The sequence below is a fragment of the Tinamus guttatus genome, unplaced genomic scaffold (genome assembly GCF_059628265.1).
Source record: "Tinamus guttatus ecotype Peru unplaced genomic scaffold, ASM5962826v1 Tinamus_guttatus_pri_ptg000549l, whole genome shotgun sequence".
NCBI classification, from domain to species: Eukaryota; Metazoa; Chordata; class Aves; order Tinamiformes; family Tinamidae; genus Tinamus; species Tinamus guttatus.
This window is the reverse complement of record NW_028289083.1, coordinates 452616-583603: the sequence shown is the minus strand read 5'-3', so window position 1 is coordinate 583603 and position 130988 is coordinate 452616. Positions and strand designations below refer to the sequence as shown.

The 130988-nt window shown below is 40.0% G+C and overlaps 1 protein-coding gene across 1 annotated transcript; it reads right to left on the bottom strand.

Moving 5' to 3' along the window:
- Window positions 1–12846: 12846 nt before the first annotated feature.
- On the bottom strand, window positions 12847–88110 carry EGFLAM (EGF like, fibronectin type III and laminin G domains). The gene is made up of 23 exons (XM_088534388.1): window positions 88017–88110; window positions 68094–68203; window positions 66077–66160; window positions 64359–64385; window positions 59941–60058; window positions 59342–59477; window positions 52845–53011; window positions 44117–44232; window positions 43536–43878; window positions 41147–41247; window positions 40126–40226; window positions 38896–39040; window positions 36357–36546; window positions 33197–33322; window positions 31759–32002; window positions 26935–27046; window positions 25207–25323; window positions 22501–22681; window positions 18371–18449; window positions 17372–17515; window positions 14865–14948; window positions 13641–13744; window positions 12847–13233 (listed from the first exon to the last, which is right to left on the bottom strand). Exons 1-23 carry the CDS (start codon window positions 88102–88104, stop codon window positions 13079–13081), a joined length of 3072 nt encoding a protein of 1023 aa, XP_088390514.1. The 5' UTR covers window positions 88105–88110; the 3' UTR covers window positions 12847–13078.
- Window positions 88111–130988: the final 42878 nt, after the last annotated feature.

Here is a 130988-nt window from a genome sequence, read left to right as displayed (position 1 = left end):
CTAGTCGGAAATTAAGAACATTTAAAGAGCTATTTTTTTCTCTCATGTGGATGAGTGTTGTCACTGTTTAGCACTTCTTAAGCAATGGCCATTCATCTCTATTGCTTTTTAACTAGACACTATTTTCTGTACCTACTGTACAATGTTTATTCAATGTTTGACTCAGGGGTGCAAACTTGGAGGAAAAAAAGAAGTGTAACACTGATTTAAACCTCAATGAGATCTACATCAAGTTGACAACTTTTTTTTTTTAATTGTTAGAATGCTCTATATTTTTTTCTATCATTTGATTAAGGAGTAAATATTTCCTAATGTATTGCACTAATGCATTTTGTATTTTTATAGCTTCAACTCCAGATCTCTTGTCTCCAAGTGGTACAATATTCCTTTTCCCAGTGTTCATCAGACTTTGGTTATACTATACACCAGTGGAAGCCATGCAGGAAACTATATCTACTAACATCAGCTGACCAAGCCGTTTGGCACTCAAAATTAGAGACAGTAATTTTAGCTCTTTTAGAACAAATTGCTCCTTGGATTAGCTTCACTGTATTAGCTTTACCACCTGCTGCCTGGCTCTCCCTGACAGTATCTACACAACAAATCCTACCTAGGAGTACTAGATGGGATTTTTCTGCTGACAGGAAGAAACCCAAGGAGGTTTTGGTGCCACTAATGCTACCTCCCCTTTACCAGACATGTGATGCAAAGATAGCTTAGATGGTGTAAATTTGTGTGTTTAAAGAAATGTTCAGAACAATCGTCTTTGAAAACTTCTGTTTTCACATGCACATCTTCAGGCAGCTCTGATTGTAACATTTCACTGTGCAAACTTCAGCTCTGGCACGCACATAGCTTACATAAGAAAGTGTTTTTTAATTTACCTTTTCTTTAGTGTCAAACAAAATCGCAAGAGGTTGTATGTTAAAGGACCTGATCAGAGAGATTCTCCATAATGTCCTACCTGAATTTTTGGTTTGGTTTTAGATTTTGATTTCCGAAACTAGTTTGTGGCTTTTTAAATTAATAAGTTGAAGGATGGATTTCTAAACAAAAGAGAAGCTGAATTTGCAAAGCTGCAAGATCTGAAGGAGTGTGAAGGACCAGGAAGATGGCTAGCTTGGTAGACATGTGGTCCACAAAACCAAATGATCTGGCTGTGAAAATAAATCCAAGCATTGTGTTTGTACCATCTCCATAGAATGAAAGAATAGGAAGATTTCAAAACTCACAAAAAGTAAAAAAAAGTAAATAGTATCGAAATCCTCATCAGTCCTAATTGCCTGTGTGCAGCTTCTGGAAGAGTGAAAACAGTAAAAATAGATCTGTTTGAAGACCTGAGAAAATACAAGGTCTGTCTAAAAGAAGAGAATGAGATTCATTCTTATTCGAGGATGAATTTTGGAACAGAGAGAGATGCAAGTGAAAAGACAGGCGGACACTGAGAATAGCTGGAATCCATCCATTATCAGACATGACTGCAAGGAAAGGTTTCATGCCTAATTATTACTTCCTGTTATTCAGAACACTAAATTAATACATAAAAGTAGGTAGTTCTGCTCCTTTATGCTTGATGTCTGGGAGGTGGCTAAATCCAAGGAGGAAAGCCCTGTTCCTTCCATGCCAAAGCTCCTAATGCCTCTCAGATAGCAGATTTCTTTTCACTGTTGCAGAACTGCTTTAATGTATTTAGCACCCGCCGTGAATTTTAGGTTGTGCTGCCATATGTTTTTATTGGAAGCAGATGACGTCAGAGACACAATGCCTGGGTAGTGTGTGTGATGGGGGTGTTGTTTATGTGTTCAGTTTTCCTAGCTTATGGAGCAGTTTTTCAGTACAGAAAAGCAATCACTTAGTGTATGCTGATCCAAATGAAGGAAAAAAAAAATGCGTTGGAAAAGCTAATTTTGAGGAATAACTGTGCTTTCTTACACCTCTGTTGCATGAAGCAAAATCAAAATCATACTGAATTTTGAGCTTCCTGGCAGTTTTTAATTCAGCAGGCAACTGTAGAGCAAGCAAAGAGTAGACTCACACCCTCAGCAATGCTTCTGCAGAGGATCACTTAGATACAAGCACTGTGTGCTGGGGATTTCCTCTGTGCTGCCTTTCCTTTTTAGCAAGGACAACACTACTTTTAATTGGTTGATTTCTAGTGAAAAGTTCCCCAAATATAGGGTCTGTCAAGAACATTATCAGCGCACTCTCATCTAATTATCTCTCACCTCTTTTACCTTTGATTGCCTATTTTAATTGACTCACTTCAAGGCTGTAAAATGGAAGAATCCCTTCAGTAGTAATGGCTTACCAAACCCCAAATATTTTATGGATAACAGTTTTCATTGGAGGAACTGAAAACTCAGATGGGGACTCGTTCAAATGCCTATCTTAAGTCTTTGGCAGCGAGTCCAAAAATGAGCAGGGTGGTGGGACTATACAGAGCATATGCTTTAAATTAGTGCCCATGCAGAGACACTCCTCAGTGCCTGGAGATCAAGAATTGGGCGATGGGGATTTTCAGGGGACAGCCTTGCGTTTTGAGCCAAATGATTTGTTAAAACATTGGCGAAGCATCTGAACGAATGGGTAGATTGAGAAGCAGCTTACCTTCCACACCAAATTTGCTTTCAAAGAATGGTGCTGTCTAACTTCCAAATGTATTGATGATCAACTGGGCTTCAAAGGGGATCAGACTCCCTGAACTGGTGGTGCCTTCAGAGTTCCCGGTGACCCTCTTGCATCAAATTAGATATAGGCAGAACTCCTTCCCGCATTTGTGGAAAAAAAACCTTAATAACTGAAAGTGCTACATTTCCTAACCGTCACTCTTTTGAAAGATCTTAGTTCTGTATTAAATATTTTTTGTTGTTTTAGTTCTTTTGTGGGTTTTTTTTTTTAAGTATTGGAAGTTCTGGTTTAAAAAGAAACAACTTCTAGAAGGGATGCAAACAAAAGGGATTGTGTCCAAAACTACCCTTTCTCTTAACTCAGTGTTTGATCAGTGTTCGGACACAAAGGGTGTTACTGTCAAGCAATGACTTTCTGAAGCAAATCTTCAGGGCTGCTGCTTTTTATTTTTGAGCCATGCCTGTCATATGTGACAGGTTTTTTTTTTTTTTTTTTAATGGGTTCTTACACTGCTCACTTCATGCATGGAGCATCAGTCACATTGGATGTAACAGCGTGCGCTCTCCTGTTCACTGTGTTCTTGTTTTACCCGACTGACAGATGATGGGTTCTGGGGTCTTGGGTTGTGTGTTGAGTACTGAGTTGTGGATACGAATGCGATATACCTCACAACTACTAGCTAATATATCATCACAAGGAGTAAGCTAATGTTCCAGGCAGGCAGTGAATTATTGCCCCTGCTATGTGATGGCTGCATGTGCAAACTTAGGACCTAGTGACTGCCATTTCCTGCCATAGCTGCCTTTATTATTCGTAGTTGCTACTTTCATGGATGAACCATGTCCAAAGGGAGCCAGGAGCTGTGTTTTCCCCGTCAAGGCACAGTGGCAAATGTAGCGTGTTTCTTCATCTTTGCTTTATGTGGGGGACCAGAGCTTTCCTCTGCTGGGAACATGAAAGCAGGGAATTCCTGCTGAACCAGAGCTTCAGGCTGCTCTGAAGAGGCAACTTCAAGCCTTTTTTATTTTGTGTGTGTGTGTTTAAATTCAAATGGATGAAATTGGAGCTTAGGGCTGTGGGGTTCCCTATGATGTTGTCCTTGCATGTGACACTCAGTTGAATGTGAAAATTGCTTGTCCAGGATAATGGCAGAAATGTGAGCAACTGGATACATTGGAGGTATAAGTTGTTTGGAAATCACTATTAAAAAGAAATGAGAAATAGTGTGCTCTATTTTTAGAGTTTATTTCATTGTAAATAAAATATTTGCACCTGTAAGTAGATGGAAATATAGTAAAAGAATTTGAAATACTTACAAAAATGTGAGTAATATTTGATGAACCAGTTACTAACAAGGCTCTGTGTACCATAAATTTATTAGAAGTTTCCCATGTAAATAGCATCCTCTGTGCCACCACGGACTTTGATGAAGTCTTCAAATGGCACTGATATTTTTAACACTACAAAAGGTCATAGCCCCTTATGTGAATATGTGCTTACATCCATATGTGCCTAGGTGGGTTTTGCAGAAGAAGTTGGCTTGCAGCTCTCAGACCAATTTTTCAGATCCCTGTACTTGAGTGTACTTGTGGAGTCTCCTTCTCTGGAGATCTTCCAAACCTGCTTGGATGCAGTCCTGTGCCACGTGCTCTAGGTGACCCTGCGTGTGCGGGGGGGTTGGACTAGATGATCTCTAGAGGTCCCTTCCAACCTTCAGCATTCTATGATTCTCTGATTCTATGATACTTTAACCTACTGAGGCAACAAGGAAAAAGCTGTCATCCACACTCCTTTCAACAGGCTCCACTGAGGCTTGTGCTGTTATGCATTAACCAGTGACTTGTGTGATTAATGTTTAGAGATACTGTTGGCGCTTTTGGGGCCTTGCTGTTGGCTTTCTCTTTGACTTCTGCAGAGCAAACATGGAAACACAATCCCAGACCTCAGAATGCCAAACACAGGTTCAGAAATGTTGGAGCGTTTAAAGGATGCATATCCTCATTCTTAGGCCAGTCGTAAGTTTTTAGCTCTCTTCCTAAAAGCTGGAAAACAGTTTCTTCAATAACAAGTTGATTTCCCTCTGCCCCCCTTATATAACTCTGGATTTCCCCCAGTGTTTCTAAGATAGCCAGTGTTTGTTTCCTTTTTGCGTGTTACACAAACAAATCTCAGATGATATTGGCAGGCTTTTCTGTAACTTTGCAAGTTGTCCCAGGGTGCATAACAATACTTTTCCCCCACAAGAATGTCTATTAATTTCTTTCACTTTTGCACCAAAAAAAAGCCTGTGGAGAGGTCTTTCATTTTGCAGAAGAGCAGCTCTGCTTCCCAGGGATGGAGAGCTGGAGTGACGGCCAGGTGCCTGGGAGCCAGCTCCGATGGAAACACAGGCAGGACTTGCAGCAATGCACCAACTGTCACGAGTTTCAGTGCCTGTGCAATGGAGCTAGTGCAAAATGTGGTACCCAGAGAGTAAAACTTATCCAGACAGTAAATGGAATGGAAATATTCTTTCTTTGGCTATTCAGGCTGATGAAAAACTGGAAAAATAAATAGCTTAAATGGGCAAAATAAATAGAAATTGGTGAGAGCTCTCACTTTTAAGTACTAACACAATAAAAAAATAAAAATTTTAGAACTTTGCCTTGACAGATTGTCCGTAGTGTGATTTGAGTGACTTAAGTTGAACAGCATTTTATGCTTCATAGTGTGTTGGAAAAGCTTGTAAAGGAGGGAATAGTAAAAATAAGATAGCTGACCCTCATCTGAAATCCCACTCAAAGATCAGAGTAATTTAATCTTTGATCCTGTTGTGATGCACAAAGCAGTGAAGTTGGTGGAGTCATACAGGTCACCTGGAAAAAATTGCGTTGTACTGAAATGCTGTAACTTGTAAAATATATACTGTGAACAGGTTCCATTTTTTTTAGCTCTCACTTTTTATACCATATTTTTTACGGTGTAAAATGATTTGTTTAGAGGTGTTTTATGTTCTGTTTTTACAAAAAAATTAATGGACTTTTGTTCAATACTGGTGGAAGTATTGTTTGCCCGTTTGCAATGGTTGTTATACAGATTAGTTCTGAGAATAAACAGTAAATCAAACTGACAAAATAGTCATCCTAACACACTAAATCTAATCAGCCATTTCTCATACTTCTGTTGCTGAACAATATGAAGCGGTCCAGTTTCCAAATCCGTTATTGGAAAAGACATTTCTTTTGTAAGTTAAGCAAAATGATCACAAGGCACTTTAATGAAGTTGTAGCATACCAACTAAAATACTGATTCAACAAAATGTATCAGCAAGCAAATTTATTAGCTAAACAATTAGTCAAATGCATGCTTGAAAAAGGAAGTGTTATGTTGGAGAAATAATATTCCAATATGGCAAGTGATATGTAAAACTAAGTTAACACTAAGACACCAACTTTTCATACTTCTAAAACTTAGTTTGCTTGGCTGTTGTAACTCCTGATGTGTTGCTTATATGTGTCTAAAAATACGCATGTATTTAACAATTTTGCCATAGTATTGCTATGGAATTTAATAAATATATTTTCTTACACTGTTATATGTTTGGATATTCCTTGCTTGCATGTTTGGTTTTTAAAGAAGAGTTAAATTCTGCTCCTGCTCCAGTCTAAACTGAGTTATTTTAACTTAGTGCCAGAGTAAATAACCACAAAATCTGGCATGCATGGCCTTGGCTTCTTGATCTGCAGAACTGGTAGTAACTTGAATAATCTCTGAACAGCTGTTCCTTTGCGTATCATTTCATAGCAGATACATGATTTACTGGATCCCATCTGGTTGAAGAGGTCTAGTTGTGCTTGGCTCCTGTTGAGCGGGTGCCGTAGTTTTGTAATGCTGCTTCCTTGCAGGCTTGGGCTGACGCCTTCTGAAATGAGCTGGGGGACTCACCGTGGGGCACTGCTCTCTCTTGTTACAGGGTGATGTATGTAGCAGCAAGAAGCAGCAGGGCCAAGCTGCACGCAACAAGGTCGGTTTGGGTGATGCAGGACACATCCTCAACGAGTTCTGGCAGAAACAAGAGGATCAGCTTTCTATGCTCGCTAAAACACCCTACTGTTGAGACAATTTATGCCACAATGCTTGCTATAGCCAGGAGTTTTGTGGCTCATTTAACCTTGCTCTCCACTTCCTTGGTGGCAGTCTGGAAAGGAGGATAACTGAATCCTTGTTCTGCAATAGCAGATGATCACTCAGCCCCGCTAGCTGTTAATGTATCAATAAACTGTGACCTCTGTGACCTTCACTCAATGCAGGGCAGGTGAGGCATCGAGGCGGCAAAGTCCCTTAGGCAGTCCCAGAAACGTCTTAGAATACAAAGACAGCAACAGCAGGAGCTGGGAGAATGAGGAAAGACTGCCGCTGTTCCCAAGTGAAATCCCAAAGCTGCTGTCTCACAGTTCGGCACTGCTTTGGCAGAGCTCGCACCATTGGTGGGACATATGACCTAAGAATTCAAAACAAGTAGAATCTCCTGAAGAAGATTTCGACAGTTGTACAGCTATAGCTGACCTTGAAAAAAATAGGGAAATGCCATTGGATTGAGTATTCGACACACCTCCTGGCTAACTGGACATTGCTTCCCAGTGATAACGATGTAGTTGTGCAACTGCAGCGTTAGAGGAACATACACATGGTCTTATTTGCAGGACCACAGCTGAGCCAGGTATATGAGGGAGGATGGCTGGTTAGGCTTGATTGATTGAGCTCTACCGTTATGTAGTTAATTTTCAACAGTAACTGATAGCTCTGCCACCAAAAGCACGAGGAGGGTGTCTCACCGCGCTACTGACAAGCACCATCCCTTGCTCTCTAGCAGGAAGCTCAGGTGTGACAAATAGCCCAACTGCTTTTTCTTATCAGCTATTTGGTATACTTGCTGATTACATAACATTTATCCTCACTTCTGTGATGATGTACCCTAAGGCTACCTATTTTTTTTTTTTCCTAAGTCAATGCAAAACCTGGTCACTGCTAATATCCCATGCTCTTCGTTTCCAAAATATAACTGCTATAGATGAAGTACCTTAAGAAGTCAGTTGCAAACTGGAATCTTTAATTTTGAACATGTTTCATAATCTGGCCTCATTTTATGAATTACCTGGGAACTATCAATGCAGATGGTTTTACAAAGTAATTGAAGAATCACAGAGCTGAGAGGAGTCTGGGACTCGTATAGTGATATATCTTTTCAAAAAAATAAATTGTGCTATAAAAATATTCTGTTTTTGAAGACAGGATAGTGAAAGATCATTCAGAGCTACCCAGTTTTTCATGATAAGGATGAGGGTAGCAAGTGGGAGTTAGCCAGTATGATTGTTAACCTTAATATTCTGCTTCCCTGTAATTCCCCTGCGTTATCAATGCGATCTCCTCCTAGCATGTCACTGGCTGTAGCATTAGGATCTAGCACTAATTGTTGCAAAGAGTTATTTTTAACACATAAATAAAGCATAGAGAATCCCTCTGTATGAAACATTAGTGCTTAAAAACCTCACTTTTAGTCAAAAAAAAAGTTGGTTCAAGTGAAAACAACCTAAATGTTGATGATTTCAGTTTTGAATTCTGCTTTGTTGACATCGTGATTCAAAGCCACAGTGTGGAAAAATGGAAGAAAAAGTAGAAGAAAAGGCACTTTGCGCAAATGCGCACTGTGCCTCTGGTGTCTCCCTAAGAAAATCCATGAAAGTTCTGAGGCACCCTCAGAAAAAATGACCACATAGCCACCATGATAGCCCCTGCAAAATTTGTAAGAAAGTTGGAAAGCTGTTGATTTGTGAATGGCCTGACAGCATCAGGTGTATGTGATCCATGGTCCCATTTGTCCTGCCTTTTTCCTTATGTCAGGTTTTGTGGCCTTCTACCCTATATGGGGTATATTGGGCCCATATACCTATTGGGCAGCTCTTTTCCACACTTCTGATGATTCAGCTCTAGCACACAGGGCTGGAAAACCTCACCTGCAAGGAAGGCCTTGAAAAAATTGAAAAAACTGGTGTTGCTTTTTCTTAGAAAGTCAGGCTGAGAAAAGCTTGAAAAAAAAATAAAAGGAGGAACAGAGACAAAGTATTCTTTCTCCTGTACACAGTAAGGAATAATGATTCTACAGTAAAAAAAAGACAAATCAAGAGACATAGGGACAATTAGGCTAAGGGAGGCTGTGCTGCTCACTGGTCTCTGCAGGCCTGGGGCTCTGTAAAACCCTCCTGTCATATGGACATGATTGGTGATGTTCTCATGGAGCCGACGTGCAGAGGTGCCACCATCGCAATGCTACCTGCTTGCTGCCAGCTGCTCCTCTGTGCCAGGTTGGATCTGCCATTCCCAGTGATTTCTCCTGCCTGGAGGGGCTAAAAGCTACTCTTTCCTGTTCTGCCCAGACCTGGATATCCTTGGTCAACAGAATTGAAGGCTAAAGTCCATGGTGGTGATTTGAGATAGGAGATGCAGGTGAGCACCTTGTCCAAAGCCTACTGTTTTTCCTGGGATTCAGATCACAGGGCAGTGCCTGCCTTGAGGCTCGGGAAGCACCTGCTGGGGTTGGAACTACCGCCTGTTGAGCCAGGTTCACACGATGTCCCAGTTCCTAGGAGCTATTTTATTGTCTCACCCACCACCCCACCTCATCCCCTTCCCATATCCCCACTACTGCCTCCGATAAAATAGTAATAATGAAAATACTAATAGAAAAAATGGAGATGACCTCTATTTCCTTTTTTCATGCAAGTCTATGTGAAGCTGCTGCGCTGACCTAGGGCTGCTTGTTCGCCCTGCAGGACATCCCTATGCCAGGGGCTTGCCAGAATGTTTGAGATGATTGAGCAATGCAATGACTCAAACTACAGGACAAACAGTGCAGCAGTAAGTGCCCTGACTCAGGGCAAGATTTCACTTTAGAAGGGGGAAAAAAAGGCTTTGTGGCTCCCTGTGCTAACTGGCACTCGTGGGTTCTTTGCTCTCCCTCCAGGCCAAAACCATGCGGGTGAAGCTGCTCCACTGCACTGCTGCCTCCTGTGTGCTGGAGCTAGGGGAAGAGCTGCAACCTCAGAAGTTCTTTTAGGGCAAAGGCAGAAAAACTGGCAACGACACCCGGGATTTGTTTTGGACAGAGAGGTTGGAAGTCTTAGGAATTCCGGGATCATTTTCAAGGCCATTTTCTAATACTTCTAGTTTTTCTCACTGCCTGCTATCTTCCTACCTGCTCAGAAACACACTGACCTCAGCTCTGCGCCTTTAGCAGCCGCAGTAGGAAAGGGGTAATACTGCTAGGGAACAAGTATTTGCAGCTTTTCTGCTGCTGCCTTTCTTGCCCCACTACCCTGAGCACTGTCTGGTGCAAGAAGCCAAATGTCCAGCAGCCCTTTGCTGACCTCCTTGCCATCACTGCCTTGGAAAGGAACCTGAATGCAGCTTTCCAGACTGCCAATGCCAGTTGCTTTTCTCCTTCTTCTCTTCCCACCCTATCAGCTCATGAGGGACTATAGTAGGGTGTCCAGACTAAACAGAGCGCCAGGGTTGTGTCCAGCAGCAGATGCACCTGGCCACTCAACGCTGTGACTGATAAACAGACACGAAAGCATCAGCATGATCCCAAGAAAGTTCTTGTGAAAATGAGCCATGGCTTTGTCAGCAGCCATCCCCCTTCCCGCTCCCCTCTCTGACTCATATTGACAGGGTGAATGGCCTCCAGATAGAGTCAAGTGTTTCTGCGTTTCTGGCACCTATTTCCTACTAATGAGACTATTTGAGACTTTGCAGCCCAGCAGGGACCCACTGCTGGGAGTCATGGTCCCGCCTGGCACATGTGGCCGCCACATGCGTTGGAAATGTCAGCAGCAGGACACTGCCTGTGGGACAGCAGGGACAGCGGCTTTGGCTCTTCCACTCTGCTCGCTGGAAGTGCTTGAGACTGTCTCTAAAAGGCTCCAGAAAGGATTTTTCTTTGTTTAAGGAACCCAAACCCACAGCACCGTCGCAACCCTCGCTCCCCACAGCGCCCGCCGTCCAGCTGCCGCTGCTGGGGCTCGATGTGGGAAGATGCAGGCTCAATGAGGCCTGCCCAGAATTCCCTTGCGGTGATACATACTTTTGGAAACAGGCATTTTTGGAGCCGCAGTTTGTTTCTTTTCCTTTTCCACATAACAACAGAGGTATTTCCTACCCGAGCTCCCCCCACATGCACATTTCCAAGAGCAGTTCTTGTCTGAAGAACTAACACCCTGTACCAAAGAGCCTGTTGTTCCGCAGTAAATACTCTTAAAATAGAGACCTGTCCTTCCAGATGTTTGCCTTGGAACTGATCTCCAAACACTGTGACAGAAATGAAAGGGTACTTTAAAGAACCAGATGGAAAAAGTAAAAGCATGTGTGACAAAGCAGTGAATTATGCTGTTTCTGGAATAACTCTGTCCCTTCTCATGGGTAGCGTGGCAGGTCTGAAGGACCAGGGTTGCACTAGGCTAGCAGGTATTGCCACGCTATGTCAGATCCACAGTAGCTTTCTAAGCTACTGCTTAGAAAGAGTCCCAGCACATACGTAAGGTGACTCTTTCCTTTCTAAGAGCCAACAGCTCAAGAGACAACTTGTGCTGAGGCTGTTTCTCCATGGGTCCTGGCATAGCTGCTGCAGCTTCAGCTTCAGCCTCCACAAAGCTGAGTCCCAGCCCCTCATTTGCACTTTTTCCCTTTGCATCCCGGAGCAACAAACCCCATTTATCTTCTTCTTTTCTGAGGTGCTGCCAGAGCACCCACTTTGCTTACACTTAGTTCAGGCACTCTATCTCTTTCCCTGCAAAGCAGGGGGTCCCCATGGGTCTTTTTTTTTTTTTTTTCTTTTTCCTAGTCCTCTAGTTTAAAGTCCCAGTAGCTATTTTTGGCCTCTGCTTATGTGGCTACAATGAGCCTGAGATCTTTCACCTGACTGATTACCATTTATCTTTCAACACACACAAGAAGGGCTGGGTTCTTCCTGAGAATTATTTTGCATGTGCAGAGATCAGGCAGCCGCATCCATGATTCTTTTCCCGTGATCCTGCAGCTGTTTGCAGTCTGCTTTGGACAGGACCAGCCTCAGCTGTGTGTTTTGATTCCAAGGCAACAGGGTGCATCATGGGCACGATGTCGACGCAGCCGCAATCTCTACATGTGCGCAGCTTTTGCCACACTGGCTTGTCTTAGCTCGTGAGACTTTAGATAGAGCCTGTCTGACATCGACTGGTAGCAACATCACAGTCAGGGCTGCCAGGAGGTCTTCTCAGCTAACGAGTTCATAAAGAGAAAATGTCCACTTGCTGAAACTCTGGCTCATTTCCTACCTATCTCACCAGCACTCTGTTTGACTGCTTAAATTACAGTTTGGCAACCAAAATTGCATAAGTGTTGATTGGATGCCTAGAACATATTTTGTTTTAGGAGGATCGTGACCTACAGAGGTATCCAGCACATCCCTTTTCTGATTTTTGATCATAAAAAAAAGATTTAAAATATCACAAGTAGCAAGGATTTGCTCTTTTTTTTCCCCCCTAAGTTTTAATCTTTTTAAGCCAGGAAAGCTTCATAATTTACAATTTTAAATTGTCAAAATTTACAAAACAAAAAGAGTCAAATTTAAAACTGGTTATGATTCACAAATATCACCACCAAAACGGTATAATACAGACATGAGCCTCCCATATAACAAATTTAAACCATGGTTTGCTTTGCTATTTTTAGAAAAGTGTGCAAAGAGCTAATTGTATAGTACACCTACATGTTGAAAGTTATACTGTGCAAGCAGGTCTGCTGCTGCTATAAAAAATATACAAGTATAAAATTACTTCTACAAAATTGGTTCATTGATCTTGTTGCTTGTAATAAAAAAGTAGACTTTAAGAACTTTCCTCCTCAACAAACAACAATATTTGAAACTACTCACTGCGAGTATTATTTACACAAGATGAAACATAATTTAGCTAATTGAGCGAGTGCTAAGAAGAACTGCTCATTCTGTACTTGAATGCATAGATACAGTGTCTGATAATATGTGTGCTGAACAATGCAATCCTTGTATCATTCTAGGCTGGAATGAATGCAGGCAAAACTTCTCTCTTTGATAGTAAAAGAAATAACCTACGGACCACAACACAGTCATTAAACTACTCATTACATCACAGAGTTCTTTGCCATTTGCACTGGCGCACAATCATCTTTAGCATTCACTAAACATTTAATGCGTAAAAGGGACGGTTCCTACACAAAACACTCAGTTCTGTTTGCTTTGGTCAGCAGAGGAAAGGAGAGGGAAAATGTCCTTCCTTAGGGCTTCCCTTCGGCTCCAATGGCAAACACAGCCTGGCCATAGAGGACTGTGGTGGCCGGCGCGGTTTCAGTCACACACACAAGTGCACGACGGGCTCTCCGCGCCACGGTTCCTCTCTTGTCACTTGGTCCCACACATGTTGATGTTCTTCCCATCAGCTGCATCCTCCACGAGTGAGATGTGATAATCCGTGGAGAGCGTGAGGTGGGAGATGCATCCCACAAGGCCTCGCAGGTACTGCCTGTTGGTGTGCAGTGCGATCTCCTTCATCCCACCTGGGAGGTATACGGCCATGAACAATTTATCACCAAAAGCCGTGGTTATTCCTACCTTGCAGACTGCACACATAACAACAGCGTTCTCTTTTCTAGCTCCTCCCAGACAGTAAATTCAATTTACAGGTTTCTCTGTGCTTTTAAATGCAGTTTTTAGACAGTCTAAAGCATAGATGGTGAGGAGAAGAGCCTCTTTACTGCATAGTTTGTCCCATCCATGAGAGCTTAGCAAGCTTGCAGCTCAGGTCTCACAGAGATACTAAGGTTTGCAATGGTATCAATGGTGTCTGCATTCCCCTGACAGTGGGGCAACAGTGCACATTGGGTCTGGCCCTCCTCAGGCAGACTGAGCCTGGGTTCGACAACACCGCAGCTCCCTCCAGCCACCCTGTGCAGCAAATACTCACCTATATAGAGAACCCCGTTGATGTTCAACTGCCTCATCTTCCCAGGCGATTTGCCAGTCCTGGCACCATAATCATCCACTGTTACTTTGCCAGACTGGCCATCTCTGAAACAACAAAGAAACCACTTTCACGCATCCAGTTGACTTTTGAAAGGGAGGAGCAGCAGTGACAGCATTTCCCTGTGCCAGGAGACCCAGGTGATGCCCCATTCAGCATAAAGACCTGGGGCTGATGCTGGGGAGAGCCACTGACGGTGACGTGATGTGGCAGTCCTGATGCATCAGGGTGCCTTTTTCAGGGAGGACAGTGTCAAAGAGGCTGCAAAGAGGGGTTATACTTCCAGAGAAGGAAGAAACTGGAAAAGATATATCAAAGGATTCATAATAAACAAGATCAGAATGAATACCTAGGGGTAAGGAGAAGATTGGCAGATCCTAATATCCTTTTAAGAGTCAAAAGTAAAACAAAAAGTAAATAGCAGAAGCTTAAATAAGAAGGGCTGGGGAAACAAGCTAATACTAACGCAAGCTATAAAACTTATAAAAAGCTCATAAAGCCCTTTTCTTGCTAGGGTCTTTTGGCCACTTCCATTTCACAAAGTCAGTAGATGCACTGACAGAAGAGCCAGATCATAGGTTCCTATTCTCACTGAATTGTGTCACAAGTTGTTGTAATGTCAGCCTGTGATTTCCAGGAACCCAACATCTCACAAAGAGCATGCTTTCCCTGCTGGGCTCACTTGCCTCCTATGAGGCAATGAGTTATAAATACAAGTTATATATACACTGAAAGATGTCTGCACCTCCTCCAAATAGTTTAGAAAATGTAGACATACATGGTCAGTGCTCCAGTGCTTGTGCCAGCCCACAAGATGCTCACTGGGGAATTTCAAAGTGCAGACATTGGAGAAAAATTCTCCTAACCCAAATGGTATGGGTTTAAGGAATGTCTGTCACAGCCTCCAAATAGCTCTGCATGACTCTGGCAGCCTGCCTTGAGCTGTACTGGGTTGCAAAGTTGGCATTGTCACCTCTAATACAATGGTCCTTGTGTACATCATATTGAAACAGCCAAGTTGCCTAGAGTTCAGCTCCTATGTGATGTGAGAACATGGAGATGCAATGATTCATGACCAACCACCACCTAGCCCAACAGTACCTTTATGGCAGGGCATCACCAAAATGCCTCTGAGATAAAGTGTCACCACTCAGAGAGAAGACTTACCGAACAGCCTTTACTCTGTGCCACCGGCCATCGCTGAAAGAGCCATTCACCGTTATGGATGCAATTCCACTGCCCAAATTATAGCTAAAAATTAAACTAGAAAATGTTATCACTTTCCTTGCAAAGACCAGTTCTGTACAAATTTGTCCAATCATTCTCACTCTGTACCCCAAGTTGCACCTCACACCTAGGATTTTGAAGGGACAGGTAGGATCCTTTGGAAGTCCATCTGCAACCTGTTTTGCAAAGACAAGCTTCCAGAGGAACATGCAAGACTTTGTCCTGAAGAGGAGCTTTTCTAGTCTGTTCTTCCCAAAACCAGGAGGACAAATGTCAGTGACCTACAAATCTTTTGTACTAATGGGAGAGAGCAGTGGGTGTTTGCAAGTGCATTTAATAAAGCATGCAACCTGAAACAGATCTACAGATCATCTGAATTACAAGGTAAATAAGAAGGAGTGAAGTCTAGTGATATAAATTCAAAGATATTCATGAACTTCTCTGCTTCAGTTGCAGCTCTGATTATTTCTTTGTCCTTGCCGCTACCAAAATTACTCAACAGACATAATGTTCCCATCATGTTTATGCTTCAGGTGCCTGGACTTATCTTTATGGTAGACGCTACAGTGCAGTGAGCTATGGGGTATTCAGCTGCTTAAATAAACCAGATGAATTATCCTGAGCTGCCACTGCTAGCCTTCTGCGCACACCTAGCTATAGAATATAAAGATAATGTCACTATCCCTTCACAAAAGACTGAAATTGCAGTTAAGTTCATGGATAGAGTAAGGGACCTGAGAATTGTTGAGGATGTTCAGTTTTGTGCTACGCAGAGCAAAAAATATGCTTTAAATTTGATCCCCTTAGAAACTTAAGTGACTCTCAAAGGAGCATCTCCTTTTACTCTGGAGGCAGATATTGGTCTAGGCTGAAAATTACAGAGGAATCTGGGTATTATGAAGCTAAGGATTGTATCTAACTGTTAGACCTTTGGCTATAAAAAAGAGATTCATATCTCTGCTGAATGCAGATTCCTTAAAATAAGGATATAGCTGTGCATAGTTGCTTAAAAGAGCAACCTTTACACTTAGCAGTGAACCTACACTCTGTTGGACAAGGGGGAATGGAAAATAAAAGGTATGTTTTGAATTCCACAAACATACCTGGCACACAGGTATCTGAATTTTGGGCTGCAGGAAAATATCTCTGATGAATCAGACTCACGGCCCTGATTATTCTCTTGACCCCATATGTCAAAGTCATTTCAAGGGCAGCAGGAAGATCGTTCTTTGTGAGAGGACATGACACATTTATTCTGCATTTACCCTTTTGTGATCTTCCTCAGTGCTCCCTTTAAGTATGTAGTGACTGTTTATATGAACTGTAATTTAGGATCTTAATTTTACGCTTTCCTAACCGTGAGCAGAAGATACAGCTATAGCACTAAAATTCAGCTGCTTCGATCTCAAACCTGTGCGCATCTTTCTCTTGCTCTAAAACAAGTGTGCTGTGCCTAGACAAATGACAGAATAGACAAACCATTTACTAACCAGCATCATGGAAACACACATTTTCCTAAAGGCATTCACAAAATGCACCACTTCTGCAGATTCAGCTCCTAGTTTGTAGTACAAATAGAAAGCTAAGAGTTTTTGCAAAGGAGATTAATTTAAATAGCAAAATGCAATGTGGTCTACGCCTCTATGGCTGCAAACCACAACCAGATTAAGTAAAATAAGTTCAAAATTTACCTAAATTAGTAAAAAAATACTTTGTCTATTAAACAACACTCTTTCACAACAATTCATAATAATAAAAAAGACATTTTTACTTTTCTATTTCAATATTGCACAAGCTAAAATGAGAGATGATTAGGAAAAATATGCCTTTCAAAAGGCAGGAATGCCAAAAAGCACCATGCCAAGAACTGCATGGAGGCTTTGTCTAAGTGCCTATAAGGGAGAAAGCAATTCTGGAACAGAGCACATGAGGTCTGTTTCCCAAAACGCCCCAATTTCAGTTTGTTGATATTATTTATTTCTTAAATAAGTTGCTCTGTGGATGGTGCAAATAAAAACCACCTGGCACCAGCTGGTTTTGTGTCACAGGGCTGGTGTTGGAAGACCTGTTCCCACATGCATTTCTGGTGTCTGATACAGAGTGAGTCTACAGTGAGCACTGGTGTTACTGCACTTTCCTTCCTTGACCCATTTTTTTTGCAATCCCCGCACCTACTCTATGCAACTAAGATGGCAAGTGTTTCAAAAGGCATTGAGAGAAATTATTGACAGCACTCACCCTCATTTGATAACTTTCAGAAAATCTGGCTAAAAATTTGATGTTGCTAAACTCCCAGCCTCTCCCAGACAAATTGGACCTATCAATCAACCTTGAAGTTATAATTGCCCTGCAATATACTGAAGGACAAAAGCGTTAGATGTGTTACTGAGATTTGCTTGAGCTTTAAGTGTATTGTGTGCAATAAAAATAAAGAAATTACACCTTACCTGAATATTAATGCTCCTTCTTGAAGGCCTAGAGAAATGAAATCACTATTAGGTCTCATGGGACTGTCTCCCCTCCACATCAAAAGACCTTCCTTCATTGTGGTTTTAAACCTCATAAACACATTTGTTCTTGATCCTGATACCCTGTTTAATGTAAAGAAGGCAAAACATAATAAAACATTGAACTAGGATAGTCCTTTTTAAAGCAAAACTAGAAGGTGATGGAAATATTTCTTCTTCGTGATTTTGCAAGTTGTGGTCCAATAAGTTGCCTATTCGTTGCTTATGGGCAACTCTGGTTTACATCCCTATTTCCAGCATTTCAGAGTGAGGAAATTGCACTTGGACCTCAGAATACCAGATGTAATTGTTGCTAAGTTGCTCAATACAAGTATGAGAATTTTTTTTTTCTGTCTAAGCCTAGCATGAAATCCACTCACTAATAAGCGAATTTTGAGAAGGCCTAGTAGGCTTGGTCCCAAAAAGGCTAACCAGAGTCCTGGTGTGGGTGAGAAGTGTTGAGCAGCAGGTCAGCTTGGCAAGGACATTTGGGAAGCTCTTACAGCCAGAGACTCTAATATAGGCAGATAGGGATTTTTTGGAACAACCTTGAATTTAATGGAGTTTGGATAACTGTTAGAGTAGAGAGTAGCCATCAGAAGTTTGAAGACTTGTATTTTAGGCTCAGGAGGCTAAAGCAGGAGTTAAAATCCTTAGCGCCTCTATGGATATAGACTCTATATATCTTCTGTTCTTTGCTCTCAGGAACAGAATAGAGTCCATCTCTGTGCTGGAACTAAGCGGTGAACACCATTTCTTCAAAGGTTGCAAGATGCTCAGATATTACCATAAATTAAGCCATCAGGATATGCCTAGAAAATGTGCTTTCACCTGAAATTTAGAAACATGGAAAACACAGCTTAATTTTACTATGTCTTAAATACATCCTGCCACTTCGAAGGACATAATGGTAAACAAACAGGACAACCTGTTAATTACCTTTTCAAGATATCTGGATTATCATATGTGAGGTAACTGCGACCAATAAACTGTGGGATTTCAATTGCTTCTGTAATGCCTAAAAAGTAATAAATAAATAAATAAAAATAAAAAGGCATGTCAGTTGGCTGACGGGCAAACACAAGAAAAAAAAATACTTACACTGATTTATTCCTCCACATTTATTTATACCCACAGATACCTGCCAGTGGCACAAAATAAAGCTAAATTTACTCATACTGGTTTGTAAAATGGCAATCAGTTCATACCTAAATGTAGAAATAGCAGATGAGAGAGTTTAAACCATACCTTCTCCCAACAGGCTCCCTGCTTATAGCCAACATATCATGGGCCTAATATGAATGTTAAAGCAGAAAAGTACAAAATATGGGCTACATATTGCAAATTCTATTTGTACCCTGCATCTCCATGTGGTTCCCAGTGATCTCACAGAGTCCAGTCGTACTTCTGCCTAAGTCTGTGCCTTAACCACCCACTGTTCTTTTAGTCTACAAGATGCCTCTCATGCCCCTCGTGCAGCGCCCTGCATAGGTCACATCCTGGGATTTTACATGCTGGGATCTCTCATACTCCAAAAAACGATGTGTTGAGAGGCAGCATGGGCAAATTTTGAGCTCCCCATCTTCTCCTTCCAGTTGCTTCCTGCAAGGCCTGACCTTCTCCCCCTGTCCATCTAGAACTTTGCACAGGAGGCCACCAGGAAAGGTGCTGGTGGCACCTACAGGCAACAGAGCATCAGCAGGCAGACAGCTCCAGGAGGCACATCCCCCACCACCCTTAATCAGTTTAGGACTACTGAGAGCAACTGAGGATACATCCCACACTGACATTAAGGGCTTAGACCATAAAGGCTATATTAGAGGAGCTGCGGGCACAAAGCTCTCGGAGCACATGCCCAAAACTTAGGGCAGTGCTGGCCAGGAGGACGAGCACAGTTGGTTCCAACCACACTGGTGTTCCAGGCTCATCCTCACCCACTTTTTCAGGGGAGAGCCCCCTCGCAGAACTGCAGTGTGTGGTCCCACCATGAGGACAGCACACTGGCACCTGGCCAGTCAGACCTGGAGCCAGAGCACTGCTTCACCCAGGGCAAACATTAGCAAAATAACTCAGATCTGCATATAAATCACTGAACATCCCTGATGTAGTTCCTTGGTAAGGCAGGATTGCTGACCTGAGCAGATTTGCTTCCAAGTGAATCCTCTATAGTTTGCTGATGATCTCTCATAGCTGACTACTACAATAATATAAAGCAGTTTTATAAGTTCCCCAAAATAGTTCACTTCATCCTATTTTCTTCCTGAGAAGTAATCCCTTCAACCCACTGCTAATCTCATCTAGATAAACTTTAAGCTTTTCAGGGCATGGATGCTTGCTTTCTTTGTGTGTTACAAAAGCTGGCTGGTTGTTAAGGGCTCCCTGCAATAGTGACATGCAGCAACTTGTGTAGTCTGGGAGCCAAGAGCAGAACTATGAAATAAAGGTGTAAGTGCCAAGACAGAGAATTTCAGATGGTGACAAATGGCTGTTTTCATCCATAATGAAATCAGGAAAACTGCCTAATGTGTCTAAGGAAAACACCATACGCTGTCCACAGCCTGCAGTCTGTCAGCATTATTAGAAGATTTCAAAAGATGCCTTTCATCAGTCAGTGGGGCTGACACTTTGTGGATCTGTCTGTCTCCGACTGTGGTGGATGGAGGCAGAGAGAGAAAGGACCCGTTCTGCACTGACACCAGCATCCTGCTGTTCTTTCCTTAAGGTGGGTAACCCCCTAAAATGTTCATCCACAGGAACCTGCCAGGTTTCATGCAAATGCAACACGCAGCTTGACAGAGTAGACACAAACGCACAATGACAGAGCAGTTTTCACATCATTTACAGTACTTACTGTTTAGGCAGTAATTTCCACACTCTGCAGGGAGTCAGCAGAAGACAAAACAAGAACATTCCGGTTTTATTCTTCTATGCTATGAAAGTATCCTCTCCAAGAACTGTCTAGTCTTCTCCCCACCCTTTGTAAATGAGTGATCCCCACTTCTCTTTTGCACCTCAGCAGACAACTGTAAGCAGCTACAAAGGCATTCTTTTAGCACTATCTTATACAGCTGTTTATTTTGTCCACTCAAAATGCACCAAGCCTTCAGCCATGTAGTACCAGCTCCTCTGTTAGCCCAGGCTCTCACGATAGTTCCTATGGAGATGGATGCTAAGCAGAGGAGAAGAAATGTTAGCTGTTCTGTGCTGTCTACAGTTAAATACAAATGCTTCTAACACTCACTACATATTGAATAAAAGACACAAAACACAGCAATGCCAGCAGAAATTCCTCTGCATCTTCAGCCAAGGATCCATTATGGTATCAATGAATATTTCATATGTCTTATTTTAGTATCATTTGGGTTTTCATAAGTGGTAATTTAGGAGAATGAGGCCCAGGCCCTCATAAGTACTTTGGTTTTACAGTGTCTTGGGTTAGAGCAGCCCAACAGCAAGCTGGACAGATATCATTTCCAGCCTGACTCTGGCCAAAACACTGCTCTGAAGTTGGAGATTACATACAGACAGATTCTCCTTCATCCATGTGTCCACTGTACCAAAGAAGTGTGTATATATATATATATATATCTGTATGTATTTTTAGAAATCTACTCTCAGTTCACCAAGGCTGTCCCAAGCTGAGCCTCAGGAGGACTGACCTCTGTACTCTGTGTAAATTAGAATCTTGGTCTGTGGTAGAAATCAAAGCTTGGTGGATGCAGAGGGTGACGAAGGCACCTGAAGAGCACCAGCAGCCATCAGGAACTGAAAGGATTGCTCACACCTTCTGATGTCCTTAAAAATGAACTAAGGCTGGACCGACGAAAAACGTTAAAAGAAAAAAACGCTTTATATGGAGGTGTGCAGGGGTGGCCCAGGGCACAACTCAGCACTTTGCATCCAGCACTTAGCTCAGGTTAGAAGGAGAGGAGCAGTGGGGAACTGCGGCTTCTGTAATGCACCATCACTCACTAAACTGACATCTGGTCACATGTTGACACTTCAGAGCGTTCGCTTGCCTTGTCTGGTACCAGACCCTGGTGCTGCTGCAGGGACTATCCCCAGGTTAAGAGTTTGGCAGCCAAAATCACAAGTTTCCTGCTTCCTTGCAAGGAAGACAAGATAAATAACATAGTTCCAGCTTTTAGTTAGGCCAAATAACATAAGCAAAAGGGCTTCCTGCATTTTCTGTTTTTAATAAAAAGTTTTTGTTCAGAGACATTTTGTCTTTTTTGGAAGAAAAGGCCAATCCATTCATCATGATTTTAAAAAAACACTGTTTTTTTGCTTTGGAGTTTGTGCTTGTGAGAACTGAAAGAGTGGGTGAAGAGTATAATGTCAATCAACTCTTTTAATTTAGTTCGCTATCATGGTACCAATTTTTTCTTTAGAAATGTTTCAAATTCAGTCTTGACAGAAGAGAAACAGCTCCATCTAGTGAAATCCTCTAAAACACACTGCCTTTAACACATGCAATCTGAGCCACTTCTTGAAGCTAAGGCTGGAAATATTGTTAAGTGTCTCTAAGAACAGTAACGTGTATCTGGGCAGCTTTACTTCCTTGGTGGTCCGCACTATTGTGCTGAGATATGATTTGTGCATATGGTGAAATTACAGAGTAGTCAGAACCTAAAAAAAGGATTGGACCTTTCTATGCACAAGAACAGAGTCTGTTGTTAACAGTAGGTAGGATAAAATGACAAGGGTTATCAGTCTTCATGCTTCAGGATGTAAAATAATCACTGGCTGCAGGAGGCTGTCAGGAATTCGCCCTTCATTCAGTGCTGTGTGATTAGGGAGCTGCATGCAGCCTGCTGTGTTGGCTACCGTTAGCAACCAGATACCTGGCTACTATCTATTGCTGAGTGCTCTGTGCTGGGATAACAATTACCATGTTCCTAAAAAACAAAACGAATGATCCCTGGATATGTAGCATGTGCACGAATGCAAAGAGCTCTGGTATCCAGGATTTCTATTTCAAGGGATGGGCACAAGAGCAGTTGTAGGTGCTAAACCTCTCTTATTTTTGTGGACAGCTCTGGATCTGTGGGACACACAGCCCGCATTACCTTTTTGGCAGTGCTGCCCATCAAAGCCTAGAGGGCAATCACATTCGTAGGTGTCCTTTTTGGGAATGCAGCTGCCTCCGTTTGCACACGGCGAGCTCAGGCAGGGATGGGCAGCATTTTCTAAGTTGATTCCAAAAGTGAAATCCTGTTTCATGTCTATTGCCCGGTCATTCAAGATAATCTATGTATGTAAAACAAACAACAACAACATAAAGGAAAAAAAAGAAGGGGGATAAAAATAGGTTAAAAACTTCCAAGATTGTAAGAACGCCATTTGGTGTTTTAGTCCTACTCAGAAGACTTCTCTAAATGACTTTCAAGAAAGGTATCCTGGAAACTTAGCCTACAGTCTGTTTCTTATCAGGGTGTTTTCTAGGCACTGAGCTCCAGCATGTTCTGTTGCTCACTCTGATGAGGTGGTGATTAATTTCTTTTGTCTTTTGAGACAGAGATCTAGGCAACCCACATATGGACAGAAGCTGTGTGGAATTTACCGGTCTTGTGTTTGAACACTAGTGCACTGCTTTGTAGTTGAGCTGTGAGCTCGTACTGTAAAAATTAGATGAGCTCTGCTGAGGAAAGTGTTTCTGATATCAGGAAACCCCAAGGATGTTAGTGTTGACAACAGAAATATTAGAATTTTCACATTTCTACTGCCTTCACGTATCTCCTCTTGCCTGAAACAAGATAGTGTTATGAATTAGAGAAAAACGTAATTAGCTACGTTTCACACAACTATTTGTACATAAACAGAAGAGAATTGTTAAATGCAGGGCTTGTTCCAATGTTTCAGCAGCACATGTTCTCCAAGAAAAACAACGCTTGTAGAATCTCAGCTGATAACTCAGCAGTGAGATTATGTCGACAGGCATAGCTTCTTAGCTACATCGAAATAACAAGTACATTTTCACAAACAAATACATCTTAAGGCTACAGAAATGTGTTATTATAAACCAGATAATGAAATTGTGGATTCTGAGGGGAAATGGTTGTATAAAGCCGAGGAATGATTCTTGAAATCACATTAAACAGCATCAAACACACACTTTTGTCTTAAAGCTGAACCAACAAAGAATCCTTTTAGCTTGTAGCTTCTTCCCAACTTCCAGGGAAGTTGTTCCAGTGGCTAACTATGTCCACTGTGTCTCTTATTTCTGGACTGAATTTATCTTCAGCTTCCAGCCATTGCTTCTCATCATTACTTTTTCTGCTTCATTGAAGAATATCTGTTCTAGGAAATGTCATTCTCATGGACAAATTAGCAGACCAACATCAGGGCACTTCTTAACCTCATCTGAATAAACTAAATAGATTAAGATCTTAGGTCTTTCTGTAAAACGCATGCTCTTCAATACTTAGTGACTTTGGTGGCTTTATTTCTATACAGTCTTCCAAAATTCTGCTCCTCCTTGATAGCCCACTCAGGCCTCTAGGGTAGCAAGCCCACCTTAACTATGTCAAAGAAGTAAGAAAGAGCTCACTGTCAGCATTTTGAAATCCTTCCAAGTGCCACTGTATTTTAGGGGACAGCCCCTAACCTTGTAAGCATGACCTACAATCTTTGCTCCTGTCTAAAGATTGCTTTCTATATCTTGCTTTCTATTAAAATTACATGTTCGTTCAAGCACACCAGAGATGAGTTTGTGAAATGACTTGTTCTGTTTCACTGTTTCATACTCCACCAGCTTTCTTTACTTCATATTTTCTGCTGGAAAGCTGATAAAGATATGGGAAAAAGGTGGACAAAGCAATAAAACTATTTACACAGAAATACAATTATATTTCTGCCCCTGGCCAGTTAATACGGGCTGCAGTGCTATCTGTTGTTTTTTGTTTTCTTTTATTTGTTCTTGTTTTTTTTTTTTTCCTTTTTGCTAATTAAATTTGATCCAATAATTTTCTTATTTTAAACTAAAGAGCCAGGCTTTGAGTTTTATCTAAACTACTTTAAGTGTGATTAAAGAGACCAAATGCTAGTTCAAATAAAAATGTCTTTTGAGTACTTATTAGGAATATTTTATGAATTCAGGTGTCTCCAGGTTCCTTTTCCAGAATAAAATTGGAAAAGCAAACCAGACCACCATCTTTAATGTCTGCCAGCAATGAAAGAGCTTCTCTGTTCAAATATGCCCCATACAAAACCGTAACCGGGGAAGGTAGCAAGGAGTGCAGTGGTAGTTGGATATGATACATTAGCTAGCCTGGGATCCAAACTAATTTGCACCTTTTTTGGGGGGGCGGGGGGGAACTGTTTGTGCTCATGCTGGGTCCACCTAAATGTGCATCATGCGTTTGAATGCCTTGGTCTGCCTACCTTGTAGTATCTGAGCATCAGTTCTCAAAATTCACCCTGAAAACTCTCCCTCTCTAAAAGTGAACAAGAGCCCTACTGGGACAAGGTCAGAATGATGCATAAAGTAAATTCAACAATTGGTGCCTCAAAATACTCTTTAAAACCATATTAAACTGGAGTTTTCAGGCAGAAAGGCAGTAACAACACTTATTGGCTATTAAATCTGGAGGGCTCTTCCCTGGGAGATATTGCTTAAGCACTTTGTGGTGGGCTACTGGAGTGCAGAAGTGAAATCCAAGATTATCCTGAATACTGCCAGTGCAGTAAGATTTCCACCTTAAGAGCCCACTGCAAAGGATATATGATATGATGGAAAAAAAAAATGCTTTCAGGATATTACTGTGCTCACTCACCTTCTGGATGCTCCCACTGAAAGGCCTCAGGATTCCCGAGTTCTTCTTCACAGTATCGTAATTAGGGACTCCACCAATAAATATATCAGAGCTGCATTTAATCTGTGTGAAAGCCCCCTGCAATAAACATATGAATAATGTTTGACTACAGCAGCCAGAACCCTGCTTGTATCTTCACATCAGTTTACACTAGATGCTATACCTTATTTTAGTGCCTTGCTTTGACTGCTAAATACACAGCCCAGTCTCACTGCTTTGTTCAGTTCTCTCACAAAAGACACTGTAGGACTCTGTATTGGCAGTTTGCGCTTTATTTCAATTAAATTTAACTGAAAACTGCCAAAACTCAAACTGGGAGAAACGAAAGAAGAGAAAAAGGAGAGATCTTAAAACAATACCAAACCCGCCTGGATGCCACCCTGTGCCATGTGCTCTGGGTGTCCCTGCTGGAGCAGGAGGCTTGGACTAGATGATCTCTAGAGGTCCCTTCCAACCTTAACCACTCTGTGATTCTGTGAATACAAAGTTTCTTTCCTCCTTATTTACCAGTCAATTGTTACTCTGATTTTCCATCCAAACTGATAGGAAGCAACTCTATTTGCAATGACGTGAATGTACATTGGTATGAAGCTAATACTAATGGGACTAGAATGACATCTGTGAAGTTCAAATCAGAGCAAGTCCCATGAAATAGAGACTTGTCCAATGTTTTCAACATATGAAAAGCAAGATACAAGGGTAAAAGATACATTGGATTTGTGTTGGTTACTAGTAGCAATCAGTTGGGATACCTGACAAATCTAGTCAGCTTCCTGCTGAGAACTGGAAGGCTTTAAACAGTGAAAGACAGCATAACTATGTAATTCCAGTAGTTTCTTTGTTGGCAGCTCCAAGCAAATTGCATTGCACCCCCTTTCTGCATTGCAGCACTTAGAGAAAAAAACTCTTGAGTATGGTCGTCTTGAACAATATATCTAAAGATGATATATATATATATATCGTTATATATATTAAGAAAATGTTTGGTTTGAACTTTCCTTATTGAACCCATTGAAAGGGTAAATATTTCCACTAGGAAGAATAAAAGATATTTTTAAGCAATTCTAATATCATGTTCTTGGGATAAAAAAAATCCCAAAACATATGTACCCGCTTAGAGTAAAATAACCTTGCTTAGATTCCTGGAAGCAAAAATTAACCTTATTTAAAACTTTATTCACTATGACCTCTCCGTGAGGGAAAAATAAAATGCAAGGAATTGACTGCCTGAGTATTCCAGTGCTTATGTTGTCCTGAAAATTAATCTCAAAAGCAGAAGGAATTTTATTTGGGTCCATCCCCAGAGAGCTAGAGACAGGACTGTGTGCACGTAGTTTTCTACTTCTTTTCCACCAGATGTCTTGTTTCATGGTGTGCATGCTGTGCAACAGTCTCAACTACAACCAATGAACAGCCAGAAAAGAATCTCAAGAAAACATGTAACCTCCCCAAAGGAGGTCCAGCCACACAGGACGATCAAGGATGGTCGCAAGGCCAGGCGCTGTTAGAGCTTTACTGTCTTCCAGAGTTTCTGCTGCCTTCACATTCAAATTTCCAGAAAAGCATGCCCTGATGTGTACAATTTTTGGAGCTCTTAAGAATTTTGAGAGTAGCCCACATGGTTTATGGTGCGGTCATTTTATAAACTAATAACCACACTCAGGAACATCTGCATCATACATTTCTCACCTCTGCCATCCCTTCCACTGGCTTTTGTTTATCCACCTGTAGGATACCATTCTTCGCTGTGCGAGACACTCGTATCTCGTGCCATTGACCCAAACTGACAGGTTCTTCACTCCTGTTTGAAGGAGAAGAAAACTCCTAAGTATTTTATACTGACATCTTTCTGCTAATTTCAAATATCATTGTCAAGGGGAAGAGTCAAGCACTCTGGGGATGACTAAAAATAATAAAAATCAGTGAGTTTCTTTCCTTAGAGGGAAGTAACATAACTTCTGACTACCAGCAGAAAGGAACCTAAAACCACACTCCTACAGCAAATGACAAGTCCTATGCTTTTATTTAGAAAAAATGAAATCAATAATCAATGCATTTCATTTACCTTAGCGTTATTTTTTATACTAAGCCATGTATAATGTACAACGACAAACTATAATCTCAGCTATACATCCTCTTTTCATGTAAGTTTGGAGATTAAGCTTCCCACTAAACAGCCAGTTTAGACCCACATTCTTTGTCTTCTTTTAAAAAAGAGATGCTTTGTGTGGGTTTAGCAAGGCTAATTGTGTAGACTGATAAGTGGGATCTTCAGACACACACACATACACACATTGAGGGGGAATAACTAAAATATGATCCTAATGATGTGATCCTGACTAGGAACAATAATCCCCAGTTACTGTGTAAAACATTCACCAGTCTCAAAAGAACCATTTAAAAATTGCTCTAACAATCTTTATTAGTTCAGTATTAATATGAATGGCACCCTGTATAATGGGTAAAAATACATCTCTCATCAGTGAAGCTCTATAGAATGTTGTATTTTATTTTAATCAATGCAATAGAACGACATTTGAAAACACTTCATGTCCAAATATTAACTTGTAACTTTTTCTCCAAAATTCACTGCTCAAACAGGAAAAATAAATCAGAAGCAACATTTAGAACACCTTAAGACTTTCTAGTTTTGTGTTTTCAGACTGTTTACATTTAAAGCTGAACAAAGATACATTTCAAAATTGAATATTTATTTGAAAAAATGTGATTTGAAATAGAGATTCAGTAGCAATTGAAATGCTGATTTTAAAAATCCTTTAATTTTGAAAATGTGAAAATTACTTTTTTTCCCCTGAACAATCAACATAAATTCAAACCTATTTTGTTCCTCCAAATTTCTCTGAAGTCCATTTTCATCTATTCAGAAAACAATGGCAATACTTTTACTGTCAATTACTTTTTACTATGACTGACTTTTTTTTTTTCAAGAAAACCTCCATAAAAAGATATCACCAAGCAATGTCATTCGCTTGATATCCTTTTTCTTGTTAAGTAGCATTTAGGGTTTAACTACTTTGGGTAAGTCAATATGTAACGCAATTTAATCATCTTGCATAAGTAAATATTTATAATCAAACCATACAGGTTTGGCTGCCTGGTAAGTGGCAATACATTTTTATCTCCTCTGCTGATTAGGTCATCATCATGTTAACCCTCCTGCTCTGCTAGATTTAATTACAATTAGGGTTGAGTAAACTTTGCAGAGCTATCACTTAAGATCTGCGAGCTATTTCTTGGATTCACAGCCCTTTTTAAATGAACATGAGTTGTTTTAATGTTTTTTGCAGGCATTTGAACACTTCTGGTTCTTTGCTGGCTGTTGGACTTGAGAATTACTTTTTTCCAAGATAAATCAAACTTTAAGAAATCATGAAATTCTTGATCCTGCAAACATCCGGCATATGAATTCTCAGGGGACAGGAAATTTTCCTCTAAGACATCTTGGTAAATAGCTTAGCTCTGTATCCAGAATGGTGCTTCTCCACTTCATCCCAGACTCACAGTGTCTGGGGTGGCTTTGGCAGAAGCCTGTGGAGACCATCTGCTCCAATCCCCTCCTCAAGAAGGGCCAGTTCAAGACTGAAGCAAAATGCAAGTGTCACAAAGTTCAGCTTTTCTTCTCCTATTGCTGACATACTAAAATGAGCTTGCTTCTTCCCTATTTCTAAAGATATTCTAATCATACTCTAATTACATTCTAATATTTAAGAGCCTGCTTTCTCAGCCTGGCCATATTAACAGAGGCAGTCAGGACTGTGTTGCACACATTATGTAGAAAAAGGACCACAAATGGGCATATGGCTAAATATTCACACTAAGTGGTGGTGGTGGATGACCACTGTGGCCCATGAGGTAGTGACTGGGGACAGCATCTGTGCATGGCACAATTTCACTAGGACATCTACAGTTTTGATGTAACTCAGCCATGGGAAGGATTTTGCAGGCTGAGGAAAGTTCAACACGTCAAAGTTATGTGGTTAATGCATGAGTTTTTAGTATGTAATCATACTGTCTGAAGCTTGAATGTGTGCAAATGCATGGACAGAATCAGACAAATAAGGCAGTACAAAAGGGTGGTACTAGATGGTAACCAGGTGGAAAAAGAGTGACACAGTATAACACTTCTAAACAATTGGTAATAAGGGGAAGAGGCATTCATTCATTTTGGATTAGATTTACGGGATCAAAAGGATTTCAGTGTGCACCACATTATGCCTCCCACAGTATTGCTAGAAAATCCTGAATCAATGAAACCATGGTAAAAACTCATGTTGAGCAGGCAATCAAAATTTTGGCATTTCTTCATCATGTACCCAACCTGATGAACTATGTATTCTATATAATATTAAGTGAACACAAATAGCTGTAATGTATTATTTAATAATATCTCCGTGTTTTGGAAAATTCTTATGACTTTTAACTAAGCGTGTCAGCTTTAGGACTTTATTAACTATCATAACCAAACTCTATTTGCCTTAATATACATGATGCAAAAGTTAGCTGCTTCTGCTTCTCTCCTTTACTCTTAAAAAAAAAGGGTTATTTTCCACTCTCAGGCATATACTTATAGGTCATGCCACATTTTACAAGCAAATATGTCTTGGTTAAACTTTCATACCTGGTGTTTTGCAGCACTACAGTATTTTGGGGAAAAAAAAATGATTGTCTAACATCTTGCGCTTGCCTATAATAAGAATTAGATAGCTCTAACTAGAAAGAGGTTGAAAGCTGTTGGGTCATTTGGGTTGGAGCAAAGGTCTCTGACATCAGCTATTTCTGCCATGTTGGGCAAGAGAAAAGAACAGGGCAAGTATGGGTACTTCTTTTGATATATCCTCCCAGTTTCTGGCAACTTGTCATTTGGCAATTTCCTGAATACGAAGCTGCATCCGTACTATTGTGTTTGATCTCCCTCAATGGATCTTTCTTCAAATTTGCCCTATGTTTTTATGAACTTATTTATAGTTTTGGCACATGATGTGACAGTTTCCACAACTACTTTGTGTGCTGCCTGAAAAAAAAGCTTGTTTTTCTTTGTTTTATACTACTTATTCACTTCTTCTGTGGTTTCACTGGAATCTTATTCTTTGATAATGAAAAAATATATAATAATCATTTCTTATTTATTTCAATGTCACTGTTCAAAAATCTTTGTCATACTTCCACCAAGCTGTCTCTTCTCCAGTCTGATGAGTCCTGCTGTATTTGTGGAAGCTGTTTCTTTCCCTGCCCTAGACATCACCATTGCTCTTCCCCAGACTTTTACTGATTTCTTTTGAAGGGGAGTGATCAGAATTTCAGGAAATTTTCAAAACTGCAGGGTGTATGTATCAAGAATTTTTACAGAGGCCTTGTTCTTTATTCTCTTCCAAGTAATTCTCTGTATTGTACTTGCCTCCTTCTATTTGTTTCTGTTGCTTTCGCAGAAGGCCTGATGACTCCTGGATTTCTGACTGGCAGCAATTACTGTCTTGCCACAATCATGCGCTGATAAAATCATGCATCATTTTTCATTTGCTCTCTTGAAATTTCATTTCTCACTTTCCAATATGCTTAGAATTTGCTTGGTTCCTCATTCAGGGAAAAATCAGTATATTCCTCTTAATCGCAGCACAATCCAAATTCTCAGTGTTCACAGGAAACATATGGTATGCAAAAAGTTGCAGGCCATGTACATATTTTGAGTAAACTTTGCATAGATTATTTCTGTATATTAGGTCAGCCTGGTAAAAGTGGCAGCCTCTTGGACCAGATCCAAGGTACTGAATGCTTCTATTTGGCCCTTTGCTTTTTCCTCAGAGCACAAGGAACAGCTGCCCAGGGACTGTGCACTCACTTTATGCAGGCAGATAAACCCTTGCTGAGGCAACTCCTCATTTCCATCCTAGAAACCTATTCTAGGATGGGATGAATCGTTCTCAAAAGGCTGGTCTTTATCTGGAAGGCAGACATCTAAATTTTAGGCTCATGAAATTAGATAAATTGAATCCCACTCTTAGATCCCCAAAATCCCAGCACTGTGAGACAGAAAGAGGGAAGCTAGAGGTATATGTTCATCCAGGAATGCCTCTAGCTCAGTACTTACTATAAAAATGTCAGACCAGGGGAAAATGCCAATATTTTAGCACCCTGTGAGTGAAAAATATGAATATATGTATCAAATATTTAGGGATGCTTCTTTACTAACTCATAATTTGCCATGACATAGTATCTTGGTGACAATGAGGGAATTTCTGCAATATCATATAGAAACAAAGGCAACATGCAGTAAGATGGTGGCATAAAACTATAACACTCATAACAATACTTTGAGATGGAATTTAGTGTAGGAAGAGGAGGAGAAAGTCTTATACACTTAAATATGTGTTTCCTTAGAAATAGTAGCCACTAGAGGGTGATGAACTCAGATACTGCACTATAGGCTATTATTCTTTCTAGCCCACTTGGCTCTGCACTGTGGCACTGGAAAGAAGCAGAAGAAACGCAGTTTACCTGATGACAGCCGTTCCTGAGCCGCAGTCGAACCTGAACTCCACATAACCAGCCACCATGTTAATGGAGAGGAAGTCCTTGCTGCGTGAGTCGTAGCTATACAAAAGGACACCGCTCTCTACATCTGGACGAAATGTCACCTCAAACTCCATGAAGGAAAGGTAGTTCTGGGGTTCCAAGGGCCAGGGTGTGCTAGCAAATGACATCAGGGATTCGTTGAACTGAGGTATAGCCAAGGTGATTGCTGGAAATCCGGAATACACAGATAGGTCACTTGAGGTCCAAAGAAAAGGAACTGACTAATCCACTAACCAGTGCCAGTTTTCTTGTTATGCATTTAATCATAGAATCATAGAATGCTTAAGGTTGGAAGGGACCTCTAGAGGTCATCCAGTCCAACCCCGCTGCACATGCAGGGACACCTAGAGCACGTGGCACAGGACTGCGTCCAAGCAAGTTTGGAAGATCTCCAGACAAGGAGACTCCACAACCTCTCTGGGCAGCCTGTGCCAGTGCTCCATCACCCTCATTGTTAAGAATATTTAACTTAAATTTCTGTGGAACTTTCGATGCTTCAGTTTCTGGCCATTTCCTCTATTTCTGTCGGTGGCCACCAGTAAAAAGAGACCAGCACCATCCTCCCCGCTGCCTCCCTTGAGGTACTTATAGACACTGATCAGGTCCCCTCTCAGCCTTCTCTTCTCCAGGCTGAACAGGCCCAGCTTCCTCAGCCTCTCCTCATGAGGCAGAAGTTCCAGGCCCCTGATCATCCTTGTAGTCCTTGATCATCCTTGTAGCCCTAAAGCTAATTTAAAGCTAATATCAAGAAACAAAACAAAACAAAGCAAAACAACAACAACAAAAAAACTAGAAGCTTTATCCACGTTAGAAGTATTTTTATCCTAAGCAACAACATTACTTCCCTTCTTAATCCTATCTTTCTTCAAAGATACATGTGTATAATAAAATGCTTTGCTTCTTTTCTGTATTATAGCCATGGCCAAAGTAGGAGGCATGCACACAGTGGTTGGTTTCATGAAAATCTACGTTCTGCAGCAAAGAAAATAATGTTATACCTATTTTGCCATTTGTTTCAACAGAAAAATGATATTTGGTGTTTTGCATTTTAGAATATACAACCAACGTTGGTTTTAGGAGAAGTGCATTTGTGTTTTTTAGAGTTAATGTATAGCTGTGGAGTGGTATATTATTTTACCTTCTGAAAGGGAAGTTTCAGAAACCGATTACCTAGGAGCTGAATAGAACTCCAGAGCAACTCATGGGAGCATTTTATTTTATGGTACTAAATAGGAGAAATAGCAAGGACTGTCTTCTGTCAGTGTAATATTGTAAGGCAGTCTTGGATATGAATATGAAGAAAATGCACTGAACACGAGAACACACAGAAAGAAATAGAAGCTACCTAGCATCCTCTCACCTTCTTCACAGTGATGGCCTTTAAATCCAAGAGGGCAAAGGCAAATATAGGAATCAGCTTTGCTTGCAGTACAGGTACCACTGTTGATACAGGAAGCTTCATCACAAATTCCACTGCTACATTCACCTAAACACAGGGCCAGAACATATCAAAGATGTCAAAGATTATGCATTTGGCTCTTAATCATTACTAGTGACAAATACAATTTGCTCTCCTATCTAGACTGCGTTCCCGTTTGTCAAAGTGTACCTTTGTGGCAATGGAGCTTCATTGTCAGGACTGGCTTTAAATCAGACTAGAAAGAGACTTTAAAAATAGCAGAAATTATCACTAACCAACACACCATGACAGTCAAATATTTCACTCATTCCCAGATTTTCTGTCCTTGATCTCACCTTTATTTTCTTGTGTTCAGACTCTCCAAAAGCCACTGGCTGCTTACAAGCATTGTGATTTGTTTAATTTCAATTACCTTAAGTCTTCCTTCTTCATGGTAAATTTGTGCAATGGTAATCTGGAAAGGTGTTAATCAGCAGCAGCTGATCTTATTAACTAAAATGAGGTTAACTCTTCCGTCTGCATTAAAAGGGATCCATATTACCAGGATACGGGCTTTCTAAACTATAAAATTAGAGTATTTCATGGTGAAAAGGTGTTTTTTTATAAAGTATTGCTTAATTTTATTTTTTTTTATTTTAAATAGTTTCTGATTCCCCTTTATTCACAGTACTAAACTGAAAGTATTCATTAAAAAGCTCAAATAAGACGTCTGTGGTATATGAGCATAAATGTATCATTTGGAAGGGAAAAGTTTCTGACAAACTAAGAATCACATTCATTTGGGGATATTCTGAAGGGCATCTCTGAGATGAGACAGGTGCACTGAGGCAATTCTGATTCTCCAGTGGAATATTATCAAAAATAAACAGTTGTTATCAGGGTGACCAAGGAGAGCTTGACAAATCTATTGCAAGAGGATATGTTATGTCTTTTTGTTTTCCTGTGGTTAAATACAACTTTCTGACATGACCGCTCTGACTATAAAGACAGCATCCAGAGCAGGACTCTACAAAACTTCAGTGAGGTCTTGGCATTAGTACAGTATCAGCTTTATAGTTTGGTTTCCCATCATATATTCAGAAAGAAAAGTGCAGTGAAACTTCTCTTGTATAATTGGTTGATGTGCTGCTTCACTCTGTTACAAAAATGAGAAGATCATTCAGTCACTGAGGCCAGAAAATAGCATTTGCTTACTGAGTCTCAGAAGACAGACGTGGTAATAACTCTTAGGTCATCTGGGATAGTTCCCTATCAGAACAGACTTGTCTCAGATCATACATTTACAGATGTCCTGTCAGACCCATTTTTTTTATTGTGAGATGCATGGCATAAGTATCCTGCTCATAACAGCAGACTCTGAGGCTAACTCACAGATCATAAGCAAAATGTGAGGTCTCTGCAACAGAGCAAATGCTCCTTTTAGATGGAAGGAAACATTTAACCCTTTCAAAAGGCTACTGCGTGCCCAGCAGTGGGAGCTCCTGTACTCACAACATTAATTTAGGCATCTATTCTGAGCTAGTGGCCATGGTAAAAAAAAACAGGGCAGTACTGGTGTTTTGATCCAGTGTTTTCCATGTGACCGTACCCCATTTCAGTAGAGCTATAAGTAGAGATTCAGCGGGATGCCTCACTTCCCACCCTCAGTTCTACAGTCCATGTACCTCACTACCACTGATTAGTATCAACAGGAACAAAAGAAAAGGATGGCTAGCAAAAGTGATTCCTAACTTCTATAAAGCTCACTTTGCTTATTTTAGGCTTAAATTATATTCCATACTATTTGCACATCCCTCATGATACAGTTTCATACAGATGTGTGCAGCCACATAAGGACAGTAGGGCTCTATCATTCAGCTTTGAGTCACACATGGCGAAACCCAGCATTTACTTTCATCAATGTTGGCTGTTAATGCAGTAGTACTTGGAGCATTCATGGATGGCAAAGAAGCTAGCGCAAGCCAACAGGTAAGAGATTAGGACTCACAGAACTTTAGCAAGGCTTTCATCTCCCTATATAAATTCCATAGATTCTCACTGTGTCGTGAAATTACCCTGTTTCCAAAGTCTTATTCTTTCTGGCATGTGCTTCTTGGGCCACTTTGTTCCCTTCTCATACTGCACAGAAAGTTGGTCACTTTATCTAGAGAATACAGAGCATTGTTAGAAGGTTTCTTATTAATCACTTCATGCATGGCACTGAGAGTTGGAAGATATGGAATCTTTTTCCTGCCTTTACCTCTTGTTTTCTGACTTGTGGTTTAGTTTTTGTCTTAACTTGCTTAGACTGGGGGGTCATTAAAGCAAGGATTTGGTTTCTTTATTTTTTTTCAAGCGCCCATAACACGGATGAAACAGAGATGAATAAATATTTATAGATGACAAGACTAACTCATTAACTTCCCTGCTTCTCCATCTTTTCGTCTGTGAAGGGGAGATAATGTTATAATACCACTTCATAAAGCTGTTGAGAGAATATATTCCAGGACACTTCTTAAACATACTGTGATCCTGGAAATGAAAGCAATGGCTGGTCAACAGGAAAGCCTATTTGCCTCAATGCTAATGGGGTTTCATGGGAAAGAGCCCTTTGCAAGGACAAAAGTGCTGCTGGGAGGCTAAAAGATCCCCACAGGCTTCACACAAATGTCTTTAGGCAAAACGCATTTTGTTGTGTCCACAGCACTTTAAATACAAACATAGTGTGCATATCATTGATTTCTGATGACATGAGCGTGTCATATAGGACATAAAGAGCCACCCTGAGGGATGCTGGCAGAAATACTGGTACAAGCATGATTATATCAGTACCACTCAGTTTCTCTTTTTTTAAAAAAAGAAATTTTTTTTAGATAGTTTTACTACTATGTTGAATAGCTATGTCCACAAGGAATGTTTTTTGGTACATCGCATTGATCCTTGCACAGTGTGATCAAGTCCCTCTATCGCAGTCAACTAAAGCAATGCACAAAGGTGCAGGGAAACACCATGCAAACACCAGAGAGCACAGCCTTCTCTCTCAAACCTGGACAACTGCCCTGTTTCTTCAACGGGCCTTAATGTTGCCTTAGCACTAAGTACTCCGTATCATCACACTCACCTACATCAGCTCCACTTAGTGCTCTCCCCAGTGGCCAGGGTCTCATATCAACGACCTTCCCATTGACACTGAGGCTCTGAACGCAGCCCTGGAAGCCACGGTTGGTGCCAGCTGCTCTGACCAGCCAATACACGCTGGGGGCACCACCAACGTAGAACGGAGTCCGGAATGTAATTTTACTATATTGGCCCTAGAGAGGAAACAGAGCATGACATGACATGGAACAGACATAACACACGATAACTAATTAAGCCATACTGCACATAATCAATTATTTTCTCCCTGAAGAACTGTCTCGGGGAGATATAGGCTGCTCATTAGTAATTCCTTTCCATTAGGCATTCCCTCTCTTGGTGTCATTTTAAATGTTACTTTTTGCATCCACAGACATTACAACAGGTTGGACTATTTACTGCAAAATAAAAAGCTTAAAAGTCACTATATTCTGAGAAAGGATTGAGGATATCTGTCTTTTCCTGCCTTTCTTCCTCTACTTTCACCAAAATTGTTTTTCTTCTAAATTCTAAGCCCTGAGGGACACATACCAATGTGATACTGCCTTTTGGGCAGAACCCAGGAAACACTTACTATAGAATAATAATAAAATGATGAAAAATAATGTTAAAAACAAATCTAAGACATTAACTGATACAAGTTCAACCTCACTGGGTTTCTGCTCACTTTGCTACCGCTAAATTTACTCCCACTTGTTTTTTTGGCCTTTGTCTGATTATGGAAACTGACAAAAATTGCAAAGTGTACTAGCACTACTAGAGCACATAGTAAGGAACAAAAAAAGCCTTTCCCAGCTGCTTGCCACCACCCCTCGCCTTTGATGCTCCTACCACCCAGGGCTGTGAAGTTCCACTACTCTAACCTACTCAAGCCAAAATGAACCCAGTGAAAGAAGACTACTGTTTTACTGACACTAATGAATCTTATCTGGACTAGAGTGGGTTGAGGAAGAATCATAGGAACAGCTATACTAAGGGAGCAGAAGCTCTGGCAGGGAGAAACACATGGAGCAGTAATATCCTCTGGTTCAGTTTCACCTAGAAAAATGTATGTGTCCACTGCCAAATTCTTCTTGCAATGATCACTGCAAACCATAACCTCTCCAGTGGCTCTTCTGTGTGCTTTCTCTTGTTCGACTTGGTCTATCTTGGATATAGGTGTTCACAGCTGTACGTAGCCAAATACAGTCCCACCAAAGTTTTCTACTGTGGCATTAGACTCTGCTGAAAATATCTGTCCAGATTCACCCTAAAATCACATCTGCCCTCTGCATGGGCTCATTGCATTAGTAACACACAGAAGCATCTGTCAGATGCTAAATTCCTTCTCCTCTGTCATTGCCAGTTGATGAGTTCTCCATGTGCAGCAGAAGTTAGACACCAGGCTTCATCCCATTCCTATTACTCAAGTCCTTGAGATTTTTTTTTCTTTTCAGAGCATGCACATAAAAGTGTAAAGTGATAAGATGTCTGAAGCCACCCTTTTCAGGGCTAGGGCGTGCTAATAGTGCTTATCAACAAGACGAGAGAAGACATCTGAACCAAATTGCAAATGTTTCCTCTTTTCCTTCCTTTTCTTTTCTTTTCTTTTCTTTTCTTTTCTTTTCTTTTCTTTTCTTTTCTTTTCTTTTCTTTTCTTTTCTTTTCTTTTCTTTTCTTTTCTTTTCTTTTCTTTTCTTTTCTTTTCTTTTCTTTTCTTTTCTTTTCTTTTTCTTTTTTTTTTTTTTTTTTAAATTTCACTTCTCTTTTCTGGCCTGGTAACAGAAAAGCAAGTCAAGACGCCTTCCTCTATTATGGCAACAATTATGGAAATTGTTGGTGTTAATATAATCCAGGGCATGCAGAATCTGGCCCTCTAACCGCATTCCAGCCTTTATAATCTAACTTTAATTTTGTTTTCTTTTAGTTGTTTTGCTTTGCCATTTGTTCCTCAGCAAGGATGCTTCTGCCATACATTTGTGTTCTTGAATTTTCCAATCAGTTTGAATTTCCTTTTAATATCTCTCATTAAAATATTGCTATACTTAAATCTATGTCCATTTTATACAAAAGATTACACTTATGTATAGATACCTAATGTCCAGCTATACATATATATAAATATATTATATACATATATAGATACACACACATGCTTTCAATTTTTTTCTGGGTAGGGAAGCAGAAAAGAGCAAGATTATATTCTCCGAGGCTTGAAAAAGAATGAAATTAGCGACAGCAGCTGTAAACCCTGGCAAGCTTCTAACATCAGCCTGTATCTGAGATTGGGGAAATATAGCAGAAGGGTGGCTGAGAAAGTAAAAAGGGCACTAGGAGACTGTGATGGCATTCACTGCTAGGATATTTATCTATGTGTATATTTCTAGACTACATATCTGAAAAAGTAGTCTTGGTTCACTAAGTTCCTCAACACTAATGAATAAAAATGTACTTTTTAAAAAACTGATCAGACTTCTGGCAAGAATAAATGTCATTATAACCTTGAGAGAGGCCAAAGTAGAGCTCCAGGGTGCAGGGTTACTCACCTGAGATTTGCCTGTGACTGGAGCATCATTGTCCATCTTGAGCCAGCCGTTCACCCCATCTCTGAACACCGTGACACTATGCCAGTTTCCCAGTTTGATTTTGTTTTCACTTGTTATGGTTGCAACTCCAGTGCCACAGTTGAACCTGGAAGCATGAGACAGAGAGTTCAGAGTGACAGTCTTTCATTAAGTTAAATAACCAACAGTCAGTTTTAGGCTTTGAATGCTCCCTTCTCTTCTGAGAACCTCTCTTGTTTCACATTCCATATTAAAATGACACAGGAAAATTAGACAGCAGGTCTAAATCCAATCTTCCTGTAAAACTGATCTTCATTTTAAACTTTCTTTAATATGCTTCTTTCATGGAAAAGATTTTTGCATCCTTTGGCACTACCAAGTGCATGCAAAGCTTGCCAGCAGCAGAAACTGTTTCAAGATGAGGGTATTACAATCTGAATTCCTGCTAACACAATAATTTCTCTTGGGTATTTTTCTAGGCCCCTCGTGAAAGGCAGTGCTAAATTAATAACTCTGGGATTCTCTATGAAACTCTATGGAGCTGAACGTGCACAAAACACACCATTTTCTCTGATTGCCCCTCAGTACAGGAGGTACATAGAAACACGCCTAAGAGACACCTTGGTCTTTCTCTACTTGCAGAGGAACCACCTTCCCAAATAAGGAGACCTCTGAGATATTCTCTCATATACTAAGGCACCGCAAGAAACTTTCTCCATCTAAATCTAAAAAACCTGCCCCTCCTATCTAAATGACGGGTATGAGATGAAGTCCAAAGCCCCTTTGTCACACTAAATCTCTTTATTTTACTGCATTCTCTTCAGGTCCTTTTGCTGGGAAGCAAATAAACTCTACAGAGCAAATGGGTGAGCAAGGGCAACAGTCACTTACATTTCTGATAACACAGCAATGAGCTCCATAATAATGCTCTTAAGAAAACTCATTTTGCTTAAGAAAAACTCATTTTGCTTTTGCAGAGAAGTCTGCATAAAGCGGAGTCAACAAGGCACACGTCTATGCACTACACAAGGATAAGAGAACAAAATATTGAAGAACTGCCTGGTGAAGTCGTACTATCCATTTTGTGCACTGCCTTGGGTAGAAGTCAAAGATACAACAGACATTCCACACGTAAAGGAGTCTCTGGAAGCAGCAGTGAACCTTTACTTTGCATGAAGGTGGAAGTAAGCCTAGTAGAAATCAATGCTTTACCTGAACTGGAGGTTGCGTCGGATAATTGCTAATGACATAAAATCGCCACGACCATGTTCATTTTCTCCACAGTACAGCAGCAAACCATCTTCTGATTCTGCCTAAAATCACCATGAATCAACATGAAATATCAAAATATAAGGCTCAAAGTTACAGACAAATGTGAGCAGGGAAGAGGTACTTTTCTTCAGAAAATATTTATCAGATGGAGTCTTTAATTTGCAAAACCAAAAATATGTTGGTATAGTTCAAATTCTACACTCGAAGAACCTTAAAAAACACATGGGCTTAATACTTAGATGGCTTAGGACCATCTCTCCTACGACGGATCACCAGGGGAGGCAGCAGGTTACTCCTGGACCAGTGATAGCTTCAAAGCTGGAGTGTGAGACTGGCGACTCTGCGGTATGTGGGAGCAGAGGACGCCAGGACTGCACCTGTGACACATGCATGGCCACCTTCCCATCAGGAGACACTGCCAGCTCTCTCCATAATACACAGACAGCATTAATACAAGACAATGTGATTTACTACATCAGGCCTGCAATTTGTCTAGTTCAGTATCTTGCAATTACTAGGGGCCGGTGACCTATATTTCACAGGGGAAAATAGGTACTCCAGCAGTCTTTTATGCAGGTGAACAAGATAACCATTTCTCACATGTAAACACAATGTGTGACACTTCCAAATTACAAATTTTAATGCCAAAAATACAGGTATATATCAGTCTGTAGTTCATTCAGATGACTACAGTCCTGCCAAGGCACATTGCTGCTAGTCCGCCATGCCCAGTATTGCTAATGCCAAGGATTCACTCACGTACTACCAATAATAAATATTTTAGCTCAGATTGCCACATTCATTGGATGTGAAGCCAGATCTGTAGAGATGAAGGTTGTGTATATGCCTACCACAATTACACTAGCAGCCATAATGAAGCTAATTTATTGTTCCTGTGTCCATAGCATCAGAATAAGCAATGAATTTGTAAAGCTTCTATGTGAACTCAGGATAAACTTACCCTAAATTCAAAGGTAATTTGAAATGTCTGATAGGAGTTTTTCAGTGGTTCAAAGGTGATATATGAGTAGCCAGAGAACTGAGGATACTGGATAATAATATCTGAAAAGAAGAGACAGAAGCATGCTGTTTAGAAGTTTTCTCCCATATAAAAATCGATACACACATTTAGCACTAGATAACATCAAGTGAAAATGCAAGGCAGAGTTTCTCCAGAGACTACTATTAGTCAGCAGCAGTCAGCAATCAGTTAACCTATTGCTTTGTCCTCCCACCACCTTCCACAACTAATTCCTTTATTCCCAAGTTTCTGGGGAACTTGGAAAGAAAAGGGATACTGAGGGCCAAACACTCTTCAACAGTTTAGTTGCTGGCTTCAGTGCAACTTACCCTAGATTCTTGTCTCTGCTACAGAAGACAATATTTGGCTATTTTTTTATTTATCTTCTTCTAGGCACTCGTTTAGCAGAGAGATACCAGAGTAACTCTCTGTTTTGGCGGATTATAAAAACATACGTCGGAAAAGCACTCTGGGCTGGATTCCACACCACGTTAATCACTGCTGCTCTGTAGCTGCTGCATACAGCATCCCAAGCATTCCAAGCTGGCTCTGGATAGCCCACCAGCCCCTAATCCTTCCCCAGTAACCTCAAGGTATAAGGTACAGCGGGTGATGGGAGGGTGGGTGTCCCTGAAGGCACCTCTGCATCCTGGGACGCTTTGGCTGCAGCAATGATCGTTTGTATTGCTGTTGTTAACTGCCCTCACAATCATCACCCTTCAATGTTGTACATCACAGCATCATCTCCAACACCGGGAAAAGCAAAAAGATACTTTACTGCTGCCTTTGCAGCTGCTTTCCTAAGAAGGAGAGAGGAAAGAGCCAGTTTCAGCCCAGAATTCTTATTTTGTCAATGAGTAAAAGCACAATGAGAGCATCTAAACATAATGAGAAAGAAAGGATGAGGTGTCCTCTCTGCTAGTTGAGTTTTGACTGGATTTTACTTGCATTTGGATCTAGATGCAGTTATCATCTCAGCTTTTTTGTTTTTGTTTTTGTTAGTAAGCAAAAAAATGAAATGCATTTTTGACTGGGGAGAAGAGAACTGGTGATATAAACCTGAATGCAGCTACAGCAAAAGCAAACTAATTCAGGTACCATTCACAAACAGAGCTGTCTGGACCACAGTGCTACACAGTTATTGATTATAAAGAAAAGTCAATTTTCAGTCAGATTAATGAACTATTTAGCCATATTGGCTGCTGTGGAGAAGTTCAGTACAAGGAAATATAGGTACACGATGTTTGGCTTACCAATGAATAGAACACTTGTGAAAAATATGGACTCACATTAACAAAAATTCAGACTCCCATTAAGGAAACTGGTTCTGCAAGCTGTATATCGTTAAAATAAATCCTTGACTTTTCGTACTTGATAAGGCCAAAAATCACATCTACAGCTGTTCCATGTGCTGAATCACAACAGATTATTTTCAGAATGAATTCTCTTTACTCCAGCATCAAAAATAAAGATCGAATATTCCTAGTGTCTATAGCTCTGATGCATAATCCTGTGCATCAAGAATTTCTGAAATGAGATTGCATAAGAAACAGACAGGGTCCAGGGCAGAAGGGCCCAGACCTGTGTGAAGAGACAGCAATTAGCTTTTTTCTTAACTGCATTACAAGGAAGAGGACAGATCCTTATCACTGCTTGCATTCACCACTGAGGATAGTCTGGGGACTCCTAAGTCACACCACTGTCCTGATAGGGTCTTATTTGTAAGTCATTTTCTTCATTTATTCCTTCGCTTGTGATCATCATTTTAATTGCAACAGCATTTGTTGTGGCTTTAAGCAAATGTTATCACTAGTCTGACACTGAATGGGGAAGGGATGCCTAGGAAATTGTGGCAGAGGAGAAAACACTGCTTCTTTGAGAGCTACTGATCAACTCAACCATTTTGTGTAGTTACTCCCTTTCAAACTGAACAGATCTAGCTATCATAACCGCTTACAGAGGCAGGTAGGTGCCACATTCTTCCAGGTTGAAGAAAGGAAAGAGAAACAAAAGTGTCTTATGTCTGAATCAGGAAATACAAGCTGCTGTTATCCTTAGGGATCCAGTAAGCCCAAACTGCTATTTAAAATATGCATTTTTGTTGGTTTACCATGAAGCTGTTTCTTGCAGAAACAGCAGAACAGAAATCCACCTCCAACCAGTCTGCAGCATCTTAGAGCAGCTGTCAGACACTCAAGATGATGTGGTCACTGCACGAAAACCACAGATGTTCAAGGTGCTTACTTTTGGAGGGACCCTTCCTCTAGAAGCCAGAGAAGAAAAAAACCCAGAGACTTGTGGAAAACGGGCCTAGCATCCAGTAACCTACCTTCTGTGCAAGCATCTCCTCCTTTTCCCAAGTTACAGTGACAACGTGAGCCACCTCGGTCATAGTCATTGACACAGAAGCTGTCTGTAGAACAGATGGTCTCATCACAGGACAGATCAAAGAAGCGTGCTACCGAAGACACACTGTTCCTCCTCAATGTCCTAGTTGTAGTAGTCCTCAGCGTGGTAGAAGGGACAGGTCGTGTGGTTGTAGGAGTGGATGTCGTGGGTTCTGAGGTGGTTGTAAGGAGCCTCGAAAGGAGCCTTGAACTGGACCCTGGAGTAACCTTGGTTTCAACGAGAAATTTTCTGTTGCCTCCTTTAATAGCAGGGAGTGGTCTGAACTAGTGTGAAATAAACAAACATAAATCCAGTATAACCTCCATGGAAATCAAAAAAACCCTTCTAAGATGCAGATTAGGAAAAAATCTCTGGACATTCTCGTCAGAAAAAAAAATAGCCATTAAGACTGTTTCATCTGTGCATATAAAGTTCAGATATGAAATTTCACAAGATCAGACACTTTAAAATATTAACACTATAAAGAAAACAGAAATGTTGAAGCGAAACCTTGAAATTTACCTCTTCTATGTAAATGTCATAGTCTGAATCATCAATATCAAATCCTTCATCATCACCAATTACTGCGTCTGTGACATATCGATGCCCATAGCTTCCACTTCCTAATTCTTCAGAGCCTGTAAAGACACAACTGGCATATTCAGTTCATAGATGTTTCTCTCTTGACACACAGCTCAAATAATATCTCTTCTTAACTCAGAACACTAAAATTCATTTCATACAGCAGATGTATCAGGTTGAAGAGGGTAAACAAGTAACATCTAAACAATTTAAAACAAACTAAGTGAAGGTCTTCATTCAGACATTTATGGTGGCTCCTTAACAAACTCAGGAGAAGCACAGTTTTGCAACTTGCCTTTTAGCTATCATTTTTTCAAGAAAATGCCTCTGAAATCCTGAACTTTTTCTAGTGCTTGCCACTTTTTAATAGCTATATTGCTTTTAGTCCACTGTTTCCTGGTATAAATACGCAGTTCCCTGCCTGTCCTAGTGATGAGTAAATCTTTTGCCTGAATTAATAAGAGTAGAAGTGTAGGTGGAATGGCAAAAGAAATGCATCTAGGAGCGATTCTCTGGGACATCCTGCTTAAGAATTTACCTGCTCCCACTGACTCCAATGCTTTTGAAAATAACATTCAAAGTGCATTTTTAGGCTTTTTTTAAAATGCAATTTAGCAGCTGGAAGGAAAAAAAAAAAAAGCACAAATGTGACCTGCTGAGCTGCCTGCCTAAGGAACACTAAGAAGTGCTGCAGCACACTCAGGGCTGAGAATGTCAAGAAACACTAAGCTGATCAGCACAGAGAATATCTGTGTTTTTCCATACATTACACAGCAAATTTCTGCTTAAAATATGGCTAATGAAATTGAACAGAAACGACGATTTATGAGGAAAGGCAACCAGGGTAACTTCATCGCAACTGCTTCTTGTCACTTTGGTAAAGTTTACAATATGATGACTTTGGTAATCAGTGAAACAATGGACTTCATAAATTTGCTTTTTCATAAAATATTCTGTGGTCTTTTAAAAATAGCATTGCTATATTGCTATAAAAACTTGCTATTTTGCTTTATAAAGTCTGTGTAAGAGTCAACCATGTGTGCTTGCTTATCTTAGCAGCCATAAGGCTCCCATATTTTCTAGTCAGCAAGTCTTCCATATTATACCAAGGAGAGGCACAAAGTCTAGGTCATGAAGAACAGCTGCTACAGGAGACCTGTCAGCCCAGAAGATGCCACCTCACCCCTTGATGGTCACGAGACCTTCACTACCACCACTAAGCAAAATAATGGAGCCAGTGAAAGACAACAGGGTTTGGCAAGACTTTCAGATGGAGCAGTGTAGGCACGAAGTTTTTGTGCTATTTGAACTAGTGTCAATCATGTTAGCAATCTCCCACCTCCATGCAGAAAAATTGAGAGGTTTGGCCTCAAGTCAGATGGAAGAGCACTGCTCTCAATCTTTTTGTACTCTTGCTCTTCCACTACCATGACCACAACCCAGAAATCCTGAGAATTATAAAATCAAACATATGTGCACCAGACATGAATGTGTACCCTGGCTGGTAAATCAGTCACCCACAACACACACTGTGCAAGTTATGTATCAATAGATTGCGCATGTTACATCAGCATACATAAAAATCAGAGGCCAATTAGTAGCTTTAATGAGGCATATACATTTCCCAATTAAAAAGCATTTTAATTGAAAAGAGAAGATATATGAGACTTTCCATTGTAATTTGTATACCTAACCATTTGTAAATAATACATTTTCACTGTGAATTAAACAGAATTAATCAGAAAAAAAACAGATTTGGACTAATTGAGCTAAGCACAGAATCTACAGTTTTATAATTGATAAAGAAGTCAACAGGACAGGACATATCTCAATTATTTTTGGTAGAGGCTGCCCTCCGCACAATTCCCTTGTGCAAATTCTTGTATATATGGTATCATTTACATTGCTAAAGCCACAGGAATGACTCCAAATTTACACCACTGTTATATGACTGTACACAAGCACATAGGCAAAGGATTAAACTGGAGAAGTAAACAAAGGTGTAAACTGGTCCCAAATCGGCTTTCATTGCGGGAAAAAAAAATATATATCAAAATGTGGACACAAATCTGTGCTACTCCTTCTATTCACTTGAATAGTCATCAATATTAATCACCACCACAGGTGCTCTTTCTGCAGATAGGAAGGCTGGCTGCTTTTGTTCTACCCGTCACTGCACCAGGATCTTTCTTCCTTTGGCAATGTAGTTGTATAAGACATGTTTCTACAAAAGAATTACTGTACAAAACAGCAAACAGACACCATTATAAATGTGAACTGACATTTGGAAAATATTTTAATGAAATGGAGCCCAGAATTAATTTATCTTCTAGCAAGCACGGCAAGTTTCAGATCACTGGAATACCCTTATGTTTAATTAGGTCTGTAATATTCCTATCTGCTTTTAAACTTCAGTTGCTCATACTGTATGCCTATAACGTACTGTTTGATGTTGTTAACAAACAGCAAGCTTGATTTGAAACCACACTCAATTATTTTAATGGATAAATCTATAATTTACTTAAGAATAACAGAGGACATAAAACTAGGGGTTGAGAAAAGGAAAAAAAATGGATCTTTTTAAATCCCACATCACTAATCAATCATGTGTCAAGGAAAACAATACCATCTGTATTCAGACAAACTGAGACACATAAATTCTATTTTCTAATTTAGAGGTCACGAGTTACAGAATAAACACCTGTTAGTGCAAATTCTATCTGTTTTTTTTTTTTTTCTCAAGCAAACTTTCTGTTCAAGTAACGGGATTTTAGTTGATAAGAATGGCAGGAATGAAACAATAGAGGGAATGAAGTATCTTTATTTTCACATATCATCAGAAAATGTTAAGTCTCAAATTTACTCTCAAACATACTTTTTATCATGTATATATCTGATTTTAAAGCCATGACAGTTTTACACAACTCTCTCGATTTGAGTGGAGTTGTCACTAAACTGCATCAACACCCACCAGCACACAATCAGACCTGCTAACTTAGAAATCGGCAGTTCCTAAAGTAAAAGGTATCCCCCTTTCATCTTGTAGACCAAAACGTTCCATGCCCTCCCAATAGAAGACCTTGGGAGACAAAATGTACTCACTATTTTAAATCAGACAATGATTCTTTTTATGTTATTGAACTGGTACAACATTTGCAGCCTGGAGAGAGCAAAGAAGGTATGTCTTATTGTGGTTGGTAGAAAAGACTGCTTTGAGATCCTTCTTCAAAGACATTCAGGATATAAGTTTGGCATTATCAGGAAAAGTGCAACTTCAGAAGGTGTCCTAATATCCACAAGTCTCCGATATGGTCCAGATCTCCCTTTCAATCTCTGACACCTGCTGACAGTGTCAGCCAGGACTATCTATATTACTCTATAGGATGATTTGCAAGCAATTTAGGTAAAGCATAATGCACCTGGAAGCATGTGGAGATGTACCCTCATTTATACGGGTCAGCATACACAGACATGAGACTATGCAACATCGAACTGGGTTTTCTGTCATCTTGTTCTCTTCCCTACATTTGTTGCTGGTTTATTGGATGTGACATGATTCCCACATGTGGCATGATGCAACTAAACAATAAAATAAACAGAAAGCATAGAAGCTTAGGGGACTCTCTGCACAGAAACCCACCTGTCAGCCTATATTACACTGAAGAGTACTCCATATTTTAGGTGGAGAGTTAACCTCAGAACCATTGACAGAGAAAATTAAGCAGGCTAGTGCTTTGCAAATACCAAAACAATGACTGCAGAGATCACAGGCATGCTATATCTCATTAAATCACCATTTCAGCGTACAAGGAGATTAAGGATATTTAAGATCCAGTTTCTTCCAAACAGTCAAGGACTAACTTAAGTCAAAAAAAATCTTTCTCAAAACAAATAGAAAGCCCCATGAACTTTGCTTTGCCACTTAGGTACCACTGGCATATTGAGCAGAATTCATGGGCAGGAGGTAGACCACAGAGTACTGCAAAGTGGATGGATTAAACAGACGTGTTAACAGGACAATCAACGTCATGCAGAAGACCAAATGGGTCTAATTTCTAAATATGCCAGGGTTATTTCTATCATCTGATTCGGTTCCTGCCAGTGACTCACACTGTGGCATTACATATTCATAGAATCATAGAATCATTAAGGTTGGAAGGGACCCCTAGAGGTCATCTAGTCCAACCCCCCTGCACACGCAAGGTCACCTAGAGCACGTGGCACAGGACTGCGTCCAAGCGGGTTTGGAAGATCTTCAGACAAGGAGACTCCACAACCTCTCTGGGCAGCCTGTGCCAGTGCTCTGTCATTGCTTGGCTCATCTCTTGCTTTTTGTCTCTGTCTATTTAATGGAGACAGAAAACACAAATCCTGCCTTCATAAAGCAGGAGAGATCTCTGGGAAACAGTTCTGTAGAAATCATTCTCCATTTTCCATTTTTAAGGTTCATCATGATCACCATCGACTTCAAGGTTTTACCCTAAGAGATTTCCTGTGCCTGAGACTCAGCTGACACATTCAAGCACCATGCTTCTTTTTCGGTATAAGCCAGAGATAGAGATGCCTCCAATTGGGAGACGTCAGGTTTTGATGCCTAGGTCCTGAGGAAGGGATGTAAACAGATTAAGCAGGCATTTTTGCCATGTTTACTGTGGAGACAACCAGAAGGGTATTTTTAACAGAGCACAGGGTATTTTTAATGGAGTACGCTTCCTCTGCTGGTCGGGCACAGCCCAACTGTTAACCTTAGGGCATAGTGCAAACCCCATCTGTTTCCCCAGGAGATAAAGGACATTTAAGTGATGCAGATGAGGGCATGACTCTGCAGGATAATTTATTACTTTTGCTGTTACTAAACTTGATATGTGAAATCTTCTGGTTTTAAGTCAGTTGTCTATGACACCCTGAAAGATTTCATACTGCAAGAAAATAAACAAAAATATAACCAAAACACCTGTAGTCAACATCTGTAATTAAGAAATGCACAGAAATTGATTTAAGAAAAACATTGCTTCATTTCCTTCTATAACAAAATGAAACCAAGTCATAAATAAACGAAAATCCCTGGGGAACTTTGCCCTCTCCTTCCTCCCTCAATATGGATCAATGTAACATAAACCAAGCATGCATTTTTTATTAAGTAAGGGGGTAACTATGTTGGTAATCAAGGCCACATGTTCTGCTTGCAAGGATCTTGGGAGGTCTGTCACATTAGGTGATACAGTTGCAGCCCTGTAGGAGAATATTTGAGTAAACATAGCCAACATTTTCTTATGATGACCTGAAGCACTGCACAGTCAGGAGTACTGCAAATCAAGTCACATTTGAAACCAAAGTATGAGAATCATACCTTAGAATGATACAAGTCCAATGTCCCATGTTCACAGAGGTCAGTGCAGGACAAGCTCCCGGATAACATGGACTCAGTGTCTGTTGAACTCACTTGCCCATAAGAGGCACCAAGAGATTTTTCAACAGGGCCACTGAAGGGACACTGTAGTTGAGGTAACATTGGGAATTGGATTTACAGGTAAAAGGAGCATCAGAAAGTCAATAACTATGTCAAAATAAGTATAAAACAATCCAAGATACAGAAGAATAAAGGTTACAATCTTTTGAATGTAAACATATCAATGACCTTAGCACCAGTACTATGTGGACTAAATGTAACCCAAAGGAATCAGCCAGTGCAGTGTCTGAACAAAGACAAATGCAAGGTCCTGCACTTAGGCAGGAATAACCCCAGACACCAGTACAGGCTGGGGACCAACCTTCTGGAGAGCAGCTCTGCAGAGAGGGACCTGGGTGTCATGGTGGATGACAAGTTGACCATGAGGCAGCAGTGTGCCCTCGTGGCCAAGAAGGCCAATGGGATCCTGGGGTGCATTAAGAAGAGTGTCTCCAGCAGGTCAAGGGAGGTGATCCTGCCCCTCTACTCAGCCCTGGTGAGGCCACATCTGGAGTATTGTGTCCAGTTCTGGGCCCCACAGTACAAGAGGGATGTGGAGCTGCTGGAGAGAGTCCAGCGCAGGGCCACAAGGATGATCAGGGGCCTGGAACATCTGCCCTGTGAGGAGAGGCTGAGGGAGCTGGGCCTGTTCAGCCTGGAGAAGAGAAGGCTGAGAGGGGGTCTAATCAGTGTCTATAAGTACCTCCAGGGAGGGAGTGCAGAGGATGAAGCCAGGTTCTTTTCATTGGTGACCAGCAATAGAACTAGAGGCCACAAATTGAAGCACCAAAAGTTCCACAGGCTGCCCAGAGAGTTTATGGAGTCTCCTTCTCTGGAGATTCTCAAAACCCACTTGGACGCAGTCCTGTGCCACGTGCTCTAGGTGACCCTGCGTGTGCAGGGGGTTTGGACTAGATGACCTCTAGAGGTCCCTTCCAACCTTCAGCATTCTATGATTCTATGATTCTATGCCAGCCTCCCAAGATACTTCAGGCATTTCTGAGGAAATACATTCTGAAAAACACATAAATGGTCAGAAAATAGCACTCAAGATTTGCGATCTGCTTCACTATTCAGATAAAAAGAGGAGTGGTAGCAATAAGGTTGGTGGTAGTTCTTGTGGTGTGCACGCTAAAGAACAAAGGTGTCTTAGTTTCAGACACACCAACTGCCTGGCACCTCTATATGTTCTTTTCAGCAATAGCAGGTGACTATGAAGTTTCTATTGCATTTGATGCTATCTGAGATTCAGGTACCTGGGACATCCCCCTGGGGCTCTTAGGTTATCTGGGAGACACATAGGAAACATATACCTTCTTGCTGTGACAGCTGGAAACTAGCTGGTACACGCTAAGGGACCTCAAATTCACTGCATGTCTATATTCAAGCAAATGTATTTAATGATTAACTGGACAAAAGAAGGTAGGTAACCACTGGCTACTTGGCTACCAGGAGGATGTAGAGATTTCACCACTTGCAGATACAGAGTGTGTAGCAAGTTTTATTTCATTGCCCCTAAACATATGTATGTTTTCTGTCACAGTCAACTTTTCAATAGCTGAAATCAGTGTTCATTATTTTTTGAGTGCTTGGGGAAAAAAAAACAGTTGATCAGGTTATGCACTGCTTTCATCAACATTTCTTTTGCAAAAGCAGCTTAAATTTTCTATGAAAGAATGGCATACTGTGTAACGGGTTACCATCAAACCAGTTTCTTATCCAGACTTCGTATAATAAAGCCAAGTGGCAGTTACTATACTTAGTTGTAGTCTTCCTTCATGAAGACATAGTCATTCCAAGTTCCACTGATAACTGTACTTGTTTTAAAGGCATCTTGAAAAAGCACTTTCCAGTTCTCAAGCCTGCAGATGGCAAATTTCTTTCATATAGCACTGCAGTAATAAGTCTGATATGAAGAATAGCCCGTCCTCACTAGCAGAGCTAAACTTTGTCTTTTCTAAGCAAAGAATATAGACATTCATGTACAAAGATAAACAGGATACAAAGGAACACACAAACGAGTCCAAGGCAGAGGAATCTGACCCTTAAGTATCTAAAGGCCAAGAAACCCAGGAGAAAGCTGCACCTTCACAGTTTTGCAAACTTTTGGTTCAGAAATTAAACAGCAGCCACCAACTTTATGTAAACTGCTCAAGTGATTCAGTTTATGACAGTGAAAAAAAAAAAAAAAAGATAAAAACTGCCATAATGGCATCACTGAGAACATGGAATTTTAAGACAGAGAATATAAAAAATATAAAGATAGGCAGTTTGGAAATAAATTCTTATTGGCTTAAAATGTTCACGAAACAATGGTTCACATTTCTGCAGCATGCAAATTGCTCTTCCAGAGCTATCTGAATATCATCTGCTCATTTTCTGTTAATTAAGGATGATTTGCATTTTAAGCACATAGGTGAGAAAAAGAAAAAAAATACCTGTTTTGTTGCACTTTTTTATAATTCATTAATCTGTTAAAATTATATCCAGGTATTTTATTGCCTTGTATTCCACAAATGCCTTCAAAACTGGAACTTAGAAGTACTGAAATCTTCCAGCACAAAGTTTGCCACATTAAGGATATGGTTTATATAGTCCTCACCAGCTTTGGCCCTGCTGCCTATCTTGACTCTGCTTTGTGCCATGGTGTTTTTCACAGTGTAAAAGTCCTGTACTTTGTGCAATTCCCAAAGGCCTGTGTCAGCTTGGCTGGGATCCTCAGACACTGCTATTACTTTGAGGGTAGTGAAGGGCAGTAAGATTCTAAGTCAGCTCAAGACTGGCACTGCCAGGAGGATCAAGCTCTGATGAAGGAAATGTCTGCAGGACATTGCTTTGGTCTTTCTGAGTTTCTTGAATGATACATGAAATATATACAGTTCCATTTTAAGAAACTGTGAAAAAAGATGAACAATAGACTTACTCCTCTTATTTCTCCCCACGAGATTCAGTTATCAATTCTGCATTAAGCCAGCACAAACATCAGTAAGCCGAAAATCAAGAACACCTGGCAATGACCTCCTGAGCAGAGAAATGGCAGGAGAGTGCTGATGACTGGAACACTTCAGATTTTCATCGGTGACTCAACTTTTGTAGGATGCACCAGAAACAGGAATGAGAGGTCTACCCCAGTTCTGAGGGAGAACCTGCTTCCACCAGTGCCCTGTAAAGGCTGCTCTTGATCTGTAGCTTTAGCTCTGAAAAGGCAATTCTACTTACTGAATGTGCGGACGACATCGCTTGATGTGCTGGGGAGGCTGGATCCATAGGAATTTGCTGCTCGAATGGCAAACTGATATTTGGTATTTGGGAGAAGCCCCTTGAGAACCATGGACTCCATCTGGATCTGCTCCCTTATTACTGTCCAATTGCTGTCAAGGTCTGGCCTTCAGGAACAAAAAAATCAAGATCATAAATAATTAAAGCTGTCTGTGTAAGTTAATTGCCTTTTAACTTTCCAGGGAAATACAGGAAATAAATGAGAAATCAGCTTGCTAAACCACAACAAAAATCATTCATTCTTAAGGGGCCAGACTGTGCAAGAATTAGGAGCTAAGAAGACTGTGATAATGGAACACTGTAGTATAGAGTGTTATGGAAACACTATTTGGATTTCGATTAAAGCCAAGAAGATGGTTCAGAAGAGTTTGACCAATCAGGTTCTCACAATCTTTTTTTCTTTTCTTTTCTTTTTATGTCCAGTAAAAGTATATTACCAGCAGTTCCAAATCCCATAACTGTCTACAGTAAAGAATACATCAGAATACATGGAGGAAATTTATTCCTAAAAGCTTGTGTCCTAACGTCAGCGAGTATCTTCAAACATACATAGGACAAGAATCTAACGTTTGATTTACCAGGCAGCCAAATTAATCCAGCCACACTAGAAAATCTGGATCCAAATGCTTCTCCCCAAAAATGAGAAAAATACTGAATAATAATGGAGAGGACATAGTCTATGTACATGGATTTTGCAGCAAAATTCCCATGCCTGGTTTTGGGCAATGCCTGTTTAAATCCTGATGCACATAACAAGCTGTCTGCCAATAATGGCTCACTCTGAGCACTGTTATAATCCATTTAAAATCTGTATAATCATCCACACAGCAATTTGATTTGAACAACAGTCTAGGGAAACTGAAAATGCTGAAGTTTATATGCATAAGAATATCTGAAAGGGAAAGACTAATTCAAACACTCTGAGAAAGTGTTCTGATACTTTCACACCACTTCTAAGCTCTCTAAAAGTGATCTCTTCTAATTAAAGAGGAAACCTTGTGAAGGAAGCATATACACATAAACAAAATAGAAAATATAAACATTAAGTTTAGGCCATCCAAAATATTCAAAATGAAGCCTATGAAAGTAAAATAGGCTTTGACCTTTCAGATCAAATTATTCTAGTGGCCTTTGCTAAGATGTTCTTGTGATATTTATTACAGGAAATAACCTCCAAATGCTCCCTGGATCTACCAGTGTTTACACAGGACTTCCTGCAAATGTGCCCAACAGTCTTTCAGTGAAAATTATAGCACAGAGCAGGCATTTTGTGTTTGTTTATTTGCAGCTGGAAGGAACTGCCAGAGTTAACGTGTGTTTTCTTTTACCAGTCAATACAAGATTTATTGATCACTGAGGTCTCACTTCTGTGTGCCTCCCAACTGCCAGCCTGCTATGCAGCAGCACACAGCATGTGAATATTACTTTATCTCACTAACGGTAAAAATAAAATCAGACAAACAAGATGTAATGGCAACTAAGCATCCTGTCCTAAGTCACCCTCCATCACCATTCCCTGGTAGACAGGCCATTTATTTGGCTACGCTTCTGTTCTTTCCCCTTCTCTGAGCTTTCTTTCCTTGGACCAAAAGGAAAATGTTTAGGATTTTTCAAGTGAAAGCTGTTCCCATCACTGGGGACATTTGTAGCTTTTGTAGCATTTTCCGTTTTCCTATGCACATCCTTGTTTGGCTCTAGTTACAAACCAAAGAATTTCTACTAGCTCAAAAACTGCTTTATAGTCACTTTACAGCAGATACTACTGGTCTGCACCAGGCTGGAAGAGGGAATATTAAGGAGATCTGTGCACTACAAAGAGATTCAGGAGATAAAGTGCAATCTCCACAAACTGTCAGCTAACCTAGACTTTACTGATTGCCTCTTGCAAGACTTTCTCCCGGAGAAGGGAATAATAAAGGAAATTTCTACAAACGTGTAAGTATCTTCAGCTGAAGGAGGAATGATGAGATTTATCACTTTTGCTATTTTTTCAGAACGCTGCCTGTACGAATAAATCTGGGCAACATGATAAAATAGCAAACACATGGGGAGAGAATACAATAAACTCAGCTGGCTAGTATGTTCCCAGTGAGCCAACTTCCATATTTCCTAAACTCTAAGTGTTTTGCTGAAATATATCTCAGTTGTCCTTCTTGCATGAGGTTTTAGTTTATATCAACTTTTACATCAAACAGCTCTTTTAGAGAGAATGATCCCACTTTTCCAGACTTTCCATAGAGCTACATTCCCTGGAAAGGGGATGTTCTTGCCATGCACATGCACCATGAGCTCCCAGGACTGACTGCTCTGTACCACATAACTGGGCACATGGATATCTGCATACTTCCACAGGCATTTTTGCTCTTTACGTTGTAGACATGTATCTCCAATGCAGAAATATAATGCATTAAGAATTTGGCCAAGAACAAAGGCAGTGCATTCTTAAAATACTAAACATAGGGGCAGTCGTTAAGATCAGGCAGATATAAACTAAGGGTAGAATGCTGTTGTTAAAATACTAAGATTATTGCTTTATATTATAATCTATGGACAGATTCAAATTAAGAAAGGAAATCTTTCTGATGCAGAGAACTTCAATTTCACACTCACTCAAACTTACTTTAAAAATGACCTGGAAATTATTTATCAGAGTGAAGACATCTGCTAATAATTTATTAACCTTCTGCTAGAAATCTATTAACCTATCTAATATTTATTATTATTTAACTTTATCGTGACAATTTCTACTAAAAAAAAAAGTAAGGCCAACACTGGAGAAAAAAAAAAAAAAGAAATTAGACTGCTTTCTAACTTCTAACTTCATTCTTTTTATAAGTCTTATTCTGATGCTGTCTAATACTGTTTTACATGTGTCCTTAGTTTTACGTCTTTACTTCCTCTTTCTTTGATTATCTTTGCAGGTACTTAATCCTCACGAGAAGTGAGGTAGATGTTGAGATACATGTGTGTTTTCCATGCATTAATCAGGAAATCTGTATTAAAAGGTATGCTTTGGTGCTACGAGATGCCTCTCCCTTGAGGAGCCTTGTTGAGTGTTCTTTGCAAAAGAAAGCAAACACTGAACCACTGCTGACACGTCAGGATTTGAAGGTTCACAGCTGAAGTACATGAAAGGAAATATATTTCCCACAAGAAAATATAATGTTTCCAGTGTCCAGTTTTGCTCTGTGCTGGAATGAAAAACTAAAATACTGAAATAATTTCTACTGAGAAAAAGCCAAAGTATTCTTTAGATGTTTTGATCAAAATGAAGCAGGAGCTATTCACATACAACTACCTGATTGATGCAGCACTGGAGACAGATTATTCAACACAGAGTGAATTTAGTGGATGAAACTTTCTAAGGAGAGGAGGGGGAAAAGACATGAAACTTACAAAGAAATCTGCTGAAGTCACTACACTTAATTTGCTCCAACCCAGCTTCCATATACTGAGAAATCCTTCCAGCTATATCAGCAGGACCAACCTAGTTCATTGCAGCACAAGTTCTCTCATTGCTACTGAGATGGTGAAAAGTTTTTCCCCTTTGCCAAGACTCATATTAAAGCTATTGAGTCTGTCTAGCTAGCAAGCAGATGAAAAGTAAACACACTACTCCCATTATAAGATGCACTGCTGAAATACTTTGTGGTTCTGTAGAAGGTAGTTAGCTGCAAAAATTGCTAAACTGGTCTCTGAATTTAGAAGTCTGGCTAGGCATTGAATAGACTAGAAATAAATATAATTCATGTGAAAATGACCAAGATATTTTTGAAAATTAAGTTATTTTTACAATTTCTTTAGAGGGGAAAGAGAAAACAAACCAGCAAATCTAAGTGCATTGTCTTGCTTCAGGGGTCTTGCATAAGAATTATTTCACCAGAAAATATTCCTCAGTATAAACCAACATAAACCAATAGAGTAATAATACTGCTAGCTTCCAAAGACATCATTAGTTATTTGGGCTCTAATACTCTTTTTTCCACATTCTGTAGAAGTGTTTCACTCTCCTAATTTTAAGTACTCAGCCACTTTTGGAGCCTGGTTTCCTTAGAGTCCTCCTATAGGCAGAATAGAGTTGGGCAAGCCCACAGCGTGAGTCAGCACAGGGTACCCTATACCTGAAACAGTCTGGGGCTCTCCACTACCTATAGCAACCTGAGAGGGATCCTCTAGAGACCTGAAAAATCCCAGAGAAGTGTCTAAAGGAAAGCCCTAATTTATAGTCATCAAAGAGCAGAATCACACAGAAGGATCTGGATTAGATTCTAATGTGCAAGTAATTAATACATTAATACATTGAATTTTCATGAGATTTTAAGCCTACCACTGTTCAAAAGAGTATTTTTCCCTTGTCTTAATCTCCCATCATTTTTTCTTTGTTTCTTTTTGTTTTTTTTTTTTTTGTTTCTTAATGTAAAAGTGATAAAATTACTTCTATGGGAACTAACATGATTGAAACAATGTCATCATTTCTAGCTGTTGGTGCTATTGGTATATCCACACCCAAAGAAATTATAGATGACATAAAAACATTAATAATCTTGCAAAAGCACAGTATCATACTGGAATTGTATTTATTTGATATAAGTGGACTTAATTTCAAATTTGCTTGACTGGTTTTGTGTTTTTGTTGTTGTTATTGTTTTTTTTTTTTTTTAATATAGTTTTAACCTCAATGGCTTTTACTGCTGTTAGTATACCTCAAGGTATTTTAGCTTTAAAACTATATGCAATTTCAGAAGACAATGAAGCTTAAAGTTAAATCTTTACCTCTAACTGCCATTAGTGTTTATGGCTCATTGAACTTTCTCCAAATACGTGGACTCAGGCTTCCAAATCAAAAACAACATAATCCCCAAATTAACAAATACACTTTAAGCTTAGCTTTAAACCTCAAACTAAACAGTGCTATCAAAACATTGTGCTGTTAGCAAATGCTTTCCCAAAGTCTAAAAAAAAAGAGAGACACTGAAATTTCGGTTACTCGTCTCCCTTGATTTAAACAGAGAAGGCAACTTTCTGCTCTCTGTCTGAACAAAAACATTGAAGGGTGCAATTGCAATGTATCAGATGGAGGTTATGATGCCCACTTCTGTTAGCAAGCCAGTACATTTATGAAGAAGTGTACAAAAACTCCACTTTCCAGGCTGAAGAATGAAAAAGATAGAAATGCAATCACTCAGAACTTAGCAAAATCCCTTTCCAATCCACTGAGTGAATCTGAGCCAAGAGATGAGAAAAAGATTCAAGTAACCATTATGTTGCAAAATAGACAATGGAGAAATTTCATGGTAATTCCATGGCAGAATTTACATGTTGACCATTATACATCTTTAGTTCTCATATCCTGCCTCTAAGTGAAAAAATATTATAGGGCTTCTCAAGAAATGCGGGGCTCTCTGATTCAAACAAAAAGCGCAAATTAAGTTCACAAGTAGGCTTCCAGCCTGGGCATTCTTTTCACTATGCCTATATTCTCCAAGCTGTAATCATATTTAAAGCATTGACAATCAATAGCTTTTTCTACCATTTTTTACAACAATTCATTAAAAAAAGGAATGTATTTTTCCAAAGAAGGATTTAATTTGACCTTTACAGCTCAGAGTAATTAAGGAAGAAATTCTCTCTTCTTATTCACCAGCCTCAAGTAAAATTTGTCATCAAATGTTCACCCAAGTATTAAACTTTAAAAGATTGAATATTGCATTCATTGAAAGGGTAAGTCCATGAAGATAGATATCTTTGTATGCAAATATTAGCTTATACAAGTTAATGAACACATTTGTGCATGCAAATACAATCATCAGCTTCTGATCATTGAGATGCATCTTATAAAAGCAACTCAAATAACATCTTTTCATTCATGACAGTTCCTCAAATTGCAATTCTATTATTATAAATTTTAAAGACTTTAACATTAAAAAAATGGGTCATTATTTCCTGCAAGCAGTAACATTAGGAAAATGAAGTGCATCTGAATCCTGCAAGCTCAAGACTCAAAATACTTTTCAGCTAAAAGTACCCAACATACTGATTTAGCAATTCCTGGATTTATTCTGATAGTAGCTAAGGGTACATCAGCTCTGCAGTACCACTCTCACCCGATTGTTTTCTCAGCGTGATTTAACAGTGTTTGAACTACAAGGTAGATTTAAAATTTTATTTGCCCAGACTTTTATTAGATTGAGCATAATAAGTGAAGATTTTTTTTCCAAATATAAGGAAAGACTTATTGCTGATTTTACATCTATTTAGATTATTTCTGGCTATGACTTTGTTTTTTCATAGTAATTCAACACACACTGAGAGTGAAAACTAATGTACTATATTCAATGAGTAAACAAACAAGGAAAAGAATCTGTATTTAGTTTAATAACAGAGTTTAGGTAAAAAAGTAGTATACATTGAAAATCTAATTCCACGGTTATACTTGCCTGATAAATTCCACCATATAGTACTGGATGGGAGAACTTCCTTCACTGACTCCAGGTTTCCAGGACAGTGCAACTTCGGAATCAGAAACAACAACAATCTGGGGCTGGTAGGGTGGTGCAGGGGGCATGCACTTACCTAAGCCAAAAGAATTGCATTAGAGAAGACTTTAAAGCACATAAACACTCAACAACCATAGACTTAGTAAAATTTGTAGGCTTTTCTGCTTGTTCTGTTGCCTCTCTAAAAACTCAAGCAGCTGAAAGTGTAATAGCGAAATATTACCAAACTGCACATTTAGGTGTGAGCGATTAGCTATGTTGCAGGTGCAACATATACCAGTGAAAGGAGAAAACTTTCTCCAAGGGTCCAGTAGGTCCATAAGGCATCCCAAGCATAATGGCTTTTATTGTTTTAAATCATTAATAATGTTTTGGACCATGTTGCAATTACAGCCACTTCCTGCTATCTGATTACTGCTGGCTTTGAGCAAAGAGGGGTTTCAGCATGGTCTGTTTTTATCTGACAGAACAGTGAAACCTCTTGGCTTGACTCTGCCCCGCTACTTTTGCAAAAAGGACATATGTACAAGGATTTTTACCTGGAGATAAGGTGGTTACGTGTCTTGGCATGCTGGGTCTTCCTTTTCCTGCCCAACCATATGCTCCAACACTAACACGATGTGTAGTGCCCGGTTTTAAATCACCAATAACAACTTCCTACCACAGTCAAAAGAAAACAAGACAGAAATACCATGAAAGTTATTCCATGCAGCTCAAAATGACACTGTGTGCTGGGTCGCTGGGATTTTACATGATATTTTCCATGTAGTCTCCTAGGAGAACTGTACCAATTCCAGCTCATCTCAGAAACACTAAAAACAAACAAGATCACATGTTTCCTGTCGAGGTGCAGCTTTACCCCAGAGAAATCTATAGGGCTGACCTAGACCCAGGTTTCAGAATAATTCATGGAGTTGCAGATAGTTTACATTTGCTCTCATGTTTTTGCTGGTAGAGTTAAATTCACATACTGTTCCCTTCCTTGAGCCAATTGCTGACATTCCTAAAGAGTTTGGATCATTTTTATGTATGTATATGTACCCAGAGACAGTAGAAGCTTCTGAGAATGAAGCTACATATAACAGCAAGAGTTGATGTTCTTTAATTTCAAATTCATCAGAGACCTATCCAATTGCCTCTTATAATTTTCTTAGCCTTGACTTGAAACAAGTGGGTCACTTCAAGAGAGGGCAGAGATGCTTTTGTCTTCCTGCCACAAACATAGGATGTCAACTACTACAAGGAAGGTGATGCTCACTTCCACATGAAGAGGAATGTGCAATACTCTTCACTGGAGCCTGCTGAAATCTCCCAAATATTAGCAAGTAGCGCACAAACCCTTATATCACTGCCTGGTCCAAATAGCATGGATCAGCTTCAGACTTTTAGATCTGGTCCTGAACAGAGCATGTGTATGTGTACATGAAAATTCAGAATCCTTTATCTGTAGCATAGAGAGTGCAAATTCCAGATTTAAGGATTTTGACAGTATAGGCAAATAAGCATAAAATATGTGGCTTAGGGTCTGATATATTTTGATGTGAAGAAATGTAATTCTATAGTACAAATGTACTTCTACATTGTAAAGAATGTTTTATCAACAGTTTTCCTCTATTTCTCTTTCTTCAGTATTAAAAATGGCATTCACAATGCATGGGAAAATGCAGAGGACTCCTTTTTCTTTAAGCTGGAACAGACCTGAAACCTGCATTTCCAAGTGCAGCAAAATAGTATACAATCCTAAAATTTTATTTTCTGAGAAGTTTCCTTATGATGCTCTCTCAGACAAACTTTCTGTCTCTGTTTTTTGGGAGTGTATTTTAATACAATATTGCTCAGCAGCACTCTGCCATCTATCATTTCTCTAACTGTGGTTTTGGATCCCCAGTATTCATTTCCAATTAACTTGGAATGCTTGCCTATTATCCTGTTTTTTCCATCCTTCACCCTTGATCTGCTTGAACGATTTGGATTCATCTGACAAAGATGATAACACTGCTGAAAACCAAATGTTCAGAAAGAGGCAGCAAGACCACTCAGACAAAAAAGGTTGATCTGGTTCTTTCAGTCGCACAAAAAAAAAAAAAAAAAAAAGGAATCTTTCAGAATGTGATTGTTAAAGTCAGCTGCTGAAAACCCTGCATCTCCTTGCTGATGATATTGATTATCCTGCTCCTACAACTCCATCGTCCATGCCATACTGTTCCTCTGTATTTAACCTGTGCACATGCATTCCTGTAGCATCCCTCTTTGTTACATTAATTCTCATGAAGAATTAATTTCTTCATCATATGCCACATGACTTTAAAACTTTTGAGGAAACTGTGCTCAGCAGATAATGGGATATGGCTGTCTTTGTCTGACATTTCTACCTCCAGACTCAAGTCTGTTATAAGATCAACTGCATGAATTTCATTTACTGCAAAGCCAATCAGGATCAAATGCTAGTATCTATTAGGGCATCAAAGTTTACTGTTTATCCTCAAAACCTCAGCCAAGAGCTCTCTAAAGCGTCTGTTTGCCTGGCTGGTAATGTCCTCTCCATGAACACAGAGCTGGGCATACAGTGGGTATCTTTGAAATCAAGTATATTTAATCTTCCAGGACAGAGACTTTAGTGAATGTGTAAATATTTGGGGCATCATTAGACTACCTTCTCCATGGCCATCTCTCCTGCAGGAACTGTTTAGGCAGACAGTTTTAGGGAATATTCCCCACACACCAAGGACAGTGTGGAATTTGGTTCTGGAGAAGTGTATCTCCTTTTACCGCATTGTCTGAGGGGTAAAATATGTTGTTCCTTCTGCTTGTGTTTATGCCTCAAATCCAGGTGTTCTGTATCTCAGAAGACAGAGTGGACTCATGGACTTTGGGTAACACATGGAAGGGATGAGTCAGCTCCCAGTCAATTTTGTAGCTTTCCTTTTCACTCTCTCCCACTTGCCCTCTATCTTTTTAAAGCATGAGATCGAAACGTGGACATTATATTCCAGATGGAGCTTTACTGTTACCAGCTGTACTTTCTTGTCTTAAATACGACATTCTTGCTAGGATCCTGTGAAATGACATTTGCAAGCTCACTCTCTTGAATACAGTGAGGTAATGTGATTGTGTAGTTGAGTCAACCATGTACAAGAACTACATAGCCCTCCTGAAACTGGAAAGAAGGTCTTCATTTGTCAGACAGTCTGTCCTTCCCTCAACAATACCAATAAAACTGTTTGAGAAGTTGTGTGATAAACCAGCTTGCAGAAATTATTTGGATTATGAATTATTTTTCAAAGAAAACCTTTTTTTTTCCTTTCTTTTTGTTGCACTGCACCTGCGGAAACTAGCTGTAATGATATCTTCATCCCTTGGTACCTCCTTCCCCACACTAACAGTTTCAGACAGTCACTCCCATTTTGTACTCATGTTTTTTGGTCACTTGATAGGGAGCACTGTTGTTCTCCATAGCTCCATACCAGACCTAAAATATTCCACTTTTAATATCTGATGTATTTTTTATTTAATATACATTTGTATACAACTTCATAACAAATCATATACCCAGTAGAACAACAGCATTTGCACTTTTCCACATTGCTCTCATTTATATGTTTACATTATGAAATGATTATTACACTGATATAATAGATTATCTAATTGCTAATGAATAGATGCACTACTGCATGCATGCATACACACAAACAGGTGATCCAGTGCAGCTCTCATTACAAGTCTCACACAACTCAGAGCGGCTTCTGAGCAGGCAGTAGAGACATTACCATATCAGTATGGGAGGCTTAGGGGTAGAAAGACAAATAACACAGCCTTAACCACAAAACTTGTGGATTTCTGTTGTGTTTGGTATGAATATAACAGAAAGCATTTCAGCAAGAACGTCACTTCCTGAGGATTAATGACAGCTGAGATCCGATTAATCCCAGTCGGTTTTACAGTTCCACGAGTACCCCTCAGAAATATTATTTTCATCAAGTAGAAAAAGCAGTCCAGCATGGAACCCCAACTCTGAAACATCATAATCCAAACTTGGCTTAACTGAGATAGAACCAGACAGTCCTGGTTCGAGAACGTCCTGGACGCTGGCCTCCTATAGTCCAATCAAATTACTCATGTTTCTGGCAGGGAAAGGCCCGCAAGATCAGCTGGCTTCACATGATTTTTCCATTTCGAGATCAGATTTCAGAAGAAAAGTTTACAAGAGGTTATTCATTTTAGGGGTTTCATTAGATGTGGAAATCATGGCCCTCACGTTACCCTGAACTGAGCACTGCTTGCTAGTTACCTCCCTCCTAATGAGCTGGATCCATTTACTGTTCACAGGAAGCAGAATGGACTGAGTGCAGGACTGGAAATAATTAATATCTGAATAATTCACCAGCTACAAAGCCACTGAAAGGGTATTTCTTTTAAACTTATTACGTAAGATTTGTTAGTCTCCCACTCCTTCCTCCTGTGCGTTCATTTGGCCTGCACATGTTTCTATAGATCTTTCTCCTCTCCTCTCTCTGGACAGCTTCAGATATTTTCCTCTCTGGCAACTCCTGCACTTCTGGATGCTTTGTCTTTTTCCCATTATGGTGGCTCTGATTCCTGTCTGCTGCAAGTTTTCACTGCCTGAATTTATCTCGTTCTTACACACATCTCCTCAAGCAAAATAAGGTATCTGTAAATATTTTTGATGACTGGCAGAAAAGATTACCCATTTCTAAAATGGAAACTGGTATACCTGCAAAAATATACCTTAACAGAGCATTTCTTTATCTCTACATTTTGAGCATGAGCTGTTTATCACATTTTCACTATGAAAGACTCTGTGTAAGTGATAAGTAGAATCAACATTTGAGATCAATATGGAAACATTTTAGTGCGTGAATCTGTGGAAAGGCAGAATCAGGATGTTCAGTATTATTTGAAATCACAGCTGTTAGAGTTTGGGAGAAGGAATACTTACAAAAACTGCTTGTCCTTCAAGATGACCCTGGGAAAAAGTGAAATAGGACTTAGTAACGAAGCATCGTATGAAGAAAGTGATGGAAAAAGCACATAAATAATGGGTCAGTGAAGTAAAACATGGACAATGTTGCATCATATAATATTCTTTGTTGCTGCTATTCATCTGTGTGAGTACTGGACACAGAATCTGTTCTCCCAAGGAGTAAGAATTGCTGTTGTCAGGATTAAGATAAAAAAGAATGTGCTGTTTGATCTCTATTGGCATTACCAGCAAGAATTTTTTCGGAAGAAAAAAAAAAAAGAAATACAGAGATAAACATCAGAAGGGATAAAATAATGCACAAATAAAGAAATAATTTATCATGACAATGAGACTGACTCATTCATTATAATCTCCAAAACCTACAGGAGTCAGAACTAACAATACCGTGACCAAAAAATGCATGAAACAGGTAAATTCCTCTCATTCATGCTTCCCATAGGGAAGGTTTCTGAGCACTGTCCAACACAGATTAGAGGATATCATTGAATTTCAATGCATTTCATTGAACATAGTAGGGAAGCAAAAGGAGTAGAAATAAGGAAAAACAGGAGAATGAAGATAAGTAGAAGAGAAAGGGGTTAAAAAATCAAACTATGAAGAAGAATCACAGAATAAATATCATAAAAGCTCATGAACACATGAGCTTGCACACATAGACACTTGATCCCTCTCTTGGCAACATCACTACTTCAAGATCGGACTACTTCCCAACCCCCTCACAGCACCCAAGCTGGGATTCTTTTGAGCAGCATCTTTGTGCTTTGCCCGAGCAGTGGCTGGAGCATCACCAATTCTTTGCTGAACTCAGAGAGTCCTCCACACTGCAGAAATGGCTGCATGTTTTGAGCAGAGCCCTTAAAAACCAACAATATCCAAACATTCCAGAAGCATGGAAGGGTTGCTTGCACTCCAGTACTAATTGCTGAGCAGTGCAGTAGGAGGGGACCTGTACAATTGCGAGTAGAAAAGGAAGGTGAAATTGAACTGCAAGAGAGACGGAGGAAAGAAAAGAGGAGAGTGAAATAAGTGAAGGAAATAAAGCAAATAAAAGGAAAAATAGAAATGAAAGAAAAGGGAAAAATAGAAAGCAATGAGAAAAAGATGTGATTTTAAGAACAAGAAGGTCAGAAGCTGGGACAGGCTTTTACAAATGCACTTAGAACAGCACAATAAAACTTCAGATCCATGCTTCTGGATGCCAGACTCTCACATGTGCAAATAAAAATACACTGAAAATTGTGCATGTCCTCTAACTTATAGGCCTACTTGGGTCACAGACTGCAGTATACACACACAGATGTTGAGACTTGCAATGGAGCATAAGGGCAGACTCATGCAATTTCCCCTTTCATGGGGGAAGTGCAGCAAACCGCATATTGAAAATGCACATTTAAAATTGGAAGTTGTATTTTAGCAAATGGCAGAAAGTGCAAGTAAAATGTTCAGCAAGTGCCAATAGTTTCACACTAAAAATTAGTCAGACTATGAGAAGCGAAAGGATATCACAGCCTTCTGACTGGATTGCAAAATATTATGATTTTCACCTTGCTTAATGCAAGAGAAAATCTGGTGCTTGAATGCATAGGTGATTCAAAAGGTGTCAGCAACTGTTGTAAGTTCTCTCTTACAAACTCCACACTAGCATCTGACTATTGAGGAAAAGCAACACTCACCATGCTAAGCATATCCAGACTCAGGGGAACGTCATGGGAAAGTGGTTTGACTGTTTTGCCCTCTTCAACCTCCGCGTAAAAGACCTTGGGAAGAAGATAGAGTCAAGCTAGCTCAAGCGGTAATACAATGCTTCAGAATGATTGAAAAACAAGCACACTGTTATCAGACTGTGAGAAGTATCCAAGTTTATGATTTCCTACCTTTCCAATTGCATGAAAAGCTACACCCCATTGACATTCCCTCCACATTTGTTAGGCCTTGTATCATGACCAAATGACTCTGCCTGACCATCTATGTGTTAATGATGTGAAACACAGCCTAGCTTTCAGGTCAGACTTGAACTGACAAATTAAATTGTGCATTATCTGGCCATAGTTAGATTGAACAGGGGAGGATTCATGTAACTGGTCTGCACAACTTAGGCGTTTGACATCATATAAGGAAGCAACTGATATTGTGTGATTATGCAAATTGCTTTATCACAACTGTCTCTTCTCACATCTATTCAGTGAAGGAAGTATAGGAAACTAATGAACCACAAAGAATTTAATTTCCTAAGCGCAGAGAGACCTTGAGATGCCAGAGCATCTAAAATCAACCCTAAGTAAAGCTGGTTTGGGTGCAGCACTATAAATGCCACATTTGTCATTGATTTTATCATCATGCCATACGTGATCTCAAGAGTTAAAACTGAGGCTTGGTTATTTCATCTACTGAAGGAAGAGTGAACAATATTTCTCATATGAGACTATATTGTATTGAAACTGTTTTTGGAAATATTATAACCTATAGAAAAGTCAAACTAGAAAGAATTCCAAGCAGTCAATGTCCTTATTTTTTTGTAGTTGATACTAGAACTGTAAGCAATTGAAACAACTCTCCAATGCCATATACAGTCCTATTTCCTGCACCTCTGTTTTTACAGCAGATGCTTCTAGGTTATACTTCTATATTATGCATAATTTCATAACAATTTCAGCATTGTAGAGGTGCTGCATTTGTGTCATTTACAAAGCCATGGGGTTAAGGGGTATGTGTACCAACAAAAACAGTTTCAGGGAAGCCCCTCATGCTTCTGGAGCACATCAGTTTTAAAGACAGTAAGGAGTTTTCCACTTGCATCTTTTATGTAAAACTGCATTTTAGATTACATTCATTTTTTTAGAAATTGCAAATCGTTTTACTGAAAATGCTAGCAAAATCACAACTTCTGTTAGTTTCTGTAAACAGGAAAAATGAACAATTCTAGTAGATCCACTACATCACTGGTGCTAATTTGCCCATGGCAAAATCACCTCTGGGTAACTTCCATTTTGGAACTGAATTGCATTGCCATGGAGCATCCTTCCATGGGAATGGAAGGGAGGTTGACGGGCCAGAGCAGAATTGCTGGGCAAAACAAGGAAATTGCTGGACTTCTTGAAAGGAAATTCACCACAGAAATAGGAGTTAGATAAAATACATTTCTCCATGATATTTAAAGCCAAACTTGGGTTCCCAGTGATGTCATGCAGTAGAGTTTCTATCAAGAGGAGCAGACCAAAGAAGTCTCCCCCTCGCTTGCACGTACTGCTGTTGTGGGAAGGCAGCAGTTCATCTTGCAAGAGCTCTTCCTGCTAATGAAATCACAAGCGAAAGGATCTGAATGGGCCTGAAATCACTATAACTCTCACAGTGTAATATTGATCTCCTCTGCTGTACTTCTTTGTCCTACAAGCTACAAAGAGCTTTGGGAACTTCCTTGGCTGGGAACTGCAACAGAAGAGCAATCTATTCCCACTGCAAACCACTGGCATACAGCCCAAATTCCCATCATAGCTTGCTTCTGAAACATAAACTTCTACTTTCTTAAAGTTACAACTCAATCAGTTGAAGCCCACCGTCCCCTGAACGCTTTCTGGGCAATTACATTATTTGTTTGAAAGCCATCTCTCCTGCATGCTTAGGAGTGATGCATAGGTGTGAGGCTAGGCAGAGTATTGCAGTTCTCTACGAATCATCTAAAGATGTACTTACTGTATATCCTGTGACGGTGCTTGCATGCTGCTTTGGCATTCTCCATTGCACGCTGAAAGCTGTGCAATTCAGTGAATCCAGTAGTATATCTACAGGAGGCCCCAGCCTATCTGCCTCAAAACAAAATGACATTGTGTAAGAAGCCATAAGACAGAATGTCCCACTTTGAGTCACCCAACAGGTAGGCTTTTAAAGAAGAACTGATATGTGTTGCTCTCTTCTTTAAAAGTCTGTCAAACATAGTTCACAACTCATAGTCAAACTGATTGTTACCTACCCTAAAAATTGCCCCTAATGCTAATTTTGTTTGACACTTGTATGGAAAGTAGAGATGGGGAAAGTCTTAAGAATCAGGACAGTTTTAATGTAGCATATGTTTAAATGAATTAAATGAGACAAATCAGGAAGCAGTTTATCTCCTTTTGTTTTCTCATATTTTCTCAGCTGGCCCAGAGAACATGGTACTGATTCCCTTCCCACCTCTCAGAGGAGAAGCAGAAGGAGGAAGAGGAGGGTGGCAGGCAGGCCAGCGGAGACACCTCAGACTCCAGTGCCACCAGCAGAGTTGGTGTCGCATACCTCAGTCTTCCCATCCCAGAATGTGTTCCTTGTCCTGACTGGAGACCAGGAGACCAGTAGCATTAAGCTTCCTCCTCATTCCCACAGACTTCAAATCCAGCAAGAAAATCTTTGAGCCATGGGAGTGTCCCTCCAGCCTATTACCTGCATCAGACACCACCTGCAATCAAGTCACTTATACAACCATTCCCACATATGTATTTCCAAGTTAATTTCTTAATCGACTTGGTGATGATGAAAAAAGTGAAACCAAAAAAAGCCTCATCCTCACCCCATGCTGCTTTGATACAGGCTGAAAAATCTCCTTTATGAGTGACCAAAAGGTGGATGACCTAATCACCTCCAGAACTTCAGTTCCTTTGCTATAGCTATAGATGGGAAGGAGAATTTTAGAAGTAAGCCTGGTTTTTCACCAAGTTTCACTTTTCAGCAAGTTTAACTTGATGAGAAGTGAATGATGGAGGGGTCAGTTCCTCCCTCCTCCTCACTGACTGCTGAGGGCTAGATGCAGTTATAATGATGGGCTCCCTTGTTTCACCGCTGCATGCCCAAGCGGATCTTTCAGTCTTGCCAAAATCAATGAAGTGTCTGATCAGATGAAAAGGGAAGCATGTTTATAGCTCTGTATCGATCTCACAGTATCTGTCTCCCTTCTTTTACACTACACCAGTCAGCATTTCAATGCAATACCTAGCTACTGGGAGAAAAAAAAAATGAGATCTATGCCTCTGGTTACATGTTAGCAACTGTATTTACTGTATAAAGAAAGAGGCTGGTGGAAGAGTTTGCCTATTCTGTAACCAGAATAAATCTCTGGTGTAATACAAACTTCATTAGCCTACTTAGACTCTCAAAGAGATTTTTCAAGGTGTTCCTAATTTTTGAATACATAATGTTTCTTGGACAGTCTTGCCAAGAATATTCTTCCATTAACTGAGAAGCAGCATTAGCTTTGGAAAAGCAAAGGTGTATTTTATCTAGTAAAATAATAAGGATCACAGGTCAATCATCCCCTTAAACACAGTAAAGTTCTGAAGAAAACTCTATCATTTCTAATCAAACTGTGGTGATCTTGAAGCATTTGCAGGCTGCTCCTGTAATTTTAATGAAGGCATGAGGCTGGCGTCTGACCTCTGGAAATGAAACTAATGATGAAGATGCTGTGCCCACCAAGGACAGCAAGCACTAAGCTGTGTTTAGAGAAGGTGTATTAGAGAAAAGACAGTAATAGTGTTGCTTTACTGCTTAAAAGGATTTGATTATTTTCTAGGAATCTTCACTACAGCTCATGTCCCCAAACCGTCTCTCAGGAAGGTGTGGGCTGTGAGAATTATTTTGAGGTTGACTATGTATGGATTATGTGACCAGGATCAGGATTTTCAACACAAATTCTCTAAACAGCCATCATTCATGCTCTTGAAATCTAACCCATGTCATAAATAAGTGCAACAGAGAACTGATCATGATATTTAAACAGCAACTTCAAATTTTTGAAGGCAACAGATCTGCTATATATAGTTTTCTGGATGCCTTTGGTTATGAAAATTGTAAGCAAAGGCTAAGAAAGCCTGATTTTCTTGGCTAGTTCTGAAAAAATATCACAAGAAATCAAGTTGCTATAACAGTTATTTTAAAATGTGAAGCAAAGCTACATCAGATTTACTCTTGTCATTTCCATCAAAATACTTGAATTGAAGTTAAATACAGAACTGAACAGCTTACAAATTCTCCACATTAACAATCAACAACAATACTGAAAAGTTAAAATAGGAGTAGAACTGATAGTCTGGTCCTTTTAGGATTGTCTCTGCATTTTTCTGCTACTAGGAACTTTTTGTTTCATATTTTTTGTATGAATGGTGAAGTGGGAATAGACAGAGGCTACACCTGACAGTAAAACCAAGGGATCTTTGCTTTCTTTGTCTTTTTACGTATTTACTTTTCCACTCCATTCCAAGTAAACCTGGATAATGCTAATTGCTTTGATGAAAGAATAAATATAAAAATATAAACAAGGTTTAAGACAGCCTAACCTCTTTCACCATCTTATTTCAGTGCGAAGGGCTGCTCATGAAGACCTCTCTTTTCGTTGAAATTTTACGGGGAGGGAAAAAAAAAAAGCACACTCTTTCAGAGAATAAGACTTCCAGTTGTATGTTAGAGATTTATATAGCCACATCAGGGATCTTCCCTATCAACTAACCTTGAAAGAAATTCTGGAAATGAATGAAGCATTATACCACCTTCAAGAATGTTTTGCAGATGTAAGAAAACTTGACTCCAACATATATGAATTGTTCTTATCCACTGAAATTATGTAATTAAAATCAATGGAAACATTCAAAAATGTACAGGTAGCACTAATAGATTTTAGTAAACAAACACCAGTCAGATGGTCAGACTGTTCCTCCAGTCCTCCAAGAATTTCACATTTCCCAGACAGTAAAATGGAGTAGTTTCTTTCTAACCACTTTCTAGATATACTACCAGCATCCCACAGACAGTGGCACAGCTATCCTCTTTATCTCTCTGTTTCCTTAATTTCTGGAGAAGGGGCAAGGAGAATCTGAACATGTCCTACACAGATACCTCAGCAAACAAATAACCAGGCAGCGCATCAAGCAGTGCATTGAGGCTAAGCTACCCAACGACTGGTAAGAACAATCCAGCTGAAGTACCTCTCGGTTCTCTTGGCTCTATTTAGGCAACACTTTACACGCAGAAAATACCTTATTATCTTCACAAAACCCAGTGAGGTAGATAAGTATTGAACAGTCTTCAAACTCGTATTTTGAATGCATTATAGGCTAATAAAAATATTTACAGAATGTTTTGGTGAATAATTTTGAAAAAGCATAAATTTGAAAAAATGTAATCCATCTGCAGAATAGCTTCAAAAACAGAGAGGCAACATGTGTTTAATAAGCATCTTCACTACAAATTATTCATCCAGCCCTACTAAACAGCATTATCTCCAGTTCACAGATGATGACACAGACGCAGAGAGCCAAACACCGACTTCAGGTTGGCACCACCTTATAAATTGTGACTAATTGACACTAGAGCAAAACTGAGTCAGAGGTGCCTACATTTTCTGTTGCTTTGTTTAATTTTCCCTTAAAATTAGAGAATTTCCTTAATACTGCAAAGATAACAGCAGGAAGGTACGAGGCATGCTCAGCAGCCCAGCAGCACCGCTTCCCAGTGTGCAGGATCCTCCTCAAAACAGCCTGGTACCACATTAGCTCCTCCACCACCATGTAATCCATCCTTCCCGATAAGCAGCCTTTCCGCACTCCCTGTTCCAGGTGAATCCCTGAAGCACACTGCCTCTGAACCAAAAGCATGGCAGAGGAAAAGGAAAACCTGGCCAAGCTCTGCCCCTCACATGGAAGTTATTCCTAAGGAAGAATAAAGAGAAAGGCAAATCAGGCTATCAATTGGGCTATCTCATACCATGGGACATCCCCCACAGTTTGCCTCTGTCGCAACTTGTGACCTTGTCATTAAGGATGGGCTTCTAGTGACTAAAAGCAGCTTTGTCAGAGTCCAAATTTCACATACTTTGGTAGAAAGCAAAGAGTATCCTTTTTTTTTTTGAGGCTGAGCATTCCTTTCATAGCCATGACAAAACAACTGCAATATCTGACACATGCAATGTTTATCCCACTGAGACGCAAATGCTCTTATGGCTTTTAAACAGTTGCTCTGTAGCATCATATCAAAGTGGTTTGTCAGCTCATCACAACTGTTGTACACATTGCTGCTTCACTAACAAATTACTTTGAGATAAATGTGTGCTTGAGGTATTTTGTAAGATTTTACAGTGCATCGGGTATTAGACATGCTAAAAATGAATGGCAGGGCTGGTCTTAACAGTTATGGTTTTATGACCTGCTTGAATGCTAAAACAATTTTCAGGGGTAACATCCTGGGTATTTGTAGTATCCCCTACAAATCAGGTCAGAAACAGCTCTACTTTGACATTTCAGCCCCAAATTCCCCTTGATCTGGTGGCACCATGCACAGCTCAAGAACACAGCTGAGCTCTGCTGAGCACCTGCATGTGCAGAAAGCTGCTGGTCAGCCATGTACCTGGCAGAACACAGCACTGTGGGTTCGACTTGCGTGGCACGGCTGTGACAAATGCAGAAGTACTGCCCCATATACCCTCAATGTATTCTGCCCTCACAGAGTTTCAATAGCTGTGGCTCTTCCCGGGAAGGACTTAGCAGGATGGCAGGAGTAGATGACAGATTCCCACTTGCAGGGTATCTATAAAGAGTGATGTGAAATTTCCAGAGCAGAGTGTTCTGTCTAAAACTCTTGTTAAATACAATCCTGCAAATGACAGGTGACTTGATGCCTGAACTAGATATAGACCTGTTATTGCAAAGAAAAAAGGAGAAATGTATCTACTATATACTACAAAGATTTGTCTCAGTGATGATCCCAGCTGAAAATAACCTCTACAATTGGATCCTATGAATAGCGAAGAACTCATGGATACCAACTCTAATAATAAAGAGCAAGGAGTGAATTTATTTAAAAAATAAAATCACTTTCTGTACAAATATAGTCATCCCTCTTTCTGACTAGTCAGGCACATAAAATTCGATATTGTTCAAAATGCATTGATGAAACAGGAAATGGAAGCCATTATTTTGTTCCCGTGCAAAAAAAAACATCAATCAATGAAGAGCACTCTTACACATATGACTATATATTGTAAAAGAGTTTCAAATACAAGACAGAAGTGAGAACTGTGGAAAATGTGAAAATGATGCTGTTGCATTTACTTCTCTGTGTACAGCTATTTAATTTACTGTTTATCCATCTCCTAGGTTCTGTACTTCTAAAAATATACAAAACATACTAAAACAACGAAGAAGCTAGCAAGCAAGTTCTCCATGTGACCTAAAGAATATGTGAGTCCTCTCCCTCAGATGGAGAGCATTTTACTATTAATTTTACTATTATTTAAACCTCTGTATCTCAAAAACACATCAAATTAAAAAGATTAAAAAAAAAAAAGAATCTCACTTCTATTTATCACAGCTGAGAGATTTCTGAAAATTAAGAATGACCATGTGTTCCTGCTCCCTTTTACTTGTCCTGTGTGAGAATTAAGACTCCACCTGACCCTTGAAGAGCATTGGCAGCATGTCAGGGCAGTCTCAGAATACATCTATACTAGTCAATGAAATGTGGCCAACATCCTTATGTTCTCACCCTTATGCAGCCAACAGGCAAGGAATGGCCTTGCTGTAAAATTGTGTCCATCCTACTGTGCCATACAGTGAGGTCCATATTGTTAAAGTCCCACACTCTATAATCAGGATAGACACGTACAAACCACATACTTGAAACAGTTTCTGCCTGCGGCAGCTTCTCCATCACCTGAGGAAGAGGGGGAGGATCTGCTGCGAGAATGCTAGTCAGCCCAGGAAAATGTGTGCCAGAGACCAAGAGCAACATTGTCATACAGGCAGCAAGGTACCAGAGCCTGGAAACATTCCTCAGCACTATTTAACTCCCAAGCTGTGATGCAACTGGCACTAGCAATCCTAAGAAGAATTAGCTTGGATGTCCAAAATGAACACTGTGGTTTAAATTAATCCACGTCCCCAGCTCAACCTCAATGGAATCAGGAAATCTCAGAAGTAACTGCTTCAGGTAGACACTTTGCTCCAAATATTGCAAGAAACTTGCTCTCATATATTCAGCCAAGTTTCTTCTTCAAACCAGTCATGAAATGACCCCCAAATCTTCCTACAGTCATGAATAGTGATGAATATTTCAAATAATCTTCAAAACAACTACATTTCTTATGTTCACAAGGTTCAAATCTGAGTCACTTCAGAAGAGCTGAATAAAGCTTGTCACATTTTCCTGTTTCCACTTTAGTGGAAATTTCTCAACAGGCCATGGCTATGGGTCAGCAAAATGAAACAGCTGTCTCATTATTTTATTTTTAAATCTCTGTGGGTAACTCTTAATAGGTAGTGATCAAAGAACTTCTTATTTTATAGGTTGATGTGTCTCCTATCTCACAAAACAAAGGAAATTTACTGTTGAAATGCTGTCAACTTATGTCATAAAATGATGAATTAGGAAGAAAGGAAAAACTCATAAGAGAATTCAAACTATTTCTAAAATTAAGTTTTCAAACAGAAACTTTTACAAAAGAGAAAAAGAAATCCTTCAGTCTTCAGATTGCTTTTGTTTCAAACATTACTTCAGTTCATTAACTAATGGGAAAAAATCTGTTTTAATGAAACGGAATTTCACAATATTAAAAAAAAAAAATCAAGAGGAGATTCTGTCCTTTCCTAGTGCTAAAATAAAGTATATTATGGCCTGATCACTGTCTCACTGAAATAATGGTGAAACTCTCATTTGTAAAGCACCAAACATTGATAGGGGCTTTTTTCCATTTTCTTCTTCTTACAGGCTGAACTAGATTATGTAAACACCACAGGGGAATGAGGACAGCATAACAAACCAAAAAAGGTCAGGAAATCCTAAATGAAAAAAATGTGCCATCTTTTCATCCCTTTGAAGCTTTTTCCAACTCCCACTGCTCAGCAGCAGTATGTGAGAAAGCAAGAATCTCCCAACCACAAAAATTACGGAAGACAATGGCTGCATCAAGAAGTTTTCAGACGGTCTCTCCCTGTTGTGCTTGTGCTGCAGCATCAAGCTCCTGTAAAGTTTTGCTAATGCCATGTACAGCATCTGCTTTCTGTCCAGGTAAGTTTAAGGTGACTTATCACCAGAGTGTTTATAGCCCAGGATAAAAAGCAATAAAGAAAGCATGGCCTAGAACCCAAACCACTGGGCATTACTGCATGCAATACTGGGAATCCCAGTAAAAATGAACAGGCGCAATGGCAGTAGTCACTCTGTCTGCTTTCCTGCTTTGCCTTGGCCCTGCAAATTGGAAAAGAGAAGGGAAGAGGCAAGCATGGGGAAGAGAGGTCCCATTCCTTGTATTCCTTGGGTAAGGTGATTATTCAGGGCAGGGTTCCAGTTCTGGAAAGAAAAGACAGGGAAAGAACCTTTTCCAGAGAGAGATGCCTGTTTCCTAGTGCAATGACCAGTTGTTTTGAAAGTTTATGTGCAGAGGAGAAAAAAAGATTTTGTAATGGATTTTTTAATGAGTTAGACACGGAAAAAAAATCTACCATACTAACTGATCATAGTTATCCTGGAACAGCTTTTGTGGAATTCCCAATGCTAAAGGTTATTAAAAACAGTGTAGACCATTATCTGTAAGCAAAGGTCTAAATTTATACCTATCCTGGACTTAGTGAAGGGGAACAGACAGGGTAATCTTTTGTTATCTTTGAGAGTCCTTCATGTCTTTGATTATTACAGATTGGGAGCTGGTCTGCCTAACACAAGTACATAAACTGAATTTGCATTTAGACACTTAGTGGAATATTTCTCCTAACACAAGTGCCTTACTGCCCTGGCTAATGGAAAGAGGTAAATGGAGATGCCTTTAAAGGAAAGCTCCACAGAGGCGCTCTGGCTGCATAACTTCAGGTGTATTCCTGAAAGCCTGAGCCAAGATCAAGTGCTCATGGCCCTCAGCAGACACGCACTTAACCGGTCATAGTCCCAGTGCTGCAGCCTGGCTTCCCTAATTCATGAGGTCTGTCTGCAGCACGATAGCACAGTCAATAGAAAAGGTAGTTGGGTCTTTATTCCCTGTGAATCTGCTACTCAAAGGCTAACATCTCTGTGTTCAAGACTACAGGCTACTTCTGTTGTGATATTCCCTATGTGTTTGCTTCCCATTTCCAGAAGCTGCATTTTTTTTTTCCATTTTTCAAATCCCATCTCATCTGCTGGTGCACCAGTTTCCAAACAGTTTATAAAATGAATAAAATGAAATAAAAGTTGCTGGAAGATTTAAAATAGCTTTAGAAAGTAGTTGTAAATCAGCAAAAATGTTTTAACATGTCTATACAACAGAGGAGGACCAGCTGGAAAAAAGCCAGCAATCCAACCACAAGTGCCAGCGTGCTGGTGGCATCCTTCCTGCCTCATCCCGCTCGCTTGTTTTCTGCATTGCAACATCCAGTGGCAGTGAAGAAAAAGCAACCAGGTTATAGGGCAGCAGCTAGCAAAGAGCAGAGACTTTGCTCACTGCTACACACAGAACGTTTACCACATCTGCCTCAGGGAAAACAGATCATGAAAGCTGCAAACGAAACTCTGGACCTGGGAAAACTTGCATCATTTAAGAGTGCCATGGAGCAGAAGTAACAGCTCATGGACACTGAAATGGAAAAGTCTCATCTCTTGCCCTGCCACCTCTCCACTTCCCCATCTCTCTACCTCTACCTTCCCATCCCAACTCCTAGGGTTCTCTCTCCTCTTTTGCGCTGACTCAGATGTTCATCTGAGCTCATGATACGAGAATTCAACTCACTAATGCCAGAGGAAAAAAAAAAACTTCTCTTTTCTCCTGGTTAAGTATCTGAGACAGTGAGGAGCTGAATGGAATGGGATGAGCTCCAGGGACAGAGCAAGGCAAGTGACAGGACAACATGGCCGCTTGAAGTGGGAAGATGGGACAGGGAGCCTTTCCAAGATGACATCTTGCTTCAAGCCTTAACCCTTCAAGTTGCAGGCCGCAGGAAGCTTTCTGTGTGAAACCACTACTCACTATTAAGCACACCAAGACCCTAGTACTTGTTTCAGTTTCATTAGCCTTAAAGCTTAAAAATAAATTAAGCAATTGACTAGCTTTCTTGTCCTCCAGCTCTTTCCTTTTATAATATTTTATTACAAGACCCCCCTTTTGTCAAGGGTACAAAATAACACACATATCACAAACACAGGTAATATCCTATGAGGTTTTGAGTAATACTGAAGAAGATTTCTTCATGCTAATGATATGTATAGTATGAGAAATTCTGCATTAAGACACACAACACTCATGCTGCTATAAGAAGAAACCTGAAAAGATTAGCCAAGTTGACCACCCAGTATTTAAAGTTCATAGCAGTGTCTTATGTATATGTACAGTATTAAGTAGGTTATTACTGTTCTGAAATGACAAAAAAGAATAAAATTCAGCTTGCCACTTTTTTCTGACTGTTCAACACAGCTAAAAGCTTTTGTATTTACTACCACAAAACAGTTTTGTTTTATATGTGTGTGTATATATACATACATATATAAAATCCTTATTTTCCAATTTTATATTGTATCTATATATGCATATATGTATATAGATATATTCTATCTATATACATATTTTATATGTGTATACATTTGTTTTATACCTATATAGATGTATTTTATCATATCTATAGATACAGATAAAACACACATAAAAAAACATTTAAAATGTCAGGTAAATAACTTGAAAAGTCCTTTTCCCATCCATCAATATAATTTGAGAGTATATTTTTCTGGAGTTAGCTATCCAAAGTTTAATATCTTCAATAAGAACCATGGCTATATTGTTCAGGCTACTTGAAAAATGTTTCTCTTAATGTCTCTTAATCTCTTTGCTCTATCTATGACAGTTTTTCTCTCTCAATGTTTCTCTGATACAAAACATTAAACTCTTAAAGAAACATTTAACTTGGTATAAGAAATAAAATACAAGGGTATCTTTTAGAAAACTGATGCTATGTCAGATAGAAAATTCCTGCAATCATTGTGCACACACATAGATACTCACAAAGATTAAAGAGGACAGAGCAGAGTGTGTGATGAACAGTAAAAGTGCAGGCTGATGATAGGACACACAGCATCTTGGCTTCACACAATCCCTCCAAGTTCTCCCTAATTATTTTGAAGCTGATTATTGATGGACACACGCATCTGGGCATGCACCAGAAACTGCAACAAAAAGGAATGTCCATCCAGGTTAGTGAGACCAGAGGTTTAGGCACAGGCCTCATCAACAGTTTCACCACCTCAAACTCTGTACAGAATAGAGTTATACCCCACAGAACAACTTGGTATTGATTACAACTAAAAGCAAATGTCTGATTTCTCTGTACAAAGCAGAGAGGAGTTATAATTGTACAGCTGCTGTTATCAATCGATGGCAGTATGGTGAGCAGCATGAAGGAGGCTAAAGGCAAGTGCTAAAGTACACCTTTCAAAAGCAGTTTTTGGCATTTCACAAAATCACCTAACGGTTGAGGTTGGAGACACCTCTGGAGCTTATCTAGCCCAAACCCCTGCTCAGAGCAAGGTCAATTACAGCAAGCTGTCTAGGACCATGTCCAGCCAGGCTTTGGATATCTCCAAGAATGGGGACCCCACAATCTATCTGGGTGACCTGTTCTAGTGTTTGACCACTCTCACAGTAAACACATTTCTTCCACTGTCTAAATGGAATTTTCTGTAATTCAGGCTGTGTTCATTGGCACTTGTCCTGCCACCGGGCACCTCTGAGAACAGTCTGAACCTGTCTCCTTCCATCCCACCGTCAGGTATTTTTATCCCTGAGCCTTCTCTCCTTCAGGCTGAATAGTTCAAGCACTCTCAGCCTCTTCTTGTCTATCAGATGCTCCAATCCCTTAATCATCCTCATGACCTTCGCTGAGTCACTCCAGTCCACATCTTACCTGTACTGGGCCATTCAGCACTGGACCCAGCACTCATGTGGCCTCTCCAAGACTGAGTAGACAGGATCACCTCTCTCAACCTGCTGGCAATGCTCTTCCTAATGAAGCCCTGGGTGCTGTTGGCCTTCTTTGCTGCGAGGACACACTGCTGGCCCATGTTCACCTTGTTATCCACCAGAATCCCCAGATCCTTCTCTGCAAAGATGCTTTCCGGCAGATCAGCCCCTCAGTTGCTACCAAAGAACTGAAACTTGGCATAACCTTTTTTGAATGGACAGCTAAAGACAAGATTGTGTGTCCTATTTTTAAAACATAAAAATGGGCCTCTTGAAGCTGCATAATGCAAAACTAAAGAATGAAACCTTAACTTCGAAAATGCAGATATGAGGCTGAATGTTTTCAAAAATCCTGCCACTGTTCTGAAGGAAGACATGACAAATCAAGAGGCACAACGGAACTAGAAATTTGAATTTTGGTGTTTCTACCAGACTGAAATCTAGCAAGCTAATAACTTTTGCTATTAAGCCCATGCCAAAGCTTTTGTACTCTGGCAGCAAGGTTTATTTAGATGCTACTGTCCAATAATTTTACACTGACTGCAGAAATTAGCACAAATGCAACTGTGATTGTATTGAATCACAGTACTGAATCAGAGAGGAAATTTGGAAACTTTTCAAGCAGCAGGAAATTCTTCTCAACAAACAAGACAACTCCGCTCCTCCCTACAAAACAGGACAACTTCACTATCTTCTGCAGCCAATAAGTCTCTCCTTCCATTAATAGTGTCAATAGAAACCACAAAGAAAGCTCTTTGTATCTATTAGGTGAAAGAAAATGTGTTTTTTAATCTGAATCACTTCGCTAATCTAGTTTAGGACACAGCTGTGTATCTAAAGAGCCAGTAAGATGCAGCGAGAGGTGAAAGCAGGGAAAATGACTGAGAGATTGAGGAGCCTCTGAAATGTTACTGTCAGAGAAGTCTAGACATGGAAACATATCAGCATAGGTAGAGACCAGTTACAAAAGAGAACAGCAAGCAGCTTGGACACAGGTTTGTTGTCCATGAAGCTAACAACCTGCTGCTCCCAAACCTTCTCATTACATTCCCTGCTCCACAAGTACATCACTTCTGCAACTTGCAGAGTCCACCTTATCCATACCAACCATGCACTTCTCTCAGCCTCTTCAGGGGGGCTCCTCCTGGCCACAACCAGTTCAAAGGATTCTTTATGTTTCTAAACATTTTTAGGTGGTGGCTCATCCTTTGTCTTGTAGTGACTTTTGCCCACATTCCTTCTTTCATCCTCATTGTAGTTACTAAGTCTTACTACTCCACAAATGAAAAGGCTTTAATGTCTTAAATTCATTAGCACATATATGAAGAAAATTGTAATTGTTGAGCATATAGTCAACAACATGGAGTTCACTGTAACATAGTGTTGACATTATGACAGGTCAATTAAGATGAAAACAGTAACAACCTGAATGAAAAAACAAGGCAAAGGCGTCTGCAGAACTTGGTCTCTGTGTACATGGCTGGGTTACCAGCTGTAATTCCACCATCTCTGTAAACAGTTATCTTAATAAAAAAGTTTCCTTATTTTTAGAAACTCGCTGTCCTCCCCTGTGACTATCTAGAAAGCAGGATATGAAACAGACCTACCATTTCTGCTCCAAGCAACACATTCTAGCTTCTGCTATCCTGAGTTAAATCACAAAAGTTTTGGTTGGTCATAGACAACAATTTGCAGATTAATGTTTCACCTATTTGTTGTTTTCTAAAATGAGCTTCTGATTGAAGAAGATCTATGAATTTGAGGAAAAATATCTATATTTATCCTATTCATTTTTTTCAGAACCTTTTTGAGCTCAGCAACTTAAAGCCAGTTCTGTTTTAGAACTCTATATGTGGAATAATACCTCTAACACATTAAAGGAATTAGAATGATTTCCGTATTTGAAAGCAGCATGCTGAACATTCACAATATGCTCCTTCCCCTCAATTTTAGAAAAACAACTCAAATTGCAGGTTTCAGATGTGCACAGGTGTTAGATATTTGACTATGCCATCATTTTCACAGTTGCCTGCAACTTTTAATGACTGTAAAAATTGAGAGAGGGATGAAGGATAATTTGTCTTAGGATTCTTGCAACCCTAGAGATCTTTGCGTTTGAGATAAGGGGCACCAGTTCTCAGCTGGTGTTAAGAAAACTGGAACTGTTCTTAATTTGACTCTCATATGCACCAGTACTTTTTAAAAATTTAATAATTATAAGGTAAATTGAAAAATACCCATCCACCACATATTCTGCACCTGCCATTCTGTGATACACATATGTTAGCACCTGGATGTGATACACATATGTGAGCACCTGGGTCTCACCTAGGTCTAAAAATTATTTTCTAGCATGCTTGAATGAAAGACCTTTTTAAGAAAACAAATCTTTTGTCTAATAATATAGTCAGAGAATTGGTAAGAGAAGAAGTGGTTTTGTTCATAGCCCAAAAGCAATCCTGTTTCTTCTGAATAACAGTTCCCTGGCTTGGTATTATGTGTGTTTCTCTTTTATTTGATGCTAAAATCCTGATGAGCTGTCTTCATGAGTAGCCCTTGCTCCTGGGGGTAATTACATGGAGCTCAGGAGAAGAATCCACTTGAACTTATGTATTTGACACTATACACTTTTTGCCTGAGAGTTTTATGGATCATCTCACATTGTATCATTAGCTGGGTTTGATTTAGCTATCTGGTTGAGATGGAGCTTTCCCCTCTAAGCCTTCAATTTTCAGGGGCTTATGCCTTTCTGAAGCAGTAACTTTTGAAGATGAATTTTACTGTTCTTGTTCTCAACTTAGTGATAAACGTTTTCTGAAAAGTCTGGAAAAAAATATTCACCTCTCTGTGATTTGAACATTTGCATTGAGGAATTGTGGAGGTGGGAAGGTTGTTTTATGCAAAAAAAAAAATCTTCATGTTTAAGCATTTTTACTGAAAGTAAAAGACAAAAGGACATCATATTATGCATGTCTTTATACAAAAGTATTCCCTTTCAACAAGAAATAATTTTAAAGAACAGGTACTTGTTCCCTTTTTTTTTTCTTTTCTCCAATACACTATTTCCAATACACTATTTCTCCAATACACTATTGTGTATTTACACAATACACTTTCCTCTCCAATACACTATTCATTTGCACAGACAAAATTTAGGAAATTTCATTCAAAATCATGTAGCCTACCTGTCTCCCTCATGCTTGTGCTTTAAGTGCTGGATCACAGACCACTAATACATGATCACTAATATGTCGCTGAACAGTACACTCTAATATTTAAATAAATCCTGTTTCTAATAGAAAACTTGAACTATCTACTAATACAAAATGAAACAATCAAATCTGCAAATACTGATTCATGGTAATTTACTAGCATTTTTGATATTTTTGATAACATTTTTAATACGAGGAAAAAACTTTCTATTAACCACTTGCTTTAGTGTTTCACTTAATCTGTGTTATAAAAAGTCTTCAAGCAACTCTATTGGTTATAGGGTTTTTTTTGTTTGCTTTGCTTTGCTTTTTGTAACACTACATAAAACGATACAAGCAGAAACAGAACATAATGTTGAGCCCTGCAATAAATTTAATCTGAAGAATACGAAACTCCCCAGTATACTCTCATCAGATAACTGATGAGCTTATGGCGGACTGAAGAGATGTCACCACTCACATCTTCTACTTTAAGTCAAAGTGTATTCTCCTGCTCTTCAGGAAGCTTTTTGGGCAAATGATGTTTGGAATCCTTGTTATTAAGTTTAATGTTACGAATGTAAATCTGCGCATTGGGTATGTTCATATCTAATGAAATGCATCCACCAGCGTGTGCCCTGGCTACTGCAGTGTCACAGTGTTTTCTAGAGAATAAGAGAGGTTGTGTTTCTTTCTTGCAAAGCACATGAAGATTCAGAGACCTCCTCCTATGCAATATTACTAAAGTTGTACTTTGCTAGCAGCCTTGACTAAACTTGGAGTACAGTTTTGCTGAGAACTATATAGAAGTCCTTTTACAATCTAATGTGGCAAGCTTGGGAAAGGATAAAAGTGCCAAATCACTCTAAGTTCATTTTAAAGATGGAAAGCCTGGCCTGGAAAAGACTGGCAAACACTCAAAGAACAAGTCTATGGCAGCAATAAAGATATCCAAGTCTCAGCCTTGACTCCAAAATGACCTCTCTTCTCCAAAGCATCATTGGGAATTTCCAACTCTGCTTTTGGCATAATCTTACCAATATTGAAACTTTACCTTTGTGAGGAATGGTGTAAGTTTTGTAGCCAATTCACGTTTGGAAATGCCCTTTAAGCTTCTGCAAAAAATATCAAACCTTGCACATCCAAGATGTTTTATGCATGTTTTATATAACAGTTTTGGAGGGAACATTTCCTTTTACAGAGGAAAATAGCAATTTCAGGATACAAAGAGCAGGAGGAGACATTTTGAAACAAACAAGATTAAATAAAATTATAAGACATACTTTGAAATGAGTGATTAACAGTGATATACTAATTAACAGGCTAAAGTGAAATAATCCAATGAGTTCTTAGCCATAATGGTATCTTCTGCCCTAGAGGGAATGGGAACAATATTCCTATCTCTCAGAGAAATTTGTCATGCAACGTGGTGATGAGATTGATGAATATAGGCAGTAATAGCACCTGAATATTGGCTCAAAAGTTATGATTGCAAGTCCAGTCAAAACAAAAACATCAGTGTTGTGACACAAGTGACACTCAAATATGATAAACAACAACAAACACATATATCATTAATGTATGTTTGATTTTATTGGTGTTTAAGTCATACACTACTGTTTTCTAATAGTCCACGTTTTAGTGCGTGTCTGAAAAAATAAAAGAATGATACTAATGTTCCCTCAAATAAATAATTCACATCTTTTTTATTAGTTTTAGCTCATAGACATACACCTTTGATGCCAGTTCTGCAGCCCTTATATTAAGAATCATTCAGGCTTAGACTCATTTCTTTTCTCATAGGTATTTCAAACTCAGGAGAAGATCAGCCTTATCCTTGCATGCTTTACATGTAGAATTTATTGTGACAATGAATTACAACCCATTCTAATGTTGTTCCCCAAAATTCATAATATTTAAAAAAACTAAAACCACCTTTTTCCCACCCAAAAGACAGTAACATTTTCCATGTCTACAGATATAATTTTTCAAGGTAGCTTGACCTATTTTAATATCTAAATAGGGCTAGATTTCCCAAAGTGTTCCATATCCAGCAGCTCTTATTATAGGCAGATTTTCTAAAGAATTCAACTATCTCAGTGCCAAATTCTTTGGGAAAAAAAAAGTAGTTTAGTGTAATGCTGACTTCGGGACTGGGTTCTTTTGAAAATCTGGCTCTGATATTGAGCAATGCACTCTCATAAAGGTCTGTCTCTAGCTTTAATTGCACTAATTCTTCCAGCACTAACATCCACAAAGTCAGTGACTCTGCCACTGTGCACATCTGTGACACTGATTCAAGCTAGGAAATTCAATTGTTTATTTCTATTAATTGGTAATCATTAAAAAAAAAACTCACATATGAATGCCTTATTGTTTTCTGTGCAGATCAACCTGATACGCGTAATGTCTGCAGGCCTTTGGATTTCAGTATTTACTCTCTGTTATAAAAGAAAGTAACAATGTAATACGGTGCAACAAGTTCGTGCCATGAACATTCATGGCCAATCAGATTAGTGGTCAGCTCTTTCCCCTGTATTTCTCTAAAATCACAGAACCATTAAAATTCAATATAATTGTATTAGTAGCAGTATTACACGTAAAAGATATAGACTTTTCAGCAATCAGTTAACTGACACATGAATCAGAAGCAGTAAAAGTCTGTGGCTTTGCAGAAGGCAAAAGCAAGAAAATCATTTGAAAGAAAGAGAACAAGTGCCAGGTTCTTCTGGGAGCAAAAGATTTAGAGAACCCCAGACTAATCTCTTCCCAACTATGGTATTCACCATCCGGTGTCTAAAGATTTGTTTTAAGCCCTTCCCAAAGTGTCTGTCATCCCATTTCCTTGTTTCCAGTGAGGGCATCACACAACTGTAAATAAATGTTCAAATGAGTTTAGCAGTCTTCAGGGCGTTTTGATTTTAGCAAGACAGTTTTTGTTGCTGAACTTGAATTTAGCAAGCTGTATTTGTAGTAATTTTACAACTCATTTTAACTTCACAAACAGATTTCCTTCTCACTCCACCGCTTTCTTGGAACTACAAAACAGATCTTTGCAAACCAAGTCCCAAATGAAGAAACTGGGAAAAATGGAGCTGTATTTGACTACTGCTTTCGCTTTTGACCCACAGGACTTCCCAGTTAGCTCCCGTTATTAAAGATAAAGTGGTTTCATCACTTTTCTCTCCATGTGATCCATTACTTGCACTTCAGATACAGATCCTGTATTTGGCAAGGGCAAAGTGAAAAACTTCCACACCTTTCACTATCCTGCATCCTCTTCACCTGTTATTTTCTGACTTGTGAATAAATGATAGTTGCCTTTCATTGTTAATCATGGAGCATAAAAAACAAGGCAGAGATTTTCTCAATGTTTTGAAAATGACCCTTCAAAACAGGGACTCAGGCACAGGGTTCTTGGAAACCCCCAATTCCAGTAGCCTTTGGCAACAGGTAGCTGGGAGCTACACACTGCTGCACAGAAACTCCCTTCTGTTTCTGCAAACAGAAAATGCACAGCTAAGAAAAATAATGTCTATACTATGTTAGCATATTAATTCTCCTTTTTCACAGCTCTATAAATTATTTGTTTCTGAGTTAAAATATTTTAATACATAGGAACACACCATTCTGCTGTGATCAGGGGAAAGAAGACCAATATGTTAGTGGGATCTTTAAAAATACCTACAGGTTCCCATCCCCAAATTTGTTTATCCAATATTTTAATGCAAGCTACTAATCATCTCATTCACAACTACTACCTATTTAATTTCCTCATGTACTTAATAGTAGCTATTACGATAACCAAGGATCATGGGACTAGATCCCTAAGAGGCAAGGTCAGACCAGTAAAATTAGCCATCTGTCCAATAAGGGCTTTAAGCTCAGATTCTATTTAAGTATTAAGCTTCCAACTGTGGAGACATGTTTTTCCACCACAGGAGCAAGAGAATGTACAATATTGATTCTGAAACATGGAAAAAAAAAAAAGTTTTAACAGTGTTGTAAAAATACAAAAAAGGTCTGATCCTACAAACATTTTGTCAACTGAGGAAAAAAAGTACTAGTTAGATTTTCAGTTCATCTGATTCACTCTGATCTGTGCAATGACAGTGATAAAAATCAGTGTTGGCCGCAATGATTTCAAAACATGGTTGCACGTCTGGGACCGTCTCAGACATAAGTACTTTCTGATCAGTGTTTAAAGTATGTAAAATGTCAAACCTCATCATATACTGTGTCCAGCTCATGGTTCATACCACATAGGCTACAAAGGTTGTAAAAGATGCTCAAAGTCCAGGCCTTTAACTTTTGACCATTAAGGAGCATCTATCAGCTTGATCAACACATAAAAATCCTATTGGCACCATTGGGAATGCCCCTGTAGATCAAAAGTAGTGTCTAGTCAGAGGAAATGCACTGAAACCCAATCCTGAAGTACCCCAGGTAACCTATGTAGGTAGTTACTTATGTAACTGCATTGCCAACTAAAACTTCTACCTAAATTGCCACTTCCCTAACCATTTTATTTCAGGATATGCTCCTGTATGCTACCTAAATCACTACTGTGCAAAATGCACAGTACTGTACTGTACTGTGTACATGTACACAGTAGAGTACATGTACTGTGCAACGCCATAGAACCAAGAACCATCCTGCAGCTTCAGCTGGGAAACCTCCAAATGACAAGAGAGCTTCACCTGACCCTTTCCTCTACTCAGGCAGCAGCGCAAATCAGCGGCTACTGCCCACCCCAGAGAAACCACCAAAATGTGCAACAAATACTCCTGCAACAGCAGCAGCTGGGTCTTGATTTGCAACTTGAACGTCTTGGCCAGAATGGGAAAGAAAATACCAGGGACCCTATTCTGCAACGTTGTTTCTTTAACAGTTTATTTCTAAGTGTATTCTCTAAGTAAAAATAAACATAAGTAAAAGCAGCCTCTTGGAGGGGAAGGCAGAGATACTGTGTGCACACAGCTGATGCAAACTCAGGGAGGAAGCCGCACAGAAGACCCAAGCCCTCCACAGCACAGGGATCCAGTGACCCGCGGAGGACACCGCATACGGCGCAGTTCGGCCTCGGCTCACCCAAATCCCCAGGCTCGACTGAAGCGACAGCAGCACAAGGCAGCGGGTGCTGCTCGGCGCGGCTGCCCAGGGGTGCTTGCCCGTCTCGGGCAGAGCGAAGGACCGGCCCCTGCGCGCATCGCCCGCCCGCGCAGTTTTCCGATGGCAGCAGCAGTGCAAACAACACTGATTACAAACAGTGATAACAAACAGTGATAACTAATAACTAAGTTACGGCCTGGGAGACCCTACCGGCTCGGGGCGCCGCCGGCCGCGCCGACAGCTCCGCGCTGGCCGCGCTACTTTTAAAGGGAACTAAACTTTGAGAGGCTTGGTCTGAGCACGGCGCTGCGCAGCGCTGCCCGCGCAGCCCCCGCAGCGCAGCTCCCGGCGCCCCGGTGCGGCCCCGGTGCCGGTGCCTACCTTGCCTGCGCGGGGGGCTCCTCCGCGGCGCGGCCGCGCAGCCGATGCACGAGGCGAGCAGCAGCAGGGCGAGGCGCGGAGCCTCCATGGGCGCCGCCTTCCCCCCGCCGCCGCGGGCCTAGGGGCGCCTATGGGGCCGGAGGGGAGCGGGGCCCGGCCCGGCGCTGCGGCAGCCGGGCGCGGAGCGGGGCTGGAGGCGGGCGCGGAGCGGCCGCGCTTTTAGACGCGCGGGGCCGGCACGGGCGGAGCGGGGCAGGCGCCGGCCGCTGATGGGATTACGGGCGCCGTGGGGCGGGGGGCACGGCGCCTCCCCCGCCACAGCCCCGCCACCCTCGGGGCCGCCCCTGCCGGGTGTCCCCGGGCCCTCGGAGAAGCCGTGGGGCGGCCCCCGCCGCCCCGTCGCCCTCCCGGAGAGCTCCTGCCCGGGGCGGCACTAGGGACCCACTCGCCTCGGTGCTAATGGCCCTCGGGTCGCCCCATGCCCACTACCCCTAGCCTGCTGCCTCTCTCTCGTCCCTCAGGTCTCCCGGTTCGGCAGCCTCCTGCTCCCAAAGGAAATAGGGTTAATGACTCTTTCCTCTTTTCTTTTTTCCTTTTTTTTTCTTTTTTTTCTTTTTTTCTTTCTTTCTTTTTTTTTTTTTTTTTTTTCCTCTCTAGTGTCCCTGAGAGGAACCCGGCTGGCTGGAGGGGTAGCCAAGTCCTGGAGTAAAGCTAGGAAGAGGATTCAGTGTGGAAGTTGCGCTGAGTTAAGAAGATAAATTAAGTTTAATCCCCCCCAGATGGAGGCTGAGACCTATCCAGCCACTCGGACTAATATAGAAACCCCTATGGAGATTAGAGGAGAGAGGAACAGGAGGGGGAGGAAGGCAGGGGGAGCAAGGGAGTGGAGGGGTCGTGGAATGAAAGGAAGGAGAGACCAAGAATTACACCAATGCAGCCCTTCTGGGGGATATAGCATTTGTGGAATAAAACCCCAAATCTTTTGAGTCCAGTAACCTTTTATTATTTTTATTTTAAATTTAACAGAGGACGGTGCAAGTAACTTCACGCTAGACAGTTGTGGGATTATCTGCCCTCTACTTTAGGTCTCATCCTAATCTCTTAGAGATTAGTGTAAATCCTGAAACATCAGGGTTGTTATGCCTTTAGGGTGTGTTGAAGTTTTGTTTTGGGAAAGAGCTTCATTTGTTTTTGTTGTTGTTCACTTTGATATCTTTGAGAGGTTTTGATGTCCATATAAATTATGTATGTTCCTACAGTCTCTTTTTGACTGATTTTATTAAATTCTTAATACTGATATTATGTTCAGTGAGTCCCAGGTCTAACTTTGTGATATGTGGGGAAAAACAGGAGCTCACAAGAGAAGCTGTCGCTCAGTGCGGAGTGGCAACAATGCTGAGACAGACAAATAAGGAAAACACAATGCTTTGGGGGTACAAGCGAAGACCAGGAAATGGTGATTAAGCCCCTTTGGACAAAAGATCCAATGGGAGGGATTTGGGATCTATATCCCATAAAAACATGAACCTTGGGAAGAAGTTAGAGCAGAGAAATCAAAGTCTTTATGGGGAACAGTAGAGAGAAGACCAACTGAGTCCCTCAGGGGAAAGGTGAGGAGTAATTCTGTAACTATGCTTCTGCTGTCCAGCTTTCCCCCACCCTTATCAGCTTGCCTTCAGAGACGGAGGAGTTGTAACACATGGTGAAGTGAAGGCCCTATGGGAGGAAATCCAGGCTAGATCAGAGATTTCAGTGCAGTTCAATTCAGATTTAATTACAGTTCATAGTACAGAGAATAAACTCAGGACTTCACATTTATGCACAAGTCAAATGAGGCTGGTGACTAGTTAGTAAGAGATGGCAAACAGATCAAGGCAAGGAGTGGAGAAAATATATGTCTATTCTTAAGTCCAATAATTGTTTATTATTTGTTTAGGGTGCTGTCATCAACTTCATTACTACTTCTGTTTCTCTTTTTCCTTGACATCCTTTCTTTCTTTAAGTTCTCTTCTCTCCCCTGACTTTCTTTCTAGAAGCACTTATATTGTCAAATACTGTAGTTTGTCTATTATCTGACATACACTTGTTTACCAGAACTATGATTATGCAAGAACTGGTCATCCTGAGGCCAAAATAGGTGAATTACAGGAATTCATACCTCTGAGTTTCAGGCTGCTGTCAAATTTGGGTAGATTTGATAATTCTAATGACAACTTTTCAACCACTCAAACTAGAAACTAGGAAGAAGTGGGATATTCAATTTCGGGTTCATGGAGAGGTGCTCTGCTTGAAAATCCTACCAGCAAAGGTAACCTATCACACATCTATTGACTTTTGTCTAAATAACTTCAAGCTTTCCAGTGGCTTCCTCACTGTTAAGGTTTTTACACTGTGCTCATCAGCATAGTCTTTGTTGTCATCCAGGGTACTGATTAACATGAATAACACTGGGCACATATTTGTTTTGAGCAAATACTCTGCATAGGAAGGAGCATTGTTAGGGGACTATCTAGTATTAAGATTAAAATATAAAAATACATGTTGCTGTTCTCTTATCTTGAGAAAAGAAGTGAAGCATATCACATACTTGTGATGATCCTGAGATTTTTGGAGAATTCATTTTCCATTTTCATACCAGCTTCTGAGATGGATTTACACATCCAGCTTCCACAGAAAATAAAATACCTTCATTGTGGAGGATTCCGCTGTGCCAGAAGAGCATGGGTGTCAGTAATGAAGCCAAAAAGGTGGTTTTCCTTGTCCTCACCTGTGACTTCTCTTTTGTTTGGATTTGGTTTTTGTCAAAAGCCTGTGAATTGATCCAGCCTCTGAGCCATCTCTACAACAGTAATGTGATGTTTCGACTGTGGAGAACGTGTAGAACTGCAAATTATTCATCACATGACTGGTTCATTCAGTAATTGTAAAAAGTGGGGAAGTCTAGTGATAGGGGACAGTTTCCATCGCTATCTGTTCGATATACTCCACCAGGAAAAACTCTAAGCTAGTTAGATCATTACCTGGGTTACATCCTGCCTTCCTTCAAGCCAAATATTCCCATACTGTAGTTATGGGAGAGAATCAAGGTTCAATACACATGGTTTCTCATGATAGGAAGTAATGGTCTGTAACACAGAGCGCACAGTCTTTCCTTCATGTATCTTTTCTAAGAGAGGAAAACACGACCCTTCCCTGTATATCAAAGGAATAGGAATGCGAGGAATAATGTCTTGGGAAGGCAGAAGAAACACTCACTCATGTTTCTGCATATGCTGACCGCTCTAAAAGTTATGTGTCCAGAACATGGACTCACGTCAGGGTGGCAACTGTGTTTGAGTGGTATATCACCTGTGGTTTGCAAGCACTAAAATCAGGAATTCGCCCCTTTGTGAAGCAACAGATAAAAATAGTATAAATGTAAGGCACCAGATGTTCAAAATGGCCATAGCTTCCTTTTCAGCTTTTGAAGATCTTGCATAACATGACTTTGCTTTTTTTGTAAACTTCATCAGTCTGGATATCAAGTCTCGTGAGGCAACAAAGTGTTTTTAGCAGATACCTAGATCAATACATACTAAAAAAGGATCCCTATGATTATGTTGAACATCAGCTTTTACAATAAATCATGGATGAAACAGTTTGCTCTAAAAGGATCTAAAGCAGGATGTTTACTCAAAAACTATCTGGTAAAAGTGAGGAAGTCTCTGTCTGTGGGCAGCTAAGTGAGCAAGCTGCAATTTAGAGAATTTAGAAGTCTAGCCTGGTTTAACAGACTTTTCCATTGTGATTCATGGGGGAAAAATGGCATGTCTGCCTTAGGGATTGTCTACATTTGAAAGATATTTGGGATAAAAGGAGTGTGTGAATTTACAGCATTCTCCAGAGTAAATCCATATGTGGGAAGATTTTGTCCAGAATAGTATTAAACTAAAATAAGTGAAGAGGTCTTTTGAGCTAGAAATACAAACAAAATGGAGAACTCTATTATGAGGTGGAGATTTTATACCTTTCTGGTTGTTTTTATGGTGGCTGCATAGAGTTCAATTAAGAAAGTTAAAAATGTATCCGTTCATTCACATAATTACAAAGTATGGATTTTCCTTTCTTCAATTGAAGTCTTAAAAAATATGTTATTCTCCCTCCTTTGTCCTTAATAATATGCAACTTTTTGAAAAGATTAATTCTGAATCTGTAGTATTCTATCCATTCAACCATAATCCACTACAGATTTTTGCCAGGATTTTCTCATAGACTTCTCTATAAAAAAGTGCATAAGCTGCTGAGATACACTAGCTATCATTCTGCATGCACTCATAGTCTCTTGGACTTTACAAATTATACAGAAATCTTCTAGGCTGTAAAGGTTACTCTAAACCAATGCACTTCCTGAAATGCTGGATAGATTTTTCTTCTTAAAGATAAACTATCTCACAGTTCTTTCTCCTGTTCCTTCCATCTGAAACATATCTGCCCCTCTTAATTTTCCATCTGTCCTGACTTCACAGTTTAAGACATTTGGGTTGGGAACTATCAAATGAAATTTGGTAAGGGTATCGCAGTCCAAACAGAATTTTACAATGGCATTTTCCTAGACATTCCTGTTTAAAATTTTACCTCTTGGTCTTTTAAATTAATTTCCTCTTGGTATGTCAAGATCATTCTACATATTTTGCCATACTCACATTAATTGCAACATGAGATATTTACTATAAGTTTTATCACCATATGTGTGAGATATATAGAATTATATAGACCTGGGGATCTTTTTCTTTGCAATAATAATTTTAAAAATTCATAGCAAACAAAAGAACCATCAACTTACCATTTTAAAATACAGACCTGGAAATATAAATGCCATTTAATTGGCATTTATATGCCAATTTTAGCATATACTTAGCTTTATTTTAGCAGTTCATGTTTATTAAGCCATCTCATTTTCTTAAGTAGTACTGTTTGTTAGTTGTATAGTAAACAATTTTATAGAGTGAGTCATGGGTTAAGGCCCCCGTATCATAAAAATGCACAAGGTAAGTCAAAAGATCTCCCAATTTGAGTAAACTGAACCTCAAAATGGGCAAATTCATAAGCACAAGGAGATACTTTATGTTCTAGGAAGGCTGGAAAGATGAGTATCTCTTTATACGTATGGCTAATCAGAAGGTTGCTGGGCTGTTCTTTCCATCAGAGCTGTTTGTGGATTTGTAGGCTCCAGTTCTTGTACTCTTTCTTTCCTCCTTCTTTTATCTCCTATGGATAGGTCTTGGTAAGGTGAAGAATGTATTCTTTTGGCTCAGTTTTTTATACTGTTTCTATTCGGATCATAAGAAAACAGTAGAAGCACTGAGGCAGAAATTCTAAGAATTTGGCACCTAAGAATATAAATACATGGTGAAACATCTCTGTCACCTCTGACCATCCCATGTGAGATAGATCAGTATTTACCAGCAATATTCTTACTGATTTAATGGAGCAGACTCTGCTCTTCTTGTTAACAAGTTAATAATATATTAATATATTTTTATATTACTATATATAATAATATATATGTTGAGATATATATATATATATCATTTTTTTAAAAAAAATAGAATGGCCCACGGTTCCTTGGGCGTTTCAGACCATGATTCTCATATTCATTTTCTCGTTTTCGGCTTTTTGTCGCTCTAAAAAAATATGACTTCAAAGAGTTAGTTTTGTTGTTCTTCTATTCAATGTAATACCTATGCTCTTCCTGTCCTCTCATCTGTCAGTCTCATAGATTGGTACACGTCTCTTGCCTATGATATAATCTCCTGAAGGTATTCCTCCAGATTAGGATTTCAGATTGAGGAAAGACACTGATCAGAGAGAACCCATCCAGACGGGATCAATTCTGGAAAAACAAGGGGTGGAAAGTATCAAAATTTATTGCCGTTCTAAGTCTTCTGGTAATTTCCATTCAATTGGAAGGAGGAGGCAAGTGTTCTATTGCCTATTTTCATTCCACTTGCCGAACCAAAATATTTCTCATTAATCTCTGCTAGGGAAATTGAAGAGCAAAGGGAACAACCCTGTTCCCACATTATTGGTTCCCCTTTATGTTGATAATATTGCTTTGAGGGCTGGGAGTGACTCAAACACAATTGACAGGGAAAAGAATAAAGGTGTGCATCTTCTTTTCCTTTGCTCATTTGTCAATCTACTCGCTAATACATATTCACTGTGCCTCAATGAGTAATCCTATTTTCAACTCCTTATTCTGAAACTTGCCACTCTCCTTACATGAAGGAAAGAGTTATAAAGGATGAATTTGCAGGAGTGACACTTGTCGGATAGTTGTCAAAGGAAAAGCAGAGGACCAGAAGGTCTACTAGTTTACTCAGTTAGTACCTCCTGCTCCTTCCATATAGAAGTGCAATTGCTTTAGGAAATAAAGACATTTTAAAATAACAGATTTTTTTTCCCCTAAATCAGAAGATTAAGGAGAAAACTGAAAAAAGAGTACCACATACCTTGTAATAGCCCAGTGTGTTCTTGTAGTCTCAGTTTTGATCAGAAGAACACCTTGGATGCACTTAAATATCAGCTTCCTCTTGGACTCAATATTAAAATACCCAGCCTTATATATCATGCGCTCCCCCCTGTATGGATGAATGTAAATGTAAGAGGTCTCCAACTAATTTCACGCACTGATTCATCTCAGAAGTTCCTTCTCTGTCTCTTCCTGAAGGTCATTGATAACTACATTTGGCACAGATTAATTCACTATCTCAGAAATGCAAAGAGTTAATTCCCTTGTCTTTGAGCTTGATCACCCTCTAAGAATCATTTGAAAAATCATGAAACTTTAAAAAGTAGTTTTTCTTTTTTGCCCCAACAGAGTAATAATACTTCTTTAAAAATAGCAAGTTGCAAGACCCAATCAATAGACCATTAAGATGCTGACAGCACCAAGATAAGATTACATGTCGGAGAAATTGCAAAACTTTTAACTTTTTCATTTTCAGGCAAGAAAACCTTAGAAAGTTGCACTTTTTATTTTGTAAGCCTTATCTTGAAATAATCTTATTCTTTAGATTCATCAGAAAAGCCTCCTTCTTACATAAATATGAAACTAGTAAATTATTGAGACACAGTTTATCATAAAATCATAGCTCTTATTCTTTGGGCCCCAACGTGTTTTACACAATATAACAACTTCCCTTTGTTGCACCTGCATGGGGCAATATCAGGGTTCCAACAAATTATTGCGGGACAAATTCATTTGCAGTTGTTAGACAACTGCTAGCATATGAAGTGCCTAGACACTTAATAGATGGGAGCTGGAAAAGATTGTTCTGTTTATTGTTTGGGAAACTTTTTGTTTCGCAAAGAGTACAAGACTAAATAGTCCACTGAGTAGTCATAGAGTTGCAGATTTTATGAATTAGGAAAAGAAACCATCCAGTTTTACTTTATTCACAGTGATTCATGTAGTGGTCTCATTTTTCAGGTCTCAGCTGTTGTTTTGGAAGATGGCAAAACACTACAAGGAAAATGGTGTTGCCCTATAATGCAGTTTCAGAATATCAGGGTATCATTCTGTTGAATTTAATCAAAAATTTGAAGTGATGGTTTCTGCACCAGAGAGTTGTACACATGCATTGCGTGAGATATCCAGCCTAGTGTGTTTAAAGCTACCTCAAATTAAATATTCACTATGTTTCACTCTGGGATGTTAGTGCATCTCAAGTCCCCTTTACTTCATCTTTGAAACACAAAGCCAGATGTTTTCTAGCACGTTGTCTGATGCCAAGGATCAGTTTTGATGCATGCATTTCCACCCAATGTTTTCATCATGTTGTGGGATGAATGGCATGCTGCTGCATCCGCAATCATCTTTAACACATTTTCCACAAAATTTAACACCTCAGTTTCAAAGGGTTTCAAAGTAGGCCATCTTAATTTGTCTGTAATCTACAGCTGAGAAACACAGCATCTCTGTTTCAGGGGTAAAGCCCTTGTGAGTGAGTGGTTTTGCTCAACTTACACACAAAATTCCTGGAGAAGAGCACCCAGTCTCCCCGCAGTGTCAGCTTGTTGCCCATCTTGGGCTACACAACAGGCTGTGACTCCACAAAGCACAGCTGAAGAGCTTTTAGATGATAGCAGATTTGTGGAAGGATACTGTGGGCCTTCAATCTCCTCTTCCAGCTCCTCACCATGGATCTGCTCATTTATGCTCTGTCAGAGAAGGTGGATTGAAAGTTGCATTCAACTTGTAACTTGAATGTGAGCTCTTCTCTGAAGAGTATAAGTAAGATACGTTATTTTAACTGGAAACACATAATCTGCAGGTGTTAATGTATTACTGGGCTTGACCCAAATCTAATGAAGTCAATTGAAGGGCTCCTGATGAATTTAGTGGGCTCTGCATTTGTAAAGGAGCTGTTGAGGGTTTTAGGCAAAATTTTTAGTGTCTATCTCACCTGGAGCTTTGTGAAGCTTCAACCGCTCTTCTCTGATTGCAGCAGAACTCAGGGCAGAAAGGGCAGCTGCAGTGGTGGGGAACCTGCCCTTCCCATATTCTTATCTGTGCATGTACACAGGATGTGATATGCCTAACAATATGAAGGTCTCTGGACTCACCACTCTGAAGGATTGAATAAGGATTAAATAATAAAGGATTAAATTTCCTTTGTAAATCTTAGTATAAGAATCTTAACACTGCATTTTTGAGAGACTTCCTTGCAATATGCTCCATCTTTTAAAAACTGTTTTGTTTTACAGTGCTCTGTAACTTTATCATAGAATCATAGAATAGAATCATAGAATGCTTAGGGTTGGAAGGGACCTCTAGAGATCACCTAGTCCAACCCCCCTGCATACGCAGGGACACCTAGAGCACGTGGCACAGGACTGCATTCAAGCGGGTTTTGAAGATCTCCAGAGAAGGAGACTCTACAACCTCTCTGGGCATTGGTATTGATATATCATATATCATTGGTATTGATATATCATATATCATTGGTATTGATGTATTTTTGTCCAGATTTTGATTTCAGAAATGCATCTATATGCACAGTCTGCAGCGCCTGCTCTGCATGTATAAACACAGTGTCTACTAGATGTGATGTGGTTATTTAATCTGCCTCATCAGACATGCTGCTGTGTTATGCTGATATCCAGTAATCCTAGAGATGGTCCAAAAGTCCTTAAATTCTGCCCAGACAAAATTTCCAGACAGAAAAAGAGAAAATCTAGACAAATGATAGCCCTAACTATATCTGATAACAGCCAACTTCACCTCACTTTTATGTTCTGGTAAGTGATTAGTTCCATCAAAAATCAGACAAATGATCTTCTCTGGAGAAGGAAGCAAATACTGACCTTTACACAGTCTGAAAAATGAAGACACACCAGCATATACCCAGAGTAATCTATCCATGTCTACCTATATCAGTGGAGGTATCCTGGATTTAAACCATCACTTTTCAGTTCAGAATCAGGCTCTAGACAGGCTCTAGGGCAGTGGTAAAGGGCATATAAATAACTATAGATTAAGTGGAATAAACTGAGTTATTTTTCAATATTCTACCTAGTAAATCATAGTATTACACTGCAATCTTTTTTTTTTTTTTTTTTTTTTTTAAGCAAAAGAACCCACCAGTCAGTCTCATACCACTAGGTATACAGAAAACCCAAGCATCTTACTCAGAGGAGATACTGAGATATTTACTATACAACTCTCAATTTATGGCTTCCTCTGGACCTGTGATAACAAAGACCACGAACAGCTGTCTTTGTTTTGCAACCACCTTCCCGACATTATCATCACTGCTGCTGATCAAGACAGATGGCCAAAAAGGCTATAAATGCATGTATTCTTTACATCAATTATAATGTCTTTGGTAGTGTAGTAGTTCAGCTCTTCTGTGGATTTAAGTCAGGACAGGACCCTGGAGACTGCCGTTTCAGAAAAACATACCCTTTTGCTGTGACTGAGGTCAGGCCCTGGCACATTAGTCTGCTGTGGTATGAGGAGTAGAGAGCCTCTTCACAACAGATGATCCCAGTGCTGATGTTGCTTGTGTTTTCCAAATTCTTTCTCAAAATCTTCAAGTTTTCTTTTCTTACCTGATCCAGATGAAAGACTAATGATCAATGTCTTTCTATTAGCTAAAAGTTTTTTAATGTTATATTTACAAACTATTTTTACTTTTTACTTCACACAGAGAATATATATTTGTGTTTGTTCTCCATTAAGCTATTTTCAAGGAAAAAAAAAAGAAAGAAAAAAAATCTATTTTCAAAACAAGAAGTTCAGAACAAGCTTAAATCCATAAAGACTTGTCAGTTCTTCAGGGGCTTCTATGTGCACTTTGTTAAAGAGATAATGAATCAAGGTTTGCATCCATTGTATCACACCTGTGAGACATCATGCTGCTTCTTGGATGAAGCCAGTTTAAAATATATTGAACCCTATTTTGCTGGTGGTATATCAGCTCTACTCTTCCCCAAACTTACTGTTCTGTAGCTTTCTGGGAATCATTTTTCTTTCATTTATTTCTATTACTGTAGCAATCCCAGAAGTAAACCATGTTACTTTCTATTGAGAGAGACATCTAGATCCGTCCAATGCTGTCCTCTCTACATATAATAAAATTCCAGTTTTTCCAGGATCATTCTTTTAACGTCTCTGCCAAATAAGCAGTTTCACTCTTCCACAGACTGTCAATGGCTCAAGATCAGGATTAACCCAATATACTGGATTTTATGCATGTGGCACACAATTAAGAGCCTAACATGACTTTGTCTTTATTTAGAGAGATATTACATTGTTATTTACCATCCAAAACGAATACTGTAACCTTTCTACTCACTAAAAAACTGATGCTAAATTGATTCAGATTTTACATTTTAAATAAATACAATTTTCTCTGTTGAGCACAACCAAAAAGACACAACAGAGTTTCTCTGCAGTTCCCTGTAGTGCCTCCTGTGATCTCCTCAGGATGCTCAGGCTTTGCACCACCCTTAACTCCAGGCTATGGTCCATAGTTCCATGCAGTACTGCTCTCTGAAAGAGAATCCCGAGCCCACATCAAAAAATCCACAATTTGCATGCGAACACATTCACATGATAGTGAAAACTTCTGCAAATAGTTCCTGGTCTTCAAAGTAGTCATGATAGCATGGCCATTTGAACCCAACTGGCAAGACTCTGACCTTCGAGTGTGATAAAACTGATGTCACTCTGGCTGTGACAATATTTCCAAACATGCTCAGCAGCTGGTTATAATCACATTCTGTAACTGCTTCTCTTGCTATTTGTAAGCCCATTGTTTATGAGGGCTAGAAAAAAAAAAGGAAAATGAAAAGCAAATTTTAGTGGGCAAAAAATTGTCTAATTCTCAATTTATGAATGAGAACAATTTGAAACAAAAGAATGGGATTGTAAGAAATTCCACCATGTACTGTTCATGGACTCTTTTCTTCCTTAAGCACCTATTAGTACCTCTACATGTTACAAGATTTTAAACTCCCTATCCCATGGCCTATGCATGCAAGGCAGTTTGCGTGTCATGCAGAACTGCAAAACTGTAAACAGACCTTTTCAATTAGCTAGAGCAGGAGCCTCAAAAGTCAAGACGCTACAGAATGGGTCTGCAAAAGATGTTTTGGTTTATTTATTTGTTTGTGTGACATGCAGGCTCAGGATTAAATCATCACTGCCCAACTCAGCTGGCCAAGGAAATAAAGAGACTTTTATCTTCTAAGTATCACAACAAGGAAAGTGTTGGCTTGCTCTTAGAAGCAAATACAAAGAGGTAGGTTGGAGGAAAATGTGTTTCTCTCCTTTCTGTGCAAGCCAGCCACAGCTGGTGACTGAAAACAGGAAATATATATATACACACACACACACACACACATATATATATATTTTTATATATAAATATATATATATATATTTCCATAGAGAAGTTATACTTACTCTCAGAACAAGATTGGGGTCAGGAGGTAAACCTACTCTTTGGTTTCTACTTGTGGTGATGCTGCTACCTCTTGTCCAGTGCAGCTTATATTGAAGATTCAGAGTTCAGTCCCAGAATTTGCTCTTCTTTTCTCCCAGGTTTGATGGGTTAGAGAGGCTTCCCTATTAAAAAACAAACAAACAAACAAACAAACAAACAAACCCTATGGAAGAAAAGAAGATCAGAAAACTGGAAAACTCCAAGGAAATACACTCAACAAAGTGACTAGGAGAGAAAACAAAGAAACACAATTAGGAAAATGGTTTGATCTCCAAAAGTGAACTAAAGGGAAAGGTTAAATTTTCCTTCCTCCTTCACAGTCTAGTTCCCTCCAATAGCCGTTGCCAGTGATCCCCATCTCCCTGAGCCCTGCCCTGGAGCATTGCCCGTAACCCTCAGATACAACCATGCACTGTGGTGGCTGTTGCTGATTCTCTCACACAGTTGGGCAGAAACTGCATGGGCTGGGAGGGAATACCTCTCTTTTACTTGATATTTTACTCTTTGAGATGAAGTGCTAAAGAGAAAGACATCTATACCAGTAACAGCAATAGTGTTCCTTTCTTTACAGAAAACGAAGAACCATGCTTAAACTGGGCATGGACTTTTGCCATTTTTACTCTGCTTGTAGGATACTGGTTCTATGAGATGTCTCTTACTTCTGCTGGGGGAAGGTCTCCAGTCCGTGTAGCCCATTAAGTACTATTTTGTGAAAACAGATGCATTTCTAGTTGGTGGAGATGTGAAATGTGTAAATTCTAGTGACTGAATGCCACGATCTCCAATGTAAACAGCTAATCCATTAAATAGTGAAAGCCAACACTGCAAAGCAAGGTAGATATGTAAAACTGCCAAAATAGCTCATGCAAATATACGTAACCATTTGCACAGTAAATGTGTAATCAAAGTAATTGTACACCCAAGAGTGATCACTAGGAGGAAAGAAAAAAAAAAACTACTAGTAAGGGTTGCACACAGGAGAATAGTGCTTCTTCTTTCACAACACAGTAAGATGGCTAATTTTGTGTGGTATTTACCATCCTAAGAATCAGAAAATGCTCATCAGAGAGACTTGACAGAGAGAGAGTTCATATAGCCTAGCATAAACAGAAAGGAAAATGCTACAAAGATGGAAGAGAAGAAAATAAAGTAACAGAAGAAAAAGAAGGAATAGAAATATGCTTTGTTTGCAGGGAAAAGATGAAGCTACATGGATAAACTCCTGGAAAGGGTTTAGCACAACCACAGACAGGAAGATTATAAAGGCACATTCTAAAAGAGGAAGCATCTTGACAGATAAAGGAAGTGAGTTCCAGATGGAGCAGGACCAGTAAAAGAACAAATGCCATGGGGGAAAGAAGAGAGCCAAGGCTGTAAGAGGAAAGGATATGTAAGGTCAGAGGACACAGCACAAGACCAGGGAGAGTACTGACAACATAAAGGCTCATTTTGAACTAGATACAGAGAAAGATAGGAAGTAAAGACAGTAAAGAAACTAGTTCAGAACTACAGCTTTCTTCAAAAGCCATAGGGCTCTGAATCTCTCAATATTTAAAGTAAGGGTTTGGGCTGAGGCTGAAGTTTGAACAGCAAAGTGATGTAAGGTATGGAATTAATACATATTTCAACACAAAAAGGGAATACATGCAGTGCAGTGAATTAATAGCCCATGAGAGATTTTGTTTGAAGTCATTTTTTTTCTGTTTGCTGGAGACAGCCTGTGTGTTCAGCCGTGCCCAGCATTGAAGTGAGATGAGTCCAGATGGGAAGAGAGAGCTGCATGTTCAGAAGGGGACCACTGACCACCTAAAAGAGAAGAGTTGTGGTGTAGTGAAAGGCGGAATGCCAGCATATACTGTAATACTCAGATAAAGGGGCAACAGACTGTTTCTCAAAACCTTTTCCAACGTTTCTCATTTCTCCAGTACAGTGACAGCACTCTCAGGAAAGCATTTTGGGGTGCTGCGTTCTTATGCTCTTTTCCCTCATCAAAAAGCTCCAGAAAGCTGCACTGCTCCAGGAACAAAACCAGAGACCAACTTGCTACCAAGAGCCAGAGTCCTAACAGCTCTGCCTCATCTGGAGAGGAAGGAAGGGATTTCACTTTCTTTAAATGAAGTACACCTTTTGAGTTTGTCAACTTACACAGTTTTTGTCATGACTATTCAGATCTCCAGTTCTTGGAGCTATATGATCATGTGAAGAATTAAGGATTTAATTTAAAAACATATTTGTTGTAGTTTAAATTGGAGGAAAAAGAAGTGTTATGCACAAGTCCTAAGGAATCCAACAGCAGAAGACAATTGGAAGGCAGCTGATTGGGCTGTTGAGGCATTTTTACCTGATTTTCAAGTTAATATTATTATTTCTGATATCTACCTTTGTATATGACAGCAGCTATGAACAGAGATAGCTTGGTCATCTCTGATCTCAATCACTGATTTCAGGGCAGTGACTGGGATGGGAGGAGTTGTTCCCCAGGTTTGCCATCCCACACTCATTTATGAAGTTAATTACAAAGTGAAAAATGTTATTTACAAAAATAACATTTCCTTCCCTCCCTCCCTCCCTTCCTCCTCCAAGACATACAACTTTATTTATTAGAAAACACTCATTCACTGGTTATCTATTTGTAAGATACACAGTAGAGTTTATCCTTCTTTTTAGAGACTCAGTTTTCTTTCTTTCAAAGACCTGCTTCAGCTTTGCTGTCAAATTCCTAAGTCAAGCAGATGAATTGGTGCAGGAGAAAGGATTCCTGCATTCTGTAATGCAGACTGTTTTTTTTTTTCTTGAGAAAATACCAATTCTGAGAAAATATTTCAATTTTTCCAAACAACATTTTAGAACTAACCAAAATATTTTATTTCAAAATGTCAATGCTTAGTTTTTATTGCTATTTGAACTCAGACTGTCATTAAAATATCACTACACATGGAAATATAAATTTAAAGTAGAACATTTCATTCTGAAGAGGCATTTCTGGAGGAGGGTTGGTAACAGCTAGAGGGATGTACATACCCTTCAAAGGACAGATTTATCTGCAACAGTCCAAAATCTGATTGAAAACTTTTGAGACTCTAAATTACACTATTAATCTGCCTTATTTTCCTGAAAAGCAACAAAGAAATTCCCAGAGGGAAAAAAAAATAAATATTTTCTTAATCTTCGGTGATGCAGAAATCTGTTTGAAATGCAAATATATTTTACAATTTAAGAACGCTTTCTTATGTTTCCATGATATGTAATGGATTAGATTTCACATTAAAATTTGTGTCCTCGTTACTTCTTGTTTCTCTCTCCACATTTCTATTACATGGCATTAAGTAAATAATCTTTTCTTTTCCGTTTTAGTGAACAAGCTCAGATTTAGATTAAACCAGTGGGGAACTTGCTATCAGTGCCAGTAAGTACAAGGTGCAGCCCAGATTCATAACTGTTATATTTTTATTCTAGCAGCAGTGGTTCAGCTCAGTGAGCAGCACATGATTTACCAAGCAGTTGACACCACATGTGAATATTCCACCATTCTCTTAAATTTAGGCTATCAGACTGTCAATTCATCAGTGAAGAACAACTAACATTATACATGGATTTAAATGTTTAGAAAAACCTGTCTGTTGTATTATTATGAACTGAGCAGGTGAAAAAGCCCAGGAATACAATCTGTGTACCCATTTTATTATAACAATTGCTCTGTTTCTCCGTTTCACCTTTCTACCTCAAAATCTTGAAATAAACACTTTTTTTTTTTTTCCCCTTTGGGGAATTCATGCTGTATAAATCTCTCCCGTCTCATACCATTGACTGTCATTTCTTCTGTTATTGCACTGCATTTTAGATACTAGATGATCCAATTCCCACATATAGTAGGTGAGACAGAGACAAAAGAGTGAATTCTAGCTACAGAGAAACTTTTCCATTGAGTGCAAAGGGCCAGGAAACTGTGGGTGGTGTAATTGTATAAATAATTTAAAAAGCTAAGAAAATAGGTATAGAACGCAATTGCCAAACATATACTTTCTGTCACAGATGGTTAATATATTCTTCAAGCGAATGAAGTGAGTTTTATTCTACCTCCAAGCTAACTTAAAAAAGAAAGAAAAGAAAAAAAAAAAGAGAGAGACTATATGGCAGCAAACCATGGACATTCTTTCCTGCATTAGAATTGTTAGCCCTCTTCACTTACCTACTTCTGGTCAGTAACTTTGTCAGTGCATTGTTATCATATTTTCTGGATTTCTAGTCATTTAAGTAAACTAAGATAGCAGGTAACATAACTAGTGGTACGCATATGTGACAAGCAAGTTTGGTACCTGGAGCAACCCCTGCTCCCTCGTCTGGCCTTGCTGCTCCCCTAACGCTCCAGGGATGAGGCTGGGGCTTCCCTCTCAGCAGGAGGATACTGGCCTCCTACACAACTGCTGCAAGCCCAGGGTGTCCACGCGTGCAGCTGCACAGGAATGATGAGCAGCAAGGAAAACCTACACCTAGGGACAGCACACTGAGATGAAAGTTTCTCTCGCAGAGCAGGGAGTCCCCACAGAGCAGGATGTGCTGCCAGCAGGAAGGAGCAGAACCTCCCCACATGTCTCTCTTCCCCCTTGGGCCCTTTTGGATAACTAGTGTAGCCTTGGGGAAAACAGGAGGAGCATAGGCTTTACTAGCTTGATTCTCATGTGCAAAGTGAATCATCAAATAACAACAGGAATTTAGGAGTATTACTTATCAAGGATGCTCCTTGTGAGGTCTTCTGTTTCAGACTCCTGTTCAAACTTACAGAGTAAACAGAGAGAGACTCAAATACATCTCTTTTCTCTGACAACTCATGTAGGGCCAGTGAAAAGGCAAAGGAGATTATTGTGGAATGTGTTTAAGCCTAGTTTTAAATATGGTCATTATCCTACACCCCTGCATACAGTGCACTTGGATCAGCTTTATCAAGGAAAGCACCTCGAAGCAGCTGTGACCCCTCATCAATACAGATCTGCTTTACCAAACAACTCTGTGGAGGCTTTGCTGGATGTTCCTTTCTCCTACTGCTCAGGGTTTTTCTATGGCCAAAGGACAGGTCCAAAGATGAGCTTTCTCCCATTTACCATGTGGTGGATGGGATAGCCCTTTTGTGTCAGAGCTCTTCCCATACGGCATTCATGAGGAGACTGCTCTCTCTGAACAGATCTCTGCATGCCAAGCTTAGCTTTTATAACACTTGGACTCTGTATCCAAGAACTAAGTTTTGTTCTCAGTCTGAATTTCCATGCCCCACTCCCCTTTCCGCTGTCCCCTATAGCTGGTAAAATGCATAGTGTTGCTCTGTTAAACAGCTCCTGCACACAGTCTGACTTTGTATTCTGCGTATCTATAGGCATGGCCTCATGAGAGGGGGCATTGTACTGCAAAGAGCTACTGGCTTAAAAAAAAAAGTTCTGATCATGTATAGCGCTATTGTTGTTCCATATCACCACTTGATTGGCAAAGCTGAATTCCCAACTTCTGCTACAATGTTCAAGCAAAAGATGTCAGCAAGAGACACCAGTAATAAATCAATGGTTATCTAAAAGCTGGTGAGCAGCAGAGTCCTATGCAAGATATAAAGCTAATCCCTTTTCAAGGGGGAGATGCACAAGAAGATCTAGAAAAATGCAAAGCCCATTTTATATTTTCTGCTGTGAACATAGTGTTGCTGCTGAGGAGACACTTGCCTACAGCTGTTCAATATTGATTAAGCCAACAGAAGTAAGAATTTCTGTGAGAAACGAGGAAAAGGCAAATGTCCAGATCAATGGACTTGGGAAGCCATTAATGGTTCAGAAGAGCAGAATAGTGAAAATGCAGAGTAACTGAGAAACAAGATCTGATTTTTCAATTTAGCCTGGATTTAAAAGCAAGGGTGAGACATCTAGAATTACTAATTGCAGCGGACAAGAAGGAAGCTTCAGCTGAGTGGTTAGGCTTAGCAAGTAATGATCACATATGGAGGAACCATATTATTAAAAATAAAACTTACTTGTAAGTTATGCTAAATTTAACTGACAAACCATCTGATCTGCCACTGTCCTCCAACAGTGTTTGCTTCAATCCATATCATAGATAAAACAGGCACTAGAAAGCATTTGCACAAACATTTGGGATGATCATTAGCTGCAGCTTAGTGGAAGGGCTCTAGTGCCTGAAAAGGTGCAAAAGTGGTGCTTCAGTCAGCTACTCTGATGCTGTGATGGGTCCTCTTTCTGTCTTTTTACCTCCTTAAAACTAAGTAGCTATTTTGATAACAAAACCTCCACATCCCTCTTCTCAGCAAAGATATTACAGAGAAATACCATAAATACCATAATTAAAAAAAAAAAAAAAAAACAGGGCTGAAGGAGAAGAGAGAGACAGCTCAGATTATTCTTGGGTCTTTTTGCTAGCAATAATGCAGGTAAGAATCCATGGAAAAGAAGGCTGGATTGGAAAGAGAGTGATTTGGAGAATGGTACCTCATTTTACTAGCATACAAGTTACCGTCTGAGTACTGGCAATGTTGCGCTTGCTTCCAGTGACTGCAGTGCGACTGAACAAGAGGCATTGGGGAAAAATCACATCAGCCCACATTTTCAAAGCTGATTAAGTTGGACACATAAATTCATCATCTGATTATATAAAACTATTTATTAGACACCTAAATACAATTTAACTTCACCCACTTACATTTGATTATGTAGATCATTATTTCTGGACATAGTAGAACCTCTGGGTAAAACTTAAACTCAAAAACAGACAGAAAGATCTAATTCAAATAGGAATGCAGTTCCATGTTTTTCAGTCTGCTATCAATGCAGAATGCTGTTTTTCTCTTTTCCTGTTTTCAACAGCAATACAAATACCTTATTTACTTTGTGGTAGTTTATAGATGCATGACTGCTAGCTACACAGTGCAATGAAAATTAAATCTTCACCCCGTGGGCTTAGATGGAACTTGCAGGAAGCAACATAAATAAAATGTATTATTCATTTCTTCTCTGCTTATTTGCTGGTAAGGATATGAGAATTTGCTCTTGAAGTGGCTTATGATTTCAGAGTGTAATAAAAATGAAATCAATGGCCAATATGTCCAACATTTAAACACAATTCTTTATGCTATAAAACTTCATTTTCTGTGGTGCCTTTCATACGAATTTATATCCCAATAGGTTATGAATACTGAAAGATTACAGTTACAAAAATAAATAATAGACAGCAAAGGGAGAGAAAAATTAAAGAGGTACTGGCAAGGGGAAAAAACATAAGTAATATAGTATACAGCAAATGATTCTTTTAGTTGCTTTGTAAAAAGACATTGGTACATAATGATTAACTTGGTGGAGTCCCATTGACAGTGGTTAAAAACCCTAGTATATTCTGTTTTCAAAACCCACCATCAACAGCAGTTTATCAACTGCTATGCTGGAGGGTATGGTAATCATTAAAGGGCATCAAATCAGGGCCATAAAAGTTAATGGAAATCTTTCCAGTGCTTTCGGTGCCTATTGGATCAGGCTTCAATGTGCTTACTAAGCCAATAACATTCATCTTTTTTGTTGTTGTTGTTTTATTTTTTATTTAGATCTCTACATGGAGAGAACAAAACCCCACAAACCCTTTTTCATCAGTGACAACAAATCACTAAAGGAACAGAAAAAGTCTTCCTAACACTGGAAACTTGATGCCTTTCTAGCACTTTTTACTGAGGTGTCATTTCATGAGATATCTGAAAGAAAATGTGTTTTTAAACTGTAAAATAAAATTCTTAGCGGAAAAAAAAAGGAAACAGTGATTGCAAAATGTAGTAATTGATGCAATTTACTAAGTGATATAGTACTTCCTTATGCTTTTTTTTTTATTGAGAGAGGACTTCAAGCCCTCTTTATAAAATGAGAGAAGATCAAAATCTTATTATAGAAAAAATAATCCAAATACTGCGTAGAGACTAGACCAGAATACAGAATAAAAGCAAGCGACAAAGTTACTGCCCTGAAGCTGAAATATTTCCGCTTCAAAATCTACTTTACAATGGCATGGAACAGATTCTGCTGTCTGCCTAACAGAACAGGTCTGTTTACAGATATTTACAAAAAATTACAATATTGACTCATTTCTTTTAAATTGTTTGTGTGCTGGTAACACAGATAATCAAAAACGGTTTTCAAACACTAGTGAATGTACTTGATTTAAGTGGGAATTACTTAAGGAAGTGGTGTATTTGATAAAAAAAGTCAGAATTGAAGATGAAAAGATGAAAATATAAAACAAAATTAACCATACAGCACCACAGATGATCAAGGGAATATGGCCTTATTTACAAGAACAGACTAAATATTTTAGAAAAGTGAAGGCTAAGAGAGAACATGTTTGCTGTCTATGAGATATATGAGGATGGGAAACACTAGGGAGAGACAAAAGTTATTCAAACTAAAGGACAACGTTGACATAAGAGAAAACATTTTAAATAGGGCCAGAACAAATTTAACCTGAAAACTGGGAGGATGTTAGTAAACAGAACAAGAGCTAAGTTCTAAACAAGTCCTCCAAAAGGACTAATGGCAAGAATACAGCAAGAACAAAGCGGTTTCAAGATGTAGCGGTCACCTGCTGTCACACAAAAGGTTGGACCTAATGACCAGAGACAGCTCGTCCATCCAGTACCCCACCCTGTCTTTCACAAACTCTTCTCTTCCCTCATTTTCCCAGATTTCCTTCTATTTTCCATGATTTTTCTTCTTTCCAGCTTGGAGCTACATAGTGTTCTGAGCAAAGATCCCAGAGCCCTAAACAAGCAGTTAAGCACCGCATGGTCAGTGTCCCAAGCTCTCCAAACACCACAGTGTTGCTTCACCGCTGCCTCTCACCAAATGGAGGAAGAATCCTGCGGTGTGCAGAAGTGTCTCTTTATAAATGCAAGAAAAAGAACCAAATAAGAAACAGAGATTTCTCTTTTTGGCAGTGATGGCATTAATAAATAAATCCTCCACATAACAGGTCTAGTATAAAAACATTGCCTTTCCCTAAAGCCTTCACAGTCAGATTGAGGCCTCTGAATATACATATAAGCAACTGTATGGGCAGTGTTGCAGTTCTGTGTTGTACAAAATGTCAGATGTGAGGATCTTTACGACCTTTTGTTCTGGTTTATAAAAAGAAATGAAAAATATTCCTGCCCCTCCCCCCCAAAAAAACATTTCTTGAGAAGTATTTCTACTATAAAGACAGTTTAGTTACTTTTAGAGCAGAAGCTCACAAAATCAGGCATTTGGATATCACAGAAAGAGAACTGCAGGGCACTGCAGTAGGCCTAGAGTCAGTATCACAAGTAGTATTAGGTCGTGTGTCCAGCACTATCATCTCTCCTGAAGTGGAAGCAGCAGCTCTTGGCTAAGTGTAGGATCATGAAAACATCCAGGCAAATGATTATCCACACCTCCCGTGGAAAAGGTGATGACCAAGTCTCTGGAGTAACTTTTGCATACCAGCAAGTGGGGACCTCTGTATTAGATGTCATATATGTTGAGAGAGGGAAGAGCTAAACATTTGAAAGCAAAAGTCTTCCTTGCAAAGGCAATTCCCAAACAGAAACAAGTAAAATACCCCAAACTCCATTAAAAGAACAACATGCTGTGACTGCCACTGAAATGAAGTCCCATGTTTTAAGCTGTGCAGAATTCATCTTCCACCCTGCATGGCTCGCTGATGTCCCCTATGGGCCATTTAGATGTATACAGCTAGCCAAGCTGAGTTCCTTGAAGACATTCCAGCTTGTAATAATAAATTTCCACTGAAATCTTAATGAAGAAGCATGCTTTAGTACCACAGAGGAAGCTGAATAATCTATCTCAAGCATGAGCACATGCACTAGTAAAGCATTTCTATTTTGTAAAATCCTGTGTTCTAAAGACAATAAACTCTCAGATAGATGAAAAGTCAAAGCTGAGCAGAATGACTGCAATCACTGGCGTTGTGAGACATCTAGTGGGAAAAAGGTCTATTGCCATAGGTACACAGAGGGACACACCGGGACCAGGAGAGCATCCTATGAACAAAACAATCTATAACACAATGATAAACCTTCCCTTCCCTTCCCTTCCTTTCCCTTCCCTTCCCTTCCCTTCCCTTCCCTTCCCTTCCCTTCCCTTCCCTTCCCTTCCCTTCCCTTCCCTTCCCTTCCCTCTCTTACTATTTTATGTTTTGAAACTCCTTCCTGAGTGATAGTGACTAGTGAAGAATCCATCATTTTGCCTGTTTTGCACATCAGCATCCTTTTCTTTGGCAGTACCAGATTTCCTATGGTGTTGTATCCTCCAGTTTATCCATAGCATGAGAGCTTCCTTCAAGGCAAGCAGTCCTTCATAGCTCTTCCCTGTCTTTCCTGCCCTAAGCAATTTTGTATTAAAAGAAAATCTGTCATTCTTTTCTCACTCTCCTTTTCTAGATTATTTATAAGAATTTTAAATAGTACAGGCCCCAGGAAGCTCCCTGAAGTTCTCCAGTGGTGTTTTCCTTGTATTGAAATAAATGACAATTTATTCCTTCTCACTATTTGTATCTATAACTATTTATTAATCCATGAAGGACCTTTAATTTTATTTATTCATAGATTAGTGCTTTTTTGGACACTGCTCTTAGAAACTCTGTCAAAGATTTATTGGAAAACCATGTTTTTCTTCTTTTAAAGTGTTATCCATTCTTATCCACTATGCTACATATGTCTATGTCCTTACAAATCCTATTTTTTAAGATAGCTCCTACCAATTTTTTTTCCAGTCAGACATACTAAGACTTACTGGTTTGTTTTTCCCTGGCTCTTATCCTGTGCTGCTAACATACTTCCCAATCTCAGGATGCACATACCCTATGAATTATTCTTAATAACTCACCTCCCAAGCACTTGAAAATGCAAGTCTCATTTTCACTATGATAAAACGAATACAATGTGCCAATGTAAGGCAGAATGAAGATGAAAAAGTCCTGCCTTTACAGCCTCACTCCTGGGAAGTAGAAATGATATGGAGGCTATTTTGCAATATGGTCTCATGGGCGCTAAACCAAGCTCCCTGCCCTTTCTGTCCTGTTATCCTCATTTGCATTAGCTATAATTCTCAGTGCTTTCCCTAGAATAACTTTCCGTTAAATCAGGGATTGCCTGGAACAATTCCAGTTCAGCTCAGGAGCTTTTCATCAGATTTCAGCGAGCTCCTGCAGTGTAAATCAGGTTCAAGACAGACAATGGAGAGCAAGGCCAAAAGGGGGAGACCTGCTTCCATCCTTGACCCACACCATTCTCCTTTTCACCTTGTACATCCCAGGTCTTCAGCCTCAAACCCCTCTCCAAGCACAATTCCTCTTAGAACCTGCTCAAACTTCATTTCTGAAAAATTTCTAAGCTTCCTTGAGTTCCCCAGGAAAGATAGGCTGGGATGTTTTGTCTTCGTGAAACATGGAATAATTTGAGTTAGGATCATATGGGAGTACGCTATGAGGGCAAGTAAATTTTGTCCTTTCTTATTTGAACAATATGTCCTGCAAAGAGCTCCCTTCCCCCTTTAAAATACAGAGCATGCAGAGGAGAGTTCACACATTTTTATCACTGCACTACTGAGGCTCAATAACAGATCCTAATGCCTTAAGATTAAGCAAGAGCAGATCCTGAAAGATCAGCTTTATATCATTCTTTGAAGGTTAACAACATCTGGCTTTCATGAAGGAGAAACTGTGGCACAGGACGGTTCACAGAGGCTGCCCTGCCTCTGTTTGTGAAACGTGTTCATTTACAGACAGCTAGCTGGAGAAGAGAATAAAACACATCCATCTGCATGCTTACCACCAATCACACACACATTGGCTGAGAGATGTATTTGAACAGTTAACGGAACACTGCTTTTAATGAGAAGAGATCTAAGAAAAGTTTTTTTTTTTTTTCTCAACACTAGAAGTTAGCCACGCTACTGCTAGCGAAGGAGAATGCAGAACATGCCCTCATACATCAAATCTCTACTATGCTGTTTATGAGCAGCAATTTGAGCTTGGGATTGGATTTGCAGAGGCATGCGAATTGTAAACAGTTTACAGAAATGGCAACGGAGATTCCAGCGTGCTTGCTGCAGGCCGGGCAGGCTTGGGGAGCCATTATTGTTCTGCAAACTTAATTACCAGGTACAGTTAAATCCTAGGCCAGATTTTTATCTTCTACCACGCAAGGAAGGCTGAATTTGATCTTTCAAAGGCATGACAGTCTGTTGCCAGGAGTATCACATGCATGGTCAGCATCAGATATGCCCACTTATGCTATTTCAACACTGCTAAAGGAATCCTTCCAATATTTTATGTTTAGCCCTGAGATGAATTCAAACTGCTAGAGTAGGCTCCTTGCTTAGAGCACTGTGTGAAGGGCACTTCTACCTAACAGAGCTTCAATAAGAATGAAAAGTGAGATTATTCAGTTAAAAACTTTTAGAAGAAGCAGAAATTATTTGATGCACAGCTTAAGGTATCAAAGTTTGTAACCTCCTATTGTTTCATGATGCAGGTACCCTACAAAGTCTACCTATCCGGTATGATCACTATAACCACAACAAATACAGGGAGTTCAAGCTTGCAGCTCATAGACAGATAACTAAAGTAGGTTGATTGATGATAGATTTAAATTATATGAGTTTTCACTCATATACTCACTCACAAAACCCCAGGTCAATCTATTAGTAAAGTGGTCCAGGAGCAAAAACTCAGATCCAGACCAACAGAACTAGTGGTCAACATTCAAATTCTGCCTCAATCTAAACCTGCCGCCATGGGTATAGGGCAGAGCTGCTTACAAGGCACAGAACGGAGCCTGACATTATGTGGGTTGCCCCAAGCATGGCTTTCATCTGAGATGCCCTCAGCACTTCCTAACGTGCTTAAAGGAGTGCATGGTTGGTGCAGGGGTACCCAGTTGGCAATAGCTGGCGTTCGTAAGGTTAAAATTACGCTGGCTGAAATAGCAGCCAAGCATCACGGAAGCGATTTTGCTCATCAAATTCTACTGTCAGGCATTCGGCCGCGAACGGGGCCAAAATCTTTTCCAGCCGCTCATACAGCCCTTAACAAAGCACAAAACAAGCCTGATGATACCCTCCTAATAACACAAATCACGGGCGAAGGAGCGAGCGGAGGCGCCCGGGGAACCGCGCGGCCTCGGGGAGTTTCCCCGGCGCGGTGCGGCCGGCGCCGCCAGGGGGCGCGCGGGGAGCGCGCGGGGCGCTGCGCTGCGCTGCGCGGGCGGACCGGACCCCACGAGCGCGCCCGGCTTCGGAGCGGGTTGGCCGGACGGGGCAGGGGGGCCCCCTCCAACCACAGCGACCCCAGAGAAGAGGAAAACACGCGCAGAACAGGGAACAGCTGAGGGCACGTGCGGAAGGAGGTGAAGAGGCTCGACTGGAGGAGCCTCAGGTGCTGTTTTCTGAAGTCTCCGTAAGCAGAGAGAAAAAACCTAGGAGACACCCCTGTGCAGGAGGAGCTAGCAGCTGCTAAGTGCAAGTTTTTGGATGCCCTGGCTCAGGTGTTCATGCTCTGTGAATAAACATTCCCTTGCATTCACATCTCCCTTACAGTCACTAGGAGAGGTCTTTTTTTTTTTTTTTTTTTTTTTTTTTCACCAAAAGAATCTGCCAAACTGTCCCTGAACTGTTAGATGGGAACTGAACTGTTAGATGGGAACTGAACTATTAGATGGGGACATGTTCCACATATTTTACGTGAGACTGAATAGCTTCAAGATGGTTTGAGGTTTGACTTCCCATGGTTGAGATTCTCATATTACCAACGTTGGCTTGATTTGCATTAGAACTGGTTTGAAATGGATGGAATTGCTCCAGATTCAAATGAGTTTGTGGGGAGAAAAAATAAAAATAAAAAATATAAAAAAAGAGTCACATCACTAGGCTGAGAATAACAGTTAACAGTGATAAGCAGGAGCTTTCCTGTTCTGCCTTGTCCTGCTCATGGAAGGGCCCAGTTTGGGTATGTGCTTTCCATAATCTTATTTGTTTTAAATATAACTGGTTTATTGGTTTAAATTTGGTTATATATTAAGTTAATGTATAATCTCACTACATTCAGAGAAAAATACTGATGATTAGACATGAGCGATGCAGTGCTGTGTTGTGACATTCCTAAGAGTTTTTCCTCACAGTGAGCTTAAAAATTAGTAATCAGAGATGTTAATTGCTCTATTCAACAGGCTTCATGAACTTCATGAACTAATTTCAGTGCTGGCATTTTAGAGGAAAAACTTAGCAATGGGGCTTACCACATCCCAATGGAAATGCCAGAAGCACTACCTGCCAAGAACTCACCAGCTTCACCTCCCTGGCCTTAATGCTGTCATAGTTACTTGCTTCTACTACAAGGATACCTGGGCTTCTACTACAAAGATGTTCTTGCAATCAGATCTGTATGGTGAAACATCACAGCCTATCTTCAATATGATAATTCCGCCTGGGACACAGTGCAGCAGAGCATGAATGGTTATGCTGAATTTGAAAGTCTCCATGTAATCTCATTGTGGTTTATCATACAGTTTGGTGTTTTGTGCATCTGTTTTTAATTTTAAATCTGTACATTTGTTTAATCTTTTTTTCTTCTTTTTTTTTTTTTACCTTTTGGCATAGATAGATGGAAGCTGTAATAAAGACTGAAAGGATGATAAAAGCATGCAGTCCTAAATATATCAGGAATGTCAATAATGCAGCATGTAATTCCTTTGGTTAATATTGGCTTTCGCAAGCATGTGTGGTACCCCTGCAGCTGAAGCCTCTTTGAAGAGAGAACACAAGAAATACCGGATGCAGCCCTTGCGTGCATTGTCTTGCTCCACCACATTGCCCACTTCAGTCGCTCTCAATTTTTTCAAATGCCAATTAACAGGTGTGAGATATGCTACTTATTACCCAGAGACCTATGTCTCCATAACAGCAATACTATCTTGGCAATCCAGGCTGTAGCATAAATATCATGGTGTTTGAGCCCTTGGGGCCTGTGGAGTTTACAACTATGCTGTCAAGATCTCTTTGTTGGGATAGTCCTTGAAGTCCTGCCAAGACGTAGGGGACTCCAGTGCTTTTATGTGCTCCCAAACACAGCTCTGGCTCCAGGAGTCAACACTCTCATCAGGCTGAGTGATGGTGTGAATCTCAACCAGCAAGCTGAGATTCCAGAGCGCAGTGACAGTGCATGCTTGCATGATGATGCCAGAAAAGCAGGTGACACTGGCAGATAGCTGCAGGGAATAGTAGCGGGGTGGCTTCTTGTTACATATCCTCAGAACTTCACAGGATGGAATTAGAGAGAGAGGAACAGTTATAAAATGAGGTTACAAAATCCGGATGTCCTGATCAATTCGAGACAGTTGTAAGGTACCTAACACTGCATGCACAGGCAAGAACAGTGTCCAGCACTGGGTCAGTATCTGTTTGCATCATATTTTGACTAATCCAGGATTAATCACATTGCAAGTCAATGAGCTGTTACGCTCTTCCAGGCACTCCAGAGACTGTCTGGAGAGAGAAGGGGCTGGTATGTCACAACGGTGACATGAAGAGGTGAAGAACAAGCATGTTTTGCTTGTAATAAAAACTGCAGAGGACAAAAGTATTTCAACACAGTTAGGAAAGAAAAACAAGAGTTAAAAGGGCAAAGTTTTTCTCAGCCACATCCCAAGAAGTCAAGAGAGTTGCAGCAGTTGTGAGTTTGGCCCTCTGTATATATCTCCCTCTGTAATAAAGAGAGATTAAGAGCAGCAGTTTGGGGTTTGAAGAGCTTCACTTTTGGTTGTCATCAGTAATCCTCAAATCCTTCCAAATTAACGCGGATCTTTTGCAATAGCTGGCATTACTAACAGGATTCTGGGCATTATCTGTTTCTGCTATGGCGAGTCCCTGAATGCTGAGATAGCAGCATATCTGCTTTTTATCTGGGCCAGAACATAAAGGCAGATGCAAACAGAGCACTTAAACATCAGTGTTATGCTGACGGCTAGGGCTCATTTTATAGTTTTCCTCAAACTCCACTATCACAGGTAAGCAAGCTAAACTCCTCTATCCCAGACACAGAAGCTCTGCTGAATGTCAAGCATCTCTACCACTTGGATATAACTGTCTTTCTTTTTAGATTATTTATCCAACAGTAGCATTTGACCCTGAGATGATCTCTGCAGATGTCCATGCCAGCAGTAGAAGTAGATCTTCTGTCAGAAGGAGATCTACCAGTAGAACTAGTTCTCTTGATGCTTCTCTTGTGGTTCACCGCAAATCCAAGGCACAGGATCCAAATGAGACAAAAGACAACAGCAGAAACTATATCCAAGTGATGTCATTAATGGACATATTGTTCCTTTCTCTGTGCTAACCTTCAGGAACAAATGAATTTAGACCAGTGATCATTTGAAATATTCTTGTAGTAAACAAGGCTGCTAAGTGTCACTATTCTCTCTTAAGACCCTGAAATAAATCCATGTTCAGGGTCAGTTCTGCAGTTTATATCTTTAACCTCTGATATCTCTATCAGACTGTAATAATGACTGTAATAATGAAATAATTTTGACAGAATAGTTCAGGCTCTTGTTTAATGTTCAGTACTGGGAAGTACTGAGCATGTTTGTGTTTTCTGAAAGTTCCAAAAATTCACATAAACTACAGATTTATAGCCAACATGCTCTGTTCCCTGATAAGATTCATTTTGAGATCAATTCTGCAAGGTAATTATCTATTTACCAGAAACCAATCACTAAAACACAGAGTTAACAATACTCAGTAGCCTGAAAGAGATTCTTGGTCCCTTGTACAATTAAACATCGAGGAACACCACTTTAAATGCTCACTACTTTATAACAGTTGAATAAATAGCTGAATTCAGCTGCCAAAATGGTTCCTCCATAAAGTATCAAGGAAAATGATTCAGTAAAGGTGAATCTGTGAACTGGAATATGTACTTGCACTGCTCAAGGATAATGAAATTTATACCAGGACTAAGTACAGCCGTTTAAAATTTCAAACACCATTTAAAATTTCAAACTGACTAATTTGTGCTTTATCAAGTGCTTCCTAATGAAACAGTCAGATCCAAGATGGAGAAAAACATAATTATTGGTCCCCTGCAAAGGAACAGTGGTACTAACAACATCCTATATTTGTAACGCCTACATTCATAATTAATGTTCATAATGTTAATATTCATAATAAACAGGTAGGTTAAAAGGGGGAGCTGGGGAAACAGTAACCATCATTAGAGGGGTTAAAATTAGAGGATTCGAAGTGAAAGAGCCTCCCCAGCATTCCAGGAGGTGGTAGGATCAGTTCACACAATAGTTTTAGCTAATTCAAGATCTTCTATGGCGCGGAGTGAGAGAAGGTTTCACCTCACAGAATTCCCGGGCCCCGTGGTCCTGGAGCTGCAGCGGGGGTGTCTGCGCTGCGGAGCTGCAGAGCCAGCGGGCAGCACCGTCCCTGCCTGTTCTTAGGGCTACCTACATGGGAGCCCTGCTCTGCTTTGGAGCCAGCCACATGCAGCTCACCAGCTTTTGCATCTGCAGTCAATAGAAGACTGAGCAGCGCTGAAGTGTAAGGAAGGATGTATTTAATTTGCTCCTCCCCATATTTAAAGACCTTTATATGGAAAATATTTTCAGTCTTAGTTTTCTTAAAGCTGTTTGCAGAGTAATCTATGCTGCTTTTTTTTTCTTTCTTTCTTTCTTTCCCCTCTTAGGAGTGTATGTATTTATTAATATGTTAATATCATTTCCTTAAGTATCTTCATCACTACCTGCTTGTATTCTGCTGTGTTTCACTAACTGCAGAATACTGAATACAAGTATTTTTAGAGAAAGGAAAACCAATAGCCTGTTTCCTAGCACGGTGTCACTCATGTGCATGTAGTAAATGCACATGGACTCGGGTAGCTCCAACTAGCAATCTGCTGTAATCCTATGCCTGTTGGGATGATAATCTTGGGCAGACAACTGCTACTGAAGTGAAACTGTTCACTGCGTGGTGCAGTGACTCCATCCGAATGGCAGTGGGTAAACGATACTGTGCCACCCACAACCACCTGTTCTGCTCATATGGCCATCTGCTATCGACTTGATCTGCAAAGACAAGGAGGTCACCTTTGAACGCGGGACTACTTTCCTCCTGGAACAGGAGGATGTCTGTCTTTTGTTATGCACCTCAGACACACTAGTTTGGGATTTGGTTCACTCATGCAGCTTGTAATGCAGCCCAGACCACTGAAAATATGAGTGCCAAAAGCTGGGAAATCACAGAAATGCAGACAAGCAAGTTCTCTGCAATGGCACCTGCAGGCCTGGAGGAGTCATGGCTTATCTCCATCTGTAGTCCTGCTTAGGTCTTGTAAATCTGCTTTTTCTCCCATGCTCCAGTGGTCCAGAGATTGTTTTATAAAACACTGGCTGGAATTGCTTTATCCAGGCAGGCAGGTGTGTAGGAAAGCTGCAGTGGTAGAGATACTAGGGAGAAAAGTGACATTCCTTCAGATGTTTCTTTTGCCAAGATCAAAATGGGAAAATCTGTTTGCTTAGAGCATGGGAGTAGTGTGGCAGTACCAGCACATCTCTTGTTCCAGATGTTCCCAAACTGACAACATTAGGGTGTGACCCAGAAAATTGCTTTAAATGGGCGTTGTGCCTGCTACCATTGGATGTACTTCTGAAATCAATCCCATTATTAAGAACATATTCCCAGAGCTGAAGTTTTCAGGATTTTCCTTAACTAGGATGTGCATCTCAGAGGAATGAATACTGTAACGAAGTTATTAACATCTTCATTTTGTCCAGCTAGATTCACCCAATATCATACCTCGCATGACAATACTGGAAGGGAAAGGAGTATTAAAGTCTGTTAACCTCTAAAATTGACTGTTTTTCCCTTAGATACTGCTGTTTTCCAGAGGAAGCATGCAGCTTTCTAGTGATGGCAACGGGCTCGGGCTTGGATGAGGAGAGGAAAGATGATGGTGAAGAGGGTAGAAGAGGTTGAAGACATCAGGGAGTTACCTCTGGTGATCACTGAAGCTGCACTGAACTCGCTGGAGGGAAGCAACGTATTTTGGGATGTCTTTTATTCAGCGACTCTTCCTAAAGTTTCAAATGTTCTCCCTAGCCAAAATATCTTTCATCCAGCTGTGGCCAAGCCTATGTAAGATAGCATTAACCAGGGAGGATCACATTTCTGTAATTACAGCGTCTGATGTTCCTTGCCCTGCGCAGGTGCACAAGGTGCAGCTTTGAACCTGTGCCACTGGCTGGGTCTCTCTGGGAGACAGCCTTCCCAGGAGAGCTACAGCACTCCTGCAAGTGCCCCCCGAATTTAACCTTTCCTAAGAGGTATTAGGACATTTGATGGACTAGGAATTTGATTTGCAAAACAGCTGAAAAACTTTAGGGTCTGGGATCTCCAGCCACGCCAGCTATGGCAGGGCACCACGGAGGGAACATCAGCTGAAGAGTTCGCTTCAGGGTATAGGGATGGGGACAAGCTACATTTTTCTCACCAGAAAATAATAATGATAATAAAAACAGTCCTAGTGCAACCCTGGAGCTGCTAACACAAGGAAGCTCCTTCACTTTCAAAGCCGGATGAAGTTAAGGCACTTTCAGAGGGGAGGTGTTTCTGCCCACCGTCTGCTCACTGAGCACATTGCCATGAACAGCTGCTAGCGCAGAGCAGGAGGGCAGCATAAATCACACCCTACCCCCGTACACAAGAGCTCCCCCACCTCGGCCAGCCCGCCGCTGGGACAGTCAGCCTCAGCCATTAGCTTATGGCAGAGAGGGCGAGCGGGTCAGGAAAGCAAACTGGGCCATAGACAAAGCTGGTGAGAGCAGCCCGGTCCTCAGGAAGAGACAGCTCTAGACAGGAATGTATGGTTAGAACATTAGCTTAATGCTCACTAAATTATATATATGCATATACACTTAGTACAGACTAGATTATCGGAGAGAAAAACAGATATCATACACATGACTTCTATAAAAAGAGCAAAAATCCATTAATTTCAGTGAGGAGAAGACAAGGATTTGTCTATTTTGTGTATTAGAACACAGATATAAATCTTATTTATCTGATTTATTAATACGCAACAAGGTACTTAACACTTACTTCTTAAAAGATTTTTAAAAACTTTTCTCCAAATCCAATTTTCTTCCTTATTCAACTCAATTTGCATTGTTTTCCCAGAAATGTTCCAGCTTTGAGCTTTAGGAATTGTGGAAAGTGCTTGAACTTTGGAAATTCCTTGAATCATTAGTTTTAACAGATGCACAGTATTGTAATCATCACGAGTGCTGAAACATTCATGAAGCTGACATTTTATAAAGAAAAAGAAAAAAAGATATTGATGGACTAATCCCCACAAAGTACAAGTGCATCAGCCTGGGTGACCTTTTATGCTTAGACCATAGTGCCCAGCAGAACTAATGTTTGGGCATGAATGATTTCCTCTGCAGAATGCTCCATTAGTTCATCAACCAGACAGTGCTTTCTCTTGATTGAATAAAATGCTCTGGGCAAGTCAGTTAAAGAATCTACAAGTTGGTAGGAGGTTTGTTTGGGTTTGTTTGTTTGTTTTGTTTTTTTCTTCCCATTCTAAAATGTACCAAAAGAATCATCACTATCTGTCCTCCTGCCCAGGTAGCATAGCCCCGGGCTGGTAAAGTTAGCACACAGGCACAGAATGAATGCTTTGAGCACTTATACAACTGCTGCTGTGATTTTCAGACATGTGTCCTGATTCCCTATAAGATATACAGCAGGTATCAGTTGTACTTCAGGTCTGTGAAAAAGTGGAAACAGAATTAATCAGAGGTGTTGACTTTTTGTCTGACATTGTGGATGAAAAAACAGTCAGATACTAAGTGAATAAACAGAACTTTATATTTTCCCTGCAGCTATGAAAGCTCTGGTTATTCCTGACACACCTGCAAAGCCTCTGTGGAGCTTAAAATAAGTGTCTCGCAGAGAAAGTCTGACTTAAACACACTTTTGCATATGGAAACTGATTTTGGAAGAGGTGGGCCAACAGTGCTATTATAGAAACATGCCAAATAACTGTAAGCTTTTATATGTACCAGTTAACATAAAATCCCTTGTTCATCAGGGAAAGTGCATGTGCAGGTTCTTCACAAAAAACAAGGCTGCATATTAAAGCAGAACAAACTAGAGACAAGTTTCCTTTGTTCTCTGTCTATGAGAATATTTGAAGTAAAACAGGGATCTCTGTTTTATTCTCTGTTGTCTATTCCCCAAATACAATCATCACCACCTGCATGAAAGCAAATTGAAAAGCATCCATTCCATGGTTCATGAAGAGCCTCCAGAAAAGACTGGTACCATAGTCTATAGATATGATGTTGGTTCTACATAGAGCCACTAACCACCACCCAGTGCTAGGCTTTCCAGTACACTTCTTGTTCATGGTTAGCAAGAACAGTCAGTTGATCCCAATGAGGAACAGTTTCTCCTTCACAAAAGGCTGGTTTGCCAAAATCAGCTGAACTGTTCATGTTGGGTTGCCTCTTCCTTCATATGTTAGAGAATGTCCCAGGCAAGCCTAATTTCTAAAGAATGGTTATCAGATCAATACACCCAGGAAGATCTTGTGCCAGACAAACTTTTTCTTTTCACCACTTACAAGGGAATACACCCTATCTAAGAGTACTTAGCACACCTATATTAAAACAACAAAAAAATATATATTGCAGCCTTTTACTTGCAGCCTGGCAAGGACCTATCTATCTCTATGGAAAGCAGGCAACCCTGTTTCTGAGACCAAACTGGTGGTGGCCGAAGCTGAATGAGGAATGATAGGCTTGAGCCAGTTGTAATATCCATCCCACAGCACTTCTACCTGCCTTCCAAAGCGTCTCCTATTAAGGAGCTGGTATTTTCATAACAGCCGGATAATGGGCAGTGGGTGTTTCTCTGGCAACTAATTGAGAGCTCAAAGATTAATGTGTCATTTTACTATTTCCATTCTGATATCTCTGTGCTGATAAATGCTTGGCAATCTTGCCATCCCATTAGTAATATTAAATACTGTAAACCTGGGGGTTTGAGAGATACAAACTGTTTTAAAATTGAATGTGACCAATAAAATGCTCTCTGGGCAGTTTTCCAATGTAAACACTCTCCAAGCTCACTGTCAAAATATAGCATAGGAAATAGCTACTAGATATTTCTTTCACAAACAAGAGTGAGAGCTGTGAGTTTTTGCAATAGTTCTTTAGGAACATGCATAAAGACGAAGATGCAGCTATCTCTGCTTTCAAATAATATTGCAACAGGAATCAGTAAAATCTGCAGAAGCCTCTTTTAGCTTTTACTATTAATGTTGAACTGAATCTTTGGCAAAAGGAGGCCTCTCTGGTATATTACTCTGTTCTGACAGACTCTGCTCCTTTCATCCATAAAAGATGTCATTGTTTTTTTTCAAAGAAAACTCAGTGACAAGTCCAATGAGCAGTGAAAAGAACTGAATAGAGCCTGGGTGGGGGTATCTTCTTAATACAGAAGGCCTTCTTTTACTAGGACAGGACTGAGATGACTTAGTCACTAGGCTGATGAAGTCAATTCCTGTTCCAGTACATTTTCTCCAAAGTCATTTAATGAGTAAACTGGACTGAGAACACAGGAGTCCCATCCTGCTAGAGCAAGAGTTCTACTATATTTATCCCAAGTCTTGTGATTCTTACGTCTTTTTTTTTTTTTTTTAAGCTCTGCAACCACTAATTTGCACTAGACCAGCAGTCATTTGCTGAACATCAGTGCTCAGCCCAAAACAGACATTATTTGAGCGACTGGACAAAATAAGGTATGTCACAGGTCAGCCTCATCAGAGAGGTGGAAGCACTGCAGAGGGTTTTGGGAAGGGTATAGAAATTCAGCTAAGACTCATGATGAACTTTAGCCTTTAAACATTTGCTGAAGGGAGAAAGAAAAAACGTATTCAATCCCAAAATAAATGAGATTAGAACATGACCTCAGAAAAGGTCACTAAAGCACAGAGGCACTTTTCCACTCTGTTTGGTTTAGGCACTAGAGTGCAATCAGGGCGCCTGGCAGCTCTGGGCTTCTACAAGCACCTTAGTAGCATTACATTTAGATGTATATATCCTGCTGCTTTATGTCTCAGCCATAACAGGATCTTTTCTCTGCCCTGAATAAACAAAGCCTGATCTTTTCCCACATCATTTCTATTTCAGTAGAAATACAGAGGTCTGGTTATTGGTCTTGACTTCAGTAAGCTACATTCCTCTATATATGGGTTGGGATAGGCAAAATACTGAGTTGCTTCTGGAGACACTCGGAGCCTTGAACTCAAGGCAACATAAGCAGAAGCAGAATTGCTCAGCCCTGTTTTGTTGAACTGGTCTCTCCCTACCTCGTTTCCTAAGAAACTTCAGAGAGAAGAGGAGTAAAAGTTTTGAAGCAGACAGAAAAAAGCCCTGCAAAGCACTGACACCCCTCCCCACCAAAGGGAGGTCTGGTACTGAGAGTAAAGGTGATGGGCTCACATACAAGAAGGAGTTTGCTTAGCAATTCTGCTGCACTTAGCAAGGTTAAGCAGACAATACTTTTCCCCTTCCCTGCTTACTCTCTCTTATAGTCATGCTGAGTCATTACACAAAGGTATGGTAGACTCTGTTGCACTAAGCTCTGAACAGATACAGTTGAAGGAGCACCGCTTGTGGGAGCCAAAAACAATAACTAGAAAAAAAAAAAGATACAAGAAAACTTTCACACAAACTCCAAGGCCATTTAAAGAAAATTGTCACAGAATATTTAAAAAAGAAAAAAGAAATAGAAAAAAACATAACACTAATATGAGCATTAGTCAAGGTAGATGTAGCCTGAATTCAAAGTTATCTTCAGAACAGCTGACAGTCTGGAAAACCATTGGTATGTAAACAGCAGAGTTTGTGGTCAGGAACACATGGGTCCTGATTTGCTCCTGTCCCTGTATGAATTCCTAATTTTAGACCCTCCAGACAATCAGGTTTAGCTAAACATCAAGAAGCTTGTCTGATTCCTCAAGCCTACACAGGCTGTAGGTGACCAGATGTCCTCATGTCCAAGTATCGTTTAACAGGGTCACTTTGCAAAGGTTTTTGGGGAAGGTGGTGGGAGAGGAGCAGACCTGCTCACTCGTTTTTCTCCAGGACAGGTGACCACAGTATTCCACCTATTCAGACAGCAGAGAACTCCCAGCTCGGCCTCTGCTTTTGCCTTCTGATAACATTTTTCCTCTCCTAGTCATCATTCCCAGAGGAGATGAACAAGGTGGCTTCCTATTTCTGTCTTCTTCATGATCCATGAACATGGATTACTTTAGTGGCTGTTGCAGTCCCTTTGTGCATGGAAGAGAGCAGGGAAGTAGCTGAACTCATTGCACACAATAAGAGGACATCTGAGGAAATTTATCACTTTTCTCTCCTGAGGACAAGGAGCCTCAGAGCTAGGTGAGCTCAGTGTCAAGCCATGGCCAACCTGCTCTGCAAAAGCATCTAGTGACAGAATATGTTTGATTAAAAACTGTGCACCACATACTCAGCTGCCCACAAATTGGCTGGGATTCAGAAAGCCCTGAAGTTGGGTTTAGAAACTCTTCTCACAGCTTAAAAGTAATGCTCTAAAGTCTAAAGACAGTGTCAAATGGGGACCGATTAGCAGATGTTTATCAGTGATTTTGAAATGCAATCTTCTTGTATCAGTAGAGGTTAATTTCAGTTAAAGAGATCATACCGATATCCTTTGAGACTGGGTAAGCTGATCTAAGGATGAAGCTGCCAGTTTGATGATTTAAAATTAGAGCAACGCTTTCCCTCCTTCAGGGCCCCCAGCATCATCCACGCTACCACATGCTAACCCCACTGCAACCTGATGCTGTTCCTGACTGAGAACTGCTATGCTCAAGTGGGAGGCAATGAGAGCACAAGCACCACTGCTACTGAAGCCAAAGAGGATTTGCTTTATTACTGCCATGATGAATAAACATGAAGTTCTGTTTCTGTGGCATTCTAATGGCCCTGGGCACATCTTCCATGTGTCATCATGGCTTTGTAGGACAGGGATATACTCTCTCTTGAGGTAAAGGACAATTGTCCAAAGAGAGTGAAATACAACAGTCATGAGGGGCCCCATCTGGAAGATAGGAATGAGCAGACAGGCACAAGAAGACTGATAGAGCACTGTAACTGTACCTGACTTCCCTGCTTTAAAAGGCCAGTACAATTTCTTGTGCAGAGCTCCATCAGGAGATCAAGCCAATCCAGAGAACTCATTATCCCATAAATGACACATGAAGAGTTAAATTTCTACTGATCAGAGGATGGAAGGTACCTTCAGGATAGGCTATGTGTGATCAGTCATGAACAGCTCTGTGATGTTACTTTTTGTAAAGTATCTGTAATCTGTAATAACTAACTTCCTAGAAAAACTTTTCTAACACTTGGGAAAAAAAAAAAAAAAAAAAAAGCCTCCCATAAGAATGACATGATCCACTGTCCAAATAATTAGCTACTAGCCAGGTTTTAGAAAATTAATGTATAAAATTGCTCATCAGGTCTGCTCTTAGGAAGCCCCCACTCATAAGCACTTTCTAATTTTCCCTTCAGCTACCTAAAGTGAGGAGAAACATAGAAAGCACACTCAGCTGCCCACCTTCAATTTTTAACAACATGGTTGGTTGTAAAACTGCTTTTACTCACAGGATACCCACAGATCCAAACAGACTCATGCAGGATGGTACTCAGAGGAGGATGACTGAGGTGTCCACTTTCCTCAGCACAAAGCCCAAAACCCCACTTCTTCTCAGGGTTTGCTTACCCACCCAACCTGGCAAGGATGGACTCTCTACTGGTAAAATAACAATTCATGGCTAGCAGTCTGGCTTTGTGGATTTAGCACTTAAAAGCTAAAATCTGAATTTCACCCATGATAGAACTTGTCTCTTGGGCAGAATTTGAGTTGCTCCCCGCTGGAACAAAAAGGCTTTTCTTTTGAAGCTAATAGCCTGGCATCTCTGTACAACAAAGCTGTACCATGTCCTGGATCCACATGTTTCCAAGCTATATTAGACCAATATAATACAGATTCTACTGGGCTTCATTGACCCTTTCCATTTCTTATGATCAAAGAAATATTCTTTATATGACTTTTTAAAGTCTCCCTATAATCTCAGAGAGCTCTAATCTGATGCAATCTGAGAGGCTCTCTGGCTCTATAGATAAGGTTGTTCCTCTGCACTATAAGATATAACTTAATGTAGAGCAAACAGCTCTAGTGTATCACAGCCAGAAAGTCAGTGGGGGACTGTGTCACCCACACAACTAGGAAGGGATTGAACCAGAAATCAACAACCTGTCACTCCCATGCCACTTGCATGGAGTCAGCCTCTGGGTTAACACATATCCAGAAAGCCCATCCAGCTTTTTAGATGATCAATAACAGCCTATTTTCAATAATTGCAGTTCATAGCCCTCTAGCAATTCTAAATACCTTCTCCCCTTCCTCACCTTATACTTGCAGACTGCTAGCACTTCCTTTTTACCTTGCTTTTATAATTTTTCAATATGTAATTTCATCTTTCTCCATACGCTTTTATTCTGGATCCTCAAGACAACTATTTATTTCTCTCTGGACCACAGGTCTTCAGATCTTTCTGGTATTTTTCTCTTTGCCCAATTTTCTCTCTCAAGTCCCTTTAAAATGTTCCCCTTCAGATTCTTTCCTGTTGCATGGTCTCACTCAAAACTTTGCCAGGTTCATCTTGAAATCCCTTAACTCAGTTCTACTCCCATGGAGATCTGAGCAAGGAAATATATACACTGCGGTCAGCAGAACAATATAAAACTGTTGTGAGAAAAGAGCCAGATGGAGAGACACATGAATCCTGGGCATATAAGGACACACTTACAGGATTGACCCTGAGGGGTTTTGTTAAAGAGTTAATGTGGTCACCAGATTGAAAACTCTGTTTTATGCTAGTAGCACATAAGGCTTTTCACTCTTCTGTGTGGTCGTCTGCAACTTATCAATAAGCATGCATTACCATGCATTTTTCACATAAATGACCTTCATTCTCTCAGTCCAGCACACAGAGTAATGCCTCGTGCTTCAAGAGGTATCTGTTGTTTAATGAAACTGTTGTTAGCAGCAAGCTGAGAAATATGTGATCATGTCCTTATGGCCTCTTTGTAGTGTAGGCACAAAACAGGATACAGTTAGGGTGATTAGTAAACTTTTCTGACATGTTACATCAGAAAAATCAAAGTACCTGCTCCCAGCAGTAAAATTGACTCTCACACCCCTATGGCATTGTAACACCAAAGGGAAATTTTGTACGGGAGCAACCAGCCAGAAAAACCAGCATCGCAATGGATAGAGGAGCTAGGCATTTCTCCTGCACCATCACTGCAATCAAGAAAAAAGGTTTTGCTTTCCCAAAACCATATCATCTGAAAAGCAGATGTTCCTGAAGTTGTCTCTGATGGAAAAACACTTTCACAATAAGAGAGGACAGGTTGGCCACAGATCAGAACAAGAGCCTGAAGCCCTCCTTTCAGTTTGATGCCAGGGTCATGTATGCCTAAAATGAACTCCAGTCAAACTGCGGAGCTGAGCCAACCTCCAAAGCATATCTGCACTGTGTTTTCACACAGGACTGCAGTACTGTACAGTTGTACTGCTGTTTCTCTCCAAGCTATGGAAGTATGAGACGCCAATATCACAAGAGAAGAGAAGCAAAGGTGAAGGTCTTTACCCTTTCCAGAGTTCTCAGGAAAGAGAAGGGGATACAGCTCAGCTCTCTACTCCTTGTCCCATTTTCTGGCACTGCAGGACTCTGACCACAACATATTGTGACAGAGGTGTTTAAGATTCGAAGCATGAGTATTTCAGAGCTCATCCTCTCCCAGAACCATCTGTGATGGCTCTTTATCAAATGTACTTCAGTGTATGCTAAAAGCCATGAGATAACAGACTATACATTTCAAAGGCATTCAAGAGGATGTCTGCTCCCTTGGACAAGGCAATCCAAGTACATGTGAAAGAGAAAGAATGAACACATTAAAAAGTTAATACAGAAGAGTTTGCATAACTATTCTTGAACTGCCCTCTGTGAACAGGCACCAGATTTTCCCAGCACGTCAGTGACCTTCTCTTGCCCACACATATCTGACGTTGTGCATGAGTGTGTTCATGAGAGTTATCACTGGAGCCTTTGAGAAGCCCATACGCCCATACATTACATAGAAGGTAATATTCTAAAAGGAATGAAGGAAAAAGTATTGCTAACAACTGCATTACTACCACCGTTTTGACCTGTGCTAGTGGCACAAGATAATAGCATTTGTATGGCAGGAATTTGCTGTTTGTGAAAGTTGCTATGGGAATGACTCTGAAGAGACCTGTCCGGAGAATGGCCTCTACATGAGCACGGTGAAGGAGTACCAGCTCCCCATCCGCAGGGCTGACAGTCCATAGAGGTACTTCTGTCCTGCCCAGACAGAACAGCAGTTGCCTTCTGCCTCTCTGCTCCCAGACACAGTGAAAATCTTGTTGGTAAAAAATGAGGTGCTAGTTCAGAGCAACAGACTGAGGTCTGTTAACCTCTATTAACATTTGAGCTAATAATTCAGTAACTAAAGTAATTGTCCAAGTACTATCAGGCATTAATGATACTAGGTCATTACCCAAATTTGATGATTAGAGTTGAAAAGTTCTGTGTCCCATCACCAAAAAAGCTGTTACTTATATCGTCTCTCTGCTGAGCAGTGACAGATGATGGAAGTTTACCACGGGCTGACATTTTCAAAGGTGCCTACGCTATTTCAGAGACTAACGCAAGAAAAACCTGGCCTCAATTAGTCTGTCTTCCCAGAATTCAAGCTTCATTTAGCAAATTTCAAATGCTGTTTCTAAAAGATTTAAGCTGTACTATCCAGCAACCACTCTGAATGCAAATATCTCTTTAAAAGATTTGAAGCCTTACTTGTTTATAGAAAAACAATTCTTCCATTGCAAAATTCTACATACTAAGCAAATCACATTGTTTTGTGATTCATTTTGCGATTTGTCTGCGTAAAGGCTACAAAAGCATCCAGCCGACCACACATCCGAGCTTCCCCTCCTCAACCCACACAGTGGGTGGCAGCAGAGACCCTGCATACGGGTGAAAAGCAGCTTGAGTCATGGCGATGTTTATCTATACAAGCAGATGTTACAAAGGGAGAATCCTCATGTTGTTTTGTCCAGTTCAATAGCAAAAAAAATGCTTTTTTGTAACTAAAACAAAGAGGACACAGAACTAGTTGGAAAATGCATTTCTGTTAAGCATTCTGGCCAAAAATGTTTATGTACTTGCAGCAATATGCATAACACAGTGCTTGGTTTGTTTAGCTCTGAGCAAAAGTAGGACGTGTAGCAGCTTGAAGGACATGGAGCCTGCTACAAACTGGCAGGTGCCTGTCTTTAAACTGCTTGTGATTTGATGCAGCCTGCAAAGTGGTTAGTCTTTAGAAGAAATGTCACAGATTGTAATGATAAATTTCTCTCAGTGAGGACGACTGAGGAGCGGTAGCTTGAGATCAGGTGGCTGCTATTGGATGTTGGGAAATTATTCCCAGGTCTTTTCTGCACAGTACTAAGATTTTAATGAGAGGCCTTCCTAAGATGTCCCTAACACAGCACCTGTAAGAGGGAAACCTTCAGTACCCATCAAGAACAAAGCCTTTAAAATTCCACTTAGTGGACCTAGAAACACAGATGTAACTTCTGTTGACTTCCATGTGCCTTCAGGTTTCATGCTCTAAAAGTTTTGGCTTTTTAAACCCTTCTGTTCTATTCCAGGCAATAGCTGATCTCACCACTCTCACAGGACATCAAGTGGCAACCTAGTACGTTTGCACAAAGGTCAAGGGCCTGATAGACTTGGATGTACAGGTCAAGACCTGATAGACTTGGATGTACATCTACCATATTCAGGTTCCTGTACTAAAAACTGACTTCAGCAGCAAGAGAGATGGAAAAGTCTCCCAAATCTATCTCCTGTTTCCAAAACATGATGGCACACCAGGGATTCAGCAAGCACAAAAGAAAACTTGTGCTTCTGTGAGCCACAGTGGGGCTCATCAGGTCCTAAACTAGAGTTTGTCAGCCAATTTTTTTCAATATTTTAATATATATTTTAGTGATTTTTTTCTATACAATTTTGCATACTTTTTAGAGTTTTTTTTTAACTCAGAATTGCCAGTGTATTTTTTTTTTTAATTTTTGAGGAGAAAAGTTTCTAAAATAGTGTGAAAAGCACAACCACCACCCAAAGCTAAGAAACTTTCCTATATTTCACTCCTTCTTTACTGGAGTGCATGATCAAAGACAGCATTAGAAAAAGATACTATAAAAACACCAGAAAGACCAGTAAAAATAGAACACCTTAACAGTAATCCAAAGAGAAGTATCAAATGTCTTCGCAAAAACCTGTTTTCCCATTAAAAATCCATCTGACTCTGTTGCAGTCAGCACAGATTTTGATCAATTAAAATCCACTGGAGTAACAAAGGAAATAAGATTTGAATTCACCAAACTTCAATCTTTCAATGTAGATGTCTACGCTGTACTAGTAGATTCATCCTTATTTCAGGAATAAGCAGAATTCATTCTTTTAAGTATGTAACTTAATAAGGAAAACAAAAACAAACAAAAAACAAACAAAAATTATTCAAAATCCTGTAGGCAATTCCTAACATGCAAAGATTTGGTGAAAGTAGTTTTACTTCAAACAGTGCATTTGAAGGTGACTTTGTGGAAAACATGCTCTCAATTTGACTGGAGGGAAAAGAGGTTTAAGATGATTTATATTTTGAATGTTCCTCTGGCTTTTGGGTCTACAAGTCACAACAGTAATTTAATTTATT

Bases quoted from the DNA above. Each gene is read 5' to 3' on its own strand.
- EGFLAM (XM_088534388.1), bottom strand. From the start codon at position 88,104: ATGGAGGCTCCGCGCCTCGCCCTGCTGCTGCTCGCCTCGTGCATCGGC. The intron at 27,047-31,758 runs GTAAACTGCGTT...TCCTTCAAACAG, and splicing joins TCAGGAACGGCTGTCATCAG to GAGTGAAGAACCTGTCAGTT. The intron at 25,324-26,934 runs GTGAGAAATGTA...TGTTTATTGCAG, and splicing joins CAGTGGAAGGGATGGCAGAG to GGGGCTTTCACACAGATTAA.